The 106,906-nt window shown below is 36.2% G+C and overlaps 1 protein-coding gene across 8 annotated transcripts; it reads left to right on the forward strand.

Moving 5' to 3' along the window:
• Positions 1–2,756: 2,756 nt before the first annotated feature.
• LOC129738735 (acetylcholine receptor subunit alpha-like) lies at positions 2,757–102,698 on the forward strand. 8 transcript variants are annotated; one of them, XM_055729981.1, is made up of 13 exons: positions 2,757–3,091; positions 31,450–32,449; positions 39,548–39,592; positions 42,840–42,949; positions 44,109–44,289; positions 63,541–63,656; positions 70,965–71,133; positions 76,424–76,560; positions 81,358–81,446; positions 82,776–82,830; positions 92,845–92,976; positions 93,309–93,591; positions 100,295–102,698. In XM_055729981.1, exons 2-13 carry the CDS (start codon positions 32,237–32,239, stop codon positions 100,484–100,486), a joined length of 1,722 nt encoding a protein of 573 aa, XP_055585956.1. In that variant the 5' UTR covers positions 2,757–3,091; positions 31,450–32,236; the 3' UTR covers positions 100,487–102,698. The 8 variants fall into 8 exon arrangements, with proteins under 8 accessions (XP_055585956.1, XP_055585957.1, XP_055585958.1 ...); XM_055729982.1 differs by lacking the exon at positions 44,109–44,289 and adding an exon at positions 54,255–54,435; XM_055729983.1 differs by having other exon boundaries at positions 2,757–3,068.
• Positions 102,699–106,906: the final 4,208 nt, after the last annotated feature.

The following is a 106,906-nucleotide window of genomic DNA, read 5'->3' on the forward strand; positions in this document are numbered from 1 at the left end:
GTTTTACTAAAATCGAGCAAGATAAACTTTAAAATTACTAAAATCAAGTAAATTTAGCTTTTTGCTAATTCGACGGTAAAAAAATATTTTTGCTAACGGAAAGTAACAGCGAAATTTTGCTAAGTGGAGCCCCGAAAGTTTTGTGTGTAGAATCGCCGAAAAACGCTTCTATCCCACTTTTTTGGGTCTGACACTGGGACTTGTCTGGATTTTCCTATCCTATTTCAATCTAAATTTAACAATCAATCTACAAAATTAAACCCAAATTGCCGTAAATGTGTAGTAGTGAATGTTGTTTGCATTCAATACTTGAGCTTGAGACAATTGACTTCAGGAAACTGTAGTTCAATTATTCCACCATGTTGGGGACAAATGTAGTAAATTTGTAAAAACTGTCGAAATCGTCATAATAGAGATTAAAAGAAGGGATCTCAAATGATTACCTTATGGTACACTTCTGGGAATCGATCCAACAATCTCAGCTAATAGGTAATAATCTTTCCAATGCCACAACAGATAACTCATTAGAGCTCAACAATTTTGGATACTGTGATGGTTCGTTCAAAAAACGACCTCACGCCTACATTCATTGATTGCACAGCTCGTTTCGATAGGATTACTCTCAATAAATTAGACCTATCTAAAATTCTAACCTTTCCGCGATCAAATCAGCAATTATTTTTATTAAATCCCATCAACGCTGCTGCACCAGAACGACAGCATCCAGCAGCTGAGCCGTCCAAACTTCGGAGCCCGTTATCAAAAATTAATACCGCTATATCATCGGATTGGTTTTGATATAATCGCGCGGGGCACAACAGCACAGTATAAATCTGTAGTAGAAAAAAAATCGCACAACCAACCATGGCCACCTGGCTGGTGGCGCCAATAGAATATCGGTAGGCAATCTCTCACCTGCTGCCGGATGGACGGATTTCGATGCTCAACAATTTATGGAAATATGACGAAATGCCGATGGCATCTGTCCCTCCCCCTAACCTGCCACAGCCGATTTCTGATTCATAATTCATCGATTTGGCACACTGACGGCGATGGACGGATAAAGGCTTCTTCTATCTATTGTTTATTCATTCCGGGTTCGTTTTTATCGGTTCCATTTGCGAAGGTGAGGTGCGGTTGTAAAAGGTCGTCGCAATCCGGTGGCATTCCTGCGAAGGTTTCCGGGAAAACCCATAAACGTCTAGCTTAATTGAGCGCTTTGGAATTCCACGGAATGGAATATTATTTTTAATGTGATTTGTTTTTTTTAGAGAGAATCCACCGAGAAAGTCAAAGTTGCATGCCTATGATTCATTGGACCTATGAATGTTGGGGTGGATGCTACCCAGTTATCTATCTGCTGTGCCACCTCTTAGTTAGGGCGGTAGTTTCCCGACAGGATAGAAGAGCAGCACCATTAGATGATTAGCCGAACGACTGATAAAAACTTCGGCCTGGTCACTCAGAGAGTCAGCAGAACGTCTCACATTCGACGAGGTGTGTGATTATGAGAAGATAGACGTCGTCGATTATTTTCCACCCTTTTGGTTTCTCTGTTTTGGTTTTTCTGACCACGTTTTTCCGATGAAGCTATTTTTGCTCATTCGTGAGAGTCCTTACACTGATAATCTGCGAGAGGACAGTGCAAATAAAAAACCAAGAGTTAGGGAATCGAATGCGTCGGCGCGTGAAGAAAATTACACACATCACACAGCGGAACCACCTCGCACCGTTGTGTGTCAGGGATGAATGAATGGAGATCAGCATCAGCATCAGCATCATCTGCTACCTACCTACCTACTAAACGGTAGGACGACAAATGTCTTCATATAAATATGCATGAATCGTGCATTCCGTTACATCCTTGGACTGTTGACATGGCCGCGCGCGTTGAAGCTGTCCTGTCGTCGTAGGCTTTCTGTCTTATTTTATGCTTGGGTTGGAAGTCATCCAGAGTGAATACATGTACCTACCTGTATATTAAAACCTACGAAAATCTGGAATGTACTGGTCATGTATTCCGAAAAATTATGTTAACAAAAATAATTAACAAAAGCGACGAAATTTTCTCCTAACAAATTATCGCGTTTTTCCATACAAAATTTCTAATTTAAAAAATCTGCCAAAAAGGAATCTGTACACTACAGGGTTTTTGAAACACCCTTCTGCATATGTCAGAAAAATGACCATATATTGTCTCAGCAAATTAAAAACAAAATGATAAAACCACAAATGAAGCGATTTAAATTTTGTAACGCCATTAGCGGCCTCGACTTTCAGAATGAATCTAGTCATTCATCCCCCCATACCAGAGCGTGCGGCACGAGCTGCTGTCAAGTCGGACAGTTACAGATGGTGCTTAAATCCAACATAATATCGGTTGGGTGCCTCATCAAAAAGCGTGTTCTTCTCACGAGCGAAGCGGATAAGGCCATTCTCCCATACACAAATTGGAGCTCTTTCGTGGAGCAACTTCTCGCAGCATGTCAACTCTGATGGCAAACGGTGGACACGAGACGGCAGCATCCATCTCACAGCACCCTACTTGACAATCGTGGGGTCCTTCCGATGCTAGATGTCACTCTAGGCAGGGCTTCTATATAGGAGAAGTCTATCAAAAGGGACCCAAAGAGAGCTTTTAGAAAGAGAATGAGCGATAGCAGCATCCCTTACAGCTTCGGGAAAAGCGAGCCTATCTTCCTTGGAAAGGGGGGATGAACGCGAATGGCAAAATCACTACAAATCTACCATCGAGATCAGAATTTTTCATCAGTGAGCATCCGAGTGCCACCGCGAACGGTTCGTGGAAATTCTTCCGCAACATTTCGGACATCTGAGGAGCAGACAAACACCCTACTGATTACACAGCTAGCAGAAGAAGAAAAAAAGAGTGGATTGGGGGGCTGACTACCAATAGAAAAGCAAATCAAAGTGTTGTGGGGAGGAGAGAAAAAAAAACTGGAAATCCGCATTCCTTCCAGGAGGACCACTTTTGTGTGGTGAAAATAGTTCTAGTTCTGGTTGATGTGAAAAAATAGTGAAGCACAGCATCCGCACAGATGAAAAAAGTTCGTCACCAAATTGTGTTAAGGTGTTGTTCGGTTTCTGTTTGTCTTATTGTTTCCCATTGCTTATTGCTTTTGCTGTTTCCTTTTCCCTTCTGTGAAAGTCGCTGCTTGCATCTCGGGAAGGAAAAGACTGGAAATCTAATTTGTTTGAAGGTGGATTACAGCATCCGCTCTCTGGCACCATCGGAAATGGTTTCGGGAAGTGAATCACCCGCTAAACAGTGGCAATAAAATTGGGTTCGGTAACGAATGGGATTGTTTTTCGATTCCAGCCTGGCTGGCTTCCTGCCTCTTCCGGGATGTTGTGCCCCCCAGGATATGATAAGATGAAATCATAAGCGAAAAAAGGACGAATTTCGAATGCTCAATATTCTAGGGAAAAAATGGTGTGTCGTCGGGCGACCTTCTGTGAGAAAAATGCGACTCCAGATCGACGGATAGCGATGCCCTGTGCCCTTGTTCTTATTATTATTGGAACCCAGCCTCTATGTAGCTATTTTCTCAGGGTGCTGCACCCCAAATTATAGAAAAGAAGGACGACGATTTCGCCTAGGTTAGGATTGCCTATGCCTCCTCTAGGAAAGGAGAGAAAAACAAAAAAAAACACCCTGAATCGGGGGTTTCCCCCGAAATGTGCGCCCGGAGTTATGCAATAATAAACTTAAGTCCGCGATAACGGTAAGAATTTTAATGGGAACGCCCGCCCGCCGGGTTGGTTCTGTGGGATCTATGGACTTCTCTCAGAATAACTTCCCACGCCAGTCGCCGTCGCGGGTCGAGTCAAACCGAGTCGATTTCTGACTCGAAAGTTATTCTGGCCCGACCAAAGGCAGTCAGTGGCCAAACCCTTATCGCACCCGATTCACACCCAAAGAAAAGTGTGGGGGCCAAAAAAAAAACGGGAAAGGGTACATCGAGATATCCCATCTTATGGCAGTGGTGCCAAGTGTTTAGATTTGAAACTTTGATTTTATCAATTTTATGAAAATTTTATTTCATTTCATCGATATTCATTCGGGTTGAGTTTTTTTTTTGTGTATCAAGCATCGAACTTTGGATTCGACTTTTTCCCGTATTTTTATGCCAATTTCAAATTACTCACCATTACACTTATCTCTTTTTCTACTCTTGTTTCACATATTTCGGTTCCAGGTGTTAATCAATTTAATTTAATAGGAAAAACTTTAGTTATTGTTTTCAGTAGTTTTTTAAAACATTTTATGCGTGATTTATCAAAAATTGCTCATATTTGATAACAAAAAATTTGAATTCCTCTACAAGTTTTTCTTTTATAGCTTTGTTTTTTTTCAAAATCTTCTTGTTATGGTTTATATTTTGAATTTTCTTTTCTGTGTTTTTTTTTCTATTTTTCACAGTTTTGTCAGTGATGCCACTTTGGTGTTTTTCCATTTTTGTAATAGAATTTTTTTTATTAATTTAGCTTTTGTAATTTAACCGATTTATATAATTGAAATAAAAATGACTAAACTACACTTAACAAATGAGAGATTTCATTCAAAACAAAAAAAAAATGCCAAAAAAACACAGCTCATAAGAAAATGATAAACATTAATATTCTATTATTAAAAAAGTGACAGAAATGGAAAACATTATAAAAATTATAAACGACTAAAATCACAAATACATAGCATGACATGAACAAAACAAACATAACAAAACGACAAAAACAATAACATAAATGACAGAAATAAAATAATATACAATTTAACAATAGACAAAATTAATGTTAAGTTCCAAAAATGATTAAAAAAAAAATGTTCGAAGATCTACATAATATAAAAAAAAATACAAATAACAAAATTTCCAAACATTATATAAACAACAGAATAAACATTGATGTTGAAATGACCAAAACAAAATAAAATTATAACAATGGCCAAAAAATAAAAAAAATATCAAAAATGACGAGAATGACAAAAATGACATAATTTTCAATATGACAAAATGACAAAAACGAGAAAAATGTAGAAAATGGCAAAAAAATAACAAAAAATTTAATTAAATTACAGAAATGACATAAGTAGCAAAAATAACAAAATTAACAAAAAAGGAAAAAAAGGCAAAAAAGACAAAAAAAGCAAAAGACAAAAAAGACAAAAAAGACAAAAAAGACAAAAAAGACAAAAAAGACAAAAAAGACAAAAAAGTCAAAAAAGACAAGACCGAAATGATCAAAATGACCAAAATGACCAAAATAAACAAAATTGTCGAAATGATCGAAATGATCAAAATGACCAAAATGACCAAAATGACCGAAATGATCGAAATGATTAAAATGACCAAAATGACCAAAATAACCAAAATGATCGAAATGATCGAAATGATCAAAATGACCAAAATAACCAAAATGATCGAAATGATCAAAATGACCGAAATGACCAAAATGACCAAAATGACCAAAATGACCAAAATGACCAAAATGACCTAAAAGACCAAAATGACCAAAAAGACCAAAATGAATGACCAAAATGACCAAAATGACCGAAATGACCTAAATGATCTAAATGACCAAAATGACCAAAATAACCAAAATGATCGAAATGATCAAAATGACCAAAATAAACAAAATTATCGAAATGATCAAAATGATCAAAATGCACGAAATGACCTAAATGACCTAAATGACCAAAATGACCGAAATGATCGAAATGATTAAAATGAACAAAATGACCAATATAACCAAAATGATCGAAATGATCGAAATGATCATAATGACCAAAATGACCAAAATGAGCTAAATGACCAAAATGACCAAAAAGATCAAACAGACCAAAAAGACTAAAATGACCAAAATGACCAAAATGACAAATATGACAAATATGACTAAAACGACAAAAATGACAGAAATGACAAAAATGTCAATATTGTCAAAAATGACAAAATAAGAATGACATAAAATTTCAAAAATGACAAAAAAGACAATTACGACAAATATAAGAAAATATGTCAAAAATTTTGAAAATTTTAAAAATTAAAAAATTGTAAAAAATGACAAAATATGATAAAAATGATAAAAAATTTCAAAAATTACAAAAAAAGTTCAATAATGACATAAATAAAAAAAATGGCAAAAATTTTAAAATTGACAAAAATAATAAAAAATAGTTTAAATTTCAAAAATGACAAAAAAATGATTATAAGAACAAAAAATTGCAAAAATTACAAAAATGATAAAAATTGCTTTAATGACAAAAAATTTAAAAATGGCATAATTACAAAAAGCGAGAAAATATGTCAAAATAAGGAAAATCACAAAAATGAGAAAACTACAAAATTGAAAAAATTGGCAAAGCTGCTAGAATTGACAAACATTACGTAAATGATTATGTTTTTATTTTTAACAATGGATAAATGGAAAAATCACCTCGAACAGAAATCGAACTCTAGTCTTTTGATTACCTCTCCGACACCTTACCTAAATCGTCGGATGTAAACTAGTCAAGTTGTGGCTCTATAAATCGATTTTAATTCGCTGCTAGATTCTACGGCAGAAAATGCTCATCGTGCCTCGTTAATATGGTGCTCTATATGCCCCTAGTCAACAAATTTAAGTAAAAACGTGTTTTAAAATTGATAAAAGTGAAAAATCAAAAATTTTATGTATGTATGTATGTTGGTAATCCACCATGGGTGCACGGATTCACCGCAGTTTCTGCCAAAGTATGTGCTCACATGCATTCTTTAGATTTTTATGTTCTACAAATCTCCAATGCAGCGCGCCATCATACCCGGACCCCATGACTTCGTATGAACTGTTATGGATGAATGTATTGTGTTGATGTACACTGCCGGCCAAAAGTTTGGGATCACCCACTAAAAAACATGCAAATTTTGATCGTTCATATCTCAGCCGTCTTAGGATATATTGAAAATCTTCTGATCTCATTTGAAAGATAATGAGCAATAGCTATCTCGGAGGTATTTTGCCCAAATATAATGTTTTAGTTTTGAACTTAAAACTTAACCTAAAGTTATAACATTTTCAAACAATCGCACTCAATATTCAAAGCCGATCATCTCGGGATAGGGTGGACCAAATCTCAAAATTTGAGTGGCATTAGAATTCCTGTTCTTTACTTCTCAAAACACAATCAAAAAAATTTGAGAAAAAATTCAAGAATGTATTTTTAATTAATAAAATAGACACTCGAGTTATCGTCCAAAAGTTTGGGATCACCTCTTTGTATGGTGAGTTTGGGATCATTCTTATAAAAACATGCAAATTTGTTTTATTCATATCTTTCTCATCTAACATCGTATTGCAGAGCTGAAGGGTTCATTTGGAAGCTTAGAAATTGTTGTTTTTTAATAAATTCATTCAAAAATTATATTTTAAGGTGAAAACTATAAAAAAAATCTGAGAACTTTCAAAAAAACAATTAATTTCAGGTGATTTTTTTATGGTTATCACTTCAAAATATAATTTTTGAATGAATTTATTAAAAAACAACAATTCCTAAGCTTCCAAATGAACCCTTCAGCTCTGCAATACGATGTTAAATGAGAAAGATATGAATAAAACAAATTTGCATGTTTTTATAAGAATGATCCCAAACTCACCATACAAAGAGGTGATCCCAAACTTTTGGACGATAACTCAAGTGTCTATTTTATTATTTAAAAATACATTCTTGAATTTTTTCTCAAATTTTTTTGATTGTGTTTTGAGAAGTAAAGAACAGGAATTCTAATGCCACTCAAATTTTGAGATTTGGTCCACCCTATCCCGAGATGATCGGCTTTGAATATTGAGTGCGATTGTTTGAAAATGTTATAACTTTAGGTTAAGTTTTAAGTTCAAAACTAAAACATTATATTTGGGCAAAATACCTCCGAGATAGCTATTGCTCATTATCTTTCAAATGAGATCAGAAGATTTTCAATATGTCCTAAGACGGCTGAGATATGAACGATCAAAATTTGCATGTTTTTTAGTGGGTGATCCCAAACTTTTGGCCGGCAGTGTATGTATATTCTGGAAGAACGAATCCATCAGGTGGGCTAGTTTACTTACAGATATTCCGGCATCCGTGTATATACCTGACCAGCTTGCAACTGATTGAACATTCCTATTATATAGTCAGTTATAGAATGAAACACATCTTACCTGTCGGCAACTTAAGGGAATCGAACCCAAAAGTTTGTCTTGCCGATACCGGGAATCGAACCCAGTACGCCTGGCGTACCAATACCAGACTCGCGCCAGCCTATCCGCTAGACCACATCGGCGCTCATTGAAAAATCAAAAATTTTATGGTGATAAAAATTGAGAAACAATGTGGGCATCATGTTGCAGTGCGTACATTATAGATCAAGGTGATTTTAAGATCATTAGAGCTTATTTCGTGATGCTCAAAAATTATAATATTATAGTTACTTGAGAAGCTAGCTGTTTTTTTTAAATATCTCTGTAAAGATGATAATGATATTCCTGTTTTTGTGAAAAATTCATGCTATAGGAAGTACGAAACAAATCCTCATGAAAATTTATTTAAGAAAATACGTACTTTCGTAGAAAAGAGTAGTGCTTATTATGCCCTGGGTGCTCGTTATGCCCTTATCTCCCATATTCATGATGAAACAAATGACGATAGCGAAAATATTTTGGAAATTTGAATGTTATTGAAGTCACATAAATTAAAAATTAAAAAAAAATAAATTTATGGAATTTTAAGTCTAGTTTAGACCTTTTATTTTATATTATAAAGCTGAATTTTCAGTCTGAACTTGAAATCTGATATCTTAATCTAGAATTTGAGTCATAAATACTGATTAATACCTCCGAAATTTCTAAATTTAGATTCAGAATACTTATCTTGATTCATGTTTTAGAATTGGCAACATTGTTGACGATAAGCCCACCATCAATGGGACAAAATGGTACCGATCTCTACCCTCGGAAGTTTCGGTCGGGTCCCCAAATGTTTGGGGGAAAGGCAGCCAGCAATGGTCCTTCGGGAGCAAGCGGTGCACATTCACATACCCCGGATCTGTAAGAGCGCCCCGTAGATATGGCGGAGCCGGAATGGATGAAATATGTTTTTCCTCAAACACATTCATATGGTACCTACTACCTAGTTGCCATTTCCACCATAAGCTTGGGACCAGAACCAGGACCAGTCAGGACGAAAGTGAAAGCAAATCAATACTCCATACAACATAAAATCCATCCGTAGGAGACTTCCCAGCTCCAGTCCATTATTGGTTGTGGTGTCTCGGATTTGGAGAGGGAGCCCGCGCGCGTTTTGCCTGCTGATGCTGGCCATTTTTATGTAACAGTTTTTTGAAAAAAAGAAAACTGTCCTCGAACGTCGAGGAGAAGGGAAAGGTGTAGTGATAAAGAAGGCAGTGGGCAATTGGTCGCGAGGACACACGGATGGCTGGATGCGAGATGGACAGATGAATGAATGAATATTCTCTGCTGGAGCTCTGGAGTATTGTAGTTGTGTAGTTGATGACTCTTGCTTGAATTGATTCGAGTTAAGAATGATGGCTGACTGGGCGAGTAGAAGAAGGTTGGCGATGAGGTTGAGTGTTCTTTTGCGAGACCATTTGCAGTTGGTCGTCGACAAAAAAAAAATGAAGAAAAACGATTTTATAGATCAGTACCCATTGAGAGTCATCACTCGGGCGAGTATATTCAGATAGAAGGACAATCTTAGATTTGAACTTTTATTCTGAAGACAGTTTCAGGTAATGGATAAACTTTTCGGATGAAGTTGACTGGGCTGAATAAATTGTAATTGGTAGTTGAAAGTGATACAGTTGACTAAGAAAAAGTTAGTTGTAAGTTCAGAATAAAAAATCTTTGACTTGTGTCTTGAAGACTAAAATTTGAAATTTAGAAATCAATCCTATAAATTCGGTATGCCCTTCCCTAACCAATCATTTGTCCAAAAGCAGATCCTTCAAATTGTTTTTCAAACCAAACCAAATTTAACTCTGGCCTCTACCATGTCAACATTACAATTCCTAATATTTTTTTTTGTATTTATTTTAATCTAAATTTTTCGACCAAAACCCGTTTTTTTCAATCTTTTTGCTGTAGTTGGAAGAATGCATCAAAAACTTATTATTTTGAAATGAAATGACTTTAAATTAAGGCCTAGTTTTATTGAAAATGATTATCAGGAAAGATTAGAAGTGAAAGAAAATAGTGAGGCAGCTACTCTCTTAACTACTAACTAGAGATATACCGAATATTCGGTCGGCCGAATATTCGGCATTCGGCTCACCGAATAGTTGAGCTAAGTGTTCGGACGAATATCTACTTCAGACTTGTAAATTTTTCAAACAATTTTGGATAATTTATAATATATCTAAAAGTAATGTTGTAAAAGCTACACAATCATTAAAAACTTATGGTTTCAGCAAAGCATCTTTCACTGTAGATCCTACAGGAGAATGCTGAACGGTATCGTTTTATACTTTGATTATTGATTATTCCAGATTTTCTGGCAATACTCAGAAATGCCCATAAATCCAGTAAAAATCCAGATAAGTCAAATCTGGTCGGAGTGTCCAGATATTGTTTAATACTTCTCGTGTTTTGCTCGGGTTAATTCAGATTTTTTGCTAAATCAAATAAACATCTCAAATTCTTCTTTAAATTTTTTAGATCTTGTGTTCAATATTTCAAAAGTTTCTAAATATACATAAAGCCATTCTCTTATTTTTTTTTTTCAAAAATCGTTCTGAATGCCTGACCGTCTGGATACGTGTGGTTGAAAGTATGGTTTGTTTAAGGTTAAAGATCATCTATCTATTCAACAACTATTTTAAAGATTTCTTGCTAAAATTTGATCTTCATCTAATTCAATATCAGAGCAGAAATTTCAAATAGCTTGACACATGTTTCGACATGTGTTATCCCAGATTTGAACGCAATCTCTTTTGTGATAAACGCCCTAGATGCGACTAGTCATCTGATGTCTTTTCAGTTATTGGTGAAATTTTAAAAAATCAGAAAGACCCCTACTTTATAAAAAAAAATATCTTGTAATAAATCATCGGATTATATCATCTGATTTAAAATAATCGACTAAAAACATGAGGGGCATTAATATGGAAGAAATATAAAGCATTGAAATAATCGCTTAAGGTTTTTTCAATGAATACTCACTAGAGTATTCGACCGAATATTCGTTTGGCCGAATAGTTGAAAAGCTCAATATTCTATCTACTAACTGTTAAAGATTGATTTTATTCCTCCTACTAAACGAGACAGCAGAGAACTGTCCGTCACCTCGATTATCATTTCCCAAAGATCTAACCATATTCAGATTTATCGCCAGAGTTTTCATCAAAAAAATAAAAGAAGAAGGATGGAGTGTATTTATCTCCAGGCACCTGGAACCAAGGTTGCCGAAATCACAGAAAAATCTGTATTATCACAGAATTTTGAGCAAAATTTTGTCACAGAATCTGTGTCACAGATCACAGAATTTTTTAATTTGTCACACAATTCACAGTTTTTCTAAATTTTGTACAGATTTCCAAAATTACATTTTTTTGTCACTTTAGACTTTTTATTTCTGACTAAAATTCATGAAAATATGAAAACAAGGTAATGTAAATTGAATTTTTTTGTATTAAAACTGTAAGAAATTTCCAATTTGTTGATGTTTAACATGTTTTCCCTATGAACTTCATAAAAAAAGCTTCACAGAAAACCGTCACAGAATTTTCAGTTCAAATCAGAGAATTCGAGAATTTTTTTAGTCAAAAACACAGAATTTTTTTCGGCAACCTTGCCTGGAACTACCGTCTAGAGCAAATTGATTTCTGTGCTTATAATAGTTTGGTTACGAGAAACTCAACTCTTTCTATAACCGCGCCAAACCTTGATCGATGTATTATTCCAACATCTTGATTTTGAAATCAAACTCGTCTTAATGACACCTTTTTTGAGTCTGATGTTTTGATGTAGTCCCCGAACAAATACACTGTCAACAGAAATAACTCAATAGCTACACAAATTCAACCACTTTCGTCCGTTTTTTTTTGTCACACTCTGTATGTTGTACGCAAAGAGGATAGGTGAATCCGAAAAATATTAACCTAGTAGCGCTACCGTTCTCATCTTTATGATTTTTCTTATTAACAAATTCATAAGCATACCGTTTGGTTTGATAAATGATCCGGATACATTTCATGAAAAATGTTTTTGACAGAATCAATTTCCTTATCGAGATTTTCGATATTTTTTAATTTTAGCGGAGGGATCTAAAGTTCCGTAAAACAGACTCTTGCAACTTGCTCTACTCTTCCAAAATTACTAGAAATTTTAGTTGGTATTGACAGCTCGAAGTTTCATGTCCTTTAGGATGTTTTTTATTGAGCCAAATACTAATTTTGAATGCATTTGCTCCAGTAAAAACGAGACAATTTTTATTTCTTGTTCCTTTCTACCAACGACACGATTCGACTATTTTGTAACATTAATATTCTTATTTCAATAAAAGTTGTATGACATCACATGAAAACTCGTTCAACTTAAAAGCCGTTTAAATGGCTTTTCCTAATTGCCGCTTTCGGACAAAGTTTTGCTCAAGTATATTGTCGAGCTTAAAATTTATCGCTCCACCGAGAGAGACAGAACGAGTGTTGGAATAAAAAGACTCCCGACCAGAGACCGTTCTGCCGAGTTGTGATGGATGGATTAGCCCAAAAGTGTCCGGTGTTTCCCGAAGCCCAAGCCCATGCAGTACGTGTGTAATTTATCAAGGCAGTTTCGTGTCACATTTTGTCACACTTTCCAGCCGCCGCCGCTTCACACAAAAGAAAGGTACTAAACCTATCCTGGCTGTGCCAAAAGCGGATTCACCAGCAAGAGCTGCCCAAGTATTTCGACTATTCACGCAAAACCATTTAACAAGACACCCTTGCAAGGCACAGTAATGTTTAGCAGCAGCCGGTGCCCGGAGTGAAGGTTTTATTTGTTTTCCCTCTTGTCTCGTGTCTTGTCGTCCTTAGACCAAGCAGCAACCTATACCTAAGGGTTGTCGTCGTTAAACCGCTCTTGGCTAATAATTTATGAATGAACCAGTACCGGGGCGAAGGAAAACCCGAAACATACTAGGCCGCTCACTTCCTGTTAACACATTCGTCCGGTTGCTCGGTGTGGTATGGTGGATTCCGCTTTTTCGGTGTTTCGCCATCCATTTGCACCACCGTGTGTTACGGTTTAAGGTCCTACATTCTATCCCAACGAGCTCACTCGAATTACACGTGCGGGGGAGTGAGTCTGTCTTGTTACAACTCTGGTCCCGTTTCGTGCCTCCATTCCTTTTCGTGGCTAAATTCATCCCATTAGGAGGAAGTTCAACGGAATGTTACTTACCATTCCGCTTTTATTTCTCGTCCGTTTGTTTCTTCCGATTCTTCTTTACGGTCAGTGTCTTCTATTGGTTCCAAGCCTATTTTTAGATTTTGAAACTGAGAAAACAACCTAACATGACTTGCATAATTGTTCAGAGAACAGAAACAGAACGAAACAATTTTGGGACAACTACCCTAGCATCCTTTTCCGACAAGGATAAATGCTTTCTTCGGGAGTAAGGACAAAATATGGAATCGTTCCATCTCCCCGGTGCTCTTGACATGGATGCTGCGAAGCACTGTGTACAAATGTACCATTCTACTTGGCGAATCCTACTGATTTATGGTGTTAATTTAACAACAAATTGCCGAAACAATAGCCGAAGAGGAGAGATCGTTTTGGGTGAGCTATTTACATTATCTGCTAATAAATATTCGGCTGAATACAGCTAGCAGTCAGCTTCCCAGAAAACAGTTAATGAATGCATCGAAAGTGTCTCACTGTGCACAGCATTATTGTGTCTACTTCCGGCAGTTTTTTCTGCTTCCTCCATCTTATCTCCATGCATGTTCCGAAGCTCTTAGGAGGACTGATAAACGCATGTCATGTAGAAGTGGAAGAACAGAGAGTTCCTTTTTTCCCCACGACATTAGCCAGGCTGACAGTGGAACTACATTCGTTCATACCTAAGATAGAAAGATGCAAGATGTACAAGGTTAGGAATTCGGTGAGCGAGGACGAGCTTGAATGACATGACATCACCGTGTCCAATGATGGTTTTGTGCCTCGGTATTCAACCGTAAAATTTAGGATCGTTCACCTTTCTTTTTTTTTTTTTGAATCCGAAGTCAACCGTGTACATCTAACTCAGATGTTCATCCATCGTAAAACCATACGGCGGACGGACACGACACACTAAACACCTTTTCCAGGGTTCATAATTTGTTTACAATTTGATGGCGAAATTTGGTAGCTTCAAAAGCTAGAAATTGCTCAATTCTGACCTAAAAAGGACAAAGGGTTGTTGTGTTTTTTTTTTCACGAAAAGTGAACGCAGCAATCCTAATTCGGAAACTCAGCAAGCGGAAAATGGTATGGTTTATTTTGACACTCGGACGATTCTCATGATCCCACGACTATAATCAAGGAATTCAAATGAAACAATCATAGCAGTCGTAAAAGAAGTGGGGCACGAAACGGAGCTGAGTCCCCAATCAATGTTCAAATTTCAGTCTGAGGTATATTATTTTTTAAAAATATCATTAAAATATCTCTAGATTGACCATAGATTTTTACATTTTTAGGGCGTGGGTTGATGTTGTTCTGCTTGATTCTTTTCGGCTGGTTGGAACCTATTATCGTCTGTTGATGGTGATTGGACTGTAAATTTTAACAATTTAACACTCGCTTTTCAATTTTCAGTCCATTGGGAACAAATCAAATGACTTTTACATACATTTTTTGAAGACAACTTTTGAGAGAGAACAGAAGAACAGAACAACGTAGATGCTTGGAAGGGTCTGAATTGAATGAACTCGGGTATTACTGCGCAGTCTAATGTGACTACTAACTTTGAGATGATAAAAGAACACCTGATGGCAACATGGTATCGACTTACCACCTTATATTTTGAATTAACCCTTTTATGAGGAGGTTTTGAGAATATCTATTTTCTAAGATTTTTTTGTCGTCGATGTGAGACCAGAGAAGTAAGATGAGAGAAGTGTGAACATAAAACGTGAGAAATGAGACGCTAGAAGGAAGTGGTACGTGAGATGGCAGGAGTGAGTCATGAAATGTGAAAAATAAAAAGTGAGACGAAATACTTCAGAAGTGAGAAATGAGACGTGATTAGTGAGTAATGTAATGAGACGTAAGAAGAGAGAAGTGATACGTAAGAAGTTAGGCGTGATACACGAAGAGTGAGACGTGAGAAATAAGACGTAAAACGTGAGAAGTGAATGTAACACGTAAGATGTGAACACACACATATGTATAGGATCTAAGTGAAACTTCATGTTTCTTTGAGGAGATCTAAATTCTACTTAACAGTACATTTTTCAAGGATATATTGGCTAGCGTTTTACAAATGCTAAAAACAATAGACCACAGAAACTTTACTATGTATACCGTGACCAAAACTCAGATCTCATGACATCTGACTTAGAAGACTTGAAGAGAAGAGAAAAATGAGGCATGATAAGTGAGAAGGGAGAAGTGAGACGTACGACGCGAGAAGTGGGACGTAAGAAGTGAGTCATGGGACGTTAGATGTCACATGAGAGTTGAACAGTGAGAAATAAGAAGTGAGAATATAGAAGTGAGACGTGAAAAGTGGTATATAATACATGAAACAAGCAAGTTGATTAGTGAGATATGATAAATAAGATGTGCGATCCCATGCTTTATTTTTCATTTCTTATATTTTATTTTCATACTCCACGTCTCATGTTTCAAGTTCATTCCTCATCTCTCATGTCTTATGTCTCATCGCATGTCTCAGTCTCATGTATCATTAGACTGAGTCGATTTGGGTTCATTTTCGAATTTCTCAAACTCTGGGGTCTAAAAAGCTTCGTTTTGGTTCATAACTCATCCATGATTTTTTTTGCAGAATTTTTACAAATTCTTTGAAGGAAATTTTCCGCTTAACAACTTTTTGAAGACCGTAATTTCGTACCTTATTAGGCAAAAAGAAGTATGTAGAAAAGTAGTGAGGACCAGGAAAAAGATCAGTTTCTGGATCAAGGCGGGTACCACAATTCAGAATCAGGTTCAAGACCAAAACAGTTTCCAAAAAAAAATCAGAAACAGTTCAGAATAAGGATCTGGTTCCAGTTCTGAATTCCAGGTTGCAGATCAAGCTCATGTTCCTCGATCAAGACTATCTTATTGATCAGGATCAGGTTTCGAATTAGGATTAGGATCAGAATCATGAACATATTTTGGAACAGGTTCTGTTTTAAAGTGAGAAACCGGATCCCGATCAGGTTACAGATCAGAATCTAGATAAGGACCCAGGGCCGTAGGAAGAACCGACTCATGGGGGGGGTTTTGGTGACTGATTTTTACCTATGATTTTTTGCTCAACAATACACGAACGAATACAAAAAAAATAAAAAACACTGTTGAATATGAATATTCATTTTTAAGTACTTTTACATAAAAAGTTTTCGTATTAAATCGTAAATTTAGAATTTAGAACAACTTCAAAGGTAAGCAAAATTCGCATTCATCGATGGTTAAAATCATTGAATTTTTTTTTAGAGTCTGGTAGATCAAACTTGATTTGAGCATAAAATAAGCTTCTTTAAGGAGAGCCTTTCATTTATTATAAAAGCCTATTCTATAATCGAATTAAACGCAAGCCCAATCTTCAAAACTATTTTGCAAATTCAAAGATATCAACCTTTGCTGAAAATAACTCAAATTAAAAAAAAAAAGGAAGATTGATTGATTTGATTGATGCAAACTTGCACCAAACTAATGATTTTAGTTTAAAATTTGAGTAATGTAATGAGACGTAAGAAGAGAGAAGTGATACGTAAGAAGTTAGGCGTGATACACGAAGAGTGAGACGTGTGAAATAAGACGTAAAACGTGAGAAGTGAATGTAACACGTAAGATGTGAACACACACATATGTATAGGATCTCAGTGAAACTTCATGTTTCTTTGAGGAGATCTAAATTCTACTTAACAGTACATTTTTCAAGGATATATTGGCTAGCGTTTTACAAATGCTAAAAACAATAGACCACAGAAACTTTACTATGTATACCGTGACCAAAACTCAGATCTCATGACATCTGACTTAGAAGACTTGAAGAGAAGAGAAAAATGAGGCATGATAAGTGAGAAGGGAGAAGTGAGACGTACGACGCGAGAAGTGGGACGTAAGAAGTGAGTCATGGGACGTTAGATGTCACATGAGAGTTGAACAGTGAGAAATAAGAAGTGAGAATATAGAAGTGAGACGTGAAAAGTGGTATATAATACATGAAACAAGCAAGTTGATTAGTGAGATATGATAAATAAGATGTGCGATCCCATGCTTTATTTTCCATTTCTTATATTTTATTTTCATACTCCACGTCTCATGTTTCAAGTTCATTCCTCATCTCTCATGTCTTATGTCTCATCGCATGTCTCAGTCTCATGTATCATTAGACTGAGTCGATTTGGGTTCATTTTCGAATTTCTCAAACTCTGGGGTCTAAAAAGCTTCGTTTTGGTTCATAACTCATCCATGATTTTTTTTGCAGAATTTTTACAAATTCTTTGAAGGAAATTTTCCGCTTAACAACTTTTTGAAGACCGTAATTTCGTACCTTATTAGGCAAAAAGAAGTATGTAGAAAAGTAGTGAGGACCAGGAAAAAGATCAGTTTCTGGATCAAGGCGGGTACCACAATTCAGAATCAGGTTCAAGACCAAAACAGTTTCCAAAAAAAAATCAGAAACAGTTCAGAATAAGGATCTGGTTCCAGTTCTGAATTCCAGGTTGCAGATCAAGCTCATGTTCCTCGATCAAGACTATCTTATTGATCAGGATCAGGTTTCGAATTAGGATTAGGATCAGAATCATGAACATATTTTGGAACAGGTTCTGTTTTAAAGTGAGAAACCGGATCCCGATCAGGTTACAGATCAGAATCTAGATAAGGACCCAGGGCCGTAGGAAGAACCGACTCATGGGGGGGGGGGGGGGGGTTTTGGTGACTGATTTTTACCTATGATTTTTTGCTCAACAATACACGAACGAATACAAAAAAAATAAAAAACACTGTTGAATATGAATATTCATTTTTAAGTACTTTTACATAAAAAGTTTTCGTATTAAATCGTAAATTTAGAATTTAGAACAACTTCAAAGGTAAGCAAAATTCGCATTCATCGATGGTTAAAATCATTGAATTTTTTTTTAGAGTCTGGTAGATCAAACTTGATTTGAGCATAAAATAAGCTTCTTTAAGGAGAGCCTTTCATTTATTATAAAAGCCTATTCTATAATCGAATTAAACGCAAGCCCAATCTGCAAAACTATTTTGCAAATTCAAAGATATCAACCTTTGCTGAAAATAACTCAAATTAAAAAAAAAAGGAAGATTGATTGATTTGATTGATGCAAACTTGCACCAAACTAATGATTTTAGTTTAAAATTTGGCTTTAAAAAACTTCATTATTGCGGACCATTCAAAAGCATAATTCAAAAGTTATGAGTCAAATAATGAAACCTCATTCTACAAAATTTAGTACAACACTTCTCGTCACTCAAATGTATAAAATTAGCAGAATTTCTAAAATATATATTGCCGAATTTTAAATATGTTTGACAGTACACCGAAAAAATATAGAAGTTTGTGCAGATTTTTGGGGTAAAGATCAGCAATTATTTCTTATAAAGAATCGATTCCATTATTAAAATCATGTAGATGATGTTTTTTGAAAAAAATTCGGATTTTTTGTATAAAACGAAAAACTCAAATTATACTATTTATTTGGGATTTTCAACTAAATTGTGTTGACAATCTAATTTTGAATAAAACTTTGAAATCTTAAAATTGAATTGTAAAGCAATCATGATATCTTAAATTCCTCAACAATTAATGTTGATTGTAAATTTTATTTTCAAGCTAATTCTTTTTCTGGGATTTGGATCTGCATTCTGAATCTGAAATATAAACCTCAATTCAAAAGTTGCGCTTTGAATCGGTATCCAAATTTCCATACGATTTCTTAAATGTACAAAATATACGATCTCCGAATCTAATTCCAGATAAGAATTTAAGTAAAGTTTTAAAGCCTTCATTCATGAATCTTTTTTAAAATTCTGTAGTTCTGGTTTAATCTAAATTCAAATTCAAATTATTTAATTTTAATCTGTATTGTGAATCTGAATTAAAATATAAATTTAAAATTATCTAAATCTGAGTTTTCAATTTGGGATTGCCTTTCGAAGCTTTAAATGTTTTAATTTTGTGTTAGAATTAATTTCAAATTTGAATATAAATCATTTTTTTTCATATTCGGAAAATTGTTATCAAAATATTGAAAATTTATATGAATTCGTAAAATATGATTCAAATTTGATATTGAATGTAAAACCAAATTTGAACCAGAACTTCAAAGCAGCTCTTCATTTCTACCTCTCATTATTCGAACTGAAAATTATTAATCCTGAAATAGATACAGAATCCGAAATACGAAAATAGGAAAACAATTTTGGTTATGGGAATTATGGAATCAGAACCCCCGAAATGGGTTAAATTTAAAATTCACACCTGAATTTCTATGAACAAGTGAAGAAATTTTTAAAAAGTGTAGCAGAATTATGAATTTTGGATGGGTTTTGAAAGTTTGAGCATTAGTTTACTCTTGATTAACCTTATTCTATTATTATGATTAGGTTCAGAATTTAAAATTTTGAGTGTAGAGTAAAATACGTCGATTGCTTTCTTGGATCCTCATGGGGGGTGTTTAACCACCAAACCCCCTGCCCCCCCCCCCCCCCCGTTCCTACGGCCATGTAAGGACCAGTTTAGGGGTCGAGATCAGGTTCTAAATCGAGATCGAAATAAGGATCAACAATAAGTTTCAAATCAGAATCAATTCTCAGATCAATATCAATATCATCCGGTTCGACGACATTCTCTAGAGCTAGTTCCCGATATGTATTCAGGGACAAAAACCAGCGGAGTCCAGCCATCACGGGTGATTCTGGCCCAAACCATCACCGATGCTGGTTTCTGTCGCCGGGTGGCCGTCAGCAAGTCGGCATGGCTTCGTGATCTGTCTGGCAACCTAACTCTGTCGTTCTGCCTATTCACGAACTGCTGTACGATGAAGAGTTTCGCGTCGGTAAACACGATATTCTTCAACCTTCCTTGCGCGGCCCTCTTCAGCGCTTTCGCTCTTTTTACCCGTTCTTGTTTCTGCTTCACCGTAAGGTCTTGAACCTTTTGGATCTTGTAGGGCTTGGTCTGAAGTTTATCTTTCAGGATCCGACGGAGGCTTCGATCCGATATGTTGAGATCCTTTGCCAATTTAGTCACCATCTGTGGAAACTGCAATCACTCAATGTTTCATAACGATTGACACAATGAATGGCTAAAAATACAAAGAAGACTGCCTCCAAATGCGACCGTTTTCTCTGCAAAGCACTTCAGTAGGTCCCACAAAGTTTATACCGTGTTGAAGTTGGATCTGGAATCGTTCCATTACGCAAAAACTGTGGTGGAGTAATAAAAAGTCAAATATGTAGTTTTTGTGCCTAAGGAGGACAATCGGCTAAATTTGTTATAACTTCGACCAAATTCTAAATTTTGAGTTATTTTGAAAGTCAAGCTTCAGGAAACAGAAAACGTAATCAAAAAAGTATTGATCTAAAAAAAAGGATTGTTAATAGTATACATTATAGATGCCGCACGTGTTGCCCAAATATTAAAGTCGAAAAACTTCATTGGACGCTATCTCAAAAACTACTTGACAGAAAATTACAAAAATTTGTACATGTAAACATTACAATACCAGGTAGCTTCGCTGAAAGTTTCATCCAAGGTTATTAGAACACAAGGTTCTCTGATTATAACAGTACGCAGGCAAGGAGAGCGCGGTGGAGTTCTGCGAGTTTGTTTGTAAACATCGGTACATTTGTTTGAACTGAGGCCCTTGTTGGTAAACAAACTCCACGAACTCCGCAGTAACAAAACCACGGCGAGAGTCAGCTTTGTTGGGCGACAGGGGTCCGGTGGGTAGAAATGTCTCTTGGACCGTCACGGTTGGAGCTCTTCGTCTCTGACTTCTCTGACGATTGGAACTTTAGCACCCGCAGATGATTCCTAGTCGAATTGAAACCCTGGATTTACTCCCACGTCGATGGGAGTTTCCTATCGACGTGCACCAATTATAATCTTGCCTCACTTTGGAATTGAGTCATATCTTCTGCTGTCTTACCTGTTGTCACAAAAATAGCCACACCTGGAACCGCAAAGCTCCACGTCTTTCTTGCGGTATTGATCTGTCAGTTAAACAGTAAACTAAGCTTATTTACTGTCTTGTGTAAGGAATAAGAATTTCGGTTGGGCAAGAAATCAAACCTTGTTGAAAAACGATGAAGAACCAGATAAGCACTCAGTTGAACAAATGTCAAAGCACCGGAAAAGGAAGAGGAGTTACGTTGCAACATCAAAGTTTTCCCTTTTTTGTTTTGATATAGTAGGTAATGACAAAGAGTTAGTCAAAAACGGGTTGATTTGTCGAGATTCGATTTTCAGTTAGGCCCACCGTGTGCCAAAAGGTAAACGACTGCCGACCAAGACCCTTCATGAGAGCTTCGTTCCAGCCTGGAATTTAAGCGGGATGTCATCGACAATAAGAAGGACAACATCAGCCGGGTCCGCCCTCGACCCAACTCGACTCGCAACTCCAAAGTCAATTCAAAGCCAACCCCAACTCCAACCCCATTCCCGAAAACCCAGAACCCAAACCCAACTCAACCGAACGTCTTCCTATGTTCTGTCGGCGGAGGGATTGTCTCCGAGTTATTTGGGTAATGGTGAAATGGCGAAAAGCCATCACCTGGGGGATAATTTTGCAGTTCAATTGAGACAAAGTAGATTAACACTAGTAGGTACAAGCAGCAAGGATCGGACCTGGAATGGGATGGAATCCGGGAAGAGATGTGAGACGGCAAGAGATGGTAACGACTTGAGGAGCCCGTCGTTGTTTGCTGCTACACAGTATGGTGCTTTTCTTTTCGGATAAATCGATTTTCTATCTGTGCCCAGATAAATATTTAGCCTCGCTCGGATAGAAGCAAAGTTTTCGTGTGTAACTTTAGACTTTTTATAGCGTGTGGACTCGATATAGGAATTGAATCAGCAGATGGAAAGCTATTGAACTTCGGTTCGACTCGTCCTTTGAGAACTTTGTCCCCTGTCTCCCCATTTGCCTCCATTTCTCTCAAGTGGGACACCGACTTGGTTGTTTCCTCCAGGGAGAAACGCAAATGGACCATTAAAAGTTTCGTGTGTCTTGCTTGTATCGCGTCACGAGGGCGTGGATCATACTCTATAGTGCTAACGTAAAGCATCGATTCCGCCACTAGTTATATTGTTAGCCCCGAGATGGCTCACCATAAACTTAGCCAATATGGCGTATAATCGTTTATTATTTGAGTTTCGAGAGAAGATCCAAGAGTAGAACTAATCCTAATGTATATTGATTTTGCGGTTTTCAGCTGCTGTCATGTGCTCGTTTTACGTTTTCAACAGTTTTGAGCCCTTCGAACAGGGACCACCACCGCAGTAGCGGGAGTTTCGAAACTTTTTAAACTATGTTCTCCGGCTGTTTGTTTGCTGCTACTGTGCTGCGGTGATCGGTTTTCTCCCGAAAACTGCCCCGGTTATTGCCAATTCTAGTCGTAATGTAAGGGTGTGTGTGAGTTTATGTGTTGACCCCTTGTCAGCTTTAATTGGATTACTGTTTGAAGTATCTTATTCAATTACTTTTATGTTCTACAAGTGTTAACCAAGTGGAATGGAAAATGGTCTAGTTTTCAATCCATCAAAGAACTTCTCGAGACATGTAAATAAGGCTGGTTTGAGAAAATTTGTGAATTTTGGCAAACTTTGTTAATTTTTCAAAGAGCGTTATAAATATCCGATTAAATTTGGTCAAAAATCAGAAATTATTCAACAAAACTTACGAAGAAAAACATTTTAAACCCTTTATGATGGTTCTAATAAAACTTCCTCAAAAATTTTTGATTTTTATCGCAAAAATCTAAATTTATAATTACTTAATTTGAGTTTTTTTTATTATTTTGCAAACAAAGTGAATTAATCCGAGTGAATTCCAGGCTTTTCCATCAAAATCCGGGCAAAATTTAAGGGTAGTTTTATACATGTATTTACTTCAAAAATCAAAAGAAAAGTTAATCGGTGGAGCCTTGAAGTGTAAAATTGAAGTATACAGTGTCATCCGGTACTAGCTTCTTTTACTTTTTTTTTAAACTATATTCTTTCTTAACATATCCTTCTCGCCTTTGACCGTCTTCTTGCTCTTCCGCTTCATTATTGCTCAGTACTACTCCACCGGACGCAGCTCCGCACAGTTTGATGGGTTCATGTCCTTTGGAACCAAATGGACAGAATTGGCCTCATACCCCTCCAGGACAGTTTTAGAATAGTGGCATGATGCCAAATCTGGCCTAAATAGCTTCGTCGTGCTGCTACAAGAACGGCAAAAGGCGCTTCTCGAGGCACTCAGATTTGTAGATCTTGCCATTTACTGTTCCATTTGTCACGAAATGCTCACTCCTCAGTCCGCAAGAGCACATTCTGCCAAAAGACATATTTGGAGGCGAACTTCGACATTTTCTTTAGTCATCCACATCAAACTTGCTCTTGCCGGTAGAAAACTCCAACCCAAGAATTTGTTTAAAATCGGCTTTTATATACGTTTCGTCGTCCATCCCACAGCAGCCATATTTCGTCAGCATCTTCTCGTAGAGCTTCCGTGCCCGAGTTTCAGCCGTCGATTGTTGCCGTTCATCGCGGTTTGGGAAGTTCTGTACCTTGTATGTATGTATTCCAGCTCTCTTCTTTGCATTCTGGACGTGGCTCTGCGACATGCCGATCGTTTTAGCCAAATCACGGCTTGAGACGTTAGGATTTGCGTAAATCATCCGCTTCACCTTTCCCTCCGTTTTTTTTTGTTCTCCGGTCCCGGTTTTCTTTCAGTTGATTTGCCGTGGTCCAACGTCAACCGATCTTAGAACCGCTTCAACACTCTGGAGACGGTTAAATGGCGAATGTTCAACATTTTTTCCCTACTGCCGGTGCGACAGGTCAGGAAATTCCAGGTGTTTGGAAGGAATTTGTTCTCGCGACTTGCGTTTGTTCACCTCCATTTCCGTTGAATTTAAAAACACGACTTCGAGTTTGACAGCATGTAAACAATACACATCAATGAGAGATTGTGCAAAATTTAGTTGATTTTCACCCAATGGCAAAAAAGTTATGCTCTGTTGAATGTGTCGAAAAAGTTCCGGGTTCGCCCTTTAACACTGAATTTCAGCAATCGGAATAACCGAAAGATTCAAAGGAATGCCTCACATACACTGGTTCAAGCAGCTCCTGATGTTCGGTTCGGCTTTTTTGTCTTTCAATAGAGCCAAATCGTAGGGACTAATTACCAAAATATTGAACACAAAGCTTCTCGAATTAACATTGAATGAAAACAAACGAAAACATAAGTATTATATCCATGGAGATGCAAGAATATTACTCAAAAAATTTTTTAGTAAAAAATCGATTCATGATCCTATAAAAGCGAGCATGATATTATTTTCGAGTCGATCTATTTAATTTTGATGGTAACATCGCAAAAATAGTTGACGGTTAGTATGGACGAACCCACTTTCGGATCAATGACTCGAAACTGGAAACAAAGGATCCATTGGAAAATGAAAGATTACATCTTTCATTTATCTTTTGAACGTAATCTTTGTTACATGTAAACATGCATTGCAGAAATTACTACGGCCTCATCAACCATGTAGTAAATATCTCACCAAATACGATGTCATTAAGTGGATACAACGGCTTTTCCGGGAAGCTGATCAGACTGATCAAGGCGACGATGGATGGAACGCAGTGCTGTGTGCGGTTTTCGGGTGAATTGTCGAGTTCATTCGAATCGCGCAGGGGGCTTCGACAAGGTGATGGTCTATCCTGCATGATGTTCAACGTGGCGCTAGAAGGTGTTATTCGACGAACGGTGGGCGAAATGCGGGGCACGATTTTCAACAGATCCAGTCAACTTATCTGCTTTGCCGATGACATTGACATAGTCGGCAGATCATCTGCGGCGGTGGAGGAGATCTACCGCAAACTGAAACGCGAAGCAGGAAGGATTGGGTTGATGATTAATACGTCCAAGACGAAGTACATGCTGGCCTGCGGATCCGAGACCGACCGAACCCGCTTGTCCAGTAATAACAAGGTCACGATCGACGGCGACGAGCTGGAGATAGTCGAAGACTTTGTCTATCTCGGCTCACTGGTGACCGCAGACAATGACACCAGCCGTGAGATCCGGAGGCGAATTATCAGCGGAAGTCGTGCCTACTATGGACTTCACAAGCAACTGCGGTCGAGAAGACTTAGCCCTCGCACGAAGTGTAACCTGTATATGACGCTCATTAGACCGGTTGTTCTCTACGGGCACGAGACATGGATATTGCTCGAGGAGGACCTGCGTACACTCGGAGTATTCGAGCGACGAGTGTTAAGAACCATCTTTGGCGGCGTACAGGAGAACGGAGTGTGGAGGCGAAGGATGAACCACGTGCTCGCGCGACTCTACGGTGAACCCAGTATCCAGAAGGTGGTGAAAGCTGGCCGGTACGCTGGGCGGGACATGTTGCGAGAATGCCGGACGACTGTCCTGCAAAACAGGAGTTCGCTACGAATCCGGTAGGAACAAGACGAGCGGGGGCGCAACGGCGCACTTCACAATTATGTTCACCTTCGGAGATTGTCAGCTGGATTCGAAGTTCGATTAATCATTTTTCATACTTTTTCTTTCTTTATTTTGAAAAACATTTTTACGGAGCGAGAATTTTGAAGTTTCTGCAAAGCCTACTTGAACTCTCCGATACAAATGATCAATTGAACGTTCGACATAAACTTTACTGAGTCAGTTTTTGTATGGATCTTTTAATAACAAATTTATTATGCTAAAACCAGTAAAATTGAAATCATTTTTCCAAATTTTAATACCTTTGATAGGGGGTTTTGCCTACTCAATCTTCATTGAACTTTATACTAGAGCAAACTGCAGGGTCATTCAAGATTTTCCACTCCAAAGATGTTATAAACATTCATTTAAAATTCCTTAAAATTGTCTCAAAATTAATAAAACAGAACATGCTTGTCTCAAGCCATAAAATCGCCCTCCACAAACGGAGCAAATCTCAGAAAATTTACTTTTCCAATCATTAACCAACGGCTTCAGCAATGGGCAACACTAGGGGTGCCAATCTGATCCTCGCTCAAGTGTGTTTGTGCATCGGGAAAGCCCACGGGGCAGATTAAATATTAACGCATAAAGGCGTAAACTCAATACCAGTCGTGTGTGAGGTGAAGCGAGGCAGACGTCTACGATGACGACGTCGAGTCAAGTGTTGAAAGCTTGGAAGCCTTCCAACTAGAACTGTCCAGCCAGCTGAAATGTTTACTCGAATGTGTTTGAGCACACATACATATAGGCACAAATATTCGACCATCTCGCCTGGGACCGACTCGTTTGGTTTGCCAATTTTACTCCCCCGATGCGGGATGTCCATCGGGGGATGGCATTTAACCACATTATTGTTGGCGACTTATTTGGGCACACAGAGGAAAACGGAACAAATAGCAATAAGATTTAATTAGTTTCTTGAAGATGGTCTTAGCGTAAGCCGAAACGTCAACAGTAGGATAAAAAAGAAAGGGATGCTGCATGCAAAATTATTTCTACGACCACATTGGCTGGGGAGCTCCAAAAAGTAAAATCGAAAGACGAGCTCCAAATCTCAGCTAAACTTATTACAAAGTCGCTAAATGAATCATATTACTCGAGACGTTTTATCGTTTAAAAGTTTTCGAATGAAAAAAAAAAAAAGATAAATGATTCCTTCATTCAATGCCATCCGATAATGATCTAAATGCTAAATGAAACTCTTTGCAAACAGCTTCCGGTAACGATAAGAAAATAATCTCTTCCGACAACTTTTTTTTTTTCATTTTGGTTTTCTCGTCTCCTAATATGTATTTTATTTCGGAAAAACTGCCGCCAATCTGCCGGATGTTTCTTACCTTCCTAAGCGAGCGAGCGAAACAACGAGCGTCATATTCATTCGAGTCAAGTCGCGTCAAAAGTTTCGTTCAATTTCATTTTTCCACCACCAACAGCCACCCCGAACTCCTTATCATCATATTTTTCCGCCTTTTCTTCACCCAGGCAGAGAGCAGCTCCCACAAACACTTGGGGGCACACAATGTGTATTTGAAAGGTGCATCCCTGAGAAACATTCCCTTGCTCAACTTTCTACCCCGAGGGGGGTAGGTTTACGAAAATTTTTCCTACTACAGTGTGGAGGATGATAAAGAATAACGGGGGCAGCAGTAAAAAAATGAAATAAGAAATCAGCGCTGCCGTCGCTCGTCGTCGCCGAAAATGGTTTGGTTCAAGTTTCGCAAAAGTGTCTCCTCAACTCGACTCGAAAACGTAAAGAGCCTGGCAAGAGGAATAGCAAGCGAAAAGAGTTCGCGAGCCCCGAAAAAACAACGTGCTGAAAAGTTAATTTCCTTCCATCAACAAACAGATGGGGCGTTTATAGTTGTGGGGAGACCTAAACTGGTCTGTGGGAGGATTGGGAGAAGGGAGGGCGTTGTCGGGGAGGTCGAGTTACGTTCTTACCGGAATCTTTTCGGGTGCAATTGTAAGACAACAACAGAAAAAAAGGAAAACGAAAATTTTGTTCAATTAACGATGGGGCAAAGTGGAGCAGAAAATGAAAAGAAAATATGGCCTACATTTTCTGTTTTAACCTTTTCAACAAAAAGGGTCGACTTCCTGGTCGTAATTTAGATATTTGAATGTTAAACAATTTTTCAGTTTAAATGTAAAGCAATTTATCTCCGTTTAAATTAGCAAAATTGCAACTTTGCAGCTTAAATTTGCTCCAGGATATTAAAAAAAATACACAACTACTAATTAATCCCTCTTCGTGGGGTTGAAGTTGACCAGAAGATGATTACTAGTGATATAGTTTGACTGACTATACATACCAAGCAATTTTAATTTCCAAGCACATTTTCATTTTTGTTACTTCTGTTGTGAAAGAAAAAAATATATTTTCTGGGTCTGTTCAAAAGTCCAAATTTCCTTGTTACTTAGAATGGCTACCATGTGGAACCAAAATGCTAGCTTTACCCCGACGAACATTGTTAATAAGCCAAATAAAATGCAAAAAACCTGAAACATATGAATCATTTTTAAAAGGTCAAAAAAGTGTTGGTTTTGATCCAATAACAATTCATATAAAAAAAAGTAGAAAAAAATAAATAAAATCTACTAAAAAAAAATCATATTGTGAACCATTATTGCATTAACATTAAATTAATATCGAAATTGCTTTGAAATTCATCGACTTTCAATCAATCCTAAAATTTGTTGTTGAAAAATGAGACTTTCAGAGAGGGTTAGATTTACAAATTTCAATAATTTAAAAATATAAAAAACAAGAAATTGAAAAAAAAACATAATAAAGAAATAATAAAATTAGAAAAAAACAAAATATTAAAAAATTATAAAAATATTTAATAAAACAAAAATAAAAAAAAGAAAATTTTTAAATTAATAAACGAAAGTTAGAAAAATAATAAAAAAAATAAAAAATTAAAAAAAAAATTAAAAAATTATAAAATAGGTAATTGATAAAAAAATATAACAAAATAGAAAAAAAATAAAACGAAAACAGGGGGATGCATAAACTAACCAGTTTAAAATCACAAAAAAAAATAAAAAGACAACAACAAAAAATATAAAACAATCGAAAAAAAACTAGAAAAAAACTAGAAAAAATTTAAAAAATATAAAAAGGAAAAAAGTAGAAAAAAAACAAAAAATAGAAAAAAAATAATAAAAAAGTAGAAAAAAAAACAAAAAATAGAAAAAATAGAAAAAAATTTAAAAAAAAAAAACAAATAAAAACATAAACAAAATTAAATAATCAAATTGAAAAAAAAAAAACTAAAAAAAAAAATTAAAAATCGGAAAAAATAAAAAATTAACAATAAATTTAAAAATAGAAACAGAAAAAAAAATCAAAACAGAAAAAGTCGAAAAAAATAATTAACAATAGATAAAAATTAAAAATAGAAAAAAATAAATATAGAAAAAAATAAAAAAAATAGAAAATAGAAAGAATTAAAAACTAGAAATAAAAAACAATATAAATTAAAATAAAAAAATAGAAAAAAAAACGATAAAAAAGGAAAAAAATAGAAAAAATATAAAAAAATAATAAATAGAAAAAAATAAGAGAAAAAAGGAAAAAATACAAAATTAATAATGTGAAAAAAATAAAAAAAATTTAAATGAATAAAAAAAATAAAAAAATAAAAAAATAGAAGAACAATTGAAATAAAATAAAAAAATATAAAAAACGGAAAAAAATTGAAATAAAATAAAAAAAAAGAAAAAAAAATGGAAAAAAATAAATAAAAAAAAATTTAAAAAAATGGAAAAAAATTAAAAAAAATAAAAAGAAATTTAAGAAAATGGAAAAAAATAAAAAAAAAATTAAAAAAAATGGAAAAAAATATAAAAAATTGGAAAAACTTCAAAAAAAAGTTAAAAAAAAGAGAAAAATTAAAAAATAGAAACAAAATAGAAAAAAATTGAAAAAAATTAAAAAAAAGAAATTATAGAAAAAAATGAAAAATATAAAAAAATAAAGAAAACAAATAAAAATAGAAAAAAAATAGAGAAAATATAAAAAAATGAAAAATAGAAAAAAAAAAGAAATAAATTAAAAAATATTGAAAACGTCGAAAAAAAAAAATAAACAATTTATCTATTGTTAATAAAAAATAAAAAATAGAAAAAACAAATATAGAAAAAAATAAAAATCGAAAGAATTAAAAAAAATAAACAATAGAAATTAAAATAAAAAAATAGAAAAAAAACAATAAAAAAAAAGAAAAAAACAATATGAAAAAAATATTAAAAAATAATAAATAGAAAATAATAGAGAAAATATAAAAAAAATAATAAATAGAAAAAAAAGATAAAAAAGGAAAAAATACCAAATTAATAATGAGAAAAAAATATAAAAAAAAATTAAAAAGATATAAACAAATTTAAAAATAGAAAACCAATTTAAATAAAATAAAAAAATAGAAAATAAATGGAAAAAAATTTAAAAAAAAATTAAAAAAATAGAAAAAAAATTAAAAAAAATGGAAAAAAATTAAGAAAAAAAATTACAAAATTGAAAAAAAATTGAAAAAAGCCAAAGAATATGCAAAAGAAAAAATTAAAAAAAATTATAAAGATATAAAAAAAATAGTAAAAATTGAAAAATTACAAAAATGGCAAAAAATTTAAATTAGAAATAAAATAAAGAATGGAATTTTTTTTAAAATAATTAATACTTAAAATTTGGAAAAAAAATAAAAATATTGAACAAAATAAAAATAGTGAACAAAATTTAAAAAAAGGAAAAAATAAAAAATGGCAAAAAACCTTTAAAATGGAAAAAATAGTAAAAAAAGGGGAGAAAGAGAAAATAATAGAAATAAATTGAAAACAGAAAAAAATTAAACAAAAATAAAAAATTGAAAAAAAAGGAAAAATAGAAAAAAAATTAAAATAGGAAAAAAGTTTACGCTCGTGTCGGTCGATTCCATCACGTTACTTTCAAGGTGGGGAAATTGGCTAACGCGCCGTTGTACTGAAGCGGAGATTGTGGGTTCAAGTCCTACTGGTGAGCCGTTGTATCTTTTTCGAAAAATTCATAATATTTATGGCTTATGTTCTTACTTTCTTTGATACCTCTTGTTTCTCGTATACTTTCCATTACTTTCGAAAATTAAATGTAAAATATAAAGAAATAGAAAAAAATAAAAAAAAAAATAAAAATAAAAATAAATAAAAAAATAAAAAAAAAAAATAAAAAAAACATAATATAATTTTGCCTTATTTTTTTTTAAATTTAACTTGTAAAAAAAATCAAAAAATGAGTAAATTAGACAAAAAAAAATTTTTTTTTATTAAAAAAGAAAAAAAAAAGTTACATGGCAGATTTGTACTACAAAGTTTGTTTCAGCTAATGCGCGAGTCGTTACCAGTTATAACCTTCCCGAGATGAAACCTTAATTTTAGTTAAAATTCACCATTTTAAACACCGTTTCGAATCTGTTCCAAAACTTCCCACGTACTTATCTGACTCTCTTTCGCTCTGTTTTTCTATATCTCTCCCCAGCGGATTTCCGTGGTGATGAAATGCCCCAATCTCGACGGCAACGACGACGGCCGAAAGTCCTGCTGCTGCTACAATTGCTCTCGGTGGAATTCGGTGGTTCTGGCAGTGGTGGACAACTACAACTAGAGCATCAACAACAACAACAGCAGCATCAGCAACGAATCTGGCGGAGGTTGGTTACTCTTGGAGAACCGGGAGACAAATCGCCAAGGAAGCATAAGCCCATCATCAAATGTGTCACCACTAGGAACAGGATTCATTCCATTAGTAGCTCCGTGGCCGTGGTAACTCTAGGAAACGCGAAAGGATCTGTTTTATGATTTCCTTCGTTGCCTCGTGTCCTGTCGCGTGTCGTCCTGTGTGCTTTATTTCCAACTCCTACTCCTGCTCCTGTTCCGGGTTTTAATGTGCTGGGACTGTGCGCGCCTTGCTCAAAACTAGTGCTTTTTGGGGATAATCTAGCAAGGGGACACACCTCAAATGTACAAGACGGAGTCCTACATACATATATGGGGAGTGTGAGTTCGTGTAGTTTGAAATAAACTACGTCAGCAGTCAGCCGGAAGTGGTCGTAAAAAGTCATCTCCAGAAAAGTTAAAAGTTAGTGCGCTAAAGTAGGCGACGACGACGGCGGGCTGTCTTTTAGCGCTGAAATACGTGCGCTAAAAGCATCGTAGCACTGAGTGTGTAGTACATTAAACACCCATCATTGGTAGAAGTTGTAGAAGAAGAAGAAGAAGTGTGTGGTAGTGAAGTAGCTAAAAGTAGTAAAAAAACAGCCAACGAAATGAAAAAGATGCCACCGTCTGCGGGGGAAACGCTCCGAGCCTGGCTCCTGTCAGCGCTGGTCGTGCACGGAGCGGTGGCCGGAAATCCGGACGCCAAGCGCCTGTACGACGATCTGCTGAGCAATTACAACAAACTGGTCCGCCCGGTGGTCAACACTTCCGATGTGCTGCGGGTTTGCATCAAGCTCAAGCTTTCCCAGCTCATCGATGTGGTAAGTAAAGGATGTGCAAGCGGATGGAGCGTTAATAATTGTCCTCTTAATTTAATAATAGCAAGTTGAAAAAAACCCGCCGTCACTTAACGATAATTACCATATTTAATTGCAATTAAAGTTGATCGAAAGCCCGGGGTAGAGTTAACGAGTCGATGATTACTGCAATGTTGCACATTCCTCAACTTCCGGTGTCACTTTTGAACGGTGACATTTCAAGGATTCCTTTGATTCCGTCAATCAATTGCCTTTCAGAGGCCAATAAAACTTTCGCTCGAAAACGTAGGAGGCCATGAAAAGAGAAAAAACCGGGGAGGGTGCTACTTTTTGCACGAAACGGATGACTGCCTGCAGCAGATTTGGCAGATCGTTTGACAAATTACCGAGCACTTACGGATGAAGTGGTGATTCAATTGATTCAGGTGAAAAATTGTTCGACAAACAGTTTTTTTTGTTATTTCTGTTTTCCTCTGATTTTGAATTCAGATTTCCGGTTTAGATGGATTGCAAAGATTTTATGCTCAGCTTCAAATTTCATTTATCAAAATATAAATTTGAAATTTCAAATTTCCAATTTCATGTTTTAGATTTCAAATCTCAAGGTTTAGATTTCAGATTCATATTTCAGAAGCAGATTTCAGAATCAAATTTCAGATTTAGATACTAATTCAGTATCTTTACACTAAGATTAATAGGATAATTTCAGTTACAGTAAGGCATATTCTTTAATAGAAACTCTTCGAGTTTTTCTTTTATTGTTTGTTTTATTTTTTATTTCAGCGTATTTTATATCGGCTAGCGGCTGGAAGAAATCCAGTTCCATTATAAACCTAGCTAATTGCTGCAAGTTGGAAAACTCTTGCCTCAATCAACCAACGCATCGCTTCCCTACCCACAATCATCATCATCCATCTTTTCCCATCACCGCCATAAAATTTGCTTTTCAAGCACATTTTTTTATTTGAGTGTGTGGGTATGAAGGATTCGTGCAAACGTGGAAAAATAAATACCCGTAGAGTGAACATGAATGTAAATAGCAAATGGGTAAACAATTTGGCGGAATGCTTTACAAGCGAAATCTCTCTAAAATGTTTGTTTAAATCGGAAAACCATAAAAATGACTGATTTCTTATTATGGTGTTGGTATAAAATTAGCAAACCAATAAAAACTCTTATTTTAGGTTTAAGATTCTCAATCAATCGCAGTAGGCTGTCAAATAAATTTGCTAAAAGATGAAAAATGGCAACAAGAGACCAAATCTTTATAGGTTGGATTCAAAGGTTCATACGAGTAGGAACCTGCATCTTGCTTTTTTTTTATCTCTTCCGATTAACGACATTATTGATGGTCATTTTTGAGGGCACGTGCTTAATAGAAACTCCACGTGGTAGAGGCGAGTCTACCAAGCAAGCCTCTCTAATAAAATAAATTAAATTAAATCAAACTCCACGTGGCTCGACTCTTGAACAACAACAATACAATAACACCAACCCGTTGTTAAGGGGAGTTAGTAGTGTGAGGAGTAGCAATTTCAACGTAAGATTAATAGTTCCACGTGGGACTCCAACATTCGGGTAGATTGTGAAAATTCTATGATTTAAGTGTGTTTCATTGTGTTGAAATGTTTGTTCTATAATTTTCTCGACATTCTGTCTACCTGAAATTAGGTGCTCTTTAAGTTGTGGTAGTCATAATTCCAGTTTCATGCTCAATCTGGTAAATTATTTAATGCGAAATTTATGAGCACTAGGACAAGGACTAAATAGAAAATGGACGAAAGCTAGGGCTAGGGCTTGGAAAAGGACAAGAACAAGGACATAGGACTATTATAAGGACAAGGACAATAATGAGGAACAAGATTATAGGACTAGGACAAGTACTACGCTAGGACAAGAAATTTGGCAAGCACTAAGACAGAAACATGCAAAGAATTTGAAGAAAGAAACCCTTAAACTAAAGCTAGAAAAAGGAGTAGGACAATGCCTATGGAAGAATTAAACTTAATCATTTAGATAGCCATGCGAATAAAAGTCTGGAGTTCTTTAGAGGACTCCCTTGAGATCCTGAGAAAATCTCTGGAGAACCTGAGCGAACTTCCTGGAGTTCCTAGGGGGCTCCCTGAAAGTCCGGAGGGACCTCCCTGGAATTTCTGAAGAGACTCCCTGCAGTTCAGGAACTCTATGGAATACCTGAGGGGACTCTCTAGAGTTCCTGAGGGGACTTGCTGAAGTTCCTGAGAGGACTCCCTGGAGTTCCTGAGAGGACTCCCTGGAGTTCCTGAGGGGACTCCCTGGAGTTCCTGATGGGACTCCCTGGAGTTCCTGATGGGACTCCCTGGAGTTACTGAGGGGACTCCCTGGAGTTCCTGAGGGGACTCCCTGGAGTTCCTGAGGGGACTCCCTGGAGTTCCTGAGGGGACTCCCTGGAGTTCCTGAGGGGACTCCCTGGAGTTCCTGAGGGGACTCCCTGGAGTTCCTGAGGGGACTCCCTGGAGTTCCTGAGGGGACTCCCTGGAGTTAGTGAGGGGATTCCCTGGAGTTCCTGAGGGGATTCCCTGGAGTTCCTGAGGGGATTCCCTGGAGTTCCTGAGGGGATTCCCTGGAGTTCCTGAGGGGACTCCCTGGAGTTCCTGAGGGGATTCCCTGGAGTTCCTGAGGGGACTCCCTGGAGTTCCTGAGGGGACTCCCTGGAGTTCCTGAGGGGACTCCCTGGAGTTCCTGAGGGGACTCCCTGGAGTTCCTGAGGGGACTCCCTGGAGTTCCTGATGGGACTCCCTGGAGTTCCTGAGGGGACTCCCTGGAGTTCCTGAGGGGACTCCCTGGAGTTCCTGAGGGGACTCCCTGGAGTTCCTGAGGGGACTCCCTGGAGTTCCTGAGGGGACTCCCTGGAGTTCCTGAGGGGACTCCCTGGAGTTCCTGAGGGGACTCCCTGGAGTTCCTGAGGGGACTCCCTGGAGTTCCTGAGGGGACTCCCTGGAGTTCCTGAGGGGACTCCCTGGAGTTCCTGAGGGGACTCCCTGGAGTTCCTGAGGGGACTCCCTGAAGTTCCTGAGGGGACTCCCTGAAGTTCCTGAGGGGACTCCCTGAAGTTCCTTAGGGGACTCCTTAGAGTTCCTGAGGGGGCTCCCTGGAGTTCCTGAGGGGACTCCCTGGAGTTCCTGAAGGGACTTCCTGGAGTTCCTGAGGGGACTCCCTGGAGTTCCTGAGGGGACTCCCTGGAGTTCCTGAGGGGACTCCCTGGAGTTCCTGAGGGGACTCCCTGGAGTTCCTGAGGGGACTCCCTGGAGTTCCTGAGGGGACTCCCTGGAGTTCCTGAGAGGACTCCCTGGAGTTCCTGAGGGGACTCCCTGGAGTTCCTGAGGGGACTCCCTGGAGTTCCTGAGGGGACTCCCTGGAGTTCCTGAGGGGACTCCCTGGAGTTCCTGAGGGGACTCCCTGGAGTTCCTGAGTTCCATAATAATTTCAAAGAATTCCGTTCGGTTTCTTAATTGACTCTGGTACATTTTAAAGGGTTATGAAGAATGAAGACCAGTCAGTTTTATCTAGGTATATTGCTTCTTTAGTACACACAGAACTGTTGGTTAGTGTCAGTTTTTTACAGCTTCTTATACGACCTTAAACCCATTATTACTCATCGATATTTGTATATCTGATAGTGAGACAAACAAAAAAAGAATAAAGCATCAATCAATAGTATCAAGAACATTGGAATTACTAAAAATACCGCAAAACCTCGAAGAGCGCTTCGACTAATAACTGCGCCACCGCATCGGCGACCAAACACTAGTCATCATGGATATGGATTTGGTTTCAGCATTATTTATTTCCCCTCAGTAACGATATTGGCAAACCTTATGATGAGATTGATGATGATTGATGTGCTCGAATGATGGACCGAAATCACTGACTGCAATTAGACCCGGTGTAACGGCATTATTTTGTCCGGAAATATCGATGTATCAAACCACATAAAGGAGACCCGCACCCCCGATTTATGCTAGAGGTAATAACTTTGTGTCGGGTATACTCTTAGTAATTTGGTTCTCCCAATAATGATGATGATGATGATGAGTGACAAAACCAATCAGGGTCTTCTATATCAGAGAAAAATAAAAGCTTTTTGATTCATTTTGAATGTACATATATAGTGGAAGCATTTTGTGTTGAAGTACTGCACCCCGTCAATAGATGGTGTGGAAGAAACTAAATCAATGCATTTTCGTTCAAATGACACTGGAACGCGAGGAAAATTTGAAATCGAGCTTGATCAGTGACCACCGGACTAATGATTTATGGTTGCATACACTGCTGGTGGTACAAAAGAATCGAAATTCCGATAGTGACGTTTTTCTCCGACTTCCGAAACCGGGTTCGCCATTATCGGAAAATATGGCACATCGTGGGTGCACCACAAAATAAGCTTTCCGGGAAAGTATTGGTTGCCGTTAATTCAGTGGAAATTTTCAATCCATTGAAGCTGCTTTTCAAAACTGGAAATCAAACCAACATCAACAAATGAATCGATCGATTCGGAGCCCCACAACGGGAGGGCGCTCCAGTCGGTCAACGAAATGGGAATCAAAGGGTGTAAGAAACCCGAAATCACGGAACTGATTTGGAGCGTATCTTTTTTGGGGAGTCTCGTACAAGAAATCTCTTGCCTGGATTCTTCTCCATGATTGGTGCAAATCCGGAACGACGTTCCTATGAAAACCGAATTAATTTCCTGCTTTCAACCTTCATAAATCCCATAATCCATTGAGGAATAAAAATCCCACCTCTACCAAGCTCCCCATTGTAGACTCAATGGCCGGAGTGTTCCCCTTAAAAGTTGGGAAGCCCATCACAGACAATAGGATGTTTTTGAGGGGTTCATTATTAACCCGACGAAGGACGAATTTGCTTTGTCAAAAGATTGAAAATAATACCCGGTTTTTTAACGAAGTATTTTGAACATTCCCGACCTCCAATCAAACTTGCAAATGTATAAGATTTTTTTTCAAACCATATAAACGATTTATACACTAATTATACACATCCATTTGTCGCTGAGCGGAATCGAAAAAGAATTAAATTAACGGCACATTAATCCGGAAGTCCGATAGCCACCCCCACATCCCTGCAAGTGCCTCGGCTTTGTGCCCGCTACTCGATAATTATGACGACTAAAGCTCGGATAGAAAAACATCAACATTTATTGAAGAGCGAGAGTGAAAAAAAAACGATTTTTACGGATCGGTTTTTTTCTCATTTTTCCCAAAGTGTACTCCACCTTTTGGTAAAGAGCACTTTCTGTGCTGTGCTGTTGTGGATTTAATCGGTCCAGGCTAGAGGGGGTGGATAGAAGAGGAAATTGATTATAGCTTTTCCACCCTCGGCAGCGCAAAATGGGCGGATTAAATTGCACAAGTGGGTAATCCTTTAATTTAATTTTCTTCGAGTTGCACTAAGAGAAACTGACGAATAAGCTAAAGAAATTTTCAACGGGATAGTTTAAGCGATGAGTCGATGAAATATACTCTGTTGAGCTGTTTCTTTTTGTAATTTGCCTTATCAAGTTCGTTGAAAAGTCAGACATTAATAGAAATAGTTTGAAGATGGAATAAAAGAGAAACAAAAGCGATTGTTTTTATTTCTGGAGTCTGAAGCTCAACAATAGCTGACTAATTACGATGCCATATGAAATCGGTTTTGTGTACACCTAAAGGAGTTTAAAAACTTATCTTAGTTTGTTTGCTATAAAATTTGAGTTTTTGAGCATACCGTTTGGTTTGATAAATGAGCCAGAATCTTTGAACGATGAACTTTCAGTTTTCGAGCATACTTTTCGGTTTGATAAACGACCCAGATAGGTTTCAAAGCTTCAAGGTTTATCATGCCTTGAGCTGATTTATTTTTAATTTTGGTTAATTACTAAACCAATTTATTGATGAAAAAAAAACAAACAAAAGTCTTTTTCTGTCAACCTAAAGTCCAAAAATAGTTGGATAATAACGAAAACTTCATCCTCGGGAAAATAGTTTCCTCGTGTCAAGGAGCAACTAACAATTGTCTCGAGAAAAAGAAGCGCTCGTAGAAGACAATTTAAACTGAAAACAACGGCAAAATCTGGTGTGTACACCGAGCGAAGTTGAAAAATCGTCGCTGTGTCTTCTTCCTATCTATTTTGAGTTTTCAGAAATACCATTTGGTTTGATAAATGACCCAGACACGTTTTAAAGAATTCTGCGTCACGCTTCGAAAAGAGGTCATCATAGTAGGCTATGATTTTTTCCCTAGTATATATTGATATTAAATATTTTCAAAGATTCCGTTCGGTTGGACCCTGATGCATTTCAATGTATTCTTAGAAATAAAAAAATAAATTGTTTTAGTTTTATCGACGCCGTTATTTTCACACACTAAAATGTGGTTACACAATTTCAATAAAATTCTATTCTCTCTAGACGAGCTCCAGAATTTTTGCAGCAAACAAATTATGATTCGGAGAAGGACGCACAAAACATTTTATGATCCAAGACCAAGAATGGGTGGTAGTTTCTGCTTCCAGTCAGTTGGGGAACTAATTTCCAGTGTTCCGGGGAATACTTGGAAACACTATGCCAACTCACTTTCGCTTCTGCCAAGCCTTTTGTTCCCCGAAATCGTCCGAAAATAAAAGAACTATGTGAGTCGAGCGAGAACTATGCTTTTGCAAACCGAAGCAGAAATGCAATCATTTCCGGATTTCAGCGCGTGGGGAAAACCTGTGGCGGTACAAAGCGCGCAAATGACAGTTCGTTCTCTTCCCAGCAATAAATTACTCCTGTGTTCTGGACGCTGCTGGCTGTCCGTCTTTGTCGTTTCCCACGAACAAAAAACATAAAGAAAACCTGTGCAAGGACACGGTGTTGAATGAGAGGAAACTTTGAAAGTTGGGGATTTTTTTCTCTTACTCTGGTTCTTCAGTTTATGATTAGTTTCAAATGAGATGAAGAAATATTTCACCTTGACCTCAACACATTTCTTTTATGGATCAATCTTTAGAAAACTTTAACGACTCTTAATGGCACACGTCAGTTTTTAAAACAATTTTTCCTTTTGTCTTTTTCTTTCCAGAACCTCAAAAATCAGATTATGACAACGAATCTTTGGGTAGAGCAGGTAAGTTTTTTTGCTTTCAACCGGTGAATCGCTTGATATCTTGTAGTATTTTCCCAAAGATCGGCAGACCGAAGGCCTTTAGGTTTATCTTCAGGCCGAAAATCTTCATGTTATAGGTTATCATGCCATAGATCTACAGACTTGACTTGACTTCAAAGCCATAGATTTCAGAATTTAAATCTTCATTTTAAGATCAAATAGGAATTACTCGAAAATATTTAAACTTCAAATTCGGTTAATTGTTCAAGCTAGAGATGTACCGAATAGTGGTATTCGGCGAACGGCCGAATACCGAATATTGACCTTTTCAACTATTCGGCCAAACGAATATTCGGTCGAATATTCTATTGAGTTTGTAATGAAAAAAAACAAAAGCGTTTACTTCAATTTCCTTTCATTTTTCCGTATTAATTCCCCTCATGTTTTTGAGTCGATTATTTTCAACTAGATGATATTATCAGATGATGTATTACTGTGCTAAAAAAATTAAAATTGCTTATTTGATATCGAATTAGATGAAGGTCGAATTTGAACAAGATACCTCAAAAAAGTTGATAAAAAAGATGATTTTTAACCTTAAGCATACCATACTTTCAACCACGCGTATCCACACGGTCAGGCATTCAGGACGATTTTTGAAAAACAATTTAAAAAAAAAGGACAAAATTTTAAATTGAAATTTTAGTTTTTTATTTGATTTAGCAAATAATAACACGATCGAAATTCGGGAAGTTTCAAACAATATCTGGCCATCTCGGCCAGATTTAACTTATTTCGAATCTCTAAAGGATTTTTGGGTTAGTCTGGATATATCAAGAAAAGCAAGTATAAAGCGATACTCGTCAGCATTCCCCTGTACTATCTACAGTGATAAATACTCGGATACACCTAAGATGTTAAGCTGAAATCATGAAATTTGGATGTTGATGTAACTTTGACAACATTAGCTTTGGATATTTCATATATTATGCAAAATCATTTAAAAAAGTTTTCAAATTTGTTATTATATAATTTTTTATAATAGATATTCGGCTTATTCGGCCTATTCGGCCGAATACTTAGCTCAACTATTCGGTGAGCCGAATATTCGGCTTAACGGTTTTTGGCAATATTCGGCCGACCGAATATTCGGTACATCTCTAGTTCAAGCCAAAGATCTTCAAGTTATAGGTCGCCAACGGCTAGATCGGTCTTAAGCCTACAAATCCTGAGGCAAAAAGTTTACAAGCCAAAAATTTTCAGGCTAGATGTCTTCAGGTAAAATCTCTCCAGGGTCTCCATGCCTTCATGCCTCCATACCAAAGATATTCTGCTTATAGCTCTTGATGCCGAAGGTCTTGAGGTCAAAGTACTCGAACCGAGTTTTCAGGTTAAATTATTCAGTCCAGCGATCTTTACAGAAAAGTTCTTCAAGGGAAGCTCTTGAAACTAAAAGTCTCAAGGCCAAATGCCTTAATATCTAAAGCTAAAGGATCGAAAGCGGAAGATCTAGAGATCAAAAGTTGTCAAAAGTCGTCAAAGGATTTTGGACCGGAGGTATTCTGATCAAACGACCTCGATCAAAGGAGTTCCCTCCAGGTCAACAACTTTCGGACGGAGCATCTTCTGGGCAAATATATAGAGACCACAGTTTTTGAGCTAAGAGATCAAATCAAGTGGCTTCAGGCCAAAAGATCTTCAAGCCAAACGTTCCTGGGCCAAAGGCTCTATAGTCGAAGGTCTTCATGTCAAAGCTCTTGACGGAGAATCGCTTGATGCCAAAGATGTTGAAGTCGGAACAAAAGACTTAAGGCCGAAGGTCTTCAGGCCAAAATTATACTGGTCAATGATCTTTAGGCATAAATTGTTTTTAGCTTTTAGACTTTTAGCCTTAAAATCTTGTGTTCCGACTTTAATACCTTTTGGAGGCCGATGGTTTGAAATGGATATTCTTGAAGCTAAAGATCTTGGGACCAAAGATCTACAACCTAAAGGTTGTAAGGCCAGGCGTCTACAGGCCAAAGGTTTCCAGGCCAAACGTTCCTAGGCCAAAGGCTCTATAGGCAAAAGTCTTAAGGAAGAATTACTTGATGTCAAAGATGTTTAAGTCGGGACAAAAGACTTTAGGCCGAAGGTCTTCAGGCCAAAATTATAGCAGTCAAATATCTTCAGGCCTAAAATACTTTTTGACTGAAAACCTTTGGCCAGTATAATTTTTGCCTGAAGACTTTGGCCTAAAATCTTTTGTCCCCACTTCAACACCTTTGGCAGGTCGATGGTTTTGAAATGAATAGTTAGTATTAAATCCAAAGATCCTGGGGGCAAAGATCTTCAACATAGAAGTTGTAAGGACAGACATCTAAAGGTCAAAGATCTTCAGGCCAGAGCTTTCCTGCCTAAAACTCCTCGGCGGAAGGTTTTGAGATACAGGTTCTTGACGCTGAAGTTCTTCAAAATTTTAACCATACGTTTCGACTTCAACGATCTAGGGCCCTCGTGGTGTTCAAGCAAAGGTTCTCATGCAAAGAGTCAACTTTTCACAATATCTTTCCCTCGGTAAGTTGCTAGATTTGGTTTGAAATGAGCCACCGTTTTGAGATAAAACTAGTGCAAGCCACAATAAATAGTACTAGCACACCTCTTATACCGATTTTATTAATCTTAAAGCCTAGCTATATCGTCCGTATTCTAAATTTTTAGGAATGAACTATTTTAGACCAGTCGATTGTAAATCTGTCCACCATTATCACACCTCCAAAATCGATTTTCTATACCCTCAAGCCTAACGCCTTCAATCGATTGATCATAAGGGTAGAAATTATCTATTTTAGAACAGTCTTGCTCAGATCACCAGTACTTCTATTCGTACACTTCCAAAATCGATCTTCTAATTTTTTAAGATTAGTCCTGGAACTAGGCTTATCGCTTGGAGCGGTTTTTAACAATCTATTTTAGAGCAGTCTAGCCCCTGGTTAATACTAATACACTACCAAAATCGATTTTCTAAATTTTGGATCAAATGATTTCATGCGATAAATTGCTAGATTTGGCAAAAAAAAAATAGGACGAAAAATCAAAAAGTCTATAAGTTACAGTTCAAATCTGAAAAGATGACATGACTGTTCTCCAGTTCTAGTACTGAAACACCTCCAATATCGATTTTTGAATGCTGGATCTTTCCCGGGAGTGGATTGATAGATATTTTAAGACTTTTCTGATGAAAAATTTAAATGGATTTTTTTTTCTCATGATGACTGATCCATTCTAGTCCTGGTACGACTACAAACTGCGCTGGGAACCGAAGGAGTACGGCGGCGTTCAAATGCTACACGTCCCGTCGGATCACATTTGGCGACCCGACATCGTCCTGTACAATAAGTGAGTAGCTGTTCCCCGTTAAATTCTCAAAAAAAAAAAAAAAAGATTTGAAAAAATTTAAACCAACAGTTATTTCCCTCTTTGAACCAAAAAAAACCCATTTTTTCACCAGTTCGACCGATATTTTCCTTTCTTTTTATCAATCTTAACAAGTGTCTTTCTTGCCGTGTATACCAGTTTTCGTCCTTTTTCTATGCGACAATTTGTGAGAGCTGTTTTTTCTGTTTCCGTTTAGTTCAATGAATTTTCATTTTGTTTTCAGTTTTTTCTTCTCGAAACATTTAAATCAATATTTAAAAGTTAATTAACTCTTCTTCCTTCACGTATGTGTCCCTTCCATTGATATTTAATAAAAAAAAAAAACAGTAAAAATTGTCAACCACTCCCTTCCGTCTATCTGAACTGTGAAAGTTAAGAAGTAATTTTCCGCTTTGTTGAACGTTTTCGACCGTTTTCTACTTTTGATAAAAACAAAAATCAATCACTAAAGTTTCCAAAAACTGTTCCCTCTATATTTTTTTGGTTTTGTTTTTAGTAGAATTTGGTACAAACAACACTCCGCTTGACTGTGAACTTTGAAACAACTGGTTAACTTTTTCTTCTTCTTTCAAATGAAAACATAAACATAGTGTGGGACATAAATTTCTGTTTCAATCACATTAGCTATGGTTTTTTCGTTCCTGTTCCGGGGACGACTAAAAAGAGTAGGCAAGGTGGGTGAACCACCGCAGTCAAAGTGGCGGCACCATGGCCTACTTGTTTTGAGGTTTCTGTTTTGAGTTGAGTTTTTTGAGTGTTCCTTTTTTTATGAGAATTCCTTTTTTTTTTCAAGTGTGTTTTTTTGTTCCATTGCGTATGACTCTGCCATTTGTTTTTTTTTTTCAACTATAACATTATGTGTTTGATATCCTAAAACTAATGATAAAATATACTGTTTAAAAATCAAATTTTAATTCCATGCTTGAATTCATGTGCCAAATCTCCCCTTTCTGCGAACCCAATTATTACACACAAAACCCACAATGTCCAAAACAAACTAACTAAATTGAAACCCCCGAATTCGATTCATAATCTGCCCTCAACCGACCACCCACAAACCATGTAAACAAAAAAAAAACGCACAAACCAAAAAAATAAAATCAAAACAAAACAAAAACAGCGCCGACGGCAATTTCGAGGTGACTCTGGCCACGAAGGCCACGATCTATTCCGAAGGTTTGGTTGAGTGGAAACCGCCTGCCATTTACAAATCATCATGTGAAATTGACGTAGAATACTTTCCATTTGATGAGCAAACATGCGTATTGAAATTTGGCAGTTGGACATATGATGGTTTTAAGGTAGGTTTCTTCACCGATAGTGGTTTTTATTTTATTTCGCCCAACAAAAAAAAAAACAACCTTTAACCACATTTGTTTTTGTTCTGTTTATTTTTTTTTGTTTTGGTTTTTTTGATTGAGTTTTTCCCTCCGTTAGTTTTTTTTACCCTTCTGACTTGAACTTTTTTTCCGTCCGATAACATTTTGAACTTTTTGAAGAAATATAAGTGCTTTTAATCTTATTTTTTTTTATTTTCAACAAACCAATGTTGTTATTTTGCGTTATTTTTTTCTTTTTGCTTTACGTTATTATCCAAGAAATATCTCACAAAATTGTAATATAAATCATTTTCTTAATCCGGTTTTTTATTGAAATCAGCGCCATTGCCAAGATGGCGCGCCCTGTAAATAGTAGCTTATAGTGTTATTGATTATACCAAATACTAGCAAAATACCAACAAATCAAAATATCCAATATCAATTAATATGAGCTTTAGCTGAGTGCACCACTACTAAAATAAACCAAAAAAAAAAATTATATATATATATTTCATAGATTCGCATAAACAATCTTTTCATGTTTCCATTCTTCCAATATATGCAATATTATTCATTTTTCGTTGGTTGCTTTGATTTCGAAAAAAAAAATCAAACCACATTCCTGTTTTTATGATTTTGCAAAGGAATAACCTTAATAAATCAAAAAAATCCCACAAGTCTAAGTGGGAGGTAGCTTTTTTCCGTGTTCAATGTGAACAATTGTTGTGACAGATGAAAGCTTCTCTGTTTAGGGAAAAAACGAGCAGTTCAACGTACCACACATCTCCCCTAGAAGAAAAAATGTTCTGCCAACCCAGTTTGGATTTGTTTTATCAATTTAGTTCGGTTTGTTTTGATGAATATTATCGTTTATTTCTTTTGAACAGGGAACATCAATCCTATTTAATTTATTTGTGTTTTCTCGAGTTGTTCCGGAATTCCAGCTCCTGTCATCCAGGTTCCTTCCTTTTGTGGAAGTAAACAACCATTTGTAAATACTCTGTGTACAAATAGATTGATTTGAAAAAAAAAAACATCCCTAGTCAAATTATAAAATTACGTTTGGGGAGATTTTTGTCACTTGTATTTCATCTTAAACCAAACCAGTTTCCCGACCCATAAATGGCTCCTCTTAAACATAAAGTCGAAACTACTGCACGTAACATCCACCCCATCGTTTAAACAACTCTTAAAACAACAAACCCAAACTAACATACCAATGTAAATAGTAACTGTTTTCCAGCTACATAAATGATGCGAACAATTGTGATTTATTTCGTTTTCCCTTTTTGAGTTTTCTCTATTTTCCTTTTTAGTTTTCTACCACAACTGTCTTTCTGACATGTCACCCAAACAAATCTAGCAGTTGATCACCACTCACCAAGAAGAATTCACCAAAACCCGGCCACCCCTTTTCTCACTACCAAAATAAATAAAAGCTAAAATTGAGTCAAACGTCACCAACAACAGTCACCACAACCGCCACCACCACCAAATACAAATAAGCGAAAAGTTTCTTCTAGCTATTTATGATTGATCATCACAACACCCAACTACTTAAGTAAGCCCACCAACCACTTATCACGCCTCATAGCATCATGGATGTAGGTAAATCTTTTCCGGGAAAAATATCATTGCGTCCTTTCTGGTATTTTTTTTCTCTTCTTCCCGGGTCCACCACCAATATTATGAGTAAATAAGCAAACAATCTCGAAATCTCACCACACACAACAACGATAAATAATCCACACCATCCTTACTAAAGCGAGAAGTTGGTTGCGAAGCAACGCGACGAACGTCCGACGATTTTCTCTTACTGGGAATTTTTCGTTTGAAGAAACGAAGAAAGAAGGAGGGTGGGAGAGGGGGGTTCGGGGCTATTCATTGATACTTTACTGTGTTCGATTCGAGGGATCACGTTTCATTTATTTTAGTCTGTTTGATTTTTCTTTTCTTTCACACCCGAAATTCAACCCACCACCAATAACAACAACAACAACAACCGTCCGGGTTGCTTTGATTTAGAATTCGGTTTGCTCTGTTTACCCAAATACTCTTCTTGACAGATCAGACTGACTGACTGAGCGAGCACTGAGATTGTGTTTAGTTTCAATTTGAAATTCAAGAGCTTTTCCTTGACCCCGGTTTCGTGTAGGAAAATCGGCTTGCTGTGATGGCTAAGCTTTCTTTCGGGAGCTCATCGTCGTAAATCACGGCCTACTACTCTTGAATGGCAGTTGAATGGATATAGTGAGACTTTCTTTTGGGGTACAAATTAATCCTACTTTTTTTTCCTTGAAAAAAAGAGACAATTTAAGCACTGGCTACACTGATATGACTCACGGGAAGAAAATTTTATTCCAGTTTATTAACTTAACAGCCATCTCCTGTCGACTTCATAGAACAGTGGCGAAGCTTCTCTAATAAAATAAATTAAAGATTTAATAGAAAGTCGACTAGATTGAAAGCTGATTTGCTAGAAGATCGACTTGATAGAAAATTTACTTCATAGAAAGGTCGACTTGATAGAAAGCCGACTTAATAGAAGGCTGACTTTAAAATAAGTCGACTCGATAGAAGGTCGAATTAACAGAAAGTCAAAACCAGAAGACGAAGATCGACTTGATGTGATAGAAAATCGACTTGGTAAAAAATCGATTCGAAAGAAGGTCGATTTGATAGAAGGTCAAATTATTAGAAGATCAACTTGATAGAGAATTCTCTGGATAGGAGTTTGTCTTGGCCGAGAGTTTTAATTATAAAAGACCAACTTGAAAGGAAGCTTAACTTGATAAAAGATCGACTGAGGAAAGGTTCACTTAATATGTAGAAAATTGATTTGATTGAAAGTTGACTTAATAGAGGATCTAATTGGATGCCAACTTGATCGAAGTTCGACTTGATAAAAGGACGACTTGATAGATGATTCACTTGACTTGATTGACTGATTTGACTGACTCGACTTGGTAGATTTGATAGAAGGTTGGCTTGATTGTTTGTTGACTCAATAGAAAGTTGACTTGAAAGTAGGTTGACTGATTATAAAGTCGACTTGATAGAGGGTTCACATTGCGTGCCAAACACGAGATTACTCAGAAAAACTGAATTTGTAAAATTTGCTCTAGTGAGTTTAGAGTTGGATTTCATTTCTGCGCAGTTTTTGTGTTAAGAAGAAAAAATTGATTCTAGTTTTACGTAAATCTCACCTCTTGAAACTTAATATAATATCGACAAATCGACCATGAAGAAAGAATATCGAAGCAATAGAAAGTCGACTTTGTAGAAGGTTGACTTGATGGAAAGTTGACTTGATAGAAGGTCGACTTAAAAAGAAATTGATATGATAGTAGGTTGATAGAAGATCGACTCGACAGAAAGTCTAATCGATAGAAGGTCAACCTGATCGAAGTTCGATGTGAGAGAAGATTGACTTGTTCTAAGGTCGACTTAAATAATGGTCGACTTGATGGAAAGTTGATCCATCAGAAGTTCAACATGATAGAGCGTGTTCTCGATAGAAAATCGACTTGACAGAAAGCTGACATACAGGAAGATTGACTTAACAGAAGAAGGTTGATGTAATGGACAGTTAACTCGAAAGTAGGTCGATCTGAAATAAGGTACTTATTAGAAAGTTGACCTCATATAAGGTTGACTTGATAAAAAGTTGACTTGATTAAAGAACTACTTGATAGAAATTCGACTTGAAAAAACGTCGGCTTAATCAAAGTTCGACTTCATAGAAGGTCGTATTGACAGTAGAACGATTTAATAGCAGAATCCTTAATATCGTGTCGATTTGGGCGAATTGTTAGCAGATTGACTTGATTGTCGGTTGACTAAATAGAAAATCGACTTAAAAGAAGGTCGACTGAATCGATGGTAAGTCAACATGTTAGCAGATCGACTTGATAGAAAATCGACATGACGACATTACAAAAGGTTGAATTGATAAAAGGTCGATTTGATATAAGATCGACATGATAGAGAGGCGACTTAATAGAATTTCCAATGATATAGTATCGAATTGACACAAATCTGTATCTGACATATGAATCTGTAATCTGAATCTGAATTATATCACAGAAAAGGGGTTGCTGATGTCTGAATCTGAAATCTGCATCAGAATACTGAATCCGAAATCTGAATCTGAAATCTGAATTTCAAATCTTATTCAAATTCAAATTTGAAATTTGAAATCGGAAATTAACATCTTAAAGTATGTAGGTGAAATTATTCGTCTTACGAGAGAAAATTATCTCAAATTTGTCAAAAATTATCACTAATTTCTCAGGCAATCTGGCTCATAACTTTTCGGATTGAATCTCAAAATGCGGACCAGCAATAAATAATTTCGACTGTTTGCGGACTTTTATTAAAAATGGACTTCCAGCTCGGTGATAAATTTCCTGTCAATCAAGATTAAGAATGTCATCGCTTCCATTTTTCTTTTTTCGTCTCTCTTTGTTTTATCATTGTCATTGCCGACTTCGCCTTCGTCGTCATCGTCTGCTGTAATAAAATACAAACAATAAAGAACAATTCCAAATAGGGTGACTAACCAAATTGGTAAAACCTTTATTCAGGTGCAAAAATTACGATACTCACCCTATGCAAATGCGATACAACAGAGACAATGTGATTGATGAATTCAGACGCACGAAAAATCATCAATGGAGAGCTTCGCGACGAGACCCGAAATACAAATCGATTATCGCACCTCTCAATCTGCTTTGACAGGAGAGAATTCCCCCTTAGGGGACACCAGGCCTAGGACCAGGGATGATGGAGGCGGCAGATTTCTGCACGGTAATGTTTATCGTACTCCCGGGATGATTCTTCACATATATCGCACCGAAATAAATAAAAAAAAACGAAAACAACAACGCTCGACATAACCCGGTCCGTCACAGGACTTGAACTCACATGATGACGGTCGATCACAACAGCAAAGCTTACTGAGCTGTATCTAACGAAAACGCCTACTGGGATCACAGCGAAGCCGAAGCACCCGCCCGCGTTGAGCCATCTTTTAATTTCCTTCATCCATTTATTATTGTCCCGGGATGCAACAGTGCGTGCGATTTTCATTTAGTTTTCCCATCTTCCATCGTCCACAAGGGAGGGTTGTTTTCTTCTGCGTTTCTTGCTGCGTGTTCACTTTTATTTCGCCCACGTTTCAAATAACAACCCCGTCGTAGCGCTCGGCTCGCTCGTCAAGATGCTGATGCTGCTGGTTGATGTTGATGGCGACGGTGATGATGTTGATTATGATGATGACGGCGGCGAAGAGGAGCTACCGCCATGGAAGAGTGCTTTCTGCACAGCGAGCTCCCGCATAAACGTGAAAGTTGAAAGCCCATCAGCTGCCATCGACCGAACGAACAACCCCAACTTTGTTGACAGCCCCAACAACAGAAACAACCCCAGTAGAGAGTCTCAGGCAGCAGGCGGGCTGTTCTTCTTCGTTTTCAGTAAGAGGCGAAGTGCATATTTATGGAAAGACAAGCTCCACCTCCAGATCATAACTGGTGGCAATCAACGCGGGGCCACAGTGGATCAAGATCGCGAAAGTAATCGATTTCATAGTTTGAACTCCAAAAGTCAAATGCGGGATGTTAATGGCAATGTTTTTCTTGAGTTCTTGATATAGATTCTGGTTCTGATAACAAATAACTCTCTGGAGCCACCACTTTAAATTTTGATCACCAATCAAGAGAAATTTGCTACAAACTGTAGTCGAAAAAAGACACACTTAAAAAAAACGAACACAAACGCATATGTAGATGATCACAATAAAACTTGCTGTTTCCTCGAAGAGATTCCTTTTTTCTTAACTCTAAGCGTACATCTTCCGAGGATATGATGGCTAGCATTTTACAAACGCTAAAACCAGCAACCCACAGAAAGTGTACTATGTATGTCGTGACCGAGATTCAATCGCATGCCCGCTGGCTTAGAAGACTTGAAGGCTATCCTCTACGCCACGGGCTGCGGCTAACGCTAAAAAGTTATCATCGAAAAACATTTAAAGATAGATTTTTTTTTCGTTCTGAGATTTAGGTTTCTACTTCTCTATCCACACCTTTCACCTATCGTGCTTATGGTGGTATCTTGAAAAAAATTTGTAATCTTGAAAGTCTGCGCTTCCTAAGTTTATCCGTCGTTTTCACCGGAATGACAAATAAAAACAATTAGCAGCAGCAGCTTTAAAAATTTGTGCTTCTTAAGCCAATCCGTCTTTTCCACCGGAAAGCCAAATCATAACAAATCATCAGCAGCAGCAGGCTTTAAAATATGCGCTTCCCAAGCCAATTCCGTCTTTATTAATCGGAAAGCCAAATCAAAGAAATCAATCAGCAACAGTCTTAAAAATCTGCGCTTTCCAATCCAATTCCGTCTTTATCCACCGGAAGGCCCACTCAAATCAATCAATCGGCAGCAGCCTTAAAAATCTGCGCTTCCTAAGCCAATTCTAAGATCCACTGAAAGGCCAAATCAAAACGATTAGTAGCAGCAGCCTTAGAAATCTGCGCTCCTTGAGCCAATTCGTCTTTTTCTACCGAAAAGAAAAATCATACCAAACAATCAGCAGCAGCAGCCTTGAAAATCTGCGCTTCTTAAGCCAATTTCGTCTTTATTTACCGGAAACCATATCAATTCAATCAATCTGTGCTTCTTAAGCCAATCCATCTTTTCCACCGAAAGGCCAAATCATAACAAACAATCAGCAGCAACAGCCTTGAATATCTGCGATTCTTGAGCATATTTCGTCTTTTTCACCAGAGGCCAAATTAAATCAATCAATCAGCAGCAGCCTTAAAATATGCGCTTCCCAAGCCACTCCTTCTATTTCCAAAGCAAGGCTAAACCAGCGATCCACAGCAGCAGCCCTAAAAATCTGCGCTTCCTAAGCCAATTCGTGTTTTTGCACCGGAAAGCCAAATCAAACGATCAGTAGCAGCTGCCTTAAAAATCTGAGCTTCTTAAGCCAAAACGTTTCTTTCCACCGGAAACCCAAATCATAAAAAACAATCAGCAGCAACAGCCTTGAAAATCTGCGCTTCTTAAGCCAATTTCGTCTTTATTTACCGGAAGGCCAAATCAAATCAATCAATATGCAGCAGCCTTAAAATCTGCGCTTCCTAAGCCACCTCTTCTATTTCCACAGGAAAGCCAAATCAAAACCAACAATCCACATCAGCAGCCTTAGAAATCTGCGCTTCCTAAGCCAACCCATCTTTTTCTACCGGAAGGCCAAATCACAACAAATGTACCTACAAACATCCTACCGACTGCACCATACTCGTGATTTTACGAATTTAAATTCAGAGATTCACTCAGACACGTCTGTCACTCACAAGAATCCTTCATCCCATCTCTACAATGTATTCATTATACGGTTGAAGCTCATCATGAGTTTTCTTAAAAGTACAAGATTTCTCATAAACATTTTCTAATGATGATGCTGCCTGAGAAAAACTCGTAATGCGTAAATATTTTTCAACATGATCATAACACTTTTTACTTTTTTTATCCACTAGATTCCTTTACTTTCCACCCAAACGCTGAACCATTTTCCCCTTCACGTTTCTATTTGTTCGGAACACGCTCTCCAAAAGCTTTCTACAGATGCTATGACATTTCGTATTACAAGTTCAAATCTTTCCTCAACTCAACCCACTGTGCTTGCAAATTTAAATAGCCAAAGCAGCCTCCCTCGAGATACGGTGAGGAGCAACGGCCACCGCCATCAGTTCAGTTCGTTGTTCTCCGGCACTTTCCCGGTCTCCTTCCTCCAAATCCACCTCCCGTTCAACATTCAAAGAACCAAAAACATCGCAACCGTTTCCTTTTGTTTCTCCAATTCAGCAAGCAAGAACTTAAAAGCGGGGCCGACGAAAACGAGAATCAACATCTGTGTGTAAAATGGAGACGTCCAGAAAACAAAAAAGATTCCCAAAAGCCAGAAAATCAATAGCGACTGAGAGTAACTTTCCATGTTTTAACTCATATATAAAAGCATATCTTTTCCGCCATTTTTCTCGAGCCTACCCCTAACACCATCATCTACGTGCTACGTCTTCGTTCCGTCTCCGACGTTTTTCCGTCGATTCCCGTTGGTTGTTGTGTTTAGCTTTCTTACACTTTAGCCTTTCCATTCCGTGGTTGTTGTTGTTGTTGTTGAAGAATAATCGTTACGGGTGGATGGCCCTATTTTCGGTCCCATTTAAGGGCTTGTTTTGTGGTGTTTATAGTTTACGATCGTTTTCGGTTAGTGCTCGCCGATTGTTTTTCGTGTTTTATTTTCCAGTTGTACCAAATCTTCTGAGATATCGCCGGCCTACTGCGATGGCTGGTTTTGGGTCATCATTATTTGAAGGAACTTTAATCTACATATTTTTCCTCACCCAGCAAGAAGTCGTAAGCAGAACACTAGATCTGTTTTCAAACTCAAAAGTTGAATCAAGAATCAGATCCAAAATCAGAAATAAGGATTATATTTTGAAAAAAAAAAAAGAATGATAAAAATGACCTTATGCTGCTGAATTTCAAGAAAAGGACAATCACAAAAATGACAAGTATGACAAAAATGATTAAAATGACAAAAGTGACGGAAATTACGAAAATGAATAAATGCAAAAACTACAAAAAAATGACAAAATGAATAACAATCACCAAAGTTACGGAAATGACAGAAATTACAAAAATGACCCAAATGACAAAAATTACAAAAATAACAAATATGAAAAAAATTTCAAAAATTATGAAAATCTGCCAGAATATAATTAACGAAAATGACAAAAATGACAGAAAAGACAAAAATTACAACAATGACAAAAATAACAAAAATGACCAAGATGACAAAAATTAAAAAAGTACAAAAATGACAATAATATCAAAAAATTAAAAAAATGACAAAAATAACTAAAATGGCAAACATGACTAAGAGGGTTAAAATGACAAAAATGACAAACACTCCAAAAATGACAAAAAATGACCCAAATGACAAAAATGACAGAAATTAAAAATATGTCAAAAATGACGAAAATGATAAAAAATGATATGAATGACAAAAATGACCAAATTGACAAAAAATACAAAAAAATGACAAATATTACAAAAATGACAAAATTGACAAAAATGACATAAATGATAAAAATGACAAAAATGAAAAAAAAAATACAAAAATGAACTTATGTCGAAAATGACAAAAATGACAAGGTGACAAAAATGGCATCAATGACAAAAAAAAAATCAAACATTACAAAATGAACAAGATTGAATAACATAAACGTCTAAAATGACACAAATGACATTTTTCGACAAGAATGATCAAAAAAATTAAAATTGTCAAAAATGACAAAAATTTGTGATTGTTTTACCCTACTACACCCTCATCTTTTTAAAACAAGAAAAAAAAAATGCTTAGCCAACTTCGATTCCATCAAGCTTTCCTAATTAAGTACATAAAACGGAGCTATCGTTTTTTTCGTTTATATTTATAATTTATTCAAAGTTTGTAACACGCTGAAGCAACAACATGACTTGCTCTATTTCATCGATTCAAACATCGAACAATCGTAATCAATCTCAACCTATTTTTTCATCAATTCAGCTTCCGGAAAACAAACCCGTTTCTACGTACTTGTCAAAACGATAAAAATTTAGTTCCATTCTAACCTCTCCTTTCCCCCCAAAATAGCTAGGCAAAAAGAAGGTACACACACACACATGCCCCCAAACACATGCGGAGCCCCCCATATTGTTTGTGTTTTTGTTCGTGCGTTTGTTTTCGAGACCCCGTCCCACGACCCCGGGTAAATTGTGTTTACATTATCCACACCACAGCTCGTGTTCGGTGCGCCTCTCGTTCCTCCGTTTCCATTTGTTGTTTTTCTTTTCTCCATTTGTTTTCTATTTCTATTTCTCTATTCCTTCCGCAGTGCTGACGGTCATTACGAAGTAACGCTAATGACCAAGGCCACGGTGTACAATACCGGGCTGGTAATCTGGCAACCACCAGCAGTGTACAAATCGTCCTGTTCGATCGATGTTGAATATTTCCCTTACGATGTACAAACGTGTGTCTTAAAACTGGGAAGCTGGACCTATGACGGTTTTAAGGTGCAAGATTTCGTTTACTCCGTAACAAAGTTTTTTTTTGTTTATGATTTCTATTGTTTTCAATATGGCATCGCCGGAAACCGTGTTGCCACGTTTTCTTTTCCGTTTTTCTTCAGTATCCGTTTTGACAGTATAGTTTTATATTTTGTTTTTTTCTTGTTTTTCAATTGAACTTATCGTTTCCCTTAAGTGAAACCTGCAACTTAGATGAGACGTAATAAACTTTTTTATGTAGAATGCAATGCATAATCGACCGTGTTTTCTTTGAATAATTACATTTGTATCAGAATAAAAGCAATTGCAAACGATATTGGAACTTGACTATCGTTTTCGCTCGTGATATGTTAGATGATATTTATTTACATACATACCTACATATATTTATTTACATACATATACTTATACCTAGTCGAAACTCTTGTTCTACCGAGTAAACTCGTATTTACGCAATCAGTATCGCAGAGTAATGTAATTTTCGAATTTTCTCAGTTCTTTTTTTTTCGTTCTGTTATCGAGTTATCCCGAACTTGAGTTTCCGTTTCCTCATTCCTCATTACTATTTAGTACATACTGGCATTGCTGTTTGTGTGATTATGACCATATTTACTTAGTCTGATTTGATCGCTACCTGGACTGATTAAACGATTGAACAAGTTTTATTCGATGCATCTTTACCTGTTTCTTGAACGAACATTTGAAAACCGCTATGTATCGTAACTCGTTTTTTATTTTACTAACATAAGAAAAAAAAATCAACCTTTCAATAAAAAATTACCTAGAAGAATGATGCAGTAATTTTGGATATCACCATAGTTTTGTTTTCGCTGTTGCTCCCCTTTCTTGAACAAAAAAACATCAATTAGTACCATGTTCCGTTTCCGCAAAGTTTTCTACGTTCTCGAGTCAACTATTGTAGTCGTGAAATCGCAAATTATGTGACGTAATTATTTTTTCTCTTTTATTTTTTTTATCTCTCCAAAAATTATCCGCAACCCAAAAACATCGTTAGAAAGTCGCTGCTAGAATTGGTGTTTTAGATCTCTGAATTGTCGTTGATACTTGATACAAAAAAATCTGAAATAGAGTCATCCACTGCAATATTTTTGGCAACACTGGATCAGGGCTGCATTTTTCGAGGCTTAATCTACACTTTCTAATTTCTATCACTCTCGTAAAGCGTCTAGTTGATTTTTGTCTTGAACAATTAAGCAATAGTTGGCCATTATTTAGACAGAGTCGGTTTGAGGCCATTTTTGATTTTCTCAAACCCTTGGTATCTAGCGAGGTATTGCATGACTGCATTTTCATTCGCGAGGCACAAGCAGTTGTGTCAATTGAATTTATTGTTTTTTATTGCCAAAAGACACACCCCTGTTAAACAGCTAATAACTTTTTTGTCTAATAAGACACGAAGTTACGGCCTTCAACAAAGTTGTTCAGCAGGAAGTTTCCGTCAGAGGATTTATAAATTGGGACAAAAACCATTAGCAGACCATTTTTCAGCTACCAAATATTAAATTTTCCCTTACAAACCTAAAAGTTCAAATTTACTCATGTGAAGGTTATTTAAAAATTCTGCAAAAAATCACTAAAACGAAGCCTTTTAGACCCCGTTTGGAAAATTTAAAAATGACCCCAAATCGACTCAGTCTAATGAGCTATATGACTTATGGCTTTAGACATGAAACATGAGACCTGAGCCGTGAGATGTGAGGCTAGAGAAGGGATAAATGGGACGCAAGACCTGAGAAGTGAGATGTCAGACGTCAGACATAAGACGTTAGAAGCGAGAGGTGAAACGTGAAAAGTAAGGCCTGAGAATTGAGACGTGAGTAGTTAGAAGTTAGATGTAAGAACTGAGATGTGAGATGTCTAATGTCTAATGTCTCATGACTCATGTTAATGATCTCAGGTTTGTATGACTCAAGTCTTAGGTATTAAGTCCGATTTTTCATTCCCCATGTCGCAGATCTCAAATCTGAGGTCTCATATTTCTAATTTCATACCTCATGTCTCACGTTTCATTTCTGACGTCTAGGGTTAGGATAGGGATAGGATAGGGATAGGATAGGGATAGGATAGGAATAGGATAGGGATAGGATAGGGATAGGATAGGGATAGGATAGGGATAGGATAGGGATAGGATAGGGATAGGATAGGGATAGGATAGGGATAGGATAGGGATAGGATAGGGATAGGATAGGGATAGGATAGGGATAGGATAGGGATAGGATAGGGATAGGATAGGGATAGGATAGGGATAGGATAGGGATAGGATAGGGATAGGATAGGGATAGGATAGGGATAGGATAGGGATAGGATAGGGATAGGATAGAGATAGGATAGGGATAGGATAGGGATAGGATAGGGATAGGATAGGGATAGGATAGGGATAGGATAGGGATAGGATAGGGATAGGATAGGGATAGGATAGGGATAGGATAGGGATAGGATAGGGATAGGATAGGGATAGGATAGGGATAGGATAGGGATAGGATAGGGATAGGATAGGGATAGGATAGGGATAGGATAGGGATGGGATAGGGATAGGATGGGAATAGCCTAGGGATAGGATAGGGATAGGATAGAGATAGGATGGGGATAGTATAGAGATAGGATAGGGATAGAATAGGGATAGGATAGGAATAGGACAGAGAGAGGGATAGGATAGCGATAGAAAAAAACAATACTTTTTGATTTGACTACTTGAGGATTCATAATTATTGCGTTTGGCTGTAATTCTACACCTTCTACTTTTCAAAGAGTGATGGATAATGGGAACAAATTTTTGGCTTAATATGTTTCGAGCATCTTTACAAATTTACTTTATGCTTGAACGATTGAGATTGTGGTATAATTTGTAAAAACTTATCGTTCTAGGGAAATGCGTTTCTTTAAAACTCAGGAGTTTTCAAAATTATTCCGATTTTCTCAAACTTAATACTAATGAGGAATTCTAGGTTTAGGGAAGAAATGTGTAATCCTTAAAAGACTAAAATACCAGAGTAATTGAGGATTTCTAAAACATGTAAGGATTTCTGAACGAGTCTAGGAAATTTCGTATTTATTAGAGACATGGGGGCAAAAATTCGCAATTGCTAAAGCCTCGTCACGAAATTTATAAACGCCTCCAGGATTCGCCAGAAGATCAACTCCGGGCTTTTGGAGAAACGCAGAGCATTCTCAGGAGTTATTTGTTTGGGAAACCCCACGTCGGACTCATGATCATGGTTTTTAGAGCCATGATTGCGCTAAAATTATCTGATATTTAGGATGATGATTCTCAATTTTTTTTTCAAACTTGAATTGTGAATTGTTGGAATGATCCGGAGCATATTTTGGTCCTTCGAGCTGGTTTTTTTATTAATCCGTTTTCAGCAATAAAAAGAAGATAGGCAAAATGGTTTCATAATTAGTATGTTTCGGCTTACTTAAAAAACATAACTTTACGTTTTTTTTAAACCAAATTGACCTTATCAGAATTCCTTAAAAATTCCTTATCATTCCATTTGGTCTAAATTATACACCCGCTACTTTCCAAAGAGTGATGAATCATTACATAAAGTTTTGTCAAACGATTTTTTAGTTAGAAAGTTCCAAGACGCTGTCTTATCATGCTAATTTTTGCGATCAAATTATCAGAAAGTTTGGATGACGACCTTTCATAATATTCTTCAGCTCTTCATAATATTACTTCATTTATTTGTCAGCGACTCTAGTCAGTTTGGAAAAGTAATTTCATAGGCAGTTATTTTTAGATCCAGCTTCTTTTATAAAACTGTTTTTTTTTTATTATTATTATTGTAAATTAATTTTTTTTACCAAAATTCATATGCTGATGGAATGTTTCCAAAAACGGATTGAGCATTGTTTTGTCTCTGAACCGATGCCACAAAACCTTTCTCGTTTGGCCTACATCGTTTTAACAGAAACGTCCATGTTGTCAAATATTGCAGTGGATTGCCCTTCTTTTTTCCGCCCTACATTATTCTATAAATAGTTTTCCGAACCACGTGTGACTGACCGTTTCGATTGAAATAGACGACAAGATTATATGCTTTACCGATTTATTTTTCTTTTTCCATCATCCTTCTTCCTTATTTGACTGTCAAAGCAAAGCGCGTCCTAATCCCTCGTGTCAAATAAGTTAGTTGTGATAGTTGTGCCAGAGGCTGATTCCACATACCTACTAGTCAAGAGATTTCGAAGTTTTTTTTTGTTTTTTTTTTTAAGTAAATGCTATACCGTTACAGTTCGTTGTTCGTTTCCGTTCAAGTGGAAGTACCGTTTGATACAACAACAAAAAAAAACCACCAACAGGCGCAGCCAGTAAATTGCATGATTGTTATGTTCTAGTTGAGATGTGTATTTTGACTTTCTCCATTAGAATTGAATTACCGAAAACAATTGAAAAAGATATCGAAACCAGTTGCCAAATAGACGCTGCTATGTACCTGTCGAAGTCCTTCCAACTTGTTTTTTTCATTGGTGTTTGTTTGTTTTCCGTTTTTTTTTTCGTTCCACTCATTTGTTTTCCGATTAAATTTCCACGATGCCTTAAGGCCCGATGTTTGATGCCTACTGATTTTCGTGTTCCAAAAATACATTTAAGCGAAAAAAACCATCCCAACAGCAGGTTCCCATAGCTACCGGATATTTGATTTTTTTTTTCGCACCGCTTGCTACTCGCGAACTGCATATCATTGTTGACGCAACGATAACATGTAATCGGAAGACGACGTACAGGATAAAGTAATAAAAACAGCGTGTAGAGTGTAAATTTACGATGCAATGCTAAAATAAGCATTTAATTAAAATGTTTTTACGTTTTTGTTTTCCCGGCAGATAAAAAATCATTCGATTGATTGCTCTCTTCCCAAGCCACCAACCACGAATGATTTCGAATGGCATATTTATTTTTATTACAGTTGTTGAAGTTTGCATTTTGCCACATATTGACAGTCATCACTTACTATCACACACACACATCCCAAACACGTAAATCGACACGGAAACATAGTCACAGAAAAAAAAAATGAGAGAAATTTAAAACATATATTACACGGAACTGGACCAATACCCAGACTGTTTCTCGGTATGTTGAAAAGTAAAAGAGAAAAAACACAAACAAAACACCCACCGATGACCGCAAATGAGCGAAAGATCGAAACAATCAACCGCTTCCGGATTGAAATTATTTTACATAAAATTGTTTACATGCATCTTTTCTTGTTTTTTTTTTAATCAAACTCCACGTGCATAACTACTGCAACCAAAACCACAGATTGACAGTGATTGGATGATGTTTGTTTGCCTATAAATCTTTTTGTTTATGATTGCGCCAAGAAACAAAAAACAAACAAAAAACATGTAGAAAACACAATGGTTAGAAACACTGTGCGAAAAGAGAAACAAACAAAGAAAAAAAGAAAGAAAGGGAAGGTACTGCATTGATCAAATAAGTCATATTATTATCTTTTTCGGTTTTCCTTGTGTAAAATCTATCTTCTTTCCCTTTCATACTGTATCAATTTTTTTTAACATTGTTCATTGTTAAAATAAACTCTTTCTTTTTAACCGGACTGTTTTTTCAATTTGGATAAATTTTCCCCGTAAAAAACATCCCCCAACAGACAGAAATGCTACACTGAAAAAGAAATTCGAAACGTTGTTTGTTTTGAAGTTTGGTCGTGTTTTTTTTTCAATTTTATTTTTATGTTACCTCCTCTACGAAAAACACATATTATACAATCCATTGCTTTATTGTATTGGTGTCAAAGAAACAGTTTGAAAATTCACAGAAATTGGAATCAAGGTTAAGATTTTGGAGTTAAGCAGGATTCAAAGGCTTTTTTCATCTTGATTTTTTTTCATTTTCGTTTGATGTTGATTTAAATTTTACAATTTTTTTTTCTTTCAAGCTAATTTTGTTTTATTTTATTCTATTTCTTTTTTGAAGATATTTTTTATTTTCCTTATTGGCTTAATTTTTAGACATTTCAGTTTCTTTTATTTCTTTCAAATTCAATTTAAAATTTTCTTATTCAAAATCTTTCAAAAATAGTATTTTTTGAAATGTTTTAATTTTTTAAATATTTTAAATTTTTTTAAATTTATTTATTTATTTTAAGCTTTTCATTTTTTTCAATTTATTGAAAAAAATTTATTTTTTTTAAAAGTATTTCATTTAAATATATTTAATTAATAATTAATTTTTTTAATTAATTTTAACCTTTATGTTTTTTTTAAATAAAGTTTTTTTTTATTTTTTTAATCTATTCTTTTTAGTTTTCAACTTTTACAATGATTTTTGAAAAAAAAATTGAATTATATTTTTTTGTTTATTTATATTTTTTTTACTTTCCTAAAAAAAATATTTTTTTTTATTTTATAAATTTTATTACAATTTTTTGTTCAATTTTCCTTATTTTTTTTTATTTAACAGGTTTTATACTTTTATTCTTATTTTTTTTAAATTCATTTTTTGTTTTAAATTCACTTTTTTAATTTCTTTTTAATTTTTTTTAATAATTTTATTTTTATTTTCATTAATTATTAAAAAACAGTCTTTTTTGCACTATGGTTATCTTTTTTATTTACTTACTTTTTTTTTAGTTTTCTATAAATATTTTTTTTTAATTTGTTTTATTTAAATATTGTTATTTAATTTTATCTAATTTTGTTTTAATATTTTTTCTTATGTTTTTAAACATATTTTTTTAAATTATTTTTTAAACCTATTTTAGTTTTTTTTTAATTATTACATACATACATTTTTAAGTGTTCTTATGTATTTAAAATTTTGTTATTTATCCTTTTTTTTCAATTTCAATTTTTTATTTTAATTTATTTTAGTTTTGTTTATTTAAATTTTTTGTTTTAAAAATTTTTAATTTATTTTTATTAACGTTGAGTCAGAAATCGAATTCTAAAAGTGTAAAAGAGATTCAAAAGAATAATGTTGCTTTGATCAAGAAGCTTGAACAACATTTCGAAAAAAATGGAAAATGGAAGACCAGTGACTCTGACTATATGCCCAACATATGTAATGAAGAAGATATATTAAAGTGAATTTCATTTGCAATTGATTCATTTTTGTAATAATGGGTTCACGACCATTTTAAAAGTCAGTTAAATTTGTGTTGACTCTTTCAGTCAGCGAATGGGTCAGAAAATTCCTTTTTCAAAACAAGCTTTTTTATCCTGAGCTACATCTTAAGTTTGCAGGCAATTATTGCCATCATTATCGGTGTGCCTATCATGGCAAGCCATGATCCGACTTTGATGTTGTCCAATTTACGTACGTACGAACACACAGCCGTACTCTCAAACTCAAACTCGCAAGACAGATTATCAAACCAACCTCCAAAATCCTCTAGCTAGCTAGAATCATCACCGTTCCTGCAATAGTGAATTCATGATTGTTGCTGTTGTTTTTGTTGTTGATGTTTTGCTGTTTATTGTTGTTGTTGTTTTTTTCCGTTGCTATGTGATCTGTGTACGTACACATTCGGGATACTTCCAATCATCGAAACTGCGAACGGCTTGAAGCATCCAGAATAGTAGTGAAATGCATTCGATCAAATCGATATGTCATGCTCGCTCACTCAACTACACACAGACACACAAACACACGAAAAAGGCACACGGACACACCTGTATACTCACTGCCTCGTTACCGGAATGGGATTACCTCGTTTTGATAGACGAAACGAAACGACTACCTCTTACACAGAAGAAAAAAAAATAACCCAAAGATAGCTGATTTCTTTGCAGAGTGCATGCAATGGTAAAGGTTGTGCATTGTTGTTGTATTGATGATGATGATGATGATGATGACGCTGATGGAGGCGAAGCATGTGACTGGCCACCATAACCATAGGAATTCTTTGCCCGGAGCCCACTCTAGAGGAATGATGAATGCCTGTTAGTGAAACCTAACCTACAGTTGAAATTAAACGAAAAATAAAAACCTTTTAAACTCCTTGAACTAAATCACACATTGCCCTAAAATCGAAACAGATAAAGAAAATAAACATTAGCTTAGTAACTCATGAGTATTCGAATAAACACAAGTTTTATAACAGCCGAAATGCGCTAGCCTACTCGGATGAAATTTTCTTAAAATGACAGTTTTGTTCCGTCTTTGTAGATTATATTCCTCTAGTATTGTTTTCCAATTTTAGGTACGCTCTTTTTTTCGTATATTCTACTTTTACTATTACTGCAATAAACGATAATAACAATGTTTTAATGAAAAAATAAAAAAAAAACAAATATTTTCCCATTTTATTATATCGAACACTACCTCCCACTTTGATATGTATATTAATAACTTCAATTGCTTCGAACCTCTTTTTTCAATTCGCTAACTTGATATTCGATTTCGTAAAAGTTTTCGTTCCGATTGGATTTTTCTTACACTCTTTGGTTCGATCTTGATTTTGTCATCCAATTCTTCCCCCAATCAGCTCATTGAGAATGTTTGCCAAATCAATCGTCTTTCAAACATTAATTTTCCCTAATTTTCCTCAATCGTCCCAACCAGCACCCACCAGAGTTGTGTATCTCTCGCATCAGCTCTTGCATCTGCGCCATTTTGGTTCCTATTGTTCGATAAACTTTCTTTCTCTCTCAGCAATTTCTCTTTCTCTCACTACCACCACCACCACCACCACCTATTGCTGCATAAAGAAACCCCAATTCTAAATAACACACACTAAAATCATTAGATTAGAACTAATGCTAGTAGAGCGTATAAATAAAGCTACCAAGCAACAAAAAAAAAAAACAAATCGCTTCCTTTAATTAAAGGCTGCATGTTTACAGTTTTGATAAATTTTTAAATCAATTTTTCTACTTTTTTTAAATATCTACTTTTTGCTCAAATATTTTTCAATTTCTTCGATTATATTAAAATTTATTATCGTTTTCCGTTTTTTTTTTCTGTATATATTTCTATATGTACTAGCTGTGACCAAATATTATAATATATAGATAACTGTATCGAAGTTTGTTTTTGGGAAAAATTAACATTTTTTCTTGTTGCCGAACATCAATGTGGAACCTCAACAAAAATCGACAACACCAACAACAAATCTTCAGGTGGATCTGCGACATATGGATGAACAGTCCGGCAGCAACATCGTGGACGTCGGGGTAGACCTGTCCGAATTCTACATGTCTGTCGAGTGGGACATCCTCGAGGTACCGGCAGTCAGGTGAGTAATTACAAATCACTGCGAAAGTATTTCGTAGTTTTTTTTTTCAAGCATAAGTTTACCAGCACTATCTATTGGACTTCTTCATAAAAAAAGACTACAAATTGAAAGTACTCCTTTCGAAAGTGAGAGTGATGTGTCATTACTCTTACCCTGCTGAATTGCAAGTTAAACCTTGAAGGGTTCAATCAGTGTCAAGTAGGTACATCAGTGTCAAGTAGGTAGGCTCTCTTCGTACTCGTTCGCACTGTGAATGCCAGCGATGGCGTTACGTTTGAGATGTTGTCCGGCTGAAGTGGCATTGAAGAAGAGTCGTTAGAACTAGAAAGACCACCTACGAATCGATGCAGATACCATCACTCAGTAATATTTTTTAGGACAAACTCAATAACGTGACTGATATACTCTACCTAGACCGTTATCCCAGGTGGAATTGCGAAATCGGATTAAATAGCTCTCGGCTCAAGAATTTCCTCTCTGATCCGAGATCTTTTTAGAGAGGTTCACGAACAGTTTTTTCGTGGTTATCACAAATTTAACCAAGAAAAATGGTTGAGAACTGTTCAAGGAAATATTCTACCGTATGTTGCGACAATGTTCCGAAATAAAGTCACAATTTTTCTGATGTAGATTTACTTAAGCTTTACTTATAATATTTCCTATGGCCCAGAAAGGAGAAATGAATTGCGCCCAAAGAGGTACAAATTCCTTAGAATTTGTGTTTTTCTGGAATTAAATGTCGTGGCGATTAATCTGATCAAACAAGGTTTGACTCGACCGAATTTGGTATTCGATTTTTTTTACTCATGCCGAGTCTGGTTTACATCTGCTTGAATGTATTTCGTCTTGATTTCCTCATCAGAATCACAATCTGTCCCCAATTATGACTCTCTGGAGCCACTATGTATACTAGTGGTTGATATTAGAATAAAAATCTTCAGCTGTTTCAAGGCGATATTTTTGGTTTGGAATCACCTGGAGAAAAAGCAGGTGAACAACAAAAAAATCTGGGTGAGGACCTGGTCCGATGAACAAAACTTTGGACCGGAAAGTCATGCGTGCTTACGCTAGTAGGAAAAGTAGGCTCAATTTAGGATGTGACCGAAAACGTGGATCCCCTATCAGTACTGTTAATCGTGCCAAGGTAAAATTGGATATAAAGACATTTAAGAAGCAGAAGAAGTCGAAGCCGAGGGAAAAACAAGCTGCTTCTGTCAAACCAAGCCAAGACCTCGTAAATTATATGATCAATTGATGTGTGGAAAATCGGTGTGCGTTATCATCGACGACGAAACCTATTTGTAAGTTTGATAACAAAACGCTTACTGGAGATCAGTATTACACTGTTCGTGATGGTTATTGACATCAATTTTTGCCGAAAAATTCGGTAAAAAGGTAATGCTTTGGCAAGCCATATGTGAGTGTGACATACTTTCCGAGCCGTTTGTGACCACTGACACAGTGACTACAGATGTTTACGTCCGAAAATGCCTGGACTGTCGCCTGCTGCCCATGATCCGCAAGCATAATGATCTAGTACTGTTTTGGCCGGATTTGGCATCAGTTCACCACGCACTCCCTTACTAAATCTTTTTGAGAAAACATGCGAAGCCTGTAGATTCTATCAAAAACTTTGTAAAAAACTGGAAAAAGTGACCAAAATCATCGCAAATCAGTCTGCGCCTAAGTTAATGAGCAGTTTTCGATCAAATATTCTACGATTGACTGGAATCTTATTTTTCTTGATTCACTGTAAAAGAAGACTATAGTAAACATAAAAGTGAAAAAAAATTCTCCTAAATTGTGTTTATACTGTTAATTCTAAATCGTACTTAGACACAATGGGACACCCTATTCTTCACAGCTTGAGTAACACTCTCATAATGAGATGATTTGCAATGCATTTTGTTATTGACACATTCCACGCACTTGCGTCCTGAGAGTCGAGATTTTCAAATAACTCCTACAGCTAAAATTTTCTGTGTTTTTGAAGAAAGTCAACTTCATGGCCGCAGCATTGCAATTTCTCTTGAAAACCACCATGATCCTGTTGGCCTTACCATCCTTCTTGAAAACTCTCTTGACGATAGCTCAATATCGTTCTATGGGGCGAAGCTGGGGGCAGTTTGGTGGGTTAATATCTTTCTCTACGAAATCTACATCGTTATCCTCAAACCTTCTAAGAGTGGATTTTGCGTAGTGGGCTGACGCCAAATCCGGCCAGAGCAATGGTGGAGTCGTATGTTTCCTATATAGTGGCAGCAACCTTTTCTGCAAACACTCCTTTTGGTAGATATCGGCATTTATTGTTCCTTTTGTAAAGAAACTCGTCGACTTCAATCCGCAGGAGCAGATTGCCTGCCACACAAGCACTTTCTGGCCAAATTTTTCCACCTCAATCGACTTCTCGTGGTCACTCACATCCTCCCCAATAGCTGCAGTGTAGAATTGTGGTCCCGGAAGAGTACTGGAATCCTCTTTTACATAAGTTTCGCCGTCCATGAGAATGCACGCATCTGGTTTCTGCAAAATCTGGTTTTGGCTCGTGATTTTTGTTCAGCCGTTTGTTTGGACACTTTCTGCTTCTTGTATGTCTTCAGGTTGTTCCGCTTCTTGATCCGCTGTACCATTCCGATCGATGTCCCAGCTTTTTTCGCAAAATCCCGTATGGACATCGATCGATTCCGGTTGATGAGGTTGATTATTTTACGGTCCAGATTTGGGTCAGATGGTCCTGGTTTCCTGCCTCTTCCTGGCAAATCATTGAACGTACGAACGTATAGTGTTCCCCAAACTTGTGGATGATAGATTTTACGCTCGCCGGATGAATGCCGAAACGTTTCGCCACTTCATTCACGAGATGCCCTTCTCTCGCATCTAAGTGTCCAACACACGAATTTTAAGTTCTTTTTTAATTCGCGACATTTTGGGAGAAACGAATGTTTCAAACGTAAACAAAGCGCTGGTTCACTCTTGACAGATCAAGATGCTACATACAGTTAAGCACAGTTGTGCGCGTTCACGCGTTAGTAAGTAGAAGACCCAAATATGTTTATAGTTAATTTTCGATACACTCCTTAGAGATGGTAAGTTCGCCAAATAGCAACGCTACCAGTAAAGAAACAGGGGCAGAGAAACCCTTTTTTAGGCGAATGTCAGTCGTCGTAATCGTAAACAGCAGTTGGCAATGATTTTTTTCTCTAGTTTTCGCTGTTGGTTGTTTGTTTGAAAATGCAACTGACGTCACGAATTGTCATGGTTACAATGTTTACAAAAAAAAACTTTTACTAACACTTAGCACGAGATTTCCATTGCCACCTGAGATATATATATATATATATATATATATATATATATATATATATATATATATATATATATATATATATATATATATATATATATATATATATATATATATATATATATATATATATATATATATATATATATATATATATATATATATATATATATATATATATACAGGTTGATAGATGCCTTCGTTCAAACGGTGAGGAATGAGTACTTTAATCCGAGAAGCACTAGGAGTTTAAAGAGGAAAGAGAGTCGCCAGTTGATCCAAGACCTGCTGGCATCCTAAAGACGAGGGCCAGAGCCCCGATGATGGTTCGACAGGACCCTAGCCAATTGAAAGGCAAGGGCGATAGGTCCTACGAGGAAGCGCCCTATAAATGGCAGACAGTCACGCGTGATCGCTGGAAGGTGAGAGCTACGAAAACTAACCCCAAGCCCAAGAAGCAGTGAAGCCGCGTAAGAGAGATGGTACGTACGCTGACTTGCTTCGTCAGATGCGGACCGACGACAAGCTTTTTGGAATAGGAGAAAAGGTAATCCTTACCTTATCAAAAAATTCGTCGAAATGATCCTCGAGTTGAATCGAAGTTAGGTAACGAAGAGTGCATCCTTCAAGGTGCTAGCAGACGAAGTTCTAGGCGAGAAGGCGGAGGTTCATGCGCTATGCCACGAAGTAACCATCTTTATCAAAAACCTCGACGAAATTTCGACAGAGGATGAAGTCAGGACAGCACTAGTTAACCAGACCAGATCTCGATCCGAATGAGACAGGGTCCTCCCAAATCCGGAACACAGGTTTCCCTTGGTAACAGCAAACGCAGCACTAGAGTGCGGGCGGCTAAAGGGGGGATGGTCAGTTTGTCAGATAACCATCTCCAGCAACAGAGATTACTTTCGATGCATGGAGTACGACCAGAAGTTGTTTTACTGCAAGGAAGTTAAAACGAGGCTTGAGCTGAGGGTGCGGGGAAGCCGGTCACAATTCAAAGTGTCTTTTTTGCACTGGTGACCATGTAACTGGCAACACTTGATGCTCTGTTCCACCGAAAGGCTATACCCAGGGCTTGGAAGTAATCCAAAAAGAACCTCAATCACTGTCACGAAGCTCAACAGCTTCTGCGACAGATGTCGGTGGAGGAGAAGCTAGACATAGCACTAGTAGCAGACTCCTATTTCAGAGCCCTGAATTTGTGACAAGAAAGTTTCCCATACAAGAAGAGATCGCATCGAAAGAGGAAGGCTTCATGATAGCCAAAATAAGTAGGAACTTCTTTTGTAGCTGCTACGAAACGCCAAGGCGGACCTTGAAGAAATTTAGCGCTACAATGGATACGATATAGTTGAGTTGTTCACAGGTCGAAGCCCCGTTATAATCGCGGGGGATTTCGTCCCGTGGGCTCAAAAATGGAGTAGTTCCTTCACGAACGTTATAGCACCGACCATACTGACTGGACAGTCGATTTCGTTTTTTGGATAATTTACGCACTCTGGAATCGATAGTACGCAATATCGATTCCAGAGTGCGCATCGATCGATTTGAAGAAATTCTATCCCAGTTAGAAAGTGCCACCCGACTTTCGCAAAAAAAAACAGGCAATTCAGACGATAAAATCGTGCAAAACAGGTACATTTTTCCTACAGGGCATTCCTACCGGAAAAATTATAGGTTCGCCACCTACCGCCGGTATTGCGAACCTGCTAAATTTGACGAAAAAAATTAGCCAGGAAATTATCGAATTTTTGTTCTAAGTGTCCTGTCAGTATGATCAGTGGTTATAGGATAGCATCTACTTGACGCTTACAAGGCTGAATGTGGACCATACGAACAGAGGTAATACTAGCACCTACCATAGAGAAGGACGTCCAGCTGAGAGCTTCAGAAGCTGTAGAAGTGGTTGAGTGCTGGATGCACTCCAAGGGTTTGCAGTTTGCTGACCACAAATCTAAGATCGTCCTGATATCAAACCTGATTTCACCGCAAAAAGGCAGGGTTACAGTTGGATCATGCGCTATCGAATCAAAGCGCGAGCTTAAATATTTGAGTGTGGCGATCGACGATCGGCTTAGCTTCGAAATTCACATTGAGTATGTGTGCAAGAAGGCGGCAATGTGATGCGGTAGACACAAATTTCGCGTTTATTCGGAAGGTTCAAGATGCTACAAATTGGCGAAGACGATAAATATAAAATTTTGAACATTTTTGGAAGCCATCAACATTGTTCAACCAACACTTCAGAAGCAGATGAATGATGAATATCAAAGGACAATGGTAACAAAGTATTCATTTCTTTCTTATTCGTGCCGTTTTAAATACGTAGTGGATTAAGTATAACTGTAAAGCTTTGGAATTTGAAAAAGCCTCAGACACAGCACATGTTCTCGAATTGTGGAACTATTTCCAAGACACGGAAAACTGGGAATTCTTTGATTAGTTGCCCAAGATATGGCGATTTGATTTAGCCATGTTATAAATCCGAGTTATAAATCCTGGCTGGAGGTGGCCAGCATGTGGTGCCGAAATACCTCAGACATAGCTCATGATTCTCGAGATGTGGGGACTGTTGTTGAGACCCAGTAAAACGGGAATTCTTGGCATAGTTGCCCTAAGTGTGGAAGCACATGATGTTTCCATGCAGTCGATAATAAATCATGACTGGAGGTGCCTCAGACACAATTAGGGGTTCTCAAATTGTTGGAACAGTTGCTGACACTCGGTAAAACAAGGATTTCTCAAAACAGTTACCCAAAGTGTGGAAACATTCGATGTCTCCATGTAGATGGAGAATTAATTCGTATTTTGTAAGGAAAAAAATATTGTTATTTGGTGCTGATCAAATCGACTAAGACTAATGTCCGATGCTTTTCTAAAAGAAATTCCAAAACATTCTAATGAAGGCCCTCGTCATCTTTGTACCATCAGTAATTGGTTTATATTTAGCGGCAAAGATAATTTTTCAAAATCAAGAACAATGCAAATGGAACAAAGCCCCTACCTACAGCTCATTTTGTTCTGTTGTTCCCTTTTCAAGTTCACGCACAGTGTTCAAACAAAAAGGGCCAAACCATTAATTCCATTCGGTTTCCAAATGCATGAACATCGTGTGAATTAGTCCAGTTTTGAGTGCGGTGCCAAATGTTAAGGGATTTCATTCTTTACCGGGGGTTAATACTTTGCCAAATTTACAAGGTGTAAGCGAAAGGATACAAAAACCGTCCCTTCAAATCCCCCCAAAATTGATTATGAGATGACATTGTTTTTTTTTTCGATAATCCCAAAAGGTCGTCGAAATCGTAAACATTATTTGAACTGTAGGCTAGGTAAACCCTCCTTAAAGTTTATCGAACGTAAAATGTTTCGCTGAGAGAACCTTAAAAAAGGGTTTGGGAGCTTAAGTACAAATTTCCATCAACTGGTGATTCAGCTTTATTATTGTTAAGAAGAGAAAAAAATCATTTTGATTAAAGCTAAGTGCCCCCGGTAGCTTATAAATCAATCGAAACTGTACGGCCATAAAACGTTTCCAACCGGACAAATCGACTATTGATTCCTTTATTACTCATGACAGTTCCGAAAAGTACAGGAAATTGAGACGACGACCCAGAAAGGAGCAAACAACAACAACAGCTCCAATGTTCAGATATCAGCAATCACACTGGAAGAGGACACAAAAGCCCGAACCCAGTTGGTACCGACCGGAGGTTTTTTTTTGCCTGCTCCATACATGCGCCATCGTCATTAACCAAAAAGAGCCCCAAGTACAGGCAGCATCCAACAGCCATCGCATCGTTACGGCATAGATGGACCATTGATAATGGCGATTTTTTATCACCCTTCCCATAACCATTTCATGTATCGATTGGTTTTTTATATTCTGATGATGCTTCTTGTATCCTACTCGATGTGATTCCAATTTTTCCCAACTTTTCTTCTCTTCGTTTCTCTCGGTATTGTTGTCTTTTTTGCCACCATCCGCACGCCGCAAACATCAGGAACGAAAAGTTTTACACCTGCTGCGACGAACCGTACCTGGACATCACGTTCAACATCACCATGAGGCGGAAGACCCTGTTCTATACGGTCAACATCATCATCCCCTGCATGGGCATCTCGTTCCTGACCGTGCTGACGTTCTACCTGCCATCGGATAGTGGGGAAAAGGTGAGTTCTGTCGGAATGATAATTCTTCCTGATTCTTATTATTTTTCTGAAGGTTCAGTTCAATCAAATCCAGACGAAAGGAATATCGAAATGGACATCGAACAATCAATGGATTGATTGCGATCAAATATTGAGTAATTTTAGTTTGTCGTTGCTCATTTTTGCGCTCTCTGGAGCCACTAGCAAGATTGTTTTAAGTTACAACTCCAATTATCGAAAAATCTAATTATACTTTGTGTGGAAGTGTCATAAAATTGTATTTGCGATAGGTACATAAAAAGTCTTTAAACGTGGCAACTCTAAAAATATCAGAAAAATCAACAGAAAATAAAAAAAAAAAATGAAACATGATGAAATTGTAGAAAAATGACAAAAAATAAAAAAAAATAAAAAATTGAAAAAACACAATTAACAACACAAAAAAAATCCACAAGAATGATGAAACGAGATGAAACTTGTAAAAATTATAAAATTAACCAAATAGGTATAAAAATTCTTGAAATTAATATTAACCAAATAAAATGAAAATAAAGAATAAAATAAAGAGAACAAATTGATAAAATGACAAAAATTACAACAAATTCAAAAAAATTTCAAAAAAATGTCAAAAATGGCACGAATAAAAAAATCATAAAAATGTCCAAAACTATCCAAAACAAAAATGGAAAACATTTTTAAAAAAGGATAAAACTAGCGGAAATAAAAAAAAACAACTCGACAAAAGTTAAACAAACATGACAAAATTCATAAAAAAAAATACAAAAACTACAAAAATAACTTCATTGACAAAAATGAGAAAATAACGAAAAAGACAAAAATGTCAAAAATTGCAAAATCACAAAAATGAATAAAAAAGACAAAAAAAAATCAACAAAAATGACAAAAACATGAAAAAAATGACAAGAATTACAAATGTAACTAAAATGATAAAAACTATAAAAATGACAAAAATGCAAAAATGACAAAAATGATACAAATGACAAGAATAATGAAATTGACAAATATGACAAAAATGACGAAAATAACAAAATGGAAAGAAAGGAACAAAAAAAAAAAATAACATAAGTGAGAAATATGACGAAAATGAAAAGTATGAGAAAAATGACAAAAGCGACAAAACTGACAAAAATAACAAAAATGATAAAATTAACAAAAGTTATAATGATGACAAAAATGAGAAAAAGTTACAACACTGACCACAATGTTAAAAATGACAAAAATGACAACGATGACAAAAATGACAATAATTAAAAAATTGACAAAATGACATAAAATAACACAAATGAAAAAAATTTAAAAAAAAATACAATAATATCGAAAATCACAAATAATACAAAAATGACAAAAAATACAACATACAACATTACAAAAATGATAAAATGACCAAAATGACAAAATTGATAACAATGACAAAATTGACAACACTGAAAAAATTACAAAAATTACAAAATATGACAAATATGACAAACATGACACAAATGACAAAAATGACACAAATGACATAATTGACCCAAATGATAAAAATACAAGAGTGAATGAAATAACAAAGATGACAAATATGATTTTAATGACCCAAATGAGAAAAATTTAAAAAAAAATGATAAAAATTACAAATTTATTACAATGACAAAAATGACAAAAGTGCCAAAAATTACAAAAATGACAAGAATGACAAAAGTGGCAAAAAAGACAAAATGACAAAAATTTAAAAGAATACAAAATTGACCAAAACGAAAGAAATGATAAAAATGATAAAAATTACAAAAATGACAAAAACGATAAAAATGACAAAAATGACAAGAGTGTCAAAAATGACAAAAACGACGAAAATTACAAAAATGACAACAATGACAAAAACGATAAAAATGACAAAAATGATAAAAATCACAAAAACGACGAAAATGACAAAATGGAAAAAAGACAAAAGGAAAAAAAAAATTACATAACTGACAAATATGACAAAAATGAAAAATACGAGACAAATGAGAAAAGCGACAAAAATAAAAAGAATGACAAGATTTACAAAAATTACAAAAATTAACAAAAGGTATAATAAGGACAAAAATGAAAACAATGTTAAAAATGACGGAAATTACAAAAATGATAAAAATGACAATAACCACAAAAATTACAAAAATGACAACGATGACAAAAATGACAATAATTAAAAAATTGGCAACAAAATGACAAAAATTACAAAAATGACAATAATGTCGAAAATAACAAACAAAAAATACAAAAATGACAAAAATTTAATCATACAACAATTCAAAAAATAATGAAATGACCAAAATGACAAAATTGAAAACTATTACAAAATTGACAACAATGAAAAAGTGACAAAAAATGACAAATACGCCACAAATGACACAATTGACACAAATGATAAAAATACAAAAGTGATTAAAATGACAAATATGATTTAAAATGACCCAAATGAGAAAAATTATAATAATAAAAATAATAAAATTTATTACAATGACAAAAGTGCCAAAAATGACATAAATGACAAAAATGACACAAATGTTATAAAAATGATAAAAATGATAAAAAATGATAAAAATGACAAGAATGACAAATAAGACAAATGACAAAAATAAAAAAAAATAAAAAGATAAAATATATCCAAAAATGATATAAGAGACACAAATTAAAAAAATAACAAAATTGACAAAAATAAAAAAAAAATTGACAAAAACTACAGAAATGACAAAAGTGGCCAAAATTACAAAAATTGCGCAAATGTCAAAAATTATGAAAATGACAAAAATGCCAAAAAAAAAAATAACAAAAATTACAAAAACGAACAAAATTACAAAAAAGCGAAAATGGCAAAAATTATAAAAATGACGAAAATGAGGAAAATGCCAAAGAATTCAAAATCACATAAATGATAAAAATTACCAAAAAATGATAAAAATGGTAAAAATTACCATAATGACAAAAATGACAAAAATGACAAATGAGACAAATTCACAAAAATGGCAAAAACGACAAAAATGACAAAATTACAAAAATAGCAACAATGGAAACAATGGCAGAAATAATACAAATTATAAACAATGTTGACAAAAATTACGAAAATTTCTAGAAGTACAAAAATTGACAAGAATTATTTAATTGACATAATGACAAAAATAAGAAAAGCAAAATTGACAAAAATTTCAAAAAGTGACCAAAAATTGACAAAAATTACCAAAAAGACAAAAGAAAACAAAAATTTCAAAAATAAAATAATTAAATATACGATAAAAATGACAAAAGTTAAAAAAAAGACAAAATTGTCAAAAATTAATAAAAAATTACAAAATTGACATAGATGACAAAATTTCAAAAATAAAAATGACATAAATGGCAAAAATGACACTCATGACAAAAAAGACTAAAATGACAAAAATGACAAAAGTGGTAAATAAGACAAAATTTAAAAAACTACAAAAATGTCAAAAACTACAAAGATTACAAAAATAGCCAAAAATGACAAAAAATGCCAAAAATGACCAAAATGATAAACTTGAAAAAAATGAAAAAAAAATGACAAAAATGGTGAAAATAGCCAAAATGACAAAAATTATAAAAATAAAATTAAAAAAATGACTAAAATTAGCAAAACTCCAAAAATGACAAAAACGATAAAAATGACAAATTTGATGAAATATAAAAATGACAAAAGTTACAAATTGACAACAAATGGCAAAAATGACAAAATCTCAAAAATGATAAAAATAACAAAAATGACCAATATGACAACATTGTCAAAAATGACAAAAATTACAGACAATTTTGACAAAAATAACGAAAATGACAAGTTACCAACATGACGAAAAATTCCTAAAATTATAAAAATGACAAGAATTATTTAATTGACATAATGACAAAAATCGCAAAAAAAAATGCAAATTGACAAAATTTACAAAAAAAGACCAAAAATTGACAAAAATTACAAAAATGGCATAAAAAACACAAAAATTTCAAAAATGACAAAAAAAATATTCAAAAATGAAATGATCAAAAACCTGACGAAAACAGACAAAGTTTAGAAAATTACAAAAATGTTAAAAATTACAAAAAATGACAAAAATGGCAATAATAACAAAAATAACATAAATGGAAGTGATGACAAAAATGATAAAAATGACAAAAAAGAATAAAAAAAAATACAAAAATTACAAAAAATTACAAAAATTTCAAAAATGACAAAATTAACATAAATAACTTAAATTACAAAATTGGCTTATATTACAAAAATTGACAAAATTGACACTAGTGGCAAAAATTACAAAAAATATTAAAATTTATAAAAAGAGCTAAAATGACCACAATGACAAAATTGATAACAATAACTGTTGTGATATTTGGAATTAACAGACTATTATTGAGGAAACTGATAATTGAATAAACTTTATTCTCAACAAGTCATAAAGGTCAGGTTACACATTTGTGATTATTGTCGATGCCTTTTTAAACACTCTCTGGAGCCACCAGATCATTTTGCTCTTCTGGAAGTGTGACTCTGACTAGGACTTAAAGATACAAAGCTACGAGAATCTAGAATTGGAATCCCAACCGTGAACTTGAAAAATAAATTTTAAATCAAAATCTGAAATATGAATTCGGAAATTTTAAATCTGAATCAAAGTTTTCAAAGTTTTGAATCTTAAATTTGAGTTTAAAATCTACTTTTGAAATCTAAATCCGAAAACTTTATTTTGTTATTGTTTATTACTGGAAGTCTCATCACTTTAAAATAAATTTCAATCTTAATCGTTTGGGTCGGTTTCTTCACCACCTTCTTTGTTTCAACTAGAGATTTACAAGCTTTTAAATCAAAGCCAGAAGTATCGCCGTCGCCCCGGTTTCCGAATCCTCCTTTTTTATTGAATTACTATCCCTTAACCCGGGACTTCCCATCGGATACGCATTATTAGTATAACACAATCAACAGACGCAGAGAACAAACAGAAAAATGAAACGAACGAAACGAGTAAAAAAAATCGCAAAAGATGAGAATATACACAATCAAGCCATTAGTCGATGCTGCGAAGATAACGCAACAACAAAAAGGGGCACGGGCATCATAACAGTAATTCACTTATAACGGTTTACTGCTAATTTTTATGACCCCGGATCCGCGGGTTTCCGTTCCGAGCGGCTGAAGCTCTTCGCTACATAACCACCAGCAGCTTCGAAAACATTGTTTCCGAATATTATTATTAGTACCAACCCACCACTTCTACCTTGAATCTTTTTGTTGATTTTTTCCTCTCGTCTTTTTTTTTGCCATCCACAGGTAACGCTATCCATTTCGATTCTGATTAGTCTCCACGTGTTCTTCCTCCTGGTTGTCGAAATCATCCCACCAACGTCCTTAGTCGTGCCTTTACTGGGAAAATATTTGATATTCGCCATGATCCTGGTTTCAATAAGGTAAGTGCAGTGAATGAGCAAGCCAACAACGCGGCCAATTCGGTTCCGTACATTACGACGATGGGCTCATCAGGCCACTTTAGTTGAATGGTTTTGTTTTTTTTTGTTCTTCGCCTTCCTTCCATCCTTCCTTTCTTCCATTTTCCATTCCAGCCAAAACAGGATTAAGGGTTATGATTAAGTTCCGAAAGTGCGTCGCCATTCAAGTACAATTTATGGAGCCCCGTTCCTCAATTTTTAAGACCATCGATGGCAATATTTTTGCATTCGATAAAAGTGTCGGTTAGTTACGTTTTTTTTTCTACTATACCGTACCGGAAGTGGAAAGTCATTATTAGCAGCCTCACGCCGGCCGCACCATTGATTAGAATCCTGGCAAAAGAAAGTGGAGAAAGATGAAGCAAATCTGCATAGCTGAAGGAATCTTCTGCCGTCGTAATTTACCATAAGCTTTCATCCTCTGCTTAATAGACCGACCGTGGCAGGCAGACGTCGTCGTCGTCGTCGTCTCTTTAGGAAAACAGAAACGAGAAAGATTAGAAAGCATGACCATGCATTTCTAATATGTCTACTTTCAGAGGGCTCCAAGACAAGAGCAGGAGACACACGGCACTTTATCATCTAAGTAGGCCAGTAGGTAGGCGGTGGGTACCTAGGTATATTTTTCTTCTTTTTTGCTATGCCCTACACCTGTCTGTGCTTGATAAACACAGCGACCACACAATGATGAAGGCAATTTTCTCGAATTCTTTACTGGACCGTTTTGCTATTCATAGATGTGGAGGTTTAAGTTGGGAAGCCGTATGAACACCTCCTTCCTACTGCCTGCAGTAATGGTCAACTTCATCTGGACGGTAAATTTTTTTTTCGTAAACCCTGAGAAACCTGTCCAATGTAGTCAGAAAGTAAATTAAAATATTTTTCAGACCTGTTTTTTGTCCTAGAATGCCTCAGCCGCAGTATGGCGTTCATTTAATTGGAAATAAAAAATAGGAAAAATACAGTTCTGGTACTTTAGAGCGTGCCGTTCGGCCTAAATAAGGCACTTGCTACTTTCCAAAGATAGATGAATTTTGTCTTAAAATGATGATATGATTAAAATAGTCATCTATGGCATTTTTCGTAATGTTTGACTGAATTCTTAATTTACGGGGTGGCCAAAAATTACAATTGACAATGCAAAAGTCCTCTAAGCAGGTGTCGAACTGGCCCTGGTCAGTACCACTGAAGTGGAAGGTAAGATCGCAGCTCAGGAAGCTGGACAACCCACAATATGTAGAATGTAGATCTACTACTGAATCTCTGAACCCTCAGAACATCTTAAGAACGCGACCATCGACATCTGTAAGCACTACAGCACCTGGGTGGTAGATCTGAACTCTCCTTGTAATGACATGAGGTGAAAGAACACATTCCACGCCCCACGATTCAAGGCCTGATCTCTCCTCGTTATGACTCGAGGTTAACACGTATTCCTCTCCTCTTGACAACTCGAGGTCCGTTCCATCCACTCCAACGACTTGGAACTAACAACCAACCTCTCCACCTGACAACTCTAGGCCAGAACTCTCCCCAAACGACTCGAAGTTCGAATTCTCATGGCAAAAACTCGAGGGTTGTCGAGGGAGGCATCGCCAAGCATTCTTCTCCATCTCTTCTCCATCTGTTCTCATCTCCATTGCGAGAAAAATCCAGTCTTATCCCCACAGCTTCGATCATTGGGAAACTAAATTATTCAGGTACATTCACTTTTCACGCTTGTGGTGTCCTTTAGTCATCCACTAGGCAGAAGGTAAAGTCTTAAACTGGCAACTTCCACCTTGGGATCGGACGCACACGCCAGAATATCCTGAGGGTATACGATAGTGGTTCACTTCCTTCCTACAAGGTCAGCTGCGATAGAGGTCAAAACTTATCCAAGCGGCTACCATCGTAGAGTGTTTACTCAGTATCCCAGCAAGACGAGCAGAGGACGGATACTTCAAGAAGCATCCGTGAACTTTACCGTGGACAATCCAGCTCCGGTTGTTCGTGATAAGACGATGAGTACACCGTCCACCCGCTGAGTTATCCCACAGCCTTCATACATAGCATGGCATCAAATATGTTGGGAGTGTCCTTGTTGTGATAGCAATAGACATCTTCCTCTAGCAAAACTTATTTAAATGGGCATGACCCCCTCCACCAAGCACTTCAGAAAAGATAGAAAGCTTAGTCCTGGATAAAAACAGCTTCAAAAAATTGTTTAGATGTTTGCCTGAAGAACCACTACTGGTCTCTCCCATATTGCCTTAGTAAAAAAATGACCTATTTCTGCAACGATCATCAGTATAAATTATCTTGCAACTGGTTGGATCCTGACAAGTCTATCTTACGACCCTACTCCTGGAATCAACCACAATACTAACCTTCCAGAGCATGTATTCTAAGCCTAAGCCTATAGTCCTATTGCAAGCGAATCCACCTACAGAGTACCTACCCACTACTGGACTAACCTCTGGACTGGACTGGACTTATCCACAAAAAAAAACCTTTATATGAGAATAAGCTGCTCTCGATCGACACACGACGGGCATAAAGGTGACAAACCTCGAATCTTGGGGAAAAGAGGTCGGATCTCGAGTCGTTAGAGGAAATATCAGACCTCGAGTCTTCCGAAGGAGACGTTTGTGTGGTCAACCCCGAGTCTTTACGATAAGAGGTCGGATCTCGAGTCGCAAGAGGGGAGATCAGGCCTCGAGTCGCGAAGAAGAGAGGTATTGCTGAAAGTGTTCTCGTTAATGAGTATTGCCTTGAAGCGCACTCGCGCGAATAGACCTCCTACTATTGATGGATAGTGTGTTAAAAAGTTCGAGGTGGGAACTAGGTCTGCGGCCCCAGGTGGAGTTTAGGGAGTGTCCATGGACCAAGAGTTACAAACTGGGGGGCTCGCCGTACCTTGGAATACAAACCTTAAACCGGGGTTTACCACCTGTGGTTATCAACTAAAAAATAAAAGACAGTTGAGGCACACCTTCCGAAGCTTCAGTCTAATTTAAAATGATGTTGTAAGCGAATCCACCGTTGTGGCCTGAATAGCCAGGAGACGAAAGCTGGGGTCTACGAACTACCTTTCAAAGTTGGGGACAATTTTGAAATGATGCTTCTTATAGTACTGTTACAAGAAATTTCATCTCTGGACTTACCATTCTCAGCATGTCTCTTCCGGCTTTTCGCGTGACCTGAGGAAATCACTTGTAGGCTATAAAAGGCCTATAGAAGGCCGCATCAAAGGACTACGGAATACCTCTGGGAAGATGGGCAATTTACTATTGGTAATGCTGTTATCTATCGAAAAATTTCGAGCGCAAAGCAAGCTGACGCACTAAGTTAAAAGGACTTAAATACGCCTTAGGTAAAGATAGCAACTATGCACAACAAAAAAGTATGTCATTCGGCCCTTTTCGGATGAAGCTATTCGGCACAACAAAGGATGTAGAATATCTTTCCGAAATACCTGGACCGTTGAGCGCGTGAAAATGTCTAAATTTTTAAAAGAAACATTTGGTCATCATAATGCACCTGCTGTTTCCAAAGAGTGATAATTTTTGGCACGCGTTTTGGAGCAAACAAAAAAAACACAAAATTACTATAATCAGGTTTCTTAGAAGTATGATAAATATTCCAAGATATTTAAAGACCCTTTTTAAATAATTTAAATTACTGAATTATGAAGTTTTGAAACCAGTTTCAATTTTGAGGCCCCTACTTTTGGCTTCAACAACGCACCTGCTACCTTCCAAAAAGTGATGATTTATGGCAAATTTGTGGCATACAAAACTAACAGATTTTGGTTTTTATTCAACAACAGTAGTTTGGAAATGCGTTACCATTAACTATTGTTATATTTATCATATTTGAAAATGTTAAAAAAATGAACTGAATGCCCGGTATTAGAAAGTTTTTAACTTTTACGGGTCCCGTTTGGTCCGAACAATGCACCTGCTACTTCCCAGCAAGTGATGATTTATTGCATCGAGTTTAAAGCATAACAAAGTTAGTTACAAACCAAATATTCTGCACCCACCAGTCACCAACAGCGAATAAATCTATGCAGCCGTTGAACTGCTTCAATTGTGCATTCTCCATTCCTAGAAGTATAACGAGAAGAATAAAAACGTTATCGAAAGAACTACAGAGAGCAGCAGCAGCAGCATCGGAGAAGATCAATGAGAAAATCCGGAAAGCTAATAAAAGCGTGCGACTCGAACCGAACGAAAGCAAACGGTAGCGAAATTTAGACAGTCAATTGAAAAGACGCGGCGCTCATGAATGATGCATGACCCATTTTCAATACAGTCAGTCAGTTTCTCTCAAATAGCTTAGCTTTCATCAGCGAACGAACGAACCAACAACGAAGGAAGGAAAGCGCACGTAGAAACCTGAAAGCAGCGCGGCGGGAAATCGTTAATATTTAATTGAACGGAGACGCACGGTACTTTACGACTTTATAAACTCCCGACCGAACGACCTGGTCGACTAATGTCATCCAGGATCCAGCGGGAGGGTGAGGCCGGAACAAGATTGAAAGTGCAATAAAGACAGACTTTTAACGGTGCCGCCGTGATTCTGGGCGTCCCAACCAGATTACAATTGTCACTCATCCCACCTCCACATTCCTGGTCCGTTTGGGTTTTTATTTTAATAAATAATATATTTTGACGTTTTTGTTATCATTCACAATATTTCTACAACACATTTTCCGTCTATTTTCTGCTCATTCTCTTTTCTTCTCTTCTCTCCCCTCCACCCAAACAGTATATGCGTCACGGTGGTGGTGTTGAACGTACATTTTCGCTCCCCGCAGACACACAGAATGGCACCGTGGGTCAAAACGTTTTTCATAGGTAAGGCTGGATGGCTGGCGGCTAGGCTGCTTCCTGTCGTCGATTCTACGTCTAGGGTTTTATTGCATATTGCAGCGTTTGGTGAGGCAATATAACAGTTTTCCGGAGATGGTTCCGCCCGAAATCGTGACAACTTTAAGGTGGTACCTTCTACAATTGTGATTTTTTTCAGTTTTGTTGGTTTTTTGTGTTCTGTTTATAAATCTACTTGAATTTTTTCAAAGGGCCTCACAAAAATCTTTCTTTTTTAATTTCTTTCATGAGTTGAGGGGACTCTCTGGAGTTCCTGAGGGGACTCTCTGGAGTTCCTGAGGGGACTCTCTGGAGTTCCTGAGGGGACTCTCTGGAGTTCCTGAGGGGACTCTCTGGAGTTCCTGAGGGGACTCTCTGGAGTTCCTGAGGGGACTCTCTGGAGTTCCTGAGGGGACTCTCTGGAGTTCCTGAGGGGACTCTCTGGAGTTCCTGAGGGGACTCTCTGGAGTTCCTGAGGGGACTCTCTGGAGTTCCTGAGGGGACTCTCTGGAGTTCCTGAGGGGACTCTCTGGAGTTCCTGAGGGGACTCTCTGGAGTTCCTGAGGGGACTCTCTGGAGTTCCTGAGGGGACTCTCTGGAGTTCCTGAGGGGACTCTCTGGAGTTCCTGAGGGGACTCTCTGGAGTTCCTGAGGGGACTCTCTGGAGTTCCTGAGGGGACTCTCTGGAGTTCCTGAGGGGACTCTCTGGAGTTCCTGAGGGGACTCTCTGGAGTTCCTGAGGGGACTCTCTGGAGTTCCTGAGGGGACTCTCTGGAGTTCCTGAGGGGACTCTCTGGAGTTCCTGAGGGGACTCTCTGGAGTTCCTGAGGGGACTCTCTGGAGTTCCTGAGGGGACTCAGGAGCTCCTGAGGGGACTCTCTGGAGTTCCTTAGGGGACTCTCTAGAGTTTTTGAGGGGACTCTCTAGAACTCCTGAGGGGAGTCTCTAGAATTTCTTAGAGGACTCTCTAGAATTCCTGAGGAGATTCTCTGTATTTTCTGAAGAGACTCTTTGTCTCTTTGTTGTTGTTTAATTTAACTGTACATCAAAAAAGGTCGAAACGTTGTCACGATTTTTGGGTGTAACACTCTAGCTGCTACCTGTGTACGCAATAAAAGCAGATTGAAAACCCCACCCACAACATAGCGCGAGCCACCTAAAATCATACGCACTACAATGACTTCGTTTGTTTCCCCATTCTCTTTTTCTTCCTGCTGCTGTTACTTTGTACGTGAACCTGTACGCGGGCACCCAATTTATGCTGTTTGCATTGCGACTTCCGCCTGACGACGACGATGACAATGACATTGATAATAGATTTCCTTCCGAGGTTTCTGTTCATGAAACGGCCCGCCTACATCGAAAACCACAGGTAAACTAATCGCTCGCTAGTTTTCTCGCGCTACTAGTTAAAACTGCAGCATCCCAATCTCTTTCGTTCGCAAAAGCGAATAGAGAAATACAATACCTACTATGCCACCTATCGTACTTTTAACCACCAGCAGCATATTTTTTGAATGAGACACAGACAATTAGAGTTTTTAGCTCCCTTTTTATATTCCCTCTATTGTTTTTATTTCTAAACCCCGTTTTTCTCTTTCTTAGAGCATAACTAAACTTCTTTACTCTGAAAGCAATTTCTTTTCCAAAGATTCAACCACACTCACACACATACACATTAACTCTCTTTCACACGTTCTATTGTTTAAATTATCGAATGCGGTGTTTGTTCGATTTTGAGTTCGCTTGCTCGCTTTCGTCGGTTAATGAAAAGTCATTAGAAAGTTTGTTTAAGTCACTTTTTCCCCGACCGACTGATTCTAGTTATTAGCACCAGCACCCTCGAAGTTGGTTAAAAGAAAAGTTTTTCCTGAAAAGTTAAATTGCAAATAGATAAAGTGATAGGTAGCCGGTTTTGTTGTCTGGTGTGGTTCAGCACGTGATCCACATACTAAATAATCGAACCCAGTCTGAAGCTTTCAGAATCGAACAAGCAAACGGATCCAGTAACAGAAAAAAAACATTTGCATTTTGCGCCTCCTTTTCTTCCGAAAATTGCGTTCCTATTATGTTGCCTGAATGTTATTTTTTCCCGTTACGATATTATATTAGCTCTAAAAATAAATACACTCAACATTAGGGTGGAAGTAGATATATTGGAAAAAAAATCTTCATTTAATTTTGAAAAATCGATATATTTTGATCGATGGCCCGAAAACTGATTCTGTGTAATGTTTCAGAGTTGCCTGGTCAAATATGACGAAAAAGACAAAAAAAAACAAAAAAAGCCAAAAAGTAAAAAAAAGACAAAAAAGACAAAAAAAACAAAAAAGACAAAAAAGTTAAAAAAGTTAAAAAAAAGACAAAAAAGACAAAAAAAAAACAAAAAAGACAAAAAAGACAAAAAAGACAAAAAAGACAAAAAAGACAAAAAAAGACAAAAAAGACAAAAAAGACAAAAAAGACAAAAAAGACAAAAAAGACAAAAAAGACAAAAAAGACAAAAAAGACAAAAAAGACAAAAAAGACAAAAAAGACAAAAAAGACAAAAAAGACAAAAAAGACAAAAAAGACAAAAAAGACAAAAAAGACAAAAAAGACAAAAAAGACAAAAAAGACAAAAAAGACAAAAAAGACAAAAAAGACAAAAAAGACAAAAAAGACAAAAAAGACAAAAAAGACAAAAAAGACAAAAAAGACAAAAAAGACAAAAAAGACAAAAAAGACAAAAAAGACAAAAAAGACAAAAAAGACAAAAAAGACAAAAAAGACAAAAAAGACAAAAAAGACAAAAAAGACAAAAAAGACAAAAAAGACAAAAAAGACAAAAAAGACAAAAAAGACAAAAAAGACAAAAAAGACAAAAAAGACAAAAAAGACAAAAAAGACAAAAAAGACAAAAAAGACAAAAAAGACAAAAAAGACAAAAAAGACAAAAAAGACAAAAAAGACAAAAAAGACAAAAAAGACAAAAAAGACAAAAAAGACAAAAAAGACAAAAAAGACAAAAAAGACAAAAAAGACAAAAAAGACAAAAAGACAAAAAAGACAAAAAAGACAAAAAAGACAAAAAAGACAAAAAAGACAAAAAAGACAAAAAAGACAAAAAAGACAAAAAAGACAAAAAAGACAAAAAAGACAAAAAAGACAAAAAAGACAAAAAAGACTAAAAAGACTAAAAAGACAAAAAAGACTAAAAAGACAAAAAAGACAAAAAAGACAAAAAAGACAAAAAAGACAAAAAAGACAAAAAAGACAAAAAAGACAAAAAAGACAAAAAAGACAAAAAAGACAAAAAAGACAAAAAAGACAAAAAAGACAAAAAAGACAAAAAAGACAAAAAAGACAAAAAAGACAAAAAAGACAAAAAAGACAAAAAAGACAAAAAAGACAAAAAAGACAAAAAAGACAAAAAAGACAAAAAAGACAAAAAAGACAAAAAAGACAAAAAAGACAAAAAAGACAAAAAAGACAAAAAAGACAAAAAAGACAAAAAAGACAAAAAAGACAAAAAAGACAAAAAAAGACAAAAAAAAGACAAAAAAGACAAAAAAAGACAAAAAAGACAAAAAAGACAAAAAAGGCAAAAAACAAAAAAGACATAAAGACCAAAAAAACAAAAAAGGCAAAAAGACTAAAAAGACAAAAAAGACAAAAAAGACAAAAAAGACAAAAAAGACAAAAAAGACAAAAAAGACAAAAAGACAAAAAAGACAAAAAAGACAAAAAGACAAAAAAGACAAAAAAGACAAAAAAGACAAAAAAGACAAAAAAGACAAAAAAGACAAAAAAGACAAAAAAGACAAAAAAGACAAAAAAGACAAAAAAGACAAAAAAGACAAAAAAGACAAAAAAGACAAAAAAGACAAAAAAGACAAAAAAGACAAAAAAGACAAAAAAGACAAAAAAGACAAAAAAGACAAAAAAGACAAAAAAGACAAAAAAGACAAAAAAGACAAAAAAGACAAAAAAGACAAAAAAGACAAAAAAGACAAAAAAGACAAAAAAGACCTGGTCAAATATGACAAAAAAGACAAAAAAGACAAAAAAGACAAAAAAGACAAAAAAGACAAAAAAGACAAAAAAGACAAAAAAGACAAAAAAGACAAAAAAGACAAAAAAGACAAAAAAGACAAAAAAGACAAAAAAGACAAAAAAGACAAAAAAACAAAAAAGACAAAAAAGACAAAAAAGACAAAAAAGACAAAAAAGACAAAAAAGACAAAAAAGACAAAAAAGACAAAAAAGACAAAAAAGACAAAAAAGACAAAAAAGACAAAAAAGACAAAAAAGACAAAAAAGACAAAAAAGACAAAAAAGACAAAAAAGACAAAAAAGACAAAAAAGACAAAAAAGACAAAAAAGACAAAAAAGACAAAAAAGACAAAAAAGACAAAAAAGACAAAAAAGACAAAAAAGACAAAAAAGACAAAAAAGACAAAAAAGACAAAAAAGACAAAAAAGACAAAAAAGACAAAAAAGACAAAAAAGACAAAAAAGACAAAAAAGACAAAAAAGACAAAAAAGACAAAAAAGACAAAAAAGACAAAAAAGACAAAAAAGACAAAAAAGACAAAAAAGACAAAAAAGACAAAAAAGACAAAAAAGACAAAAAAGACAAAAAAGACAAAAAAGACAAAAAAGACAAAAAAGACAAAAAAGACAAAAAAGACAAAAAAGACAAAAAAGACAAAAAAGACAAAAAAGACAAAAAAGACAAAAAAGACAAAAAAGACAAAAAAGACAAAAAAGACAAAAAAGACAAAAAAGACAAAAAAGACAAAAAAGACAAAAAAGACAAAAAAGACAAAAAAGACAAAAAAGACAAAAAAGACAAAAAAGACAAAAAAGACAAAAAAGACAAAAAAGACAAAAAAGACAAAAAAGACAAAAAAGACAAAAAAGACAAAAAAGACAAAAAAGACAAAAAAGACAAAAAAGACAAAAAAGACAAAAAAGACAAAAAAGACAAAAAAGACAAAAAAGACAAAAAAGACAAAAAAGACAAAAAAGACAAAAAAGACAAAAAAGACAAAAAAGACAAAAAAGACAAAAAAGACAAAAAAGACAAAAAAGACAAAAAAGACAAAAAAGACAAAAAAGACAAAAAAGACAAAAAAGACAAAAAAGACAAAAAAGACAAAAAAGACAAAAAAGACAAAAAAGACAAAAAAGACAAAAAAGACAAAAAAGACAAAAAAGACAAAAAAGACAAAAAAGACAAAAAAGACAAAAAAGACAAAAAAGACAAAAAAGACAAAAAAGACAAAAAAGACAAAAAAGACAAAAAAGACAAAAAAGACAAAAAAGACAAAAAAGACAAAAAAGACAAAAAAGACAAAAAAGACAAAAAAGACAAAAAAGACAAAAAAGACAAAAAAGACAAAAAAGACAAAAAAGACAAAAAAGACAAAAAAGACAAAAAAGACAAAAAAGACAAAAAAGACAAAAAAGACAAAAAAGACAAAAAAGACAAAAAAGACAAAAAAGACAAAAAAGACAAAAAAGACAAAAAAGACAAAAAAGACAAAAAAGACAAAAAAGACAAAAAAGACAAAAAAGACAAAAAAGACAAAAAAGACAAAAAAGACAAAAAAGACAAAAAAGACAAAAAAGACAAAAAAGACAAAAAAGACAAAAAAGACAAAAAAGACAAAAAAGACAAAAAAGACAAAAAAGACAAAAAAGACAAAAAAGACAAAAAAGACAAAAAAGACAAAAAAGACAAAAAAGACAAAAAAGACAAAAAAGACAAAAAAAAGACAAAAAAGACAAAAAAGACAAAAAAGACAAAAAAGACAAAAAAGACAAAAAAGACAAAAAAGACAAAAAAGACAAAAAAGACAAAAAAGACAAAAAAGACAAAAAAGACAAAAAAGACAAAAAAGACAAAAAAGACAAAAAAGACAAAAAAGACAAAAAAGACAAAAAAGACAAAAAAGACAAAAAAGACAAAAAAGACAAAAAAGACAAAAAAGACAAAAAAGACAAAAAAGACAAAAAAGACAAAAAAGACAAAAAAGACAAAAAAGACAAAAAAGACAAAAAAGACAAAAAAGACAAAAAAGACAAAAAAGACAAAAAAGACAAAAAAGACAAAAAAGACAAAAAAGACAAAAAAGACAAAAAAGACAAAAAAGACAAAAAAGACAAAAAAGACAAAAAAGACAAAAAAGACAAAAAAGACAAAAAAGACAAAAAAGACAAAAAAGACAAAAAAGACAAAAAAGACAAAAAAGACAAAAAAGACAAAAAAGACAAAAAAGACAAAAAAGACAAAAAAGACAAAAAAGACAAAAAAGACAAAAAAGACAAAAAAGACAAAAAAGACAAAAAAGACAAAAAAGACAAAAAAGACAAAAAAGACAAAAAAGACAAAAAAGACAAAAAAGACAAAAAAGACAAAAAAGACAAAAAAGACAAAAAAGACAAAAAAGACAAAAAAGACAAAAAAGACAAAAAAGACAAAAAAGACAAAAAAGACAAAAAAGACAAAAAAGACAAAAAAGACAAAAAAGACAAAAAAGACAAAAAAGACAAAAAAGACAAAAAAGACAAAAAAGACAAAAAAGACAAAAAAGACAAAAAAGACAAAAAAGACAAAAAAGACAAAAAAGACAAAAAAGACAAAAAAGACAAAAAAGACAAAAAAGACAAAAAAGACAAAAAAGACAAAAAAGACAAAAAAGACAAAAAAGACAAAAAAGACAAAAAAGACAAAAAAGACAAAAAAGACAAAAAAGACAAAAAAGACAAAAAAGACAAAAAAGACAAAAAAGACAAAAAAGACAAAAAAGACAAAAAAGACAAAAAAGACAAAAAAGACAAAAAAGACAAAAAAGACAAAAAAGACAAAAAAGACAAAAAAGACAAAAAAGACAAAAAAGACAAAAAAGACAAAAAAGACAAAAAAGACAAAAAAGACAAAAAAGACAAAAAAGACAAAAAAGACAAAAAAGACAAAAAAGACAAAAAAGACAAAAAAGACAAAAAAGACAAAAAAGACAAAAAAGACAAAAAAGACAAAAAAGACAAAAAAGACAAAAAAGACAAAAAAGACAAAAAAGACAAAAAAGACAAAAAATACAAAAAAGACAAAACGACAAAAAATAGACAAAAAAGACAAAACGACAAAAAATAGACAAAAAAGACTAAAGACAAAAAAGACTAAAATGACAAGTAAGACTAAAAAGACAAAAAAGACTAAAAATCGAAAACGACAAAAAAAAAGAAAAAGGGAGAAAAGCCAAAAAAGAAACATATAAAGAGACAAGAACAAGAATCAAAGAGAAGGTTTGAAGAACCTCTTAGCTAAATGAAACTACTTTGAAATCATAGATAACAAGAGAAAAAAAAAACAAAAAATATTAAAAAACAATGATAAAAAAAACCGACAAAAAAGACTAAAATGGCAAATATAGACAACAACAAAATGCAAGTAATAAAATAAGACAAAAAAAATACAAAAAAAAAAAGAATTAAAAGATTTTAACACCACAACAAAAACATTTTTGTAATTTTCTTTTTTCATAATTGTGACTTTTGTCTTTTTTCATTGTTTTTTTTTCATTGTTATAGTGTTTGTTGGTTTTATTATTTTCGTCAGAATTTTTTAATTTTTTTTTCAATTTTGTAATTCTTGGCTTTTTCATTTTATTTCTTTTTTTAGTCATTATATACACTGCCGGCCAAAAGTTTGGGATCACCCACTAAAAAACATGCAAATTTTGATCGTTCATATCTCAGCCGTCTTAGGACATATTGAAAATCTTCTGATCTCATTTGAAAGATAATGAGCAATAGCTATCTCGGAGGTATTTTGCCCAAATATAATGTTTTAGTTTTGAACTTAAAACTTAACCTAAAGTTATAACATTTTCAAACAATCGCACTCAATATTCAAAGCCGATCATCTCGGGATAGGGTGGACCAAATCTCAAAATTTGAGTGGCATTAGAATTCCTGTTCTTTACTTCTCAAAACACAATCAAAAAAATTTGAGAAAAAATTCAAGAATGTATTTTTAATTAATAAAATAAACACTTGAGTTATCGTCCAAAAGTTTGGGATCACCTCTTTGTATGGTGAGTTTGGGATCATTCTTATAAAAACATGCAAATTTGTTTTATTCATATCTTTCTCATCTAACATCGTATTGCAGAGCTGAAGGGTTCATTTGGAAGCTTAGGAAGTGTTGTTTATTAATAAATTCATTCAAAAATTATATTTTGAAGTGATAACCATAAAAAAATCACCTGAAATTAATTGTTTTTTTGAAAGTTCTCAGATTTTTTTTATAATTTTCACCTTAAAATATAATTTTTGAATGAGTTTATTAAAAAACAACAATTCCTAAGCTTCCAAATGAACCCTTCAGCTCTGCAATACGATGTTAGATGAGAAAGATATGAATAAAACAAATTTGCATGTTTTTATAAGAATGATCCCAAACTCACCATACAAAGAGGTGATCCCAAACTTTTGGACGATAACTCGAGTGTCTATTTTATTAATTAAAAATACATTCTTGAATTTTTTCTGAAATTTTTTTGATTGTGTTTTGAGAAGTAAAGAACAGGAATTCTAATGCCACTCAAATTTTGAGATTTGGTCCACCCTATCCCAAGATGATCGGCTTTGAATATTGAGTGCGACTTTTTGAAAATGTTACAACTTTAGGTTAAGTTTTAAGTTCAAAACTAAAACAGAAAATGTTACAACTTTAGGTTAAGTTTTAAGTTCAAAACTAAAACATTATATTTGGGCAAAATACCTCCGAGATAGCTATTGCTCATTATCTTTCAAATGAGATCAGAAGATTTTCAATATGTCCTAAGACGGCTGAGATATGAACGATCAAAATTTGCATGTTTTTTAGTGGGTGATCCCAAACTTTTGGCCGGCAGTGTAGGTATATTTTTCTTTTCATTTTGTGATTTTTGTACCTTCAATTTCTGTCATTTTTTAATTTTTTTTGTTAGTTTTGTCTTTTTTGTTGTTTCTACACCGAAAAAAAAACCATGGTAATCGTTACCAAAACCAAGGGTTAATTTAAAAATAAAAACAGATGGATTTTTTTTGAGTACGTTTTTGTTTATCTTGAACATGAGTATGTTTAAAATTACCATGTGTATGCGTTATGGTGCGTTACGACGTACAATTTTACCATGCCATGGTAATTATGACAAAATAATGGTAATTTATCCATGCGTTCAATGAAACTATTTAAAATTTAAAAAATGCTGGTTTATTTATCCATCACTATTATTATTCACGTTATTTTTTCTCACATAAATATTGTTCGGCGTTAATGATCAGGAACTATAAACCTAACTTAACTCCGGTGTTCCGCCGTTGTCCAAAGATTGTATTGTTGCCTCCGTGAATCATCGTCGCCCCGTGTACTGAAAATAAGATATAAAAGAAATGTCAAATATTGTGCAGAAATACTAATAAAATTCACTTACTCTTGAACATTTTATGAACTGTTGAAATTAGCGGTTGTTGATGACTCGACGATGCGTTCTTGCGTTGATGCACTTCAGATTGTATGTAATGGCCTTCTGTGGATAAATAAAAAGTGATATCCTTCGTCACAGATCCCACACCAAAACACTTTACCTTCAAGATCGCAGCACGTAGCACATAATCAATATTGATTCAAAGTTTTCAACGTTAAATAAAAATTGAAATCCGTATTAATGGCAAGGCGGAAACAAAGTGACACAACTGATTGAAAACATTTTGGCTATTGACATCCATGGTAAAATGTACCAGAGTATTGTCACGATAACCAAAACTTTATCCAAATGCACAAAACGTTCCGCATGGTAAAATTAAACCTCTTATTTTATTAATGTTTACCACATTTTTTTTTGGCGCGCATGGTAGCATTAACCAAAAGATCGTTAAAATAACTAAAACTTCATTTATATCAACAAATTTAGCGCATGGTAAAATTAAACCCCTTTTATCATTTAGGTTTACCATATTTTTTCTGCCCCGCATGGTAGAATTAACTAAAAAGTCGTAAAATTCATCAGAACTTTGTTTATATCGACAATATCAACGTATGGTAGAATTAAACATTTTTATTTATTTCAGAATACCATGATTTTTCTTTCAGTGTATAAGTGATTAATTTTGTCATTTTTTATTTTTGTTGAAAAAGGGAGAAAAGCCAAAAAAGAAACATAAAAAGAGACAAGAACAAGAATCAAAGAGAAGGTTTGAGGAACCTCTTAGCTAAATGAAACTACTTTGAAATCATAGATTACAAGCGAAAAAAAAACAAAAAAAGATTAAAAAACAATGATAAAAAAAACCGACAAAAAAGACTAAAAAGACAATTATAGACAACAACAAAATGCAAGTAATAAAATAAAACAAAAAAAAAATACAAAAAAAAGAATTAAAAGGTTTCAACACCACAACAAAAACATTTTTGTAATTTTCTTTTTTCATAATTGTGGTTTTTGGCTTTTTTCATTGTTTTATTATTTTCGTCAGAATTTTTTAATTTTTTTTTCAATTTTGTGATTCTTGTCTTTATTTCATTTTTGTCATTTTATTTCTTTTTTATGTCATTATTTAGGTATATTTTTCTTTTAATTTTGTGATTTTTGTACTTTCAATTTCTGTCATTTTTTATTTTTTTTTTGTTAGTTTTGTCTTTTTTGTTATTTCTATAAATGATAAATTTTGTAATTTTTTATTTTTGTTCTTTTCGCGATTGTTATAAGTTATAATTTTTGTCATTGTATTTTTTTTTTGTCATTATGGTCAGTTTTTTTTAACTCATGTCATTTTTGTAATTTTACAATTTTTGTATTTTTTTCATTTTGTTCATATTTGTTTTTTGATCATTTTTATCATTCTGGCAATTCTTATACCTTTTGTAATTTTCATCATTTTGGTGGCCATTTCTTCATTCATTTGGTCATTAATGCTATTTTTGTGATATTTTCATTTTTTCATTTTTTTTTTTCAGGTTTGTCAAACATATTTACCATTATTTTTTTTGGTTGAGGGCCAAAAAAAGTTTTATTCTGCTTGAAGTCAAGTCTGACTGAGCTGAAATTTTTACAGGTCAGTTTTTGGGCCAATGTACAATCTATTAATGGTCTGTTTTCAAAATTTAACATGGTCCTTTCCCCTGCCACCCTACTCGACATCCACCCACTCAAACATCAAAACGACACCGAAAACGAAAAACATCGATAGATGAAAGAACACCAGAGATGAAAGGAGACCAAATATTAATATCCAAAAATATAAAAAAAAAACCTGAGATGAAAACCCTGCATTTGTACATTTAATCGCAAATTGTTTTTTTTTTTCTTTTTTCTACTTTTTCTACTTTCACCTTTTCTTGGCCTTTTCGTAGAAGAATGTTATCAAAAGATCCACACGCTTGCTTTTATCCTTATTATTCGACCACCACATTAAATCGCGTAGCTCGTTTCCATCCTTCTACTACTACTAGGACCTCATCGAAAGATGACCTTTCGCCGCTAAGGTATTTATAAACCATCCAATTTTATTAATGACTGTTTTGTATTCTTTTTTTTTCTTTCTCTACTTCAAAAATACCATGTTTAACGCGTTTTTTCGAATACGTTTTATATAAATATATATACAAATATTTATTGATTCCGTTTGTTACTTCAAATTAATCGAAAAATATAATCATATCAAAACAAAAACCACCCCATATATCGGTACCCTACTCCTCACCTTATTGCAAAATTAAAAAAAAACCATCCCATATCTATGTTAAACAAAAACACCCCTTACTCACCTAATTGATTGCGCTGAACAATTCACTAGAAGCAATTTTCAATTACATAGTCTGTCAGGCACGGGCCCCTTCGGCGGAAGCTGCCAGATACATGGGCCGCTGCAGGTGCCCCACTCGGAGTCGGAGGAGCTGTCGCTGTCGACGGCGGCCGATACGGCAGTGCCGTCGGCCGGAAGTGTAGGCGGAGGCCTGAGCGGTGGGACCAAGAGTCCGGTCTTCAAGCATCCGAGCAGCACCTTCTCGCACTCGGGCTGCCCGATCGAGATCCACCGTAGCTGCTTCTGCGTGCGGTTCATCGCCGAGCACACAAAGATGCTGGAGGATTCGACCAAGGTGAGTTCTTAACTAATAACTTGATTGCAAATTCACAGGTTTTTTACTTCATGCCCGAACCGATAGCGATATTCCATGAAGCAGTAACCGGTAACCACAGTCACATCCATATAACTTATCGAAAATCCTTCCTATACACTAGTGCTGCTCCCTTCTGAGAGGAAGCATCATTACAGGTGGTGGAAATATCTTGTATACCCACCATGGGGTGGGGAAAAGCCGTTTTCAAAAGAAATCGGCCGAACATGACCAAAGTTATTTATAAAAAACTGGATTTTCATGTTCCTCCCTAACAAAATTTCTCAAAGTCCCATATAAACTTTAGCCTCGTTGAGCGACCGCTTCCCGTGATCCGATCTGGCCCAAATTTGGCATGAGACCTTGCACTAGACCTAGGATCAATTTAAGCCTGCAGCACATAACATTTCGCTAGCTTGAAATTTCCCATACAAATTTGGGACAGTCTAGTGTCCACGATGAAATTGCCATACTATGAAATTGCTCTCCTAGTCCACACTAGGCAACATGAACTGCGATTTTTGTTATGAGACAAACTTTGTTGTCTGTTGTTGTTGTTGGAAACCTGAGACGGTCTCAGTGTCTCCCGAAGAAAATGGGAAACACTGAGACCGTCTTCTAACCTGGACTAGGCTTAACTTTTTAACCGTTGGGTAGAATTTAATGAAAATTTGGGTGGATTTAGTTCATAGTGCATTGTTTACATCCTGCAAGTTTTAAAGTCCGGTGATCTCCACTCGCGGAAATGGACTCGAAAGAACAGCTTGTGCGTGATAAAATCTTGCGCATTCATCACGAGAACAAGGATCACCCGCATCGTTCCATCGCTAAAACGTTGGGAATCGCGAATTCCACGATGTCGCGAGTGATTAAGCGGTTCGAGGAACGATTGACCACTAGAGTGCCCCAAATAACCCGACATTTGAAAAAGTTATGCGCTGCAGGCTTAAATTGACCCTAGGCCTAGAACAAGGTATCATGCCAAATTTGGGCCAGATCAGATCACGGGAAAGAGTCGCTCAACGAGCCTAAAGTTTGTATGGGATTTTGAGACATTTTGTTCGGGAGGAACATGACAATCCAGTTTTTCATGAACAACTTTGGTCCCCTTCGGCCGATTTCTTTTGAAAACGGTTTTTTTTAGTTTCTTGTACTAGGCCTAGGATCAATTTAAGCCTGCAGCGCATAACATTCCACAATCTTGAAATTTCCAATACAGTCTATTGATCACCGATCGAAAGCCCAGAAGTGAAGGAAAAAGTATTCCGTACTTCCGAATCTTAGCTGAATTTTTGTCCAGAAGGCTAAAACTAAGGCTGGGCTTCGAACGTTCAAGGGACAAAAGGCCCCTAATCGCAACGAGAAGCAAAACAAGTCAGCCAAAACCCGTGCCAGGAAGTTGTACCTCAACATGCTGACGAAAGTTGAATGCTGCATCATGGACAAGAATAAGTTCAGCGTTCCGGAGCATGTCCGCACTCAGATGATGTCCAAATTTGCGAATAAATTCCTGGTTTGGCAAGCCATCTGCACGTGCGGGAAGCGGAGTGCGCCTTTCGTGACCCATGACACTATGAACGGACAGGTGTAAATACATGAAAGAGTGCCTCCAGAAGCGGCTGCTTCCTCTCCTGAAGGCCCACAACGTCCCAACAATCTTCTAGCCGGATTTGGCCTCATGCCACTATTCCAAGGACGTGCTGAAGTTGTATGCGGACAATAAGGTCATTCTCGCGCCGAAAATGTTCAACCCTGCCAACACTCCGGAGCTCCGCCCCATCGAGAAGTACTGGGCGATTATGGAGCAGCACCTTCTTAAACGACCTAAGGTAGTGAAGACAGTCGAGAAATTGAAGAAAGCATGGGTTTACATACGAAAAACGGTTGGCTAGCAAACGGTAGACAATGTGCAACTCGAGACCCCATACACCCAACCTTCGGGTAGTGGTCATATCAGCTCTTGTCTGCAACTCTGATTCTCTACCTCCCCTTGGTGCTAGCTGGGGTGCGAGCAACCTTAGCGGAGATTGGGTACCCAACCCCGGTGGATGCTTTGATCGCATGCAGATTGAGTCAGGGGGCTTCGTACGCATTTGTTCTCCATGTCAGAGGCGGCGTGCGGAGAGCAACAACGTCCTGGTGGTGTTCGGGACCCAAAACAGCAACATCACGACGGTCCTCCTGCGAGATAATGGGGCTAGCTGCGGGCCTTGCGGACCCGTGATTACAAAAAACATAAGCAACGAACAACAAACAACAAATTTCGGATGGATATCGGCAAAGACCCACGCGACGAAAAGGGATTAGCGATTGGAAACTTGGAACATGGAACAGCCGATCTCTAAATTTTGTGGGCAGTACCCACGTGCTCTCCAACGAATTGAAGAGCCGCAAATTCGACATCGTAGCGCTGCAGGAGGTATGCTGGAAGGGCTCCATGGTACGAACGTACCCAGATGGACGTGCCATCTACCAGAGCTGCGGCAACACACATGAACTAGGAACAGCTTTTATAGTGATGGGAAAGATGCAAAAGCGCGTGATCGGGTGGCCAATCAACTCACGAATGTGCCGGTTGAGAATCAAGGGCCGGTTCTTCAACATCAGCATCATCAACGTGCACAGCCCTCACCTCGGAAGTACCGGTGACGACAAAGACGAATTTTACGCGCAGCTGGAGCGTGAATACGACCTTGCCCAAAACATGATATCAAGATCGTCATTGGGGATTTTAACGCTCAGGTCGGCCAGGAGGAGGAATTTAAACCGACAATTTTAAGGTTCAGTGCGCAACCCGCTGACCAACGAAAACGGCCTCAGACTGATAGATTTCGCCGCCTCCAAACGAATGGCCGTACGTAGTACCTTTTTCCAGCACCGCCTCCCACACAAGTACACCTGGAGATCACCGTACCAAACGGAATCACAGATCGACCACGTTTTGATTGACAGCCGGCACTTCTAGGACATCATCGACGTCAGATCCTGTCGAGGCGCCAACATCGAGTCGGATCACTATCTGGTGATGGTGAAGATGCGCCCAAAACTCTCCGTAGTGAACAACACACGAAACCGGCGCCCGCCCCGGTTAAATATCGCACGACTGAAGCAACCTGAGGTCGCAGCAGACTACGCGCAATCGGTCGAAGCAGCGATACCATCAAGACAGCCATCAACAGTGCTGCGGAGAACGTCATCGGTTATGTGGAGCGAACTCGACGGAACGACTGGTTCGACGAGGAGTGTAGGAGGGTGATGGACGAAGAGAATGCCGCGCGGGCGGCAGTAGTGCAAAAAGGCACCCGTCGAAATGTGGAAAATCACCGACAGCGGAAGAGGCAGCGAGTCCGAATTTTCCAGGAGAAAAAGCGCCGCCTGGAAGAGGAAGAGCTCGAGGAGCTGGAGCAGCTGCATCGTTCCCAAGAAACACGAAAGTTCTATCAGAAACTCAACGCATCCCGCAAAGGCTTTGTGCCGCAATCCGAAATGTGCCGGGATAAGGACGGAGGCATCCTGACGGACAATCGTGAGGTGTTCAAAAGGTGGAAGCACCCCTTCGATGAACACCTGAACGGCGCACATGCAGGAGATCAAGACGGTGGGGGGAGGTACATCGCCGGCGTAGCCAGCGACGTAGAGGAGCCACTCCCAACGATGAGTGAAGTTAAGGAAGCCATTCGCCAGCTGAATAGAAACAAGTCGGCTGGGAAGGATGGCATCGCAGCTGAATTCGTCAAAATGGGCCCGGACAAGTTGGCCGACTGCCTACACCGGTTGATAGTCCGGATCTAGGACATAAAACAGCTACCGGAGGAGTGGAAGGAGGGGGTAGTATGCCCCATCTACAAGAAGTGTGACAAATTGGACTGTGAGAACTACCGAGCGATCACTGTCCTCAATGCCGCCTACAAAGTGTTGTCCCGAATCCTACTCCGGCGCCTAACGCCACAAGCAAACAGATTCGTGGGAAGTCATTGTGGTATAGACGAGTTGGTAGAAGTTGGTAATTTTATAAAATAGAAAATAAAAGAAATACAGGAGAAATAAAAAAAAAATCAGGTATCAATCTTATAAATTTCCTTCTAATATGCAGAATGAGGCAGTATACCCAATTCAAATGATTCTGTTTTAATCGTGTATTCATATGAACTTAACGAAAAACAGATTTCGTACGAAAGCCGTTAAAGTTAAATCGTTGAAAGTTATCTCCCTTCTAAACGGTAAAAAGCGATAGCTCCACCGCGGCTTGAGCTATCGCTTTTTACCGTTTAGAAGGGAGATAACTTTCAACGATTTAACTTTAACGGCTTTCGTACGAAATCTGTTTTTCGTTAAGTTCATATGATTACACGATTAAAACAGAATCATTTGAATTGGGTATACTGCCTCATTCTGCATATTAGAAGGAAATTTATAAGATTGATACCTGATTTTTTTTTTATTTCTCCTGTATTTCTTTTATTTTCTATTTTATAAAATTACCAACTTCTACCAACTCGTCTATACCACAGTCATCAGGCCGGCTTCATGGAGGGACGGTAAACGACGGACCAGATATTCACATTAAGGCAAATCCTCCAAAAATGCCGGGAACACCAAGTCCCTACGCACCATCTATTCATCGACTTCAAAGCCGCATACGACACGATCGACAGTAACGAGCTATGGAAAATCATGGATGAGAACGGCTTTTCCGGGAAGCTGATCAGACTGATCAATGCGACGATGGATGGAACGCAGTGCTGTGTGCGGATCTCGGGTGAATTGTCGAGTTCATTCGAATCGCGCAGGGGGCTTCGACAAGGTGATGGTCTATCCTGCATGATGTTCAACGTGGCGTTAGAAGGTGTTATTCGATGAGCGGTGGGCGAAATGCGGGGCACGATTTTCAACAAATCCAGTCAACTTATCTGCTTTGCCGATGACATTGATATAGTCGGCAGATCATCTGCGGCGGTGGAGGAGATCTACCGCAAACTGAAACGCGAAGCACGAAGTGTAACCTGTATATGACGGTTGTTCTCTACGGGCACGAGACATGGATATTGCTCGAGGAGGACCTACGTACACTCGGAGTATTCGAGCGACGAGTGTTAAGAACCATCTTTGGCGGCTTTCAGGAGAACGGAGTGGAGGCGAAGGATGAATCACGAGCTCGCGCGACTCTATGGCGAACCCAGTATCTAGAAGGTGGTGAAGGCTGGCCGGATAACGCTGGGCGGGACATGTTGCGAGGATGCCGGACGACTGTTCTGCAAAACAGGTGTTCGCTACGAATCCGGTAGAAACAAGACGAGTGGGGGCGCAACGAGCGAGGTGGTTAGACCAAGTGGAGCGTGATCTTGCGAACGTGGGGTGCCCGAGGAATTGGAGAACGGTTGCCATGGACCGAGTGAATTTTAGGAATTATGTTCGTCAAGTTATGTCGTGAGACGGAATACTATGTAAATAAATTAAAAAAATAAACGAAAAACAGTTGATTCACAGGTTTTGCAGAATCTTATGGCCGGGGTTAAGGCCAAGGTGTGGCCATTTGCGTATGGACTGTAAATAAAATACGAGTAAAATAATAAAATGAAGTATAATAGTTATTTTCCAATCGAATTTTGCGAATCAATTTTGTGTGTGGCAGCCTTCCAGTGTGCCACACCGTACCGCAAGATTGTTGAGTTCTTTTTTACAAGATGGAAATTTGACTTCAAACCATAACAGCCGGGTTTTTGCTGATTGTCGAGTTCACGAACGACGGTATCCTCCTCCTGCTGCTACGGATTGCAATGGAGTTCGAGACAATCCATGACAGTGCGGCCGTGCCTATTGTCACTCTCTTGAACGTGTACTCGACGTAGATACTTAGCCTTTCGCCAACCATCATCCTCAGGTACTATACTAGAGCTACGGAAGGTCGTCGGGTCAGAGCCATTATTGAGAGGTCGTCGGACCGGTGCCATGATCGTCAGACCAGGATCCACTGGTGGACTTACGAATGGGATACCACGGAAGGTCGACAAGCCGGTGTCATGGAAGGTCGTCGGACCGAAAAGCCAAGTGGACGTATCGGACTGGAATCACTGGGAGATGTCAGGCCTCAGAAAAAGTTTGGAGACCGAAGGAAAGCTTGGAGCCGCAGGAAGAACGTCGAGACTAGAGCCATTGGGATGTCGAAGATCCTGGTGCAGTTCGCCAAACTGGTGCCTTGGAAGGTCATCGAGCTGCAACAAAGGCGAGAGCGTCGTGCAAATGGAGACGACGATCGAGATCCTTGCGTGCGTTGAAGAGGAGCAACCCCATCTTCCGCCAGAGGCAGTTAGGACACAGCGAATGTGTATGTTGAGGAGTGTTGAGATTTGCTTCATCGTAGCGATAGATGAAACGAACAACAACATATGAGTAAACATTTATCATTGTAACTTTGGGGATGGTTTCCCTATGAGACTGATAAGTTCATGTAAAGAATCTCCCATTTCGACTGCCCAAGTGCTTCCTTCAACAAACAGGTCTACTGTGCAACTCATTGTCTGAACCTAAATGTGAATAAAATACATAAATGTCTCATCAACCAAAACCGTAGTTCAAGTTGCCATAACAGTTTTTACACTGTATAGAAACATTAGGTTGAAACTTAACCAAATTTCCGTTTAAATTATACTAAAAATTTTTTTTCATTCCAAATATTTGTCACCAGGTTAAGGAAGACTGGAAGTACGTGGCCATGGTGCTGGATCGGTTGTTCCTGTGGATTTTCACGCTGGCCGTGCTGGCCGGAACCGCAGGCATCATCCTGCAAGCACCGACCCTATACGACGACCGGATACCGATAGACAAGACGTTCGACGAGTTGGCCACCACGTCGGTTGTCCGCTGCCCACCCCAATAGCAACAAACCGGGACAACGACGACGACGAAGATGACCAACAGCCGGAGGACGGTGATGACGATGATGATGATCGGAAGTGTGGCGGAAGCGATGTTGGCTCTGTTTCTGTGTGCGCTTGGGCTGAGTGCGTGTGTGCTGCTGTACGAGCGGCTGCTCCAGGGTTCCCGGATTTTCTGATACTTCCGGTTGCGGCCGAACGCTACCCACGGTGGCGGCGGCAGTCGGCCGACTGTTATCACCATCAAGGAGTGAATGGTTTTCGGTTTGGTTTTCTCATGGTAAACTTGCTCAACTAGGTCCCTCTGGTGGGGACACACAGATGTTACCCCCAAAATCCTTTTTTTCTACGCACAATAAATCACGCAAAACAGAACAGTCAATTCACCAGCTTGAACAATCGAATGTAATTTCTTTTTGTTATTTTCCAACACTAATTTTCCAGGCAAAGTGTGTGCAAGAACAGGTTTATAGTTTATATACTTAGATCAAGTTCACTCGTGTTGGGAAAAAGTGATAGAAATTTCAACCCTTGTAGCACATTTTGAAAATTTTACCATGAGAAATGTTTTCAAGATCTTTGGGCGTTGTATTTTTTTACAGTACAGAAACTATTTCAGCCGTTTGTGATAGAAATATTGCTATTTTTGCATCACAGCATGTGAAAATACAACACGTGTTGTAAAAAAACTTGAAGACCACAGATCTTGAAAATGTTTTTTCATGGCAACATTTTGAAAATGTGCTAAAAGTGTCAAAATTTCTACCACTTTTTCCCAACACCAGTGAACTTGCTTTTTGGTATACTTTTTTTTTGAAAAGTGTTATAGCGTTTTCGTTTATAACACTGGCAGGGTGGCAAACTTTTTCTCTTTAAACAAACAAAATCGTCACCCGGGACGATGCAAATATATGGTTGCTACACTCACCCTCAACTCTGACAATTTCTACGGAGTGCAACCGCCTGCTTGAGGTTCAAAACTCGGGTAAAACTGGTGGACTTCTTAATTCATAAACGAACACAATGACAGCAGTTAAAGCAAAACTCGCGAAGAACTAGGTTGCCTCTGCTGATAAATGAAAACGCTACTACTAAATGACAGGAGGAATCCAAAAATAAGAAAACTTTTTTTTAAAACTGATCAAAGTAACCATGAGAATTCATGTAAAGTTTGTTACACGTTTAGCTTAAAAACGCTTTTCATCCTAACAATACCCATCAGAGGTGTATGAATAGATTAGTTGTTTTAAATCAACGAATGTTCGTGTTGTGCCAACTTTTTTTAAGGAAAGAAACAGAACCGAAACTAGCGAATGCCACATGGAAATCATCGAACAGACAGTTGCAAAAAAACACACACACAGACACAACACAACTATACTTAATAATAAAGGGTAAATGTGTACGGGTTTTCAATTTGGATGGCCCAATATAACCTGGGGGCGTAGTTTTTAAAATCCAACAAAATTCAGAAAACACTTACAGTGGAAAAACCTAATAAGAAAAAATACAAAAAAATGAACACGTTTTAGGGTGTAACACAATTGTAGTAGAAATGGAAAAATTAACAAAAGCAACAACTCTTTTATCTAATAACATTGATAGTTAACATCTAAATATAAGACTAACCGTCAACGCATGAGAAAAAGAAAACAGAAACAAAAAAAGTGGTGTCAAAGAAACTACTTTTAGGAAACAATTAGCAAAATGTCCCAAGGCCAAAATGTGTGGATCACAATGATAAAGCAAACAAAAAAACAAGTCACATTTCATCAAAACTAGAACAATAGGAAATGATCAGCACACGCAGTGTAGGAAAACAAACAACATCCCAAAAAATGATACATGTTTGCTGAACAAACAAAAAAAACTATTTTATCATATTCGAATATGTGCCAAAAGAACTGTTTTAAAAGTAGTGTGTGGTAAAACGATTTTTTTCCCTTTTTATAACTCTGTACAGATCACGTCACGACACGACGAGAGAGAGAGAGATTTCACGAGAGAGGATCAATTGTTGAGTTTTACAATTTTGTTATTAATTGATACTGCCAATCCACATTGTGATAAGAAAAAAAAAGTTCACCAACGATCGTGAAGAACTTGTCAAATTAGTTGAGAAGCATTCATCGAAGAAAAAAACAAACTCCCCCAAAATCCCTGTATACCAAAACAAACGATTAGTAGCCCAAAAAAAAAACAAACAAACAAAAATTCCAACTGTTTTCTATAGGAGACACTATGAAAAGACAGAGTCAAACTAATGGAATATATGGTTTTGTTTCGAGGAAAGTTTTTAAGAAAAAAGGAAGGTCAGATCTAATTTAGACAAAACTAAAACATAACATAACGATTCATCCGCAAAACGTCATGACAGCAAAAAATCAACATCATGTTAACAGGAAACAAGAAACCCATGTAGAACTTAGGAGTGATGATATATTATTGCTAGAGAAAAAAAACCAAAACATTTATATAACAAATCGGAAGTAAAATAGAAAGAAAAAAACAAAAAAAAACTATTAAAATTGGCACCGTAAAGTGTAACAGTAAAAACAAATGTTTTAATCAAAATGAAGTAAATGATAAACTAAAATAAAAACACACTTGAGCACACACACAACTCAGAAACAGAGAAACAATGACACAAAAATACATCCACAACAATTAAACAAACTCACACACTGAAATCAAACAAACAAAAGAAAATAACAAAACTATTTTGAACAAACCAAACAAAAAAAAAACAATAACATTGCTAAACCAAAAGATGCAAATGAAGAAGAAGCAAAGCAAACCAAAAGCAAACTGGTATAAATCATATGACCTAAATGACATCGGTGTTGATTGTTGGTATAAAAATAAACTATAATAATTTGTTACACCTAACGCAAACAAAACAAAACAATAATCTTGTTTCGAGTAATAGAGATTCAGAGAAATGTTTCCTTTTGAATGCTTAACACGGCTGAATTATGATATGTAAATAAGACAAAAAGTAGTTTTTGAGGAGAAATGATTCTCTTGGGAGAAACTCCTATAAAAAATACAATTTTGACATTTGGGAAAATTTGGATTAATTTAAAAAAATTATCTATTCTAACATTTTTGACAGTTTTTAAAAATTCTTAGAACATTTTCATTGGCAAATTGTCAACATTTCTGAAAAGTTTTTGCAATTTAAACGATTTGACAATTATAATGATTTTCAAAAATTTATTTTATTTTATTTACATAGTATTCCGTCTTACGACATAACTTGACGAACATTATTCCTAAAATTCACTCGGTCTATGGCAACCGTTCTCCAATTTCTCGGGCACCCCACGTTCGCCAGATCACGCTCCACTTGGTCTAACCACCTCGCTCGTTGCTCCCCCGCTCTTGTTCCTACCGGATTCGTAGCGAACACCTGTTTTGGAGGACAGTCGTCCGGCATTCTCGCAACGTGTCCAGCCCAGCGTATCCGGCCAGCCTTCACCACCTTCTGGATACTGGGTTCGCCGTAGAGTCGCGCGAGCTCGTGGTTAATCAATTTTATAATTTCGTTGGTTTTGTGAACATTTTTGACAATGAAGCGCGTTTGACAATTTTTTTTACCCTTGATAAATTGTTTGACAATTTTGAATATTGTGACATATTTTTAGGGTTGAAGCAAGACACATCCAAGGTGTGTATGTATACAGGAGGTGTTACCGAATATCGAATTCATTTTGGCTATGTAGGCTATGCAACGATGCGGAACTCATGAAGTTTGTTTACCAACAAACCACAGAAAAGCTGAGCAAAAAATAAACAAACTCATTGAGAGCCCCGCTTACTCCTCGCCTACTTACTATGAAGTTGGAGAACCTAGTGTATCGAAAGACCTTGGACTCATCTGTACCGCTCTGTCCGTCAAAAACTACCCTTTTTCACTTCCCGCGCTTGCTTTGTTATTCCTATATATAGCTCAGGATAGCTAGATTCTTTAGGTATGCTCAGACTTGTAAACCATCGACATTTTCTCTGACAGTCGCACAGCCTGCTTTTATCAGTTTCTTGCTTTGTTATTCCTATATATAGCTCAGGATAGCTAGATTCTTTAGGTATGCTCAGACTTGTAAACCATCGACATTTTCTCTGACAGTCGCACAGCCTGCTTTTATCAGTTTCATTGTTCGTGCCATCAAACGAATGCGACCGAAAACTTGCCGAACAGTCGACTACCATCAAACGAAACGACATTCATTCTTCTTTGTGTGATTGTCGAACGAAATTTCGTGTCTTGGTACACGAGAGGGATAATATGATGGTCAAACGACCATCATTCCCGACAGTTTACGACATCGCCTATCTCTTTCACGCAGCAGAACTTACAGACTCAATAAGCAAATGCAATCTTTTCTATGCACTCCCTCCTGTTGAAAAAAAAAATCGCCACTCTGCAGCGCCGGGTGATGTTTGGATGTGTTGGTCGAACAATGTGGAACGATTATCTCGATTATCTACACAAGAGGGTTGAAAGTCAAACGACTAACCACAAAAAAGATCAAAATTTCATTTGACATTTTTTTGCTCTCCGATCAAACGATTGCGCTCTCCACGATTGTCACGAACGATGTGTGATGGTAGTCTCTGGAAAAATTCAAACGATGGTGACCACTTACAAGCCTGGGTATGCTACTCCGTTGCCTGCATATGTATTAGTAGGCCACCCAAAAAATAGTTATAGAAATTCCACAAAAATGTATGGATTTTTTTTAAACTATTGGTTTTCTAGAAAAACTACTAATAATAAAATTCTGCAAAAAATATAAAAATGTTAACCAATGTATTTACAATTCATTAAGCGCTTATGCTGTTGAAAAACATAATTTTCACGTGGATTTTTTATTGAGTTAATAAAATTGCTTTTTGCTAAATTCCTAATAACTGATTGTTTTTAAATTTTGTTGGACCTTAAATAAAGTAGCATTCATTACAAGTTGCAACAAGTCAATTTTTAGCATATCTTTACAACTATATTTGCAAAAATTCTTTCCGAAATTCGAATGTTTTGCAGAAATACTGCTAAATTTCCAAAAAAAAACTGTCTCGTAGTCAGAATATTGAAAGCATTAGAACATTAATTTTACTAATTTCAACACATGTTATTTCAAAGAATGCGACTGTATACTTATTTGAACAATAAGACCTCGCAATTTACAATAAATTGTAATTTTGTTTCAAATCCCATACATATCGTTCGAAATTCCATAACTATTTTTGACCCTGCGCACACGGCTCTGTCGATTGAGGTTAAGCGCAATGTTTTACCTTTTTCTCTACCTATCTTGCCCCCAGCTATACATTATTCTATGTTCTTAGAGCAAGTTCACTGGTGTTGCAAAAAAGTGCTAGAAATATTGACCTTTTGAAAATTTTAACATGCAAAAATGTTTTCAAGATCTTTGGGTGTTGTATTTTCTACAGCACTGTTTCTATTTCAGCCGTATGTGATAGAAATATTGCTAGTTTTGCATCACAGTATGCGAAACTACAACACGTGTTGTTAAAAAACTTGAAGGCCACAGATCTTGAAAATGTTTTTGCATGGCAAAATTTTCAAAATGTGCTATAAGTGTCAAAATTTCTACCACTTTTTCCCAACACCAGTGAACTTGCTCTTAGAGGACAAAACACTGCTAAAGCGAGAATCTACAGGCACTACAATTTTAATTTTAACGATTTCAAAAAATTTAACAATTTGACAATTTGGTTTATTTTAAAATTTGGACAGTTGAAGTACTTGTAACTGTTTTGACAGTTTTATTTTTTGACAACGTCAAAATTGGTTTTTTTCGACCATTTTAAATTATTATACAAACTTGTCAATTTTCACATTTTTTACTGTTTTAGCAATTTGGACATTGTTGATCTTTTTTTTTACAATTTGAACAATTTTGTCAATTGGATTTTTTAAATTATTGAAATTATAAAAATATCAATTCTGACTTTTTCTACATTTTTAGCAGTTTGGACACATTATAATTTTTCGATAATTTTAACAAAGTTTTCACTATTAACAACTTTTAAGCTTTGACAATGTAATATGACAATTTTAAGTTTTAAAAGTTTTTGAAATTTTCAACCATTTAGATAATAAAAAATAAATTACAGCTTTGATAATACTGACAGGTGAAAGTATTGTCAATTTTTTTTCGACAATTATTTTTTATCGTTTTGGCAATCAAAATGATACAGAAAGCTTTTAAAATTTTCAACAATACTGACAATTTGACAATGTTCAGTTTACACAATTTTGAAAATTTAATCCATTTAGAAAATTTCAAAGATTCCTATTATTTTAATTATTTTTAACTATTCTGAAAATTTCATGAATTTAAAAAATATAAATATTTTGAGTTATCTCGAAATGTTATAGAATTTTGACAATTTGA

Source organism: Uranotaenia lowii, chromosome 1 (assembly GCF_029784155.1).
Source record: "Uranotaenia lowii strain MFRU-FL chromosome 1, ASM2978415v1, whole genome shotgun sequence".
NCBI lineage: Eukaryota > Metazoa > Arthropoda > Insecta > Diptera > Culicidae > Uranotaenia > Uranotaenia lowii.

Bases quoted from the DNA above. Each gene is read 5' to 3' on its own strand.
- LOC129738735 (XM_055729981.1), top strand. From the start codon at position 32,237: ATGAAAAAGATGCCACCGTCTGCGGGGGAAACGCTCCGAGCCTGGCTC. The intron at 42,950-44,108 runs GTGAGTAGCTGT...AAACAAAAACAG, and splicing joins GACATCGTCCTGTACAATAA to CGCCGACGGCAATTTCGAGG. The intron at 93,592-100,294 runs GTGAGTTCTTAA...ATTTGTCACCAG, and splicing joins TGCTGGAGGATTCGACCAAG to GTTAAGGAAGACTGGAAGTA.